This window comes from Canis aureus, chromosome 19 (assembly GCF_053574225.1).
Source record: "Canis aureus isolate CA01 chromosome 19, VMU_Caureus_v.1.0, whole genome shotgun sequence".
Taxonomy (NCBI): Eukaryota; Metazoa; Chordata; class Mammalia; order Carnivora; family Canidae; genus Canis; species Canis aureus.
Genome location: NC_135629.1, coordinates 37,669,848 through 37,813,656, shown reverse-complemented (window position 1 = coordinate 37,813,656; position 143,809 = coordinate 37,669,848). Strand labels below are relative to the sequence as shown.

Here is a 143,809-nt window from a genome sequence, read left to right as displayed (position 1 = left end):
GTGCCTCCAGGCCTGTTCTCAGAGCTGGGTACATGCCAAGCCTGACCTGGCGGCCTCAGGAAATGCCTCTCATGGCTGGGCCCAGAGCCACATTCTCAGCGGAATCTGGGGGTCCTTAGAAGCAGGCAGGTTCCCCCCCACCCCCACCTACCAAGTAGGTGTGCAAACAGCAGAGAAGTCGGTCCACGCTGCAAAGGCCAGATGGAACACTGTGCCCCCACTGCATGCCAGGCCTGGCACTCAGTGCTGGGCAGGGTAGCATCGATGCAGGAGGGCCTGGGGTGGGGGGGTGAGGGGGCAAGAGCTTGGGCTCTGCCTATCAGATGCCTCTGGATTCAACTCCTGTGTATCCCTAGTTGGTGACCTCAGTGAGTGACAACCCCCCAGAGCTTCAGCTTCCTTTTCTGCCAAATGGGGATAACCATGCTGCTGCCTGCGGGTGAGGATGAGGTCTCTAAGTGTGCTCCACGGACTCACAATAGAAAAATATGCTTCGTAAATAGCAGCCACTGGGACTCCATCCCCTCAACGGGATAAAACGTGCTCGAGACTGAGGGCCTGCCAGCCGGGCTTCTCACTGGACTACAGGGGGGCAACTGGGCAGTTTCAATGAAAACCCCAGAGGTATCCGCCCTGTGTCCCAGCCATCCCCCTTCTTAGGCAGAGCTATGCAGAGGAACCTCGCCCACAGGCCCCAGGAGGCCGGCCCAGGATGCGTGCCATTGCATGGATTAATTGGGAAGTAAACAGAAAGCCCAGCAGTTGGGGAGCTGGGCTTTCTGTTGGGTTGAGTACTTTCCCAATGTAAGAAGTGGTACAAGGCCAAGAGGCCAAAATGAGCAAGTTAGAAAGGTTCAGAGTGATTGCACCCTGTAGCTCCGTGTGCTAGTTTATGAAGGCACCCAAAGGTCTGGGAGCACAGGGACGGGTGAATGAGTGAGTGAATGACCACACAAGTCCCTTCAAGGCAGTGGCTCTCAGATTCGGGTACAGCGGGTACTGACGAGACATGGCCACTATGCCGAGTTCCAGGCAGCAGGCCTCAGTGCTGGCAGCACCTTGGAACCCCATGCCCGGCTGCCTCTAGTCTAGCAAAATGGTGATCTCTGGAGGAGGACCAGGTATCAGTATGTTTAAAGATCCCTGGAGGGTCCAACCCGCATCGGGATCGGGTGCCAGCTGGGTGACAGCCAGGAATCTGTGTTTTGCCCCGTCATCCAAACGAAGTTAAGAAATGCTGCTCTGAACAGGCCACACCCTGGAAGGCGAGGTCACCAGCTCTTAGCCCCTGGACCCCTGGTCCCAGAGATCCCCGGGCCCGGAAGGCCCCGACTGGCTGGGCTACGGTGCCCTCTGGTGGCCGTCTGGCTGGTGGGCACTGCTGCTGGCTCAGGCTGGGGAGGTCATGCTTTGCACCAGTGTTCAATCCTTTTTTTTTAAGATTAAAAAAATGTAGTTGACGAGAGAGCAAGCGCACGCACAAGCAGGGAGGGAGAGGGAGAAGCAGGTCCCCTGAAGAGCAGATGTGGGGGCTTGGTCCCAGGACTCTGGGATCGTGATCTGAGCCAAAGGCAGACGCTTAACCAACTGAGCCACCCAGGTGCCCGCCTCTGTGTCATTAGTCCCTGCGAAAATGTTCCAGCAAGTAGGTGCTGGAGGACCATTTTGCAGAACTAAGGGGCGCAGAGGTTACACATCTAGGCGTCCACCTTGACCTTTAAGAGAGTCCGGGGGCTCGTCCATATCTCCAATCCGGTCTCTGGCATTCATCCCAACATTATAGTCCCATTTCCTCAGTTTATTCCTTATTAAGGTGTGCATAGCTGATATGAGCTAGGAGTGCTTGTTCTCTGCAGGTTTTAATAGCAGGAAATGAGGTGTGCTGCATTTGCCAAAGTGGGAGGGGCTGGGGGCTCCAGGACATGCACCCGATGCTCCTGACCAGCAGGCTGGCGACGGGTTTGCACCTCTGCAGCCCACTGTGCACCTGCCTTCTCCTTGGCCCCTCTAATATGGATGGGCCTTCTGGCTCCCTCCTGCGTCCTGAATGTGTCCAGCAGGTGACCTCAGGCTGCCCTGTGTGAGGCTAGACACTAGAAAGTCGGTTTGGGTTCCTCTGAGTCCTGCCTACCCTCCCACACACACCTTGTTATCTCCTCAGTGCTGGCAAAGGAGAGATGCATGCAACTGAAAAATGGAACCTGGTAGCAAAGAAGGGGAAGGGGACAAAGGCAGACTCCAAAAGTGGGAGCCAGGCCTGAGTCAGTAGAGCCCAGATGAGGCCAGACCTATGAGGTTTGGGGGGCACTGGGCCACTCCCCGGGTCTCTCATATGATTGAATTCAACCCTTGCCAGCTGTAGCCTTGGTGATTTAAACCTTTGGAACTTTAATACTGGTCTTCAAACCAGGCTTTATCGATGGCCTTAGAAGACCCTCAATTTCTTTTCTTTCTCTACTGAGAAATACTCTAAAGCCCTGACATTTGTGGCTTAGCCCACATTAAGCAGCATGCAAAGCTCAAAGCCTTCTGGGGAAGAGATTTTCCTTTCTCATCTTCTGAGAGGCAGGTTTAGCTTTCTATCAATTGCACCTGTGATGGTAGATGCACGCACTCTGGGTAGGGTGGCGGTTTGGGCCCTGTTCCGAAATTCATACATTCCATCACAGAATAGGTGTCTGCTCTGTGCCAGGACCTCAACAGGCATCATTTGGAGCTGTCATTCAACAGGGCTGACCTAACACGCACTGTGCATGTCTTAAGAGCTTGTCAAGGTGACGCTCTGGCCCAGCAGCACGCTTGATGCTTTCCCTGCATCATCGAAGGTAGCAAATCCTCACAACAGCCCCATGAAGAAATAACTGTTAGTCTCCCCATTTTACACATCAGCAAACTGAGGCTCTGAGAGATTAAGGACCATTTGCCCAGTGGCTCTGGACTGGAGGCTCTGCTGCGCCGCTTTCTGCAGACACAAGCAGTCTTCCAGGCTTGCCCAGGAGCTGAGAGCACTCGGTTCCCCTGTCCTGGTTCTCAGGGCTCCAGGAAGAGGGCAGAGACAGTGGAGGACAGCTAGGATGGGGCGCAGACAGGCTGCCTTGATGCTGGAAGGACCCTGGAGATCAAGGGTCTTCAGTGGGGATCCCCGTGCGTTTGCAATGAAGCCCTGATGTTGGAGAAGGGGCTGGGCTGGGTCCCACAGGGAGGCAGAGGCTGGGACAAAGACAGACTCTCAGAGGGAGGAGCCATGTGTGTCCCCAAACATCCCCCTCCTGTAAGGCTGCCGTGTGGCTCCTCCTTCCTGCCTACTGCAGGCGCACCCCAAGCCTGGCACGCAGTGGGCAGTCAGTAAACGTGGATGAACATGAGTGAGCGCGAGGCATCCGCTGAGCACTTGCTAGACCCCCAGCACCACCCTGCACCTTCCTCTCTGCCCCCCTGCCCTGCTCTGGTGTGGGGAGGGGCAGAGGGTGACAAGTAGGTACAAGCAAGAGAGGCGGCCAGTCCTGCTTTGTGGCCTTAGCAGCGGCAGTGACCGAAGTCCAGGGACCTCAGAAGACAATGTCCACCAGCTGGTGGGTGGCAGAGGCCCAAAGCCTCAGCTGAGGGCTGGGACCCCGTTCAAGAGCGAGGCAGCTGCGGCTGGCCACCGTCCAGCACAAACCTGCCATCACTAATACTGGCAAGGCCTCTCCAAGCAACTTCCTGGGTTTTAAATCATGGATTCAGAAACAATTAAGTGAATTAGGCACACTTTGCGTCAATAACAAGTTAAAAATAACGCAGTTCACAAAAGGCTTGCATGGAATTAAAAATGGATCTTGTTAAGCTTAAAAGTTCTCGAATGCTCCCTTTGGAAACAATGTTATGTTTAAAAAAAAAAAAAAGATTGTCTTTAAATCCTGGTTTCGGAAAAAAAAAAAAAATCCTGGTTTCGGTTTGTCAATAGCTGTACGTCAAATGGGCCTGTTTTTGTGGGACCGTAATCATACGCAGCCTGGCGGCGCCAGCGGGTGGCAGTGCTGATGGCCACACCTAGGACGCAGGTGTGGAGGGGGACCTGCGTCTACGTGGCCTGCCCCACCCCCAGCTGATACTCGTCCTCTCTGAGCCTCACCTGTAGCTGTGACCTGCTTTACACGGGTGTGAAGCTGCGGCGTGGAAAACTCTCCGTGCGGCTCGGCACGCGGTGAGCACTCAGGAAACCTAAGCCTATTGTTCTTATTCTGAGCTTGTGAACATTTTACTTCAGGCCTGTTTGTCTCGTAACAATGCTCTGAAGTACAAGGCACGGCTGGGCCCAGGCGAACAGTGTCCAGGGAGGGGACAGAGCCTTCCAGCTGGGAACAAAGAGCTGGGACCGCGAGTCGGGAGCGGGTTCCAGACCCGGCAGCAGGGTCCTTCCTCCACCTCTGCCCTCGCCGCGGGCTCTGGGCCATGAGCCAGCTCGACAGCAGGAAAAGAAGTGTCTAAGAGTGATATGAATGGCGAGTGGCTCTCGGGTGGATTTATTTATTCTTTTTATTTATTTTTTTAAAGATTTTTATTTCTTTACTCATGAGAGAGAGAGAGAGAGGCAGAGGGAGAAGCAGGCCCCATGCAGGGAGCCCAACGTGGGACTTGATCCCAGGTCTCCAGGATCACGCCTGGGCTGCAGGCGGCGCTAAACCGCTGCGCCACCCAGGGATCCCCACGCTGATGTTTCTTGCATAGCTGCTAAGGTCAGCTCCTGCGCTGGTGGCTTTTCTGATACATTTGTGGTCCTGACTCTGCGATGCAGGCTGGACTCAATTCATTCTGTGAGCATTCAGAAGGCGCTGACTACATGTGGGGGCCTCTGCAGGATGCTGGGGAGCTGGCACAAACAAGGAACCGGCCTCTTGGTCTCCTGGGGGAGGCAGGTGTGTAAGGAGACAATGACCAGGGCTTGTGGGGCGCCCACCGGGCTGTGGGTACACAGAGGATGTGCTGGCTCTTCCTGGAAGAGCAGCAGGAACTGGCAAAGGCCTTCCGGAAGAAGAGATGAGACATCTAACGTGGAGATCTATAAAATGGGTAGGTCCCGGGACGCCTGGGTGGCTCCGCGGTTGTGTGCCTGCCTTCGGCTCAGGTCGTGATCCCGGGATCCGGGATCGAGTCCCGTATCGGGCTCCCTGCATGAAGCCTGCTTCTCTCTCTCTCTCTCTCTCTCTCTCTCTCTCTCTCTGTGTGTGTCTCATGAATAAATAAAACCTTTAAAAAAAAATGAGTAGGTCCCTGCAACACCTACAGTCCAATACCTGATGAAGCACGAAGAAGCAGTGGATCCCTGTGAGCAAGGGCAGGGTTGTAAATTGGCCCCCTTCCCCTGGAAGGCAATTTGGCACCCTTTGGGAGTACTAGAGCCCCAGAGTTTCCACTGCTGGAGAGTCTTGGGGCTGACGTTGAGAGCCATAGGTGCAAGAATGTTCGCTGGCTCGTAGTTTGTGAAATACTAAGTTGAACACTGGCTGAGTGTCCTGAGTGTCCTCACGAGATCAAGAGCCGCTGGTGAATTCGGGCAGCGTCCTACGGGTTCATCCGCTTTCTCTGTGGGAGAACACGACCTGCTTCGACACTGGTACGATCTTAACCCACATGGAGGGCAAAGCACAACGGGGCAGGAAGGACAGGTGCCTGGAGTGATGAACGGTGCAGCCGGGGCTCAGGCTGCGGTTCTGCGTGGAGTGCAAGTGCACAGACCAGTGGTGGGTCGTTGGGCCAGGACGCTGGCTGCCCCGGGGGCGGGGGAGGGGGAGGAAGGGCTGGAGGGTACCTGAAGGGCTGTAATGTTCTGCCTCTTAAAACAATCTGAAGCATGTAGGGAAAACCTTTAGAGGTTCCTAGAACTCAGTGGAGGGTCTGTGGATGGATGCTATTTTAATCTCCGTGCCTATCTTGACATTCAAAACACTTTATAATGCTTAAAGGTGTTTTCTAAAGATTGTTCATTTATTTATTTGAGAGAGGAGCCCGCGAGCACACAGGTACGTGGGAGGGAGGAGAGGCAGAGAGAGAAGCGGACTCCCTGCAGAGTGTAGGCCCCCCTCCCCCCAACCAACTGAGCCGCCCAGGTGCCCCTAATGGTATTTTTTAAAGAATACCTATGTGTTTTGTCTCTTGACCAGACTGCTGCTGACCAGGTATCTGTTTATAATGATTTGTTACACCGAATATCTCTTCTATGTGCTTTTCCTTATGGAAGTGACATTTCACTTTTTAACAGTTAAAAAGAGAGCATCTGGTTGGCTCCGTTGGTTGAGCATCTGCCTTCCTCTCAGGTCATGATCTCAGGGTCCTGGGATGGACCCCTGCATCTGGCTCCTGGCTGAGCTGCTCCTCTCTCTGCTCCTTCCCTCCATTAATGCGTTCTCTCTCTCTCTCTCTCTCTCTCTCTCTCTCTCTCTCTCAAATAGATAAATAAAATCTAAAATCTAAAAAGACAAAAACAAACAAAAAGCTTCTCAGACATAAAGGAAAGTATAGAGGATTCTGGCTCAGGCTGAGAATTAAGATGTGAAGGGCACCTGAATGGCTCAGTTGGTTAAGCATCTGCCTTCAGCTGGGTCCTGGGATCAAGCCCTATGTCTGCACCCCGCTCAGTGGGGAGTCTGCCTCTCCCACTGCTTGTTCTCTCTCTCTCTCTGTCTCTCCACCCCCCCCCACCTTCTCAAATGAATAAATAAAATCTTTAAAAAGAGAGAGAAAGGGAGAGAGACACCTGGGTGGCCCAGCGGTTGAGCATCTGCCTTTGGCTCAGGGCGTGATCCCAGGGTTCTGGGATCGAGTCCCACATCGGGCTCCCTGCATGGAGCCTACTTCTCCCTCTGCCTGTGTCTCTTCCTCTCTCTCTGTGTCTCATGAGTAAAGCAAAACAAAACACGAGAGAGAAAACTGCCCCCCTTACACCTCCCTCCCCAGCACACAGCCTCCTCCTTTTGTCTGAGTTCTTCTGGAGGGACCAGAACCTGCTTTCACAGCAAAGAACGTTTCTCTGCATCCCTGGACATAGTCTAGGGAATTGTTTTGCATGTTTTTAAGCTTCATATAAACAGTATCTGTGTACTGAACATCCTCCTGCCCCGGATATCTCCATGACGTGATTTCAAAATTGATTTTTGCCAAGTCTGGTAGTTCAAGTGCGTTCCTTTTCTTTTGGTGAGTGCTTTGAAATTCATAGACCATATAATCCACCCACTTAAAGCAGAATTCAGTGTGTTCACGGAGTTGAGTGACCGTCACCATAGTCCGTGTTAGAACAGTTTCATCAGGGCAGCCTGGGTGGCTAGGTGGTTTAGGGCTGTCTGCAGCCCAGGGCATGATCCTGGAGTCCCGGGATCGAGTCCCACGTTGAGCTTCTGCATGGAGCCTGCTTCTCCCTCTGCCTGTGTCTCTGCCTTTCTCTCTCTCTCTCTGAATAAATAAATAAAATCTTAAAACAAAACAAAACAGTTTCATCACCCAAAAGAAACCCTGTACCCTTTCACCACCCGCCCCCAATTCTCCCATACACCAGCCCTAGACAACCACCAATCTACTTTCTGACTATAGATTTGCCTATTCAAGACATTTTATATGAATAGAATCATGCAATATCTAATCTTTTGTGACTGGTTAAAGCATTCCTTTTCATGGTTGTGTAGTCCATCATACAAACTTACCACAATTCCTTTATCCAAATAAATGATGTGGAATCCTGCTTTCAGCCAAGGTGGAGTAAAGGGATTGTATTTACCTTTATGCAAGAAAAAAAAAAAAAAAAAACAACTCTAAAAAACAAGATAAAAATCAATGAGACAACAGTTCTCAAGGTGCTGGACATCAGGGAATGAAGGGCAGTACTCCCGGGAAGATGGGGAACACAGGAGGTGGGCCCTCTGATTGACGTGGCTCTACCGCCCGGAGACCATCTCCAGGCTCAGGACAGGGAAGGGGAACTCAGGTGGGGCGCAGTGGGCTCCCCAAGTTGAGAAGAAGCAGCTGGAAGTTCTGGGAAGCCAAAGTGACTAGACTTCACAGTGCAGCCTACTGGAGATGAGAGAGAGAGAAGTCTGGGGAACTGCCGAGGATCTTTGAGTACTCAGCTGGGTGCCCACTGGCATGGGCATGTAGGGAAAAGACCCAAGGCTGGGGGAAGAGCCATCTGTGTGGACTAGAGGCAACAATCCTCAGAATTCATGTAGGACTAGGGCCTGTTCGCAGATGCCAGAATAGAGCACCTCAAGTTTTGGGGGTTACTAGATAGAGTGCCCAGAAAGCATATCCTAGGGGCACTTGGGTTGCTCAGTCGGTTAAGCATCTGCCTTTGGCTCAGGTCATGATCCCAGGGTCCTGGGATCGAGCCCCATGCGAACTCCTTGCTCAGGTGGGGAGCCTGCCCTCTCTCCCCCTCTGCCCCTCCCCACCGCTTGTATGCTGTCTCTCACTCTGCTCTTTTAGATAAGTAAAATCCTTTTAAAAATTTAAAAAGTACATCCTAGAACAAAGCCCGATTACTTTTATGGGAATTCAAAAAATATCCAGTGCTCAATAAGGTAAAATTCAGGGGCTTCTGGGTGTTGTGGTTAGTTATACACCTGGCTCTTGATTTTGCCTCAGGTCATGACCTCGGTGACTGTGAGACTGAGCCCCATATCAGGCTCCTCACTGGGTATGGGGCCTGCTTACGATTCTCTGTCTCGAACGTAAAGACTGCTAACTCTGGGAAACGAACTAGAGGTGGTAGAAGGGGAGGAGGGCGGGGGGTGGGAGTGAATGGGTGACGGGCACTGGGGGTTATTCTGTATGTTAGTAAATTGAACACCAATAAAAAATAAATTAAAAAAAAATTCTCTGTCTCCTTCCCACTCTCTTAAGAAAAATAAAGAAGATCCAGAAAATTATGCAGGCTCTAAGGATTTCACAATCCAGAACACATTGTCATGATAGAAAGTAATAAATAGGGATCCCTGGGTGGCGCAGCGGTTTAGCGCCTGCCTTTGGCCCAGGGTGCGATCCTGGAGACCCGGGATCGAATCCCACGTCGGGCTCCCGGTGCATGGAGCCTGCTTCTCCCTCTGCCTATGTCTCTGCCTCTCTCTCTCTCTCTCTCTCTATGTGACTATCATAAATAAATAAAAATTAAAAAAAAAAAGAAAGTAATAAATAGAATTCTCTTATGAAAGGAAGAAATACCGAAGGGGGGGGGAAGAGATTTCTCCTAGCCAGAGAAGTAAAGAAGGCCATTTTCCTTTTTAAAAAAAAAGTTTTAAAAAAGATTTTATTTATTCATGAGACACACACAGAGAGAGACACAGGCAGAGGGAGAAGCAGGCTCCATGCAGGGAGCCCGACGTGGGACTCGATCCTGGGTCTCCAGGATCACGCCCCGGGCCGAAGGCGGTGCTAAGCCGCTGAGCCACCCGGGCTGCCCAAAAGGCTGTCTCTTATTTGTCATCTGTCAATGACTTCTGATTAAAATATTAAATCTCTGGTTAGAATAATAACATTTCTTTCTCTGCCTCACCTGTCCGCCACCGAGATATGGAGGTTAACTATCTCCAGAGCTGGCTGGTGAGGGCGAGTGGCCTTGGAAATGATAATTGCGCTCTGGGCTCGTGTGCAGACTTCTCAGGTGTGTAGCTCCCCTGAGCAGAAAGATGATGACTTTCCATTTGGGGAGGTTTAGGACTCTGTGAATTTGATTTAACTTTAGGCTTCAGGCATTCTCTGTGATTGTTTTTTCCTCTTGGTTTAGCTAACTCCTTTTGGAGCATTTTAGCCTGTGCTGTCTTTGCTGAGGCAAGCCACACGGGGACTGCCTGGGGCCGAGGACCTGGTGCCTGCAGAAATCTCCCCTCCATCCATTGAGCAGCTTTGGGAAGCTGTGGGCCTGGAGGATGTGGACTGGGGCTGGCTCCCCTTTCGGCCTCCTCTTGGCACAGAGCCTGGGCAATGGAAAGCATTCGGTAAAACACTGGAGGAGGAAAGGAAGCAGTTCCTCTTCCTGCAAAACTAAAACTGGGAAGTTTTTTCAAGCATAACGAAGTGAGCGTTCAAGGCCCTATCATCGCACCCCCTGTATGAGGCCTCTGGTCAAACCAGACATTTACAGTTGCCCAGACAGGCTGTGCCTTCCTCTTACAAGGCCCTCACCCACCCCTGGCGCACACACAGCTCACTCTGTCAGAATCCGTCTGTCTCACAGATGCCACCTCCTCCCAGAAGTCTCTTCTGATTGCACCCTCCATCCCTACCAACCTCTCACTTCTTCCTCTTTGGCCCCTGTTCTCTTCCTGGGCCAGACTTGTGTTTTCCTCAGCCCTAACTGTTTAGGCACCCATCCAGACTGGGGAGGGGTAGGAGGCAGAAGAGGAAGTGGGGGAGAACCAAGAGAAGCTGGGCTGGAGTTGAGGCCTGGACAATAAGGGGGAGATGGTTTAAGATGAGGCTGGATGGGGGCAGGAGGAGGCCATTCAGGGCCTCAGTCAGCATCTGTGCTTCATCCCGCAATTGTGGGGAGGGGCTGTTGAACAGGAGAGTGCTTGTGCCAGGTTCTAGAAGGTTCCTTGGACTGCCACACAGAGAATGAGTTGGGGGCGGGGGATAGAAGGAGATCAAGAGGCAGCTGGAGGCCACTGACTATCCCCTGAGTAGGGAGAGGTAATAGAGGTCTGGACCCGGATGAGGCAGGAGGTGGCACATAGGGGTCATTTAGGAAATAAAATCAACAGGACGTGGAGTTAGTTGGGGGAGCCCTCTGCAGTCTCACTGGAGAGCTACCTGAAAGCTTCCTCTTTGTTCTAGCGTGCCTCTTGCTGTTTCGGTGCTGTGTGGCTGCCGGGAGGCATTGCTGCAGCCTGGGGTCTGGCCCTGCAGGTAGGGGTGCAGTCTCCCAGGCCTTTGCTGACGGTAAGACCTGGCTAATGTGAAATTCCAAGTGGCATCTAAACTTTAAATGCCACGGACCCCACTCCCACCCTCACGGACCCTGGCTTGTGTCCAAATACCCTCTCGTAGGGAGAAAGCTCATCCAGTTCTGAGTTGGGTGGTGGTTTCTTCAGTCTTTTGAGCATGGAAGAGTAGAGGTGGAAGCGTCCTGAATTTAAGACATGGCATATGGGCAGGAAGTTTTTGTTAAAACCCTAGTCGGCTGCCACTACCCCCACCTCCCCACCTCCCCACCCCACCCCCTGCCACAAAAACATGTGACAAGCATATTTATTGCATGCTCAGATCTGAAGTCCCAGTAGGGAGCATAAAGACGGGCCATGTATAGCTTGTGTACCAATAACCCCCCCTTGGTGCGGTGATGGAGACTCCGGCAGAAGCAGGTGGCACGCTGTGAACTTGGCCCATATGGAGGCTCTTATGCACTGAACTACATCCCTCCTATGCTCATTGCTTGAAACCCTGACGTCCAGTGTTGCTGGATTTGGGGATGGAGCCTCTAAGAAGGTGACTGAGGTCAAGTGAGGCTGGGAGTGTGGGGCCCTGAGCCAATAGGATCAGTGCCCTTAGAGAAGAGACAGCAGAGTGCATGTTCTCTCCGCACGCTTGTGGGAAGAAGGCCACATCCATGAGCTGGGATGCAGCCTCGGAACTGTGAGGACTTAGTTACTGTAGTTGAAGTCCCCCAGCCTGTGGTATCTCATTATGGTGGCCCGAGATGACCGACGTGGAGGCTCCCTCAGCTTCTGGGCCCTTCCCTGCCGCTGATGATCCCTCCCAGGCCCCAGAGGGGCCTGTGTCAGGCCCCGGCCATAGAGCCAGCAGCAGGTCTCTCACCCCTGAGGAAAGCCCTGGAGCTTTCCTCCTGAAAAGTTCCCCCAGCCCTTCCTGCAGGACCCAAGGCTCATTCTTCCCACAGCTGTGCCCGGCCTAGAGCGTGTCTGCACCAAACCAGCACGCAGCCAGCCGCTGCCTGGGCCTCTTTGCAGCACCAAACCCAGGGAAAACGTTCTTCCTCTTGCCCTATGGGACACATCTGGGTGACCCCCTTTCTCTGGGGTGGACAGTGGAGCTGGAGACCTGGCCGGGGGGCCCCACTGAGCTGCCACCTACCTGGGGCAGGGCAAGGAGCCCGGGGCAGGATATGATTGTACCCTCCTCTTCCCACGTCCTGCACAGATTCATTTTCTGTGAGCTATACTTCCCATCCACATACCCATAACCTCTGGATCCCTGAGGGCCAGTGGTTTCTGGGATCCCCCCCAGGGCACCTGCCCAGTGTACCCTGGATCTCCTTTCCAGAGCGGGACAGAGTGGGCACAAGGGAGTCCTCGGGCAGGCCATCCTCTGGGGGTGGCTGGAACCTACCTCTGAAATGCTTCACTTTTTAGAGTGATATCCTCCCAAACCCTGGAGCCTGGGAAGCAGGACAGGCTGTCTGAGGTGGTGGCTTTCCTTGTAATGGGACCGGGGTCCCTACCTGCCACACACCATCTGGGAGGGAGTCTTCGGTGGGGCCAGGGGATACAGCTGTGACCCCAGCTCTGCAGCAAGAGCTGTCTGTGTGGATCTTAGCCCCCAGGAAGCACAGGTCTTCAATGGGGCGAAGGAGCATTGCCCCCACCCTCAGCTGCAGGGATGCACCTCACAGCCCTGTCTCCCCATCCTCCTCACAGCAGAGAGAAAGGAAAACCATCAGGTACTGTAAACACTGGTGAAATCCGAGTAAGTCTGTAGTCACTTGAGACATTGTGAAAATGTCTGTTTCCTGGTTTGGTAATGGCTAGTTCTGTAAGATGCCAGCATTGGGGAGGCTGGGCAACAGGTCAAGAGACCACTATACTTTTTTTTTTTTTTTTTTTTTATGATAGTCACAGAGAGAGAGAGAGAGGCAGAGACACAGGCAGAGGGAGAAGCAGGCTCCATGTACCGGAAGCCCGACGTGGGATTCGATCCCGGGTCTCCAGGATCGCGCCCTGGGCCAAAGGCAGGCGCCAAACCGCTGCGCCACCCAGGCATCCCCACCACTATACTTTCTTACAACTTCTTGTAAGTCTGTAATTCAGAAGAAAAAATATTTTAAAAAATGACAGACCCGGTTCACCTGGGTGGCTCAGTAGTTGAGCATCTGCCTACAGTTCACTCAGGTCGTGATCCCGGGGTCCTGGGATCGAGTCCCGCATCAGGCGCCCCATAGGGAGGCTGCTTCTCCTTCTGTCTGTCTCTGCCTGTCTCTGTGTGTCTCTCATGAATAAATAAATAAAATCTAAAAAAAAAAAAAAAGACCCAGAGAATAGGATAAATGTTTGCAGATCATGAATCTACTAAGGGACTTGTATCCCAAATATATATAGACCTCCTACAATTTGTCTCTGTCAGCTTGGGCTACTGTAACAAATTATTGTAGATTGGCTGGTTTTTTTTTTTTAATTTTTTATTTATTTATTTATGATAGTCACACAGAGAGAGAGAGAGAGAGAGAGAGAGAGAGAGAGAGAGAGAGAGAGAAGCAGGCTCCATGCACCGGGAGCCTGACGTGGGATTCGATCCCGGGTCTCCAGGATCGCGCCCTGGGCCAAAGGCAGGCGCCAAACCGCTGCGCCACCCAGGGATCCCAGATTGGCTGGTTTTAACAAACATTTATTTCTCCTAGTTCTGGGAAGTCCAAGATCAGGGTGTGGGCAGAGTTGGTCTCTGGTGAGAGTCTTCCATGTTGCATGTGGCTCTCTAGTTATGTCGTCACATCGCCTTTTCCTGATGTGTGCTTGCAGGGGGGTGATGTCATCTCTTCCTCTTTTATTTATTTTTAAAATATTTTATTTATTTATTCATGAGAGACACACAGAGAGGCAGAGACACAGGCAGAGGGAGAAGCAGGCTCCATGTAGGGAGCCCGACACGGGACTCGATCCCCCGTCTCCAGGATCAGGCCCTGGGCTGAAGGCGGCACTAAACCACTGAGCCACCAGGGCTGCCCATCTCTTCCTCTTTCTCTTTTAAAAGGGCATCAATCCTGTCATGAGAGCCCCGTCCTCATGACCTTATTGAGTTGTAATTACCTCCCAAATTCCCCACCTCCAAATACCATTACACTGGGGATTAGGAGTTTCAACATACAGATTTTGAGGGGACACAAAAAATTTAATAATAAAAAGAAAAATGACCCACAAGTATTGGTGGTGAGGATGTAGAGAAAGTGGAACCCTCATGCGTTGCTGGCGGGAATGTAAAATGGTGCAGCCACCAAACTGGTCCTCAGAAAGTTAAACATAGGGTTACCAGCAATTCCACTCCTAAGTACAGAGAATACGTTTATGTATGAATCTATCACTACGTAGTTAGAGGAATGAAAACCTGTGCCCTCCCCGCGTGACAAATATTTATAGCAGCATTATTTATAATAGCCAAATGGGGAAAGCAGGGATGCCTGGGTGGTTCAGTGGTTAAGCATCTGCCTTCGGCTCAACTTGTGATCCCGGGGTCCTGGGATGGAGTCTCCTATCAGGCTCCCCATGGGGAGCCTACTTCTCCCTCTGCCTCTCTCTGTGGACGTCTCTCGTGAATAAATGAATAACATCTTTAAAAGGGGGAGGCAACTCAAGTGTCCATTAGCTGATCAATGGATGAATAAAATACCATCTAGCCATACGATAGAATATTATTTGGCAATAAAAAGAGGCGGAGTACTGACATGTGGGGGACCCTGGAACTCCTGCAAAATGAAAGAAGCCGGAACAGAGGCCACAGAGTATATTATTGTGTTTATGTGAAACGTCCAGAACTGGCAAACTGATAGACACAGCTGGCGAGAGTTGCCAGGAATCGAGGAAGGGGATGTGGAGCTGGCTGGCTGGTAAGGGCACGGAGTTTCTTTCGGGATGGAAATGTTCTGGATCCGTTGTGGTAATGATCACCCAACTCTGTCCATGTGCTAAGAGCCACTGAATTGTGCATGGAAATGGGTGATTTCTATTCCGTGTGACTTCCATCCCAAGGCCTGGGCTGCTGCAGGTAGAGCCTGAGCTTCTGGAGTCTGTGTCCTTGGCGTGTGGAGCCCAGGGCCGAGCCCGGCTTCGAAGCCAGACCAGACGCCGAGGTACCAGGCTTGGCCACCAGGTGGCACACCCGCCCCAGCTCTCCCTTGCGGCGCTGGGCCTGCAGACCTTTGTGGATTTCCTTGTTCTGTTTTACTGTTGTTTTTTACCTGGGATTATACAAGAAAGGGTATTAGGATTGGGTCAGGACCCTGAGCCCTGGCTGAGAACTGCCCTCCCCTCTCCCACACTTTCTCATGCAAGAAGAGAGGGCTTGACTGCTCCCCCTAGCCCCACGTGGGCCTTCTGTGGCACCGGGCACCCACGGCCTGCCTGCTGCTTACCTTGACCTCCCTGCCTAGTGTGGGTCACATCCAGCTGCTGCCAGCAGCCCGGGAAGCCCTGGCCCGGAGGTGGAAGAGACGCCGGCCCAGGCCACCTCGCCACCCCTGCTCTTAGTTCCTCCTGGTGTTGTTCAAGGCCGGCACACAACCCCCAGTGCAGCCAAACCAGGTGCGGTAGCTGTGAGTGGCTGTTGGCCAGCTGCAGGTTTGACTGGTTCATATCGTGGGGCCAGATTGTTGTGCGGGCAGACAGGTCAACAAATGCGTCTCTCCTCCCCAAGGGCTCTGAGGATTTCCTGGGGCCCCCACGGGTGGCCAGGAGCATTCAGTCCTCTTTCCCCAGCCTTTGTCAGACTCTGGCCACGTTCTGTGCCTCTAACCACAAGCAAGGCCTCCGCCAGCAGAGCTCGGCCAGTAGAGGGAGCTGTAATCCTGTGGTCACAGGAGAGAGCGGCCCAGCAGGCGGTTGGTTGGGGCTGGAGCTTGTGTCTGGACCACAGATGTTCTTGGGCCAACTGACAAATGGAATTCCAGGTGCCAGAGGCAAGGCCTGGGAACCTGCATTTTTATTTTATTTTAAAGATGTTATTTATTCATGAGAGACATGGGGGTGTAGGAGAAAGACAGAGAGAGAGAAGGGGGCAGAGGCACAAGCAGAGAGAAAAGCAGGCTCCATGCAGGGAGCCCAACGTGGGACTAGATCCCAGGTCTCCAGGATCACGCCCTGGGCTGAAGATGGCACTAAAGCACTGAGCCACCCGGGCTGCCCGGAACATGCATTTTAACAAATTGAAGGTAGGCAGTTCTGCACTTGAGGTTGAGAACTTCTGGTTTGTGGTGCTGCCGCTCTGATGCCAACCTAAGGGAGGGTCACCTTCCCCAGGGTGGGGACTGCCGTTTCCCTGCTTCTCTGAGGTGAAGGGGGCATGGGGAGGAGCTGGGGAGGAGCCTGGGGAGCATGGAGAGGAGGAAATACATTTCCCTACCCAAGGAGACCTCTGCCCACAGGGCCGTGGGGTCGTAAGGAAGGTGAGGTGGCACTCCGGACAGTCAGGCTGCTCCCTAGCCTCCCTGGGGCCAGCGGGGGAGGGTGAGGTGAGACTGGGTTTCAGCCTCTGGGCTGTAAGGCAGGCTGCAGTACGACGTCACCTGGTGGCTCGAGAGCAGCAGTTCCGGTGGTTAAGGGCAGATGTGGGCCCAGGGGAGGTGACTGCACAAGACCCGATGTCTTCTCTCTGCCTCTACCAGCACTGGCTGCATTCATGTCAAATAAACACTTGAGGGCCGATTCATTTTTCTTAAAACATATATTTTATCACTCCATTCCATACATCTTTGAGCACCTTTGCCAGAATTTCAGGAATGTGTAGAATCCCTACCTCACACCCCCTACCCTCCCTAGGCCTTGGCGACAAGGTCCCTCACAGCTTGTGCGATGGCGTCCCTGTCAATGCCAAACATCTTCAGCAGCTCAGCTGGCTTCCCGCTTCTTGGTACCTCGCCAACTGCAAGGCGGGAGACGGTGATGCCAGGCTCACCCACCAAGGCAGAGGACACTGCCTCACCTATGCCACCTGGTAAAGGAAAGGCGGGGGGGGGGGGGGGGTAGTCAGGCGATGTGGTCTCAGGGTGGGCCATGGGGGAGGGCCTGCTCCTCGGCCCTTTGCCTATCCCAGCACTTCCCTTCCCCGAGGACGACAGAGCCAGCACGTACACCACCCTCCCTCAGGCCGGCAGCCGGAGCAGACACCATCCACCCATCACCACCATGTTTCTTCCTCAGCCCAAATGTGGTCTCTGAATCACGTTTAACACCATCCTCTGGGCAGCTGCCCCAGATGAATGAGCATCTGTCCTTGACCCCAGTCTACGCCCATCTCTCCCTGGTGGAAAGCCTGCCCTGGAGGAGGGGTGCTGTGTGCTTGTGGAGGGCTGCCTGGCGAAGGACCCGGGAAGACAGAAATTCTGTTACATAGGACATATCAACTCAACCTCACTGCTGTCCCAGCTTGATTCCTCACAACAGGCTCAATGCCCAACTCTATCAGGGATGTAGGCCACCCTTCCTCCTCTCAAGCAAAGTCAGGATCCTCCTGTGTGCCCTGGGTGGGAGGGGCTCCAAGGAGCCATCCTAGCAGCCAAGCCTGCCGGGTCCCCGGCCACGCCTGCGGCCAACAGGAGGCTGAGTCCCGGCTGCCACCCTGGGGCGGGATGAAGGAGGGACGTCCAGCCCTCTGCGGCCCTTCCCTGACCCAGGGCCTGTTACCTTCATAGTAATGGTCCTCCACGGTGACGATCCTGCCCTTGGTCGCACGGGCGCTTTCGAGAATGAGATTTCTGTCCAGGGGCTTGATGGTGAAGGGGTCCAACACACGAATGTTGATCTTCTCTGTGAGGGGAGAAAACCCAGGGGCGTGGCCGAGGGGAATGCACGGGGTGCTGTGGGTGTGCCCTTTGAAGGGTGAGGGTCGCTCGTGGGGTCCTAACAGTTTTCGCCTAGGCCTGTCCCTATTCTGGGGAGACCATCTGTCCCTCTGTTCCTATCATCTCGTGTCTGCCACCTCCCCAGTGGCTTCCCCCCTTCTCTGCTTATCTGTGGCACTCACGTCCTCTGGCATCCTCCACCCCCTTAGATGCGTCTGGTCTCAGGGAAGAGAAGCACCTCTTTCTCTTTCCTCACATCCGGGGCCAGAGACCCTCAGCCTGGGGACCACCAAAAAACACTGAGTGGCGGGGCCGGGGCCCGCACGGCTTTGCTTCATCCTCCCAGATGCCTTTGAAGACACAGGGGAAGCCGGAGGACAGTTCCAAGCGTCTGATGTGAGGCTGCGCCAGGGCTTAAGAGGGGAGGGGACAGGAGCCGCGGCTGCAGGCACAGGCGCCAGGTCATGCGAGGACCCAGCAGAACCGTCAAGCCCTCCCCCCCGCTTCTCTCCAGCTCCCCGGAGCTCCATACACGCCATTCCTTCTGCCCGGGGCCTCTCTGCTTATCAGTTCCTCCTCCCACCTGAGGTCACTTTCCTAAGGACACCCCCATGTGCCTGCTTCCTGCTCAGCACGGCTACGCTGTCTCCCCGACTGTCAGCAGCTAACATCTGTGAACCTGTAATGATGATCATGATAATGCTAGGTCACACTTATTAAATTCTCAGGACAGTCCCACCGGGAGGGACAGTGACAGTACCTCCATTTTATGGATGGGGAGACGGAGGCATGGTAATGCTGAGTAACTTGACCAGTGCCCTACTAAGTGGTGATTCAGGCCTATCAGCAGGCTCTACAACCCGTGACCTGACCACCGTGCTAGGGCACCTCAACTCCAGGGCCGGGGGGCAGGACCTAAGGCCACTGCAGCCCCGGCACTTAGCATCATGCCCACCACACAGTCTTAAGGGCTCAAAGGATGGTTTTTATGGGTTGCCTGAATGGCTCAGTCAGTTAAGTGTCTGACTCTTGATCTCAGAGTCCTGAGTTCAAGCCCTGTGTTGGGCTCCATAGAGCCTACTTAAAAAAAAAAAAAAAAAAAAAAAAGTGGCTTTCATTACTATCATTTAATTGGATGAAATTCCTTCTCACCCCCAAGACCTCATATGCCATCAGCAGCTGATCTAAGACTTGCTGGGAAAAAAAAAAAAAAAAGACTTGCTGGAATCCCTCCTTACCTTTCTTCAGCAGTTCAGCAGCAGCCAAGGCCTCATGTAGGGTCACTCCGGCCCCAATCACAGTCACCTGGTCATCCTTGCTCTTCAGGACCACCTGGAGATGACACCGGAGCCAATGAGGTTCAGAGACTGGTGGCCTGGGGTGGGTGGGCCCTGGCTTTGGGGTCTCACTGGGGCATGAGAGGCACTGACCTTGGCTTGTTTGATTTGGAAATCCTCATTGTTGTTATAGATGATGGCGTTTTCTGGGCGGCTGGTCCGGATGAAGCAGATGCCCTAGAATGAAACAGAATGACAAAGGATGACAGGATGTGGCATGCATGGGCAACCTTGGGGAGCGGATTCTTTGTAGAAGGGCCACTACTCCTTACCCACAAACTTCCACCCCACTGTCCCCACAGCCCACCCCTCCCCAGCAGGAAAAGGGACTGTCTTGTCCTCTCTGGCGTGCACCTCTCCAGACACTTTCTGGGGTGAGAGCAGCCCAGCGGCTTTGCCAGCCCCAAGCCTCACATGGAAAACAGCTCTTCTTCCATGAAGGCTGGTCTCTAAGTGGGGCTGCTCCCCGCAGAGTGCGTCTGGCAGAGGAAGGGGACCCACAGGACCCTCTGGTCTACGGCACTGGGGCTCTTGGTCCAGACCACGTTACTCAGCACATTCTTGGTCTCGGAGAGCCCAACTTGGGGAGGAGACAGGGGTCAACAGCCAGATAGGCAGGGGCTGCCAGGATTCTCAGTGGGGAGAGTACAGTGACCGGTCCGCAGTGTCTGCCACCCAGCAGAAAGGGCAATAGGTGTTTTGTTTTTCCTGGTCTCACTTCCACAAGCTACAAACACCAGTGGCGTGGTCAGGAGACACCACTGTGGGGCAGTAAAGAACCAGCTCTGCACTGGCATGCTGACCTCCCACCCCCACATCGCAAACAGCCATGTGACCAACCTTCGTATTGGCTGCTAATTCCACCGCCTTCTCTGTAGACACCCCGTCACTTGGGTAAAAGATCGTAGCAGTGGGGATGGACCGAAACATGGCCAGATCTTCCAGAGCCATCTGAGACGGCCCATCTTCCCCTGGGGTGTGGGAGAGAATAGATAGAGCAGAAGTGAGCCCCCCACCTATGGAAAGGAATCCTGCCCCCACTCCCTACAACCTCCTGGTCCAGAAATCCAGAGAAGTACAGGTGCAAGTGTCCTGGCCCCATTCAACTCACCAATGGACACACCACAGTGGGAGCCACAGAAGTTGATGTTGCTCTCGGAGATGGCAGCCATGCGAATCTGATCAAAGGCCCGTGTGAAGAAGGCACCAAAAGCGCTGCAGAAGGGCACCGTCCTGTTGCGTGTGGCACAGCCCACCGCGACACTGACCTGGGGGACAGCGATAGTGTCAGCCCTGAAGAAGAGCGAGAGGGCAGCCAGGGAGTCCAGAAGCTCACACCTCTCTTGACAGTTGGAGGATCCAGTCATCCTAGTGACCGGATTCTCCTCTTCCCATGTAAGAGATTCTTATGTACCCATGGATTCCACAGCTTTTCTGAATATTGAACTCACTGGACTTGAAATAACCACTTCAAAAATTCTCTTAAAATTATCTTCCTAGGCAAGGGGCACCTGGGTGGTTCAGCTGGTTAAGTGTCTGCTTTCAGCTCAGGTCACAATCTTGGGGTTGTAGGATCGAGCCCCAAGGTGGGCTCCTTGGTTGGTGGGGAGCCTGCTTCTCCCTTGCCTCTGCTTGTGCTCTCACTCTCTCTTCCAAGTAAATAAAAAAATAAAAAATAAAAAATAAAATCTTTGGGACCCCTGGGTGGCTCAGCAGCTGAGTGCCTGCCTTCAGCTCAGGGCGTAATCTCAATCCCAGGATCGAGTCCTGCATCGGGCTCCCTGCATGGACCCTGCTTCTTCCTGTGTCTCTGCCTCTCTCTGTGTCTCTCACGAATAAATAAATCTTGAACCTGTCACCCGATGTGAGCCCTCGTGCTCCAGCACCTGGGGCCTCCCCAGCCCGTATACCGTGCCAGTTTATTGTTTTTTATTTTTATTTTTTTAATATTTTTTATTTATTTATGATAGTCATACAGAGAGAGAGAGAGAGGCAGAGACACAGGCAGAGGGAGAAGCAGGCTCCATGCACCGGGAGCCCGATGTGGGATTCGATCCCGGGTCTCTAGGATCGCGCCCTGGGCCAAGGGCAGGCGCCAAACCGCTGCGCCACCCAGGGATCCCCCGTGCCAGTTTAGTCTGGATCCTCTAGCTGGCAAGCCTAGAAGCCCCAGAGAGACAGCTTCAAGTTCATCTGGAGAAAGAACTTTGGATAAGGTAGAACCAGTGACCTTCAGACGAAGCTCCCCACTGTTAGGTGCCCGCAGGCCAGGCTGGGCTCCTTGGCGAGAGGACCATGGCTGCTAGGCCCCTCATGTTCTCCTTGGGACTGCGCTTGCCCTACCGCCTAGAAGGCCGGTTTCCCCAAGAGACAGCCATTCCACCACACACGGCCTACAGACAGCCTTTCCTATGTGCACCTGCAGCCCATTTAGCGCTCCTGTCTGTACGCATCCAGTACATTTGCACCTGCACAGCTCACATACATTCGTCTCCCTCGCCACTGCAGTTACTGGAGGCCAAAGCTGGCTCCTAGCTGCTCCTGTGGTCTCCCTGGGCTGGCCTCCAGCAGACACCTGGCATTGCCAACACAGCTGCCCAAAGGAGCAAGAGGACCTCAGCCCTGTGTCTGGCACTGGCACCCACCTGCCCACCCCTGGCACCCACCATGTTCTGCTCAGCAATGTAGCACTCAATGAAGCGGTCTGGGTGCTCCTTTCTGAAGATCTCTGAGAAGGTGGAATTCTTGGTGTCCCCATCCAGGGCGATGATGCGATCATGGGCGCGGCCCAGCTTGGCCAGGGCCTGTCCGTAGGCCTTGCGGGTGGCTATCTGTGGGGAGGAGAGCAAGCGGGCTCTGAGCACTGGGGTGGGCATGGGGCCTGAAGCCTGGCTCAGCCCCTGGAGGCCACAGCTTTTAGGGAGGAAAAGGGGCAGAAAAAGGAAGCTCAACAACACACAGTCCTGTGGAAATTTAACTTCTGTAAGGTTACCAATGAGAACTTCTACACTCAATGTCTCCAAAGTCCCTGCAGCCCGTTGGTCCCAGCCCATCTGTGAGCCATCTGAGGGGCAGAGGGTGTTCTAGCACCCCCAATTTCCCTACCCCTGTGACAGAGGTCTGTGAACTTACCCCACTCTGCACAGGAACACAGAGGACCTGGGAGTCAGGAAGCCCAGTGTGGGTTCACATGGGGAAGGGCCTAGAGCAGGACAGGGCCTAGGCTCTGCTAGACCAGACACGGGGGAGTCTTGAGCTCAGACCTAGGGACTCAGGCTGAAGGGCCAGAGATGGGGGGACTCAGGTGCATGGGCTTTGATCCCAGTGCTGCCAGTAGCTTGCTGTGTGACTGTGGGTAAGTCTCTGGACCTCTCTGAGCCTCTGCAGGTAAGTAATTTCAGAGTTGGTTGTCCTCATGGAGATGGCAGGATCAACACCTCAGGATTCCTCCTCACCCTGAACTAATCTCCCCTATCTCCCTTTCCCAGCCCCCCAGAGACACATCTCAGCCCCAGCCTCAGGGAACCAGAGAATCATAGCCACCCCAGCCAGACCTGAAAAGCAAAGGCCAACTCTGTACCTTGTCCCCAACTTTATAGCTGGGTGGGCTTGGCATGCGGATGTTGGTAATGTTCACAGAAGGGGCATCCTCTTGTGGGGGAGTCACGAGGATCTTCTTTTGGCTCTGGATCTGGTTGTATATTTCCTGGACAATCTGATCAGCCATGTTTTTGGGGAGGGGCTTCCCATGCCAACCATCCTTATCCTCGATCCCTGTGGGTATGACGGGGGAGGGCAGAGGGCCCAGTAAGACCATAGCTCCTGAGGAGCAGGAAGCTGCTCTGTGGGGCTGAGTCTCCAACAGGTGAGGGCAGGCCAGGAGGCCCCCCTGAAGGGAAAAACACAGGGCAGGAATGATGTGAGGCAGAGCTCCATGCTGGATGCCACAGGGGTTGGGAAAGGAGGGTCATGGTGACCAGGAGTCCACATGCCTGGCACCTACTGAATAGCTGCCAGTTCTCCAGGAGCTAGCTGACAAGCAAGTGGGGAGGGAAGCATGCATGGGCCTCTGCACCACCTCCCCAGCTGCAGGGAAGGATCTGCTCAGCAATTCTGTTCAGTTTGTTGAATGGGTTCTGGCCATTAGAGGGGAGGCTGAGGCCCAGAGCAGGCTGAGAATTATCTAGGTCACCCAATGCACTGGTGTGCAGCAGAATGGCACCCAGGTGCATCCCTCACCATGCTGACTTGCTATGCGGGGACCAAGAGTCCCCTCCTCCTAGGTCACCTAAACCCAGGGACTGACTTCTCTGACACAGCATCCAGTCTCCCTCTAGGCCCCCAGAAACTCCCAAAACCTCTGAGGTTTCCAGATCCCACTTGGCGCTAACACCTGAGGGATCCGAGCCAGGCAGCAGCATTGAGGTGGTGTCAATACCCCAAAGTCCTCTCCTCAATGTCCATCCCCTCCCTGAAGGCCCCAGAGCCATGCACCTTCCCCCACACACCAGTGCTTCTCTTCATTTGCCTTAAGTCCACACGGGCAGGTGGGTAACCAGGGCATGTGGCACAGAGAAGCTGGCCCATGGTCTGTAGTCAGGCCCCATGTCCCCGGGCAAGTTCTCAACCACTTCTAGCCACGTTTTCCCATGTCTAACAGGGGCTAGGGCTGCCTCAGCCCCAGGGGTTTGGAGCCCAAGGGGCCTGAGTGTCAGGGAGCAGCTTACACCTGCAGGGCCTCAGGCCCAGTCAGGAACCACCTTCTAGACCCTGCCATGCTCTCTGCCAGAGGACCCTGGAAGCACTTCACCACTGTGTGCAGGGTATCCTCTTGAGGGAGAACCCAGTTTTCCCAGGTTCTCTGGACTCTGCAGCAGAGGACGCTGTGCAGAGGACACCAAGGGTATGGGGGACCGGTCCTTTCTCCTGACCCGCAGGTTCTCCCGAAGGCCCCCCCAACCCCCCACCTGACCCAGTCTCCAATCTTGGTTCAGCCATGCTGATCACTGAGTTCCCTCACAGAGCATGGTGTCTCCTGCTTCTCCTTCCCCAGCCCATTGCACCTGGTTTAAGGTAGCAAAGGCCTGATGCATCCCCAGACACAAGACTGCAGAAACATGTCCCCCGATGGAAACCCACACTGCCTCAGTTGGCCATGGGGACCAAGCGCAGGGGTGGGGTGGGGTGGGGTGGGGTGTGATGCAGACAGACCTGGGATCCCCCGCCCCTTGAAGGTCTTGGCGATGATGGCCGTTGGCTGGTGCTTGGCCTGGCCGAAGGCCTTGCACAGCTCTTCCACGCTGTGTCCGTCCACGATGACGGCGTGCCAGCTGCGGACAGAGGCAACAGTGAGCGTCAGGGGCCCCTGGGGAAAGGCTGCCCTCGCTCTGCTGCACGGCTGCTGTCTGGGAAAGGCTAAAGAGTTTGTTTCCACCTTTGGTTTTATTTTCTCTTGTCTTTATCCTTTTTTTTTTTTTTTTTTTAAAGAAAGATTTTAGGGATCCCTGGGCGGCGCAGCGGTTTGGTGCTTGCCTTTGGCCTGGGGCACGATCCTGGAGACCCGGGATCGAATCCCACGTCGGACTCCCTGCATGGAGCCTGCTTCTCCCTCTGCCTGTGTCTCTGCCTCTCTCTCTCTGTGTGACTATCATGAATAAATAAATAAAATCTTTTAAAAAATAAAATAAAATAAAAAATAAAGATTTTATTTATTTATTCATGAGAGACACAGAGGGAAAAGCAGGCTCCATGCAGGAAGCCTGATGTGGGACTCAATCCCAGGACTCTAGGATCATGCCCTGGGCCAAAGGCAGCGGCTCAACCGTTGAGCCACCCAGTTGTCCCTGTCTTTATCCTTTTTACGTTATTTTACTTCTTCTGAATTGCCCCCAAACAGTTTTTCTTCCTCTTTCTTCAGTAATTCAAAGCTTGGTTTATTTATTTTCTCTTTTGTGCCTGATGTACTGGTTTCCTGAAATCTACTTATTTCCCAAGAGCTGCACTGGGGACAATGCCCTGGGTCTGCATTCTATCTGCTGTTTGATTCTTCAAAATGTTTTGGCCCAATTTTTTTTTTTTTTAAAGATCTTATTTATTCGTGAGAGACATAGAGAGAGAGAGAGACAGAGACACAGGCAGAGGGAGAAGCAGGCTCCATGCAGGCAGCCCGATATGGGGACTCGATCCCGGGACTCCAGGATCACACCCTGGACTGAAGGCAGGTGCTAAACCACTAAGCCACCCAGGAATCCCATTGGCCCAATTTTTGTTTAAGGAACACCACTGGTCACTCCACAGATGCTGGCTGTGGTATTGGAAATATTTATCAAATAAGCCAGGATGCCTGGGTGGCTCAGTTGGCTAAGTGTCTGCTTTCGGCTTCAGGTCATGATCCCAGGACCCTGCATGGAGCCTGCTTCCCCCTCCCCCTCTGTCCCCCCTCCACCACTTGCACTCTCTCACTCTCTCTCTCTCTCTCTCTCTCTCTTGCTGGCTCAATCAATAAGACACAGACGAGTCAAGCTGCCAAACAGAATTCGGAAGCAGCCTCGGCAAGCAAATCTTTCTCTTTAAGGCAGCCTTTTCTGGGACTCTTGTCAAATTAATGGTAATACAGTAAGAGCTAACATGTCCTGAGCGCTCAACTCTGTGCAGGCACCGGGCCAAGCACAACACATGTGAACCCCCTGAAGCCTCAGCACAAGCCCTGGGGCCAGGCCCTGAGACAGACGCTATAGATGGAATAACCTGCCCAACGTCACGTGACAAGGACGTCAGGATGCAGGTTATAGATCCAGGGACACTGCCAGGGTTATGCGCCAAGTCCCCAGCCAGTGAAGCTTAAGGAGGCTCTTGGGACACTTGGTGGCCTAGTTTTCTCCTCTGACAGTTTGCTCTCTCTCTCTTAGGTCAGTCATCAGAAATACCAAACCATGGCTGCTGTGTAACCAGGGACTGCAAGCCCACCTTGGCCTTCTCTAGGCCGACTCATCTACAAAGGGTGGGCCTGGAGGCCTGTCATCCAGTCTCCTCAGCTGAGGCTGAGTGTGAGGGCCCTGGGGTTGCTGCCCCAGTTGCAGCTCGGCTTTTATTTGGGGGTAGGAGAAGGACACTGAGGGGAGGGCCCCTCTGGCTAACACCCATCCAGATGACCTCCCTGCTTGGTAACATGTGACCCCAAAACCAATGCTCAAACCCCTCAAGAGCTACATGTCCCTTAGCCTCACCAAGCAGGCCCCGCTCACACTGCGCCACTCATCCCACCTCAGCTAAGAACAAAATGAGGATGTGCGCAGTCACATTACATGGAGGCTCTGACAACTATCATGTCCCACCACCTCACCAGTAAAGGAATTCACTAGCACTGGGCCTCAGCCCACAGCTCCAGGCTGGCAGCCTGGGTTGCCACTTTAAGTGTGAAATTATGAGCTAAACGCTGCAGAACAGACACTTTTTTTTGATGAGGCTTGGCCTCTGGCTGACTCTGACCTCCAAACCTGAAAAGATTCCAGCTTGGATGGCTCCTACGCTGGGAGGGTGCTCGGGCCACAGCCCCAAACTTACCCGAAGGACTCACAACGCTTCTGGTAGACGTCCACCTGGTGTTGCAGTGGGGTGGGGTCGCTCTGGCCCAGGCGGTTGATGTCAAGAATGGCAATCAGGTTGTCCAGTTTGTAGATGCTGGCAAAAGCCATGGCCTCCCACACGGAGCCCTCCGACAGCTCCCCATCTCCCATCATGCAGTAGACGCGGTAGCTGTGGAAAGAAGGTGGGTCAGAGGCTAGCCCCTCTCACCCAGGGCACCGTGCTCCCTGCCTGTCCCTCCCAGAGAGCCTGTCCGCCTGGGGAACGGAGCAGCAGCTGCACGTGACATGCAGCACATGCAGTCAGGTCCCTACTGTCCAGCCTGGGTCCACATCCAGGGTTCTGCCTATAAGATCCAGAGAACAGAGGTTATTAGGGCACAAGGAAAATGAGCAAGCATTGGGGGTGACAAGTGACTACTATCGGTGGGGAGACAGGGCTTGAGCCACTGGCATGGGGTGGGTCTACTTCACTCCACTCATGTAGGAACTGGGAGTGCTAGGGAGCCCTGGGGACCTAATCCTGGGAACAGGCTGGGGAGGCCAAGGTGTGCCACCAGGAGCAGCCCAGGGTAAGTTGCCAGGTGAGAGAAGGGTATTAACGGGGACATGCAGGACCGGGCTCATGGTGGGGACAGTGCCTATAAGATGGGCTCTCCCCAAGGTTCTTCCAAGACTGATTCTCACTCCAAGATTCATGCTAGGCCCAGCCCTTTCTCTACCCTTGGGGTCAACAAGGCAACCATGATGGCTTCAAAGGCAGTGTGACCTGGTAAAAATAAGACGGAGTCTGGGGCAAGTTACTGGTCAACAGAGCCTCCTCTGAATCATAGGGAGGGTAGAGCCCAGGAGAGTGAGGCTAGAGGTGGGGGAGACCAGTTCAGGGACCCTGATCCCCACCCCAGAGATATGGGTGGCAGGGGGGTGGGAACGGGGGTGGCTGAGGAGCAGTGGCCACGGGTATTAGACACAATGACCCCATCATCCATGGGCCACTGCGTGGCACCCAGGGGTCCTCTGTGCTGAGCAGCCCTGGCCTTGAATTAAGTACAGTTGTTACTTCCAAATCACAGACAAGAAAACAGGCTCAAACGCCAAGGGGCTTGTCTAAAGGCCACACGGCAGGGGGAGAGCTGAGTGGGGGATCAAACACTGGTCTGAGCACCTAAGCCCACACTGTCCACTCCTTGCTGTCTAGGAACACACACAGATGGAGCAGAGGCAAGATCCTCCCCTTTCCGGGCCATGTCCAGCTGTGTGGCCCCAGGGAGTGAGGCTCGTGCCTGGACAGCCTCAGAGGGGACACAGCTGTCCTGCCGCTGCGGCAGGCAACAGCCCTGGAGCTGGCCGCAGCCGAACTATTCCAGCTTCAGGGCCTCTGGCTTCCATGCCTAAGGCCGGGGAGCTGGGGAAGAGGCGGGCGGCCAACGGCAGCGTCATCAGCATGACTCAGCGCTTCTGTGAGCTGCCAGGTCAGGGACAGGGGCTCCTGCATCCTCCCTCTGTCTGGTGCCTTCCGCCACAGGTTCCTGGGCGAAGAGCTGGGTCTCGGGACCCACACTCGTAGGGGCCTATCGGACGCGGTGTCCTGTCCCCAGGCTGGTCTCCTCTCTCCTCGGCAGGCTGCGGGGGGAGCCCAGAGATGCTGCAGAGGGTTGCAGCTGGCTCATGGGGCCAGGAGAGGGACAGCAGCTCCCAGAATTAAGTAACCTAATGGCGCCAAGGTCAGAGAGACTGCAGGGTATCTGATTTGCCTGGGAAGAGATTCCAGGAAAGCACTACAGCTGCCTTCCCAACCCCACACCCTCTTCTGTGGAAGTCAGACCGGGGCCAAGGGTGGAGCACAGCCTCTGGGTTTAGCCAGGAGGGCGTGCGACCCCGAGGAGACGCTGGGGTCTGCAGAAGCTCTGTACTAAAGCTGCTGGATTTGGAGCGGGGGCTGCAGATGCCCAGTCGTGAGCTTCCCTGAAGAGAAGGGACCCCAACATGTGCCCCAGAGGCGTCTGAAAAGCACCTCAACTGTCCCACAACAACAGGACGCCTCATGGGCTACAGCATACCCATAAAACAGAAAAAGCATTATGCAAACGTTAAAACTAGCTCTTGACAGTTAAGGGAGAAAACACACAATGTTTAGATTTTTCTATTTCTCTAAAGAACAGAATACAAGGTGTAAGTTTCTTCTCACAATAACATGGATGAAATAGGATATGTTAAGTGAGATTCAAATGGGAGGCAGCTGAGAACAGGAAAACCTTCATTTCTTTTTAATGCGTTTCCGTATTTTTCACACAGAGCTGGTATTCGGTAATTCAAACAAAATTATTTAAAAGAGAAATAAAAGAGAGCCAACTTGACCTATGTTCCCTGGCTGATGGATGGGAGAGACGTGACTGGAGGCCAGAGCGACTCTATCGGGCCCCTACCTCGGGGAGCAGGGTAAGTCCCTGCACGCCCCTGCCTCCGCCTCGCTGCAAGGTACAGTCCAAGGGCCTGAGCCTTAGCCAACCCTGGCTGCTGGGAACCCAGCTAAACTTCTCCCTACACTGGCTTGTTCCATTATGTTAGGGTCAGGAAATGACCCTTCACGGGGAATTATTTCAAGCATCTGTAGGGAATAATTAACTCACATCTCTGGTTCTGTGCCAAATAAAATACTCTTAAACATACATCCCATTCTTTGTGCCTTTCTTCACTTCATGGTGAATCACTTCTGGTGTAGCTGAGCTTGGTCCCCAGAGGGTCTGGAAAGCCTTAAAACCTCAGCTCCCCTCCTGGAGAGGGGTCTCAGGACTCCCCTCCTCTGCACACAGTAGGTGCTCACTGCAGTGCAGCATCCCTCTCTTCAGGCGGCCCACAGTCATGACCCCAAATCTGGCCACAGCACGCAGCCCTGTGGCTGAGATCTGCCACAAGGGGGTTCTCTTCCAAACTGCCCCGTGCTGCAGCAGCAAACCTCTCTGATCAGGCTACCTGCCCCCTCCCTGTAAGTCCATCTCCCTAGTGTCTGTCCCTTCTCTGGCTGACAGGTGGGGCTCAGGGATGCCCAGAACCCTGCAGAACACATCATCTCCTTCCCTGAGATAAAGGTAGGTGGCTCGAGCCTGGGCATGTGAGTGTTTCGTCAGACAATGGGAACATAGCCTTCTGAGATTTTAGGGTCCAGACACTGATCCTGAGGACACCACAGGAACTCACCAGCCCAATGACTCCAGGTGCACACCTGGCCCTGCTGTCACTAGGAAGGGACACTGAGTATGTCCCTCTGCTCCTATGAGCCTACTTCCTCATCTGAAAATGGTGCCTGTCACAGTCTCACATGCGGATTACTTAGCTTCTATCCCATACTGCAAGAGGAGGTACCCAGGGGCAATGATTAAGGCGTAGCCACCTTCCAAAACTCCCGAGCGTAGGGTTGGGGAGTGGAAGTCTTACCTGGCTTTGTCAAAGTATTTGCCTGTGTAGGCCATCCCGCAAGCGGCCCCAAGGCCCTGGCCCAGGGAGCCAGTGGCCACATCAGTGAAAGCTTGTTTCTGTCGTAGGAGAGAGCCACAGTTACTCACAGCGCGCGCGGGGGGCGGGGGGGGGGGGGGGGGACACACGGGACACACGACACAGCAGCATTTCCCAATGACCCTCCCAGGTCCCCAGCCTCAGGGGCCCCACTGATCCAGGTGCTGGGTGTGCACAAAGGCCCAGCACCAGGGCAGCCTCCACCCAGGGTGTGAGTTCTCACTCTCCAGTAACGGTAACTGTGGGTGTGGTACAAACCCCAGCAATACTCACAAGGGAGCCATGTGACCTCAGGCTCCCGCATGGCCCACCTCACACCCATCCATGACAAGACTGATGAAACATCTGGCTCTACTGGGTGCCCAGATGGGGAGTGAGTTTTCATGGAAACCTACAAACTCCAAACACTTGCAGGGGCCAGCACTGGGGAGTAAGGTGGGACCCTTCTTTGGGGTGTCACCACATCTTGCTGTGACTCCAACTCACTTCATGGTGAACCTCTTCTCCCAAGCTGTGTGGACGAGGCCAAGGTGGTCCTGGGGGTGGCAGGGAGCCTGGGTGTGTGGGGCCTGGGGAGAGGTCTTCTCTGCAGCTGACCCCTGGGCTGGGGCCTTAAAAGGTCTTGTCCTTAAGCACCAGCTTGGGGTGAAGAGTGTGCCCTGGAAACACTCACTTCCTCCCCCGCTTTCGACACCTCAGGCTCTCAGTGGGCACCCCACCTCCCCTTCCCACATGCCTTGAAAAACAGGAAGTAGAGACAGAAGCCTGTGCTGCTTCTGGCAGGGGCAGGGGCGGGGGTGGGGGTGGGAGTGCTTACCGGGACGGGGTGCCCGTCCAAGTCAGAGGTGATCTTCCTCAGGTTCAGCAGCTCCTCCTCAGGCAGGAAGCCGGCCTCAGCCCAGACGGCGTACAGGATAGGAGCCGCGTGGCCCTGTCCAGGGGATGAGTGATGGAGGGGGCATCAGCTGGGAGGCCGATGCTTGGGGGCTTTTCCCGCCACACAGAAAGTGGGGCCTAGTTGAGGTGGCGAGTGAAGGCCACAGCCCTCTTCCATCCTTCTCCAGCCAGAGATCCCACAGACAAGGCCGAACAAGCCCTGGGACAGGTGCAGGGGGAGCACAGCTGTGAGGCCAGCCGATGCCAAAATCCCAGCAGGCAGCTGGCCGCCCTAATCCCTGGTTTCTGGCATGTGAGCAGACTTGGACAGACTTCTAAGCTCTCACGCCTGCCCTGGAAGCCCAGAGGCCACAGGGTCAGGCCTGGCTACAGGTGGATTTCAGGGGTCCGTGGCATGGTTTGTGGCTGTGATTCTCATGCTTGAGTGGTGGGACTGGTGCCTCATCCCAGACCCTGCTGCAGTGCACCGCCACTCCTCAGGGAGCAAGCACAGGCCCTGGGGCGCCGGCAGAGAAAGACACGTGCACCAGGCCACAAAGCTGTATCCCAGCGCTGGACTTGAGTCCAGCCTAGTGACTCGAAACAGGGCATAACCCCAAGCAGATCATTTTCACTGTCCTCAACTAGTTCAGTTGTTTAGGTCTCAACCTGGCTTAAGTATATCAGCTGGGTCAGCCCAGAGTAAGACGCCAAGGGCTGGGCTGGGCCGGCAGTCAGGGAGTGTGGGTAGAAAGGGCGGGTGGGGGCCGGGCTTACTAGGGGCAGGTCCCCTCGGAGATCACTCGCTGCCAGCACCTTCTCACCGTTCCAGAGCCCATGTGACACCTGGCCCAGGTGGAGGGTGGCACGCTGGGCTCCTACCTTGGAGAGCACAAAGCGGTCGTTGTGTGGGTTCCGAGGGTCCTGGGGCTTGTAGCGCATGGTGTGGAAAAAGAGGACAGCCATGATCTCCGCGGCACTGCAGCATGACGTGGGGTGGCTGTGGGCCAGGAGAGAGAGAGACACACGCATCATGGCCCTGAGCCTCTGAGCTACAGGGCTCACCCCAGGCCCCGGGGGTACATGTGCCAAGGAGTCACAGGCCTAACTAATCAGAGAGCCACATGCTCCTGCTCCTGGGAGGGCTGCATGGGGTCTTAAGGATGCCACTATTGGTGGCATGGGGTCACACCCTCCTCGGGCCCAACAGCCCAGGCCCCGAGAGACACAGCAACTGAAAAATTCTGGGGCTTGACTAGAGTAAGAAAGAAGGTGTACCCAGGAGATTGGGCCTCAAGGCAGCGCTGAGGCTGGAGGGTAGAGCCTAGTTCTTACCTCACAGCTTCTAGAAGCAGCTAGAAGGACTCAGCAGCTGGGGAGAAGCGACCCCTCTATGTCTGACCTCACCCACTTGTGAGGGGCACCCCGCCTTCCCAGGCCCCCAGAGGTGCTGGTTCTCTTAGGCCATGGGCAGGAAGGAAGAGAGAAGGCTCACGGAGTGACCACAAAGCTCCCAGCAGCCTCAGTACATAGGGCTGGCAGTTGGGTAAGTTGGGTAAGTGGGGCCTTGGGCTCCCCTAGGCATCACTGGGTTACTTGGCCATTTTTCAACTAGCATGGGAAAGGCTGGTGTAGCTATTAGGAACCAAGCTTTTGTGCAGAATTTAAAAGGCAAAACATATTATCTCATCTTCCACAAAGGCTCCTGATCATGAAAAAATGAAAACCCTTTCTGCCTGTGACAAGGGCTGAGGGGCGGCTGCTGACAAAAGCAAGAAGCTGCCTTTCCAGCCCTGGAGTGGTGGTGGTGGTGGTTGGTGGCACTCAAGGGCTTTCCCCTTTCTTTAGCTTTTTGCTCTGCGAAACGCAGTTCTTCACAAGTAACAATTTACACAAATAACAGAAAGCACAAGGGTTACACCTTAGCTGAGACTTGTTGGGGTCTCTTAGGACCCTCATGATGAACCCAGTCCAGGCGCCAGGACATGCTGGAATTCCTGGCTGGCCCCAACATCCCCCTGGTCCACAGTTCCGTGAACATGTCAGCCTCAGGGCACATGCCTCCCAGCCACCCGCTCCATGCAGCTTAGCGCAGCCCTCTGAGCTGCTCGGAGATCCGACACAGAAACATGCCCAATGCCAAACCCAAGGGCACATGCAACACCTAGAGTTCACGCACTCCTCCCTCCTCCCCTGCCAGTTGGCTCCCCGTACTGGGTTAAGGGGTGAGTCACTCCCAGCACAGACACATTAGTAGAGAAACCCAGAACTGTCCATGCTGGTTTAGTACCACATTCCCAGCACACAATCATCTTATACTTAGCCATCTCTATGAACTCCTGGTCATGGGGAAAAAGACACTAAGCCTGAAAGAGGGAGGTGAGGAGACATAAATAGGAAACCTTGCTCTGCTGGGCAGGGACCCCCCTCCCTCATCCCTAATGCTGAACTTAGCTGGAGGACATCCCAGTCAACACCAATCCGGTTGACCTCCTGCCCCCCCAACCTCCCAGGGCACCCGGTCTCTGAGGATCCCGTTTCAGGAGTTATGACACCATGCTGAGAAGCTGGGGAAGGGGGTGGATGGAGATTGGGCCAGGCCACTCAGTGGACAAGGCAGGCAGCCAGGGCAGGAGCTCCACCTGCCCGGCCTGCCTGCTAATCCCAGGGTGACATTCCCCCATGGAAGCATCAGGGATAAGTGGTGTGGCACAAGCCCTTTCTGCATGTGGTGGAAGCATGCCCAGGCCTGGGCAGGACAGATATGATGGGAGGGAGAAGGTCAGCCATGAAGAGACATCAGAAGTTGAAGAGCGCCCCTTCTCGGCCAGGTCCGTGAGGGGTGCACCTACAACGTCATTCCCTCCAAAGCCTGCATCCTGGCCTCACTGCTGGCCCTGTCCTCACACCCACAGAGTAAAGACATACAGAACAAGTGCTTCACCTCCCTGAGGCTCAGCTCCTCCATCTGTAAATATGGGGGCGCTGGGAGGCCAAGTAAGATAATGCTTCTGAAGCGCCAGGTCACCACTGGCCACCACCATCTGCCAGAAGACCAGATGCCAAACTCCTCAGTGCTTCCAACTTCTCATGGGCCGGTGGGGACCAGATGCCCTGCAGACCAAGGGGCAAGCAGCAGGGAAGAAACTAGCCAAGGACTGAGACATAGCTCTGTAAACTGTGGAGTGCTGAGCACACAGGAGATGGTTACTTGTAAGCTCAGCCTACTACAGGAACGTCAGGGCTGAAAGTGTATGGAGACTGTGGCTTCAGAGCTTGAGATTTCCCTGCAACCCTGGCCTGTCTGGGGGGCGTGGGGGACATCTGTGGGTGGAGGCCCCACCTCCGTTGTTGTGACACATCCATGGATGTGGGGAGGTGGGGCTGCCATGGAGGCTTTAGGGTACTTTAGGTCTTACTCTTTGTGACACACAGGGACTACAAGTTTGTCCAAAACCTTCACTGGCCCAAACAGTCCACTTCCAGTCCCAATTCGCTCATCTATGAAGGGGGCACTAATTGCTTAGAGCAAGGCGTAAGTGTCTCAAAGGTCCCACCACGCAGAGGACACATTCTTCCAGGTGTTCCCCGTCTCCTCCCCTTAGCACACATTTTACCTGCTCACCAGTTTCTGTGCAGGAAAAGTAGAGAGAAGGCCCCTCACCCCTCTGGCGAAGCTGCTCTGTTAGCAAGACATACAGCTGCTAGCCCCCACAAAGTGACCCCTCTCCCACCATATTCAAGTTGGGCCTGCATCGCAAGGACACACAAGGCTTCTCAGCAGATGAACAAACCGGAGAGGCCAAGCACCTAGAACAGCTTCATTGGGGCAAACCTCAGTGTGTAAAAGTATAAACAGAAATAACCTGCTGTGAAAAAGAAAGAAGTACCCAACAAAGAAAGTAAAAATCAGAAGAGTTGAAAACCCACAGCTAAGAAACAAAGGTTAGAAAAATGGGAGTAAGCTCAGACAGTAGAAAGATAATAAATAACAGAAATTCATGGGGGCACTTGGGGTGGCTCAATCAGTTAAGCATCTGCCTTCAGCTTGGGTCATGATCCACGAGTCCTGGGATCGAGCCCCATGTCAAGCTCTCTGCTCAGCAGGGAAACTGCTCTTCTCTCTCTCTCTCTCCGTCACTCCCCACTGCTTATTCTCTCTCTCTCTCTCAAATAAATAAATAAATAAATAAATAAATAAATAAATAAATAAAATCTTAAAAAAGGAAAGAATAGAAATGCATGAAATAGGAGACAAATATACAAAAAAAAAGTCAAGGCTAAGAATTAGCTCTTAAAAAAAAAAAAAAAAAAGAATATAGGAGTACAAATTTAGTAAACTTCTGATGAGGTGGAATCCAGAAAAAGAGAACAGCAAGTACCAGAAAAGGAAGAAGAGGCCTAATAGAGAATACAATACTGCAAACCACATGATGCAAATAAATTTCAAAACAGAAAAATGTCTAGGGAAAAAAAAAATTTACTAAAACTGACTCAAGAAGAAATAGAAAGCCCACACAATCTTTTAACTGTTACAAAGAAACTAATCAGCAGATGCATATTCCCTAAGGCCCAGCGACTCAACTACCAGACATGCTCCCCCAGCAAAATGTGCACCTGCGTCCCTTCATGTGCACTCCAGGAAACTCAGAGGCTGTCCTTGCATTGTTTGTGGTGGCCACACCTGGAGGCCGCCCACGCGCATCAGTGGAATAGGTTAATCACACTACGTCTGTATAACGGAATACTATGCAGCACAGGGACAATGAGTGAACTATACACATCCAACACCAACATTACCTCACTAATATACCAGGTAAGCAAAATGCACTGCAAAGGATCTGTAGACCAGAGAAGACCATCCTATTTATGGAGATATAAAAATGTTATAAAACAATAAGAAAAACAAAGAAATGAAAATGTAAAATTCAGAGTGCAGCTCTTTCTGGAGGAGTGACACCCAGGAGTTTTAAAGCACTGTAATGTTCTTGTTCTTAAGCCTGGCAGTAGACACATAGAGGTGTATTATCTACAACATATGTGCATTTTTTATGCTCTTTTTTTAGGTATATATTTACTTAAACAGAAATACTCAGGAGGGAATCCCAGGATGCAGGGTGGAAATGAACCCTGGAAGCAGTCCTTGTTCTTTCTCTTCCCAGAACTGCCCTAGTTGCCTCCTGCCTGGAAAGACTCTGACTCCAGACCTCAGAGTGTTTCTTCCACTGTTTACCCCCATGCCACGTCCTCTGAGAAGCCCTCCCCTGCCACACTATCTATAAATACCTCTACTTCCCCTCATTTTACACTTATCACCACTGGACATTACAGTGCTTATTTACTGCCTGTTTATCCTACTGCAACACAAGCTCCACGAACAGAGGGACTCTGACCCTTTTCATTGTTGTATTCTCGGGCCTGAACAGCACCTGGCACAAACTGCACAGATGAACAAATGATGTATCTTGGCTCTGAGATTCAAGGGATGTGACCTCTCTGAACCTCAGTAAACACGGAGATACTAATAGAACCTCACCGAATGAGGTAGTACATGTGCAAAGAGCTTGGCACAGTGTACAGAAAAATGGCAGTTATTCAGTATTTACACTTAATGTATCAGAGATTAAGCCTAACTTCCTCCTCATTTTGAGGATGGAACGACTAAGGCCCACAGAAGGGAAGTGACTTGCCCAAGGTTGCAAAGCCTACCATCAGAAAAGCAAGGACAAAACCAAAGTGCTAAGAGAAACTGATGAGCAGATAAAATGAGGTATATCCACACAATGGAATATTCAGGAGTAAAAATAATCAAGTACTGCCACATGCTACCATATGCGAGACCTTCCAAACATTATGCTAAGTGAAAAAAGACAGACTCCAAAGATCTCATTCTGTAGGATTCCACTGATATGAAATGTCCAGAAAAATTAGATTTACAGAAAGTAGATTAGTGGTTGCCTGGGAGCTGGGAATGAGTCCAAATGAGCACGAGGGACTTTGAGGAGTGATGAAGTGTCCTAAAAATTGGATGAGGTAGGGCAGCCCCGGTGGCGCAGCGATTTGGGGCCACCTGCAGCCTGGGGTGTGATCCTGGAGACCCGGGATCGAGTCCCACGTTGGGCTCCCTGCATGGAGCCCGCTTCTCCCTCTCGCTCAGTCTGTGTCTCTGCCTCTCTCTCTGTGTCTATGAATAAATAAATAAAATCTCTAAAAAAAAAAAAAAAATTGGATGAGGTAAATTCACTAAAACTTACTGTAAATCACTGTTAATTTACCAAGTTTATGGGGCACCTGGGTGGCTCAGTCAGTTAAGTGTCAGCCTTCAGCTCAGGTCATGATCTCAGGGTCCTGGGATTGAGTGGGGCTCCCTGCTCAGCAGGGTGTCTGCTTCTCCCTCTGCCTCTGCCCCTCCCCCAGCTTGTGCTCAGTCTCTCTTTCTCTCTCAAATAAATAAATAAAATATTTTTTAAAAATTTACAAAGTTTACTAAACCCACTGAACCGTACTCATAAAATGTTCTGATTTGCATATTATACCTCAACAGAGCTGTTGCAGATTTGTTTATCAAAGGTGGGGAGCACCCAGCATAGGAAGTTCTCAAATGTCCACATTCCCCTGTCCAGCTGTGCAGCCCTCAGAGATTCATTCAAGCTCCAATTGCAACTTCTGGGCAAGAAGCTCCAACAGTGCAGGCTCCAGTTGGCCAGACCCACCTGCTGCTGGACTTCTTGGCCCCTACAAGCACCGGCACCACCACCCCCAACTCTGAACAGACTGCCTCACCCTTCAGGATGAGAGCACAGAGACTGCCTAAGGACCCACCTCTGGGCAGGTCCCAATCCTCAGAGTGCTCCGGGCACACAGATAGCTGTGGTCTGTGGCAACAAGAAAGTTCCGGGTTTTGTGGGTCCAGACTCTAGTGACCACAGGCCTGCCTAAAGAAGCAAAGTCCAGGGATCAGCACCTATGACAGGGGCCGTGATACAGTCAGGGCTGATGAGAAACCATGAAAACATCTCAGCTAGACCCTAAGCAGTTTCCCAGTTTCAAGAAACACTGACCACCAGCCCTGCTGAGTTCAGAGGTCACTCAGGCAAAGAACTGAGTCACTCTAGGACAGCCTCATGTTTTCACACCGAGTTGGGCAACGCAGCTGGGGTAATCTCAACGAGCTGTACTCTTGCCTCAGTCAGCACCAGGCTGGGGTGGAAAGCAGCCCCAAAGGAGGAGGAAGCCCTGGCAGCAGGTTTCCGCCCAGAGACAGGGCCTAGAAGAGGCCAAAGATTCAAAGGAGCCTGGGCCATGAAGGGGCCCTCTGAGCACTCAGCCAAAGAGTCCCCGAATACCAGAGCTGCGGAGCAGGACTGTACTTCCAGCCACTTCAAAGTCACACGGACCTCCAGGATGTGAAGCCCATGACTGCAGGTGGCAGGACCCCAGAGCCTGCACATCCCACTCCCCCCAGTCCCACTGGGGAGTGATTCACTGTGAAAACCACTCATCTATGGACCTCTCCTTTAAAGACCGGGAAACTTCCCAAGAAGGGCCTTTCTGACAAGGGCACAGCTGCTCAGAAAAGAGCTGGAGTGAGGTGCCTACCAGCCAGAGACATTACACCCCCAGGACCCCCCCCAACACTGTGGCCAGAGCCCTAGGGACTCACTAAAGGCACAACCCCCACCCCATCCAGGCCTAATTCTGAAGGTGTCCTCAGATATCACGTAGAGCTGTTTGGATACGGCCAGAGCCAAGCCCTGGTCAATGAGACCACAAAATCTTCACCACCAGCCTCAGCAGCCAGGCCACTTCTGACAAGGCCACCGTTTCCTCAGCACATAGAGGGACAGGATACCGGAGAAGTTCGGGCCATTGTCGCTGCTGTCTCCACAAAGAGCTCTCTGTGAGGGCTTTGTCCCTCGGCTGCCCTGACACAGAGGCCAGTGTCCTCACCCCCAGGGCCCACGGAGCTCCACTGACAACGTAGGGTCAGGCACAGGAATGGGAGAGCCACCAAGATACCAAGGTGTCAGATCCCCAGAGAAGGGGCATCCCAAAGGGATGGTTACTTTAGCTGTGGCTGCTGCCCACACTGGGCCCGGGCCTCAAGGTGGACATTTGGGGACCAGAGCACTGCCCTGACCCCAAGTCCTCCCGGACCATCTTCTGTGCACACCCAGCTCAGCACACACCCTCAAACATCCCTCTTGTGACACGAGTTGCATAGCAGCATTACTTCCTTCTGAAAAAGAAGTTTTCTCTAAGTCTCTTCTGTGTCTTCACAGGCTAGCAAACACACAAAAATCAGTCTTCCATGCTTTCTTTTGGCAAGTTGATACTTTGTGAGCTCAGTTGAGTTCCCCCAAAAGTCATTACAATGTAAACCAGGGTGTAACAGCCTACATACTGTATTTTTTTCCTGTGGGTTTTCAATTATCTAACAAAGTGTCAGGACACCCACCCGACAGACAATTGGGAGGCTCCCCACGGCTGTGATGTTATGTCATTTCTCTCCAAGTGCCTCCAGACTGGCTAACGTCTGCCGTCGCTATCCCTGGTCATCCCCTTCCCAGCTTCTGTTTTCCAGCCTGGCCCTGGCCGCCAGCCCCAGAAGTCTTCCAATCAACACGAGCCCCTTGCTCGGCAGTGCTGAACAACCAGCCACCAATGACCAGCTTGGGCAACTTACTGAACACCCCAGCCTCAGACAATGCAATAGCATGTCCCTTAAGCGGTTATTCTCAAAAGGCACACGACAATATTAGCAATAAAGGATGCTCTGTGTTGTGCCAGGGATGCCTATTTGGGTGCTTGGTGACCCTGTAATTGTCTGCAGCCCTGCAAGATGCTCAGATATGTTAACACTACCTACGTGGGTAACTGCAGTCTCTCCAGCTGGATCCCCTAAGAGCCTGGGGCTAGACAGCTCTAGTACACAGGAGAGGGGTGCTGAGAGTAAGCCAAATCCCTGCCGAGGCAAGGGACACCACACAGAATGGGTAAGTCTGACACAGAACAGAGATAATGGATCCAAAGCATGCATGGGAGTGGGGTGGGAGAGAAGCCACCTGCCAAGAAAGGTCTAATCTCTTCTGAGAAATGGGTGTCTTGAAGGCACAAAAGGGGAGTACTCATCCTGAAAGTCAAAAGAGATTTACTCCTTAATAACATATCCTGTATGACACTGGCCAGAAGCTAGAATTTTGTCATTGTTCTAAGCACACAGCTCGGTTGGAAAGATTCCTGGAAATCGCCCCCTACCCAACCCTCTAAAGCACTTCATCAATCCAGCACAGTGCTGTCTCCCAAGCCTCAGGCCAGGCCCCTAGGGAGGGGCTGGAATCCTTGCAACCGCCAGTGAATGGGGGCTACAGTTGTTCCCATTTTACAGAGTGGGAACCAGCCTCTGAAGCAACTCGCCCGCCTGCCCTCCCAGCTACCCCGGCGAAGGCCTCCAGCTGCTCGGGGCTGTTACTGCCACAGGCCCCGCTACCTTCAGAGGAGGCTCCCTGGACCAGCAGCAGCCGTTCTGCACCTTCGGAGCCGGAAAGGCGGGCGGGAAAGAATGTAGGGGGATGGGCCTCCCGCCCCTGCCTTGGGGAAAGTGCAGCTGGCAGCTGGCCCGGGCCGGGCCTCGGCCCCCGGTCCTCCGAGCCTTCCAAGTCCGCCCTCCCGCTGCTCCCGCCTCCTGCAGGTCACATCTTAGCCCTCCCCTGCGCGCGCCGCGTGCCTGCCTTCTGCAGGCACATGGCCACCTTCCTGCCCGCGCCCCCATCCCGCCCTCTCAGCCAGGCTGCAGGCTCGGACCCCAACCCCGGGCGGGGGCGCGGGGGGCAGGGACGTGAACGCGGAGCGGCGGGAGGGGAGGGGCCGTGGGAGGCGCGGCGGGAGGGCCGGCCGCCCAGCCTCCTGCAAAACGAGGCATTAAAACGGGCGCGCTCGGGCCGGGCGGCGTGCGCTCCCACGCGGCTCTCCCGGCGACACCTCGGCAAGGGACTCCGACCCGGGGCCTGGGTCTCCGCATCCGCAGGTGGGAGGCGGGCAGCGGCGCCCGCACAGGGGGTGCCCCCGGCCCGGGGTTCCCGAGCCCGGTCCGCGCCGCCGAGCAGCAGGGGAGCCCGCGCCCGGCGAGGGGCGGGGGGGCGGGGCGGCCCGAGGCCCGAGGCCCGAGGCCCGAGGCGCGGCGGACGGAAGCCCGGCCGAGAGCGCGCGCCGCCGCGGAAGGCGCCTCCGGCCCGGGCCGAGCCGAGCGAGCGCGCGTCCCCCCCACCGGCCCGCGCCCCGCGCCCCGCGCCCCTCCCTCGGGCGGTGCTGGTGCGCCCGCAGCGGCCGCGGCCTCCGGAACGGCGCCCTCCCGCCCTCCCGCCCGCGCCCCGCGCTCACCCCGAGCCGGCCGCCGTGGTGGCCTGGATGGAGCTGATGCGCAGGCGGTTGGCCGTGTCCTTCAGGGCCTGCAGCTTCTGCTGGTCAGGCTTATGGTAGCCCTCCATGGCGCGGCCGGCGGCGGGGGGATGCGGAGGACCAGGACCAGGACGCGGACACGCACGGGCGGCGGCTGCGGCGGGACTGGCGGGGGCCGAGGCTCGGCGCCGCGCGGGGGCGCGTTAAGACTCCCCGGGCCCGCCCCCGGGGGCGGGGCGCCGGCATCACCCCAGGCCTCCGAGCGGCCGCGGCCCGCCTGGCCCCGCCCCCGCCCGGCCCCGCCCCTCCCGGGCCCCGCCCCCGGCCGCCGCGCAGCCCCGGCACCAGCCTTCCGCCGCGGTTCCGGGAAGCCCAGGCCGCCGCTGCCCCGGGCCGCCTGGGGACGCCGCCCGAGTGCATCCACCTGCCTAACCTCCCCCTCCCCCCTGCCGTCCCCCCGCATTTGCTCCTGAAGCAGAGCGCCCTGCTGGAACTCGCCACACACACAAGCGACAATCACAATAGTCGCTCCAGGTTCTAGGCTCGGCTCGGAGTTTGCCGGACACGCACCTTCACTGGCTGTGGAAGGCTCTGACTCCTTCCTCCACACAGCCCTGGGTGGAATTGAGAGGGGGAAAGCCTCACTGGTAACCCATTTGACAGAGGAGCAAATTGAGACCTGCAAGATCAATCAAGATCACAGTGCTGGGGAAGGCGGGTCTCTGCCCTGGCAAGCCCCAGGCCCGGGAGAGCAAGCCCAGGGCTTGAGGGGCCTGAGAGAGGCATGGGGATTATGAGAATGAGGATCACGGTAGTAGTAATGATAAGACCAGCTGATGTTAACTGAGAAATTACAAGTGATAGGCCTTTCACAAATTATTAGGGCCTCGTGACACCGCAGACCCTTAGGGAGATTATTGGTTTGGATCCAAGTCTATAGGGACAGGTGAACCCACCTCTGCTGTTACCAGATCCCCTGAACCCCAAGGGAATGGGGCTCCCCAGAGTGCCGATACACCCACACCCCATAAGGTTGATATCTTTTAGGCTGGATGTCTTACACAGGAAGCTCCATTTTCCAGAGAGATAAAGACAGGCCCCTCAAATTGGTGGCTGGGCAGGGGCCTGCAGCAGAACTGTCTCATGCTGAGCCCCTGAGAGAGCCGAGGGAGGTTCCAGTGGACAGGCTCTGCCTGTGTCCCCTCTGTAGCTTTTGCACAGTCCACATTCAGAGCTCTGGGTCATGTGGGACAATGGACAGAATGTGAGTGAATTCCCCACCCCTCCACCTCCACATGTTCCTTGGCTTCTCCTCCACTGGTCTGGCTTCCAGATGCCTGGTCATACCCCGAGTCACATCCTACAGCACTTAGCTCCTGCTGGCCCAGCTTGCAAAGGTCCACCCACTCAAGGCTGGTCCCATAGCTGGTGAGGGCTGCAGGATCAGCCTGGGTGCAGTATCCCCAGGGTGCACCATGGTCAGAGGCCTGGCAGGGGCCACCTTAGCCCTCAGGCTGCTCGCAGTTTGTTAAAAGACACAACTTTGAAACCATTTGAGAGCTCTGTGTCTTCCAATTCAATCTTCCTTAGAGCATTGGTTTCCTATCCCAGATCTCAATTGCCAATTGAGGACTATTTCTTGCCAATCTGCACCCATCCTGGTGTCTGATGGTGATGGGAGACTCAAAGTGGCTCTGGAGACCCAATAGTGATGGAGGCCCCCACTCCACCCCCACCGGGGCAGCTTCTTCTTGTCCCAGATCGAGGTGAATGAGACCATCCTGCCTTCAACCATAATTCAGGGGCTCTTGGCCTTCCCCAGGGTCTACTTCAGAACCAGAATTCTGGGCTGACCGGAAGTGTTTCCGACACTCTGCTTGTGCAAGGTGGTACTCTTGTCCCCAAGTCCTGACACTATTCAGCCACAAGCACGTTATAAATCACATGGCACTTGGGAGGAAGACCTTGGATCCTGCTGGTCACAGCTTTCTGCCTGGCTTCAGGCTGCCACTCTGCTCCTCTGCTTCGCATCCTCCTCCCCCTCTCAGTCTCCCATTTGTGTCACCCACGACTGCTGGACAGACTCCTTCTGCTTCCCAACTAAGCTCCCACTGCTGTCCCTCCACCCTTAGAATGAATTTCAGTCCCCTTGTGTTGTGCTTGCTCGCCTCCCCCCACCTCTCTGCCATTGCCTCCAACCATGCTCCCCACCCCCACTCCATTCCAGCCACACTAGCCGGTTTGCTTTCCTTAAACAGCATGGAGCTCACTCCACCTAGGGGCTTTTGCATGTGTTCTTTCCTGAGCCAGTAATGCCATGGCTGAACTCTTCACATGGCCTGGATCCAGAGCAGCCCCCCTTCCCACCTGTGTTGCCCTCCGCCCTCTCCAGGAAATCTCTACCCCAGAGACTATGACTGTGTCTCCTACAGTAGGCGCTCGGTAAATGCCTTCGAGGTGAAAGTATAATGTTGGGCAGCCCCAGTGGCGCAGCGGTTTAGTGCCGCCTGCAGCCCAGGGTGTGATCCTGGAGACCCAGGATCGAGTCCCACGTCAGGCTCTCTGCATGGAGCCTGCTTCTCCCTCTGCCTGTGTCTCTGGCTCTCATTCTCTCTCTGTGTCTCTATGAATAAATAAATAAAATCTTAAAAAAAAAAAGTATAATGTTTCATGATTTGCCCAAGGTCACACTGCCAGAGCTGCACCTGGGGAGAGAGCATCCAGGAGACAGCAGGGGAAGGAATCTGCTCAGGCCCGTGCCCTCTATCGAGCCTTTTCAGGAGCTGAGACACAAAGGGGCTCTGCTGGACAATAGGAAGTGGCACAGCTGCCAGCGTCAGGTATCAGCAAAACGCCATAGCAACCTGAAAGCAGAGTCCTGCGCAAGAGGCTGAGCCATCCCCAGGACCCAGACAGCGCCTGGGGAGAAGGGCACCCTAGGGCAGCCAGGGCAGCAAATCCCCATATAGGAGCCCCACAACTGGCTCCCCAGGGAGAGGGACATGAGAGGGAAATTGGGGTGCTGAGGGGTAACATAGAGCCTAGCACTGTGACAGTACTGATGGATTGTAATGGCTGCCTGGAGCTGAACCCTGACCACAGAATTCTGAGCTGGTTCTCAGGAGGAAATGCCAGGACCCATTAACGATCCTGGGCAGAAGCGCTTGGTATGGGAGGCTGGCCGTGTGAGGCCATGCATTTCCCAGCTCTGCTGGGTACTGCGGGGAGCCAGGCCAGAACCATGTGACACACACACAGCTCCCTCACACTGTTTCCTTCATATCCTGCCTGCCCTTCATATCCTTCAACAGCACCTTTGTGGCCTCCTGGTAAAGCCCATGCAACCGTAGCTAAGGCACAGGGCAGAGCCAAGGTCCAACTCCTTCCACTGCTCAACCCATGGCACCCAGCCGGACCTTCCAGTGCAAAGGCCTCCACAAGGATCATGCCCTTGGACTTTGAACTCTGTGCCTGGGAGATGATCCTGAGGGAAACCCTGTCAGCAAACAGGTCTGGTGGCAGAGGGCAGGGGTTGGCGGGGGCCTGAGTGGCCATTTTACCAAAGCAGTGAAGACCAAACCCCCTGAGAAATGGGCTCACTCATTTACTCAAAGTATATTGACTTGGAAACCAAAATTGGAATCTCCCATGGGGAAATACAGCTCCTTATTGACCCCAAAGACTGAACATGACAGTCCCCTAGCTAGCTAGGTGGTAAGCATTGTCTGAAACAGTTATTCAGCACACAGATCCCCTGGGTACCACATCTAACCTTCCGAATCAGTCTCTGGGGTGGGGCCTGCAATTCTAAGAAGACTCTCCTGCAATTCTATTTGGGGGTTCTAAGAACTCTTCAGGGGAAAACATGAGGAAGGCCATTCAGGACTTGGGTTCTGGAGCTGGACAGATCTGGGGTGGATGCCTTTGGTGGGTGCCCCAAGAGCTGAATGTGCTATAGCACACTGAAAGTTCGGTGCGTGGTGGGAAGATGTCATGATATGGAGCAAAAGCAAGAGACAGAGCAGCAGGTAAAGGGTGATCCTATATCTGTCAAAAATAAATAAAAGCATATGTGTGCGTGCGCACATGGGTGCATGCATGTCCTTGTGTGTGTTTCTAAGTCTGTGTGGGTGAAGCACAGAGGCTGTGAGGATAGTCCCTTTGGGGGATTTTGGACTGTGGGACTGAGGAGGACTCTCAGTTTCTACTTTACAGATTTCACTTTTGCTGGAACTTAGTGCCAGTGAACATGGTTGACTCTTATCATCATGTGATAAAGCAGAACAAAACTCCATCTTGAAAAAAATACTGTTGAGGTGGAAGGATGCATTTTTATGAAGGCACTTTTTCTCATGATTTCCCATGATTATGTAAAGCTGCCGCTGTGTTTCATAAGCCAGGCTGCTGCCCTGGATGTTTTTGGGTTGGGAGCAAACCCCCCAGGCAGTGGGTGCTCACCCTCCTGTCCTTGCTTGGCTATCCGCATGAAGCTCAGGGCAGAGCTACCCTGATGTGCTCCTGCGCATTCACTGAGTGGGCACTGATGAGGCATGCACAGCCCCGAGCAGCTGCGTTCCTGAGTGACAGCGCTGGGCATCGCTTTGGCAGGGCTAGGCCTGTGTGTGTGCTCCTGGGGCACGCCTGGGCTGGGCACGAGGGGCCACAAGCTCACACGGGGCTTGCAGTGGAGCCAGCATCCTGGCACAGGAGAGGGAGAGGGACAGAAACAGGCTCCCCACTGAGCAGGGACTCCCCCCCGCCTAAAGCGGGGCTCAATCCCAGGACCCTGGGATCATGGCCTGAGCCAAAGGCAGACACTGAACTGACTTAGCCACCCAGGCGCCCCTCCAGTTTTCACCATTATATATTACCTTGCAGGAATATTTTGCTGCGTAACCTTTGTCCTCCTGGCAGGTTATCTCCAGAACCAGAGTTCTAAATGGGAAACTGGCTCAGAGGCTGGCAACCCTTCTAGAGCTCTTGATACATATTTGGCAAAGAGCTCTCTAGGAAGTGGTTCTGTGGCTCAGTCACCTTTGTCTCTCACTGGAGCAGTCCCTGCATGTGCTTAGGAGAGAGAGTGGAGGAGGGAATCTGAGACCTACATGGCCTCGGGTGGATCCCTGCCCTTCTTGGGGCCTTGGTTTCCAAATATCTAGAAAATGGGCTCATTCTTGCAACACAGAGGTTGAGTTTTCCCGTTGTGCCAGGCCCTGAGAGCTGGGTCAGAGCCCTGCGGGCTACTCTCTGCTTGGAGGAAGCCAATTCCACTCAGTTGAGCAGGACCTGAGGGCTGCTGTCATTTTCACAGGCTCCTCCTGGCTGTGCTGTGCTTGTGGTGAGAGATGTTGGAGCTTTGTGGCCTGGACCGCAAGGGAAGATCGATGAGAAGAGAGAACTCTGAATTGGGTTTTGCAGACGGCTTTCTCCAGGACACCTGCAGACCCCGGGGTCCAGACCATGGGAGGCACCCGTGGGGAACGGAATCCAGACACAGGACAGAATGTACCAGCTCCTTGGCTTTGCCAGGAGGCAGCTCACCCCGGTGCCTGTGGCTCTTTGTTTTCTCATGGAAAGCTTCTTTCTAAAAATCAAAGCTTCATGGAGATATAGTTAAGATATCACTAAATTCACCCTTTTAAATTGTATAATTTTGTGATTTTTGGAATTGTGCAATCACAGAATTCTAGAATTGTGCAATCATTACCATGATCTAATTGTATGCCATTTTTCTCACTGCAAATAGAAACCCATATCTATCAGTAGTGGCTCCCTGTGTTCCCCTCCCCACCGGGCCAGGGCTACCTCTAAGCTACTTTCCATGCCCAGGAACTGGCCTATTCTGGACATTTCAGATAGAGGGAGTCATACAATATGTGGTTTTGGGCACTGACTCCTTTCACCCAGTATGATCAAGGCTCATCTGTGTTGTAGCACGTAGTCGTGGGTTAGTCCTTTCTTACTGAGGAATCATTTTCCATTGCACGGGGTACACCACATTTGGTTTATCCATTTTTGGGTTGGTGGACATTCGGGTGGTTTCCACTTTTCTGCTGTTACAAATAATGCTGTGTTGAATGGGGATGTAAAACTGTCTGTGTGGATATGTGTTTTCAATTCTCTTGGATTTACACCTAGAAATGGATTATATAGCAATTCTGTGCTTGCCTGGGTTAAAAAAGAAAATTCAGGGGCACCTGGGTGGCTCAGACAGTTATGCATCTGCTTTCGGCTCAGGTCGTGATCTCAGGGATCTGGGATGAAGCCCCCCTCGTTGGGCTCCCCACTCAGTAGGGAGTCTGCTTCTCTCCCTCCGTGTGTCTCTCTCTCTTTTTCTGCTCCTCCCCACTGCTCATTCTCTCTCTCTCTCTCAAATAAATAAGTGAAATCTTAAAAAAAAAAAAAAATTCACCCGGGTAAAATTAAAGATCTGATTGGCTTTATTCAACAAGTCATGAGTTGGGCAGCATCCCACCTAGTAAGCAGAAAAGAGCCGAAGGCTTTTACAAGCAAAAGGGGGCAGAGACAAGGAAGTCATAAACAAAACAAAGGATTATTTCAGGCAAGGTCACCCTTGTTGGAAGAAGGGGATGAAGGGGTCTATGACTCAGGCTACCTCACTAGTGCTGGGCAGGAAATTCCAGACGGATAGGCTTAAAATTCCACTCTTGAGAGAGGCTGACTCTGCAATTAAGTTAGGTCTTAAGTCTTGGTTTGCTTATGTGGGGTTTAGCACAAATAACTCCTTTTTGGGTCTATTGTGTCTTTTTTAAACAACTGTTTGAGGAACCACCAAACCGTTTTCCAAAGTGGTTACATGAGTTTGTGGTGTATGAGGGTTCCAATTTCCCCATATCCCTGTCAACACTTGTCATCATCTGTCTTTTATTTTCACCATCTGGTAGGTACGAAGTGGTGTCTTGTGGTAGTTTTGCCATTTATTGCTTTAGAAAGTTATATAAGTAACACATCTACTGTATAGAAAATTAGGAAATTTATTTATCTTAAAGTTTTTATTTATTTATTTGAGAGAGAGAGAGCATGAGCAGGGGCAGGGACAGAGGGAGAAGCAGACTCCTCACTGAGCCCGACTTGGAGATCGATTCCAGCATTCTGGGATCATGACCCGAGCTGGAGGCAGATGTTTAACCAACTGAGCCACCCAAGCACCCTGAAAATTAGGAAATTAAAAAAAAAAAAAATACTGTGTTGGTCTGTTTTATGTGTCAATTGGTAGGCTACAGTGTCAGTTATTCAAAGAGACAGTAATCTAGGTATTGCCGTGAAGGTGTTTTCATAGATGTGATTAAAGTCTGTCATCAGTTGACACTTAAAGGAGATATATTCTACATATAACCTGGGTGGATCTGAAGCAGTCAGTAGAAAGGCTGAAGAAAAAAGTGGGGCACCTGGCTGACTTAGTCAGTAGAGTGTAAGACTCTTGATCTCAGGATTGAGTTTGAACCTCATGTTGGGAGTAGAGATTGCTTTAAAATAAAGTCTTAAGTGACACCTGGGTGGCTCCATCATTTGAGTGTCCAACTCTTCATTTTGGCTCAGGTCATGGACTCAAGGTCATGAGATTGAGCCCTACATTGGGCTCCACGATGAGTAGGGAGGCTGCTTAAAATTCTCTCTTCCTCTCTGTGTGCATACATGCATGCTCTCTCTCTCTCTAAATAAAATAAAATAGGGGGATCCCTGGGTGGCGCAGCAGTTTGGCGCCTGCCTTTGGCCCAGGGCGCGATCCTGGAGACCCGGGATCGAGTCCCACGTCGGGCTCCCAGTGCATGGAGCCTGCTTCTCCCTCTGCCTGTGTCTCTGCCTCTCTCTCTCTCTCTATCATAAATAAATAAAAATTAAAAAAAAATAAATAAAATAAAATAAAATAAAATAAAATAAAATAAAATAGGGCAGCCCGGGTGGCCCAGCGGTTTAGTGCTGCCTTCAGTCCAGGGCCTGATCCTGGAGACCAGGGATCAAGTCCCCTGTCGGGCTCCCTGCATGGAGCCTGCTTCTCCCTCTGCCTGTGTCTCTGCCTCTCTCCCTCTCTCTCTCTGTGTGTCTCTCATGAATAAATAAAATCTTTACAGAAAAAATAAATAAAATAAAATAAAATAATAAAAGTTAAAAAAAAATGTGGTTGACCTTGTAGCAGCAGTGCTTCCAGTACCTCAGAGCTCAGCCATCCTTCCTGACAGCCACCCCGCACGTTTCCTACCAGCCTAGCCACTGCCCACAATGCATAAGCCAATCTCTTGCAACAAAGCTCTTAATCTAGATCTCCTTCGAGTTCTGCTTCTCTGGACCCAGACTGAAACACATATGGAAGGAAACCCCCATCCCCCATGATCCTACCATCTAGAGATCACCACAATCAACATTTTCTGTATATTTCCTTCCAGTCTTCCCTGACCCTTCCTTTTCACCCATGAGCATGAATATTTAAAATAAGGTCTTGGGACACCTGGCTGGCTCAGTCAGTAGAGCATGTGACCTTTGATCTTGGGGTCATGAGTTTGAGCCCCACGTTGGACATAGAGATTACTTGATTTAAAAAAATCCCGATATTTTAAAAATTAAACAAGGTCTCAAACGCTTTGTACATTTTGTGTTTGTTTTCATCACCGTGCATCTTAAATGCCTCCCCCCCCAAGTCTGTGTGCTTTTGTCCCCCAGGATTATCACTGGTGTTGAGGAAGTCAGCCGCTGGCCCCTTTGGGTGGGGCCAGGGCGCTGCTCCTGGATTTACTCTGTAACAGGCAATACTTGCACTTTTGCTCCAGCCTGCACTGTGCTTCTGGGAGAGAAGGCTTTTATTCCAGCTGCCACTGCAGACCGGATCCTGTGTCTCCTTGGCCAATCCCAGGACCAAACTGGGGGTGGGGGGTGTTGACCCTCAGAGTCACCCCAGAAGGCCTGGGGCTGAAGAGACCTGGTACTAATGAAAGGTGAGCACCAGTGTGGAGCCCGGCCAAGTGCCGCTGGGCCTGCTTTCCTTGTGCACAAAGAAAAGGTGCCTAGTCATTGTAGTTTGCAGTGTGAGCAGCAGAGCCTGGGCACCTCCCTGGGCGGGGAGCAGGGAGCTGCCTCAACAGCCCTCGTCAGCTCCTTCCCAGGGGCACCGTGCCAGGCTGGGCCAGGGCAGCGCTGGGGACACTCAGGGCATGTTTAGGGCAGTTAGGCCCTGCCTTATAAGGTCTGCAGGATGGAGTGAGGAGAACCATGTCCTTTTCTCTGCCGGCTCCTGGTTTCTCAGAGCAAGCCAGGCTGGGGCAGGTGGCTGTACTGTTCCCGTGGATATTAAAGATGAATGTTTTTGGGTTTTTTTGTTTTTAAGATTTTATTTATTTATTCATGAGAGACACAGAGAGAGAGAGAGAGAGAGAGAGAGAGAGAGAGAGGCGGAGACACAGGCAGAGGGAAAAGCAGGCTTCCTGAGAGGAGCCTGATGCAGGACTCGATCCCAGGATCCTGGGATCATGACCCAAGCCAAAGGCAGACGCTCAGCCACTGAACCACTCAGGAGTCCAAATGAACATTTTTATTTAATTGTGGAGAGATTATGTGGATTTTCTTCTGGGCGAATGGTGATTTAGGGCAGGACTAAAGAAAGCTCTCTGGAGAAAGGCATGGAGAGGTATTGCTTTCTGTTCTAAGCCACAGCTCCACATGGGAAATACAAAGCCCTTAACGATGCCTCCCTCAGAGGGTAGTGTGGGAGGATTAGTGAGGAGATACATGAAATCCCAAGCCACCACCATCCCCACCCCAACACAAGGGCTCTTACTATCTCTTTCCTCACCCCGCCCGCCCTCCGAATTAGCAATGCACCCAGTTGGCTGTCCTGTTCTGGTGACTTAGGTGAGGCCTCAGGAAGGCATTTGCTCTGTGCTCCTGGCCAAAATACAAGTGCTATGGCAGCCAGTCACCCAGGCAGGACAGGGCAGTGCTGCTGCCATCCTTGGGCCTCGATTCACTCACCACTTCATTCCTTCATCCCATTCACCAAGGCCCGTGTGCAGGTGCTGTGCTAGATGCTCCGGGAAGGAAGGTGACCCTGTCTCTGTTCTTGGCTCTGCAGATGTCACAGGTCAGTAGGGGCCGTGTGTGCACCTTGCACTGTCTTGTGATCTGGACAAAGAGTTGCCCACTGAGGCTGCAGATCAAGGAAGACTCCAAGGAAGAGATGATCATGGACAGCAAGTTTTGAAACAGCAGCATTCCCTGCAACAAAACTACACCTGTGTCAAGCTGATGTGGGTGAAGGGGATCGAGACAATTTTGTTAAAAAGCAAAATTCAACTGTGTAAATTTGGAGCTCTAACTGGCTTTATTCAATGCATCCCATCTAGCAAGTAGAGATGAGCTCCAAGGAGCTGGACAAAGTAAAAGGCTTTTTTTTTTTTTTTAGAATTCATATTTTTACCTTCTTCTTTTTTTAATTTAAATTCAATTTGCCAACATTGTATGCCAACATAGTATAAGACTTGCAAAAAAAATAAAAAAATAAAAATAAAAAAAACACTTGCAGAAGGGGGCAGGCACAGGGAAGTCACAAACAAAAGCAAGGATTATTTCAGGAAAGGTACTTTCCTTTGCCGGAAGGGGAAGGCTGGGGTTCTGTCATTACAGTGACCTCACTAACGCTGGTCAGGAAATTCCAGACTGCTTTAAAATGCCACTCCTCGGTCTCTCATAAATAAAATTTGAAAAATATTTAAAATAGGGGCACCTGGGTGGCTCAGTGGTTGAGCATCTGGCTTTGGCTCGAGTTGTGATCCTGGGGTCCTGGGATCGAGTCCTGTGTAGGGCTCCTCTCAGGGAGCCTGCTTCTCCCTCTGCCTGTGTCTCTGCCTCACTCTGTCATGAATAAATAAAATCTTAAAAAAAAAAACTTTATTTTTTAAAAAAATTATTTATTTACTCATGAGAGACACACACACACACACAGAGGCAGAGACACAGGCAGAGGAGAAGCAGGCTCCATGCAGGGAGCCCGACGTGGGACTCGATACCCAGTCTCCAGGATCAGGCCCTGGACTGAAGGCAGCACTAAACTGCTGGGCCACCCGGCTGCCCCCCCAAAAAAAGAAACTTTAAAATAAAATAAAATGCCACTCCTGGGAGAGGCTGGATCTGCAGTTAGGCTAGGTACTAACCCAAGTTTTGCTTTGCTCACATGAAGCTTCCTTTTTTTTATTTTTTTTATTTTTAAAATTTTTTAAACATTTTTTAAAAATTTATTTATTTACGATAGTCACACTCAGAGAGAGAGAGAGAGAGGCAGAGACACAGGCAGAGAGAGAAGCAGGCTCCATGCACCGGGAGCCCGACGTGGGATTCGATCCCGGGTCTCCAGGATCGCGCCCTGAGCCAAAGGCAGGCGCCAAACCGCTGCGCCACCCAGGGATCCCTCCTTTTTTTTTTTTTTTAATTTTTTATTTATTTATGATAGTCACAGAGAGAGAGAGAGAGAGAGAGGCAGAGACACAGGCAGAGGGAGAAGCAGACTCCATGCACCGGGAGCCTGACGTGGGATTCGATCCCGGGTCTCCAGGATCGCGCCCTGGGCCAAAGGCAGGCGCCAAACCGCTGCGCCACCCAGGGATCCCCACATGGAGCTTCCTACATACAAATTACTCTCTCTGGGGCCTGTTCTTTCTTTGAACAATTCTCCCCTTTTGATTTGAATCTGAGCCTGAGAGAGATGTGATCCAGATTTATGGCACTAGAGCTGCTCTCAGCCACTGCTCTGCAATCCTGACAGCGTTTACTGATCCTTGGGTGACATTCACGGGTCATGATGTGTTTGCTTGCTGGATCTTTGTAGTATTCACAGGTTACAACTTCAGGCTCATAATTTTTTTTTTAATGAAGAATTTATTTGTTCATTTGAGACAGATACTGAGAGAGAGAACATGAGCAGGGAGAGGGGCAGAGGGAGAGGGAGAAGCAGGCTCCCCGCTGAGCAAGGAGCGGGACAGGAGGCTCTATCCCAGGACCCTGGGATCATGACCTGAGCCGAAGGCAGACGCCTCCAGGCTAGCAATCTTTTAGTCCATTTTCCTCTTTATTCCTTTTTTTGACATTCCGGTTTTAGGGGAGGTCATTGGCGTGGTGGTTAGCAGCTGCAGACATGCGCTGAAATTTTTTGAGAGAATACAATGTGCCAGGGAGGTAATTAGGACTATTCTAAACAGGTAATTCCCAATGTCTGGAGTGGATTTAGGAGCCAAGACGTAAACCAATCAAAATAAAATAAGCCAGCCCCCTTTCTAAACTGAGTGGCTCACTAAATGATCTTATGTAACTGAGTTTCAACTTCCCCAAATGTGTTATCCACTTGTGGCAGGTGGTGTTGCCTCCAGCGTAGACACCTCCTTCCTTGCTCTGTTGAAAGAACCGAGGGCTCTCCCGTAATCAAGAATAACTTTGGCCGGAGAGTCTAAGGATTTCTGTTAGCCAGCTCATGCTTTAGCAGCCGATTCTACATTATTTTCAAGAATTAAGGGGAGGTTCCTGATTATAGCCTCATTTACATTTTCTCCTAACTAGGGAAGCGGGACCCTGCCGAGGAAAGCTGAATCATGACTGCCTGCTGCTTATTCCCATTTGACTCTGTGGGTCAGGACTGGAAAGGTGATGGCCGTGGAGGCTGGCGTGATTTTAAGGGTCAGCAGACTACACAGTTTTATTTTGATTACTCTCACCTTGTGTCCCTATTTTTTTGCACAGAGCATGGACACAATGCTCCCTAAGTTTTGGGGTGGCTAACCAGAGACAGGGAAACAGACCATGGGGTTCTCTAATCTCACGGGCAGGTCAGAGTTTTTGATGACAGATCCAGCAGTCTGAAAGTTTACTCCCCTTTATCCACGGCCTGGAAGATAACAAGGTTCGTACAGGACCAGGTGACAGGTGGAGCCTCCTTCAGCTGTGAGAAGTGTGCCCAAGGCAGGATGCTTGGCTGGCTTAGTAGGTAGCGGGAATAATCTTGATCTTGGGGGTGTAAATTCAAGCCCCATGCTGGGTCTAGAGATCACTTTTTTAAAAAGTTTTTTTTTAACCTTAAAAAAATGTTCTGGGGTGCCTGGGTGGCTCAGGGGTTGAGTGTCTGCCTTTGGCTCGGGTCGTGATCCCGGGGTCCTGGGATCTAGTCCCACATCAGGCTCCCTTCAGGGAGCCTGCTTCTCCCTCTGCCTATGTCTCTGCCTCTCTGTCTCTCATGAATAAATAAAATCTTAAAAAAATAAATGTCCCTAATGGGACATTAGGGTGGTGAGGAGGACCTCCCTTCTAAGGAGATCTAAGGACAGTCTTTGTTTTTGGTGATTCCAAATTTGAAGACTGGGAGAAAGCTGGAAACAAAACAGTAGTTTGGTGACGGGGAACCAGATAGAGGAAATCAGAAGCATTTAGGACTCAGTCCAATTACAGGAGTGTCATAACAACTGTAACCATGCCCACCAGTTCCGTCAGTCTCCTGTTATTAACTCTTGTTCTGCTTGGATCCAGGTTTTCTATCCCTTCTGGAAATTCTTACCAGTTCAGTTTTATGATCCTCAAGTTACCAGGAACCTGTATTCTATTTTTAAAAATATTTTATTTGAGAGAGAGAGAAAGAGAGAGAGAGAGAGAGAGAGAGCATGAGCAGGGTGAGGGGAAAAGAGAGAAGGAGAGTCAGGCTCCCCATGGAGCAGAGGACCCAATGTGGGACTCGATCCCAGGACCCTGGGATCATGACCAGAGCTGAAGGCACTCAACAGACTGAGCCACCCAGGACACTCCAGAAACCCATATTCTAAAATTTTATTTATTTATGATAGTCACAGAGAGAGAGAGAGAGAGAGAGAGAGGCAGAGACATAGGCAGAGGGAGAAGCAGGCTCCACGCACCGGGAGCCCGACGTGGGACTCGATCCCAGGTCTCCAGGATCGCGCCCCGGGCCAAAGGCAGGTGCCAAACCGCTGCGCCACCCAGGGGTCAGAAACCCATATTCTAGAGCACATTCCATGAGTCTATCACAGAGTTGAAAAGGAAATTTCTGTGACACATATTATTTTAAAATAACTGATATTACGATAATAACATTATGCCGGGACATATCACGCTTGAGCAATTTCATGCAACACTTTTTGGAACACTTGCAACATACACCGATACAAATACATCTGACCTTTAGTAAACTTAGGTAGAAAAAAAACGTATTATATTTAATGCTGAGAACTCTAAAGACATGCCTGTTTTAACTAAACCAACGAACTTTAATACCAAATATTTTCCCAGATCATGTGAACCAGAAACTCGTTTGGATTCAGTTTCTCTTATATTTCTTTTTAAAATTTAAAAAAATTTCTTATTTTTGAGCGAGCGAGAGAGAGAGAAGGCATGCAGGGCTGGGGGAGAGAGAGAGAACTTATGCAGGCTCCGCGCGCAGCACGGAGCCCCATGTGGGGCTCAATATCACAACTCTGAGATCATGACCTGGGCTGAAATCAACAGATAGATGCTTAACCGACTGAGCCAGCCAGGCACCCTTATGTTTCTGAGAGCTTAATTTATATAAACCCTTACTTTTCTTTAAGCTAATTAAATAGAGCTCTTTTACAAATTAATTTTGGGAATACTACCTGGAGGTATAAAATCCCGCACATCTCCTACATTTATGTTGGACACACATAAACCTAGATGGAGAAGGCCAGGTGGGACCTTCACATCTCAAAGGCACAGGGACAAACCTTTTGAGATAAAGAGGTGAGGTTTCAGGATTGGTAAAAAGGATTGGTGGACTCTGAATTGTTTCTGGAGCCTTCCCTCTGGGTCCTGTAAACATTAGATTGGTAATATAAGTACTGCTGTTTTTACTTCCTCAAAAAATTGTGCTACTGTCTATGTGGGGTCACAGGACTGATGCACCCACCCACCCACCTGTGTTGGGAGGTTTTTATTCTCCTCTCAGATGCATTTAACTTAGGGGAGAACGCCTGCTTAAAAAAAGTTATCAGACTCTGAATATCAATCAGCCCTCCACCTGGCTAACCTCTGACCACAGAGCTCCTTAAAAATTCTTTTGACTATCTTGTCACTGTTTAGCCTGAACAAACAGTAACAGGGAGAAACTTAGCATGTCTGGCTCCATGTTGCTTCCATTCCCCTTGCTGCTTGACTCAAAGCTTAGAAACTTCTGCTTAGTTCTGCATATAGGCATGTTAATCATCAAAGGAATTTTTGTTTACAGCTGAAATTTGTAAAAAGTGCTTTTTACTGGAAATCAGCCTCATTCCAAGAAATAAGGAAGTAAGTACAGAAATGACTATGCTGTATTTATTATTATTATTATTTTTTTAATTTTTTTTCTTTTTTTATTTATTTATGATAGTCACAGAGAGAGAGAGAGAGAGAGGCAGAGACATAGGCGGAGGGAGAAGCAGGCTCCATGCACTGAGAGCCTGACGTGGGATTCAATCCCAGGTCTCCAAGATCGTGCCCTGGGCCAAAGGCAGGCGCCAAACCGCTGCGCCACCCAGGGATCCCTGCTGTATTTATTATTTACAGGGGTGACACCACCAGATTCCTGTACACAAAGATCAAATGAATAGCCACAGAGAAGTTACAGGACCTTCCCTGGATGTCTAGACACCAGTCACTTTTTCAGTTCAGCACCCTCCTGTTCCCTCCTTCTGCTCACACAAAAGAAGCTCCAAGTTCATGCCCTGGGAACATGGTTCTTTGGGACAATAACCTGCCATCTCCTTGTTCAGCTGGCTTTCACAACAGAGTCGCTTCCCCCCACCCCCCAGCTCACCTCCTCTAGGCTTCCTGGCCTGTGTGCAGTAAGCACCTTGAGGTTGGTGACAAAGCGGCAAGTATTTCTGGCAGTATCGAATGAGCCCATAGGCCCAAGAGGGTGCGAAAGATATCATCCTCAGAAGATCTAGAGTTACTCCCAAAGATCAATAACCAGGGGCCAGGGTTTGGAGAAGAAGGGACAGTGTGACTCTGACCCTGAGGCTGGCCTTTGACCAGGAGCGATAAATGCCTTGCGAGTGTCACCTGTAGCGTCAGGTGGTCTTATTTTAAGAGGTAACTGTTTAATAGCTTCTTTGGAGTGGAAAGGCCCTTTGGTCGGTCGGAGGATTCCTAGACTGAACTACGGGCTGGGGGTTTTCCATTCAGAAGCCTGGGAGCTTGGGTCTGGAAGGCTAGGGTGCCTGGCTCCAGGCAGAATCATGTGCAGCTCGGGCTGAGCTGCCCTGTACTGGAAAGCCAGTTAGACCAAGCGCTCAACGCAAAGAGAGCAGAGCTCAGGACTGGGAGGAGCTTACCCACGGCCCTTGGAAACAGCAAGAAAGACAGGAAACTCAAAGCAGGGTTTGTGGGTACCATGCCTGTGTTTCTCACCCCAAAATGCTGGTGGAAGTGCACTCTAGATCCCACTGCCACCACCAAATCTGTTAAGAAACAAACTCCAGTGGAGTGCATTTGAAAACCTCATTAGCTTTCCTCAAGGAGTTATGAATGGGGGCAGCATCCCATCTAGCAGGTAGAAGGAGCTCTGAGGAGCTGTACCAAGTGGGAAGCTTTTACAGGCAGAGGCAGGGACAAAGAGGTCACACAGGATTATTGCAGGCAAGGTCACTTTCCTACGGAGGAAGGGCAGGGTCTCCCATGAAGATTACTTTCCCAGTGTTGATCAGGAAAGTCCACTCATTGGCTTATGATTCCACTTCCAGGGGCGCCTGGATGACTCAGTTGGTTACGAGTCTGCCTTCGGCTCGGGTCGTGATCCCGGGGTCCTGGGATCGAGCCCCATGTTGGGCGCCTTGCTTAATGGAGAGTCTGCCTCTCCCTCTCCATCTGCCTTTCCCCTCCCTTGCTCTCTCTCAAATAAATTAATAAAATCTTTAAAAATAAAATTCCAGGGGATCCCTGGGTGGCTCAGTGGTTTGGCACCTGCCTTTGGCCCGAGGTGTGATCCTGGAGTCCTAGGATCAAGTCCCACATCAAGCTCCCGGCATGGAGCCTGCTTCTCCCTCTGCCTGTGTCTCTGCAGCCCCGCCCCCCCCCGCCCTCTATCATGAATAAATAAAATCTTAAAAAAAAAAAAAAAAAGACCACTATGTACCAAACTTCATGAGCCTTGTGGACATTAAAAAAATAAAAAAAAATTCCACTTCCAGGAGAGGCTGAATCTGCAAGTAGTTTAGGTACTGAGTCCTCATTTGCTATCTTGGGCCTTCACACAAGTAACTCCATTTTGGGCCTGTTTTCCTTTTTTTTAAAACACAATAAACCCATTTCAAATTCTAAATTCTAAAACACTTTATCATTAAGCAGCAATGGCTGTGGAGGGACAAAGCACCCACCTCCTACCACGGGCTTCAGTTTCTCTGCTCGGAGGGTGTCCCGACAAGGTGCCTCTGAGAGCCACATCTGTGTCCTTCTGGCCTAGGGCTGAGAAAGCCCTCAGAGAGCTACATCTGTGAGGGCAACTGGCAGTGAAGCAGCTTTTTTAAAAAAATATTTTATTCATTTATTCATGAGAGACACACACACACACACACACAGAGGCAGAGACACAGGCAGAGGGAGAAGCAGGCCCCATGCAGGGAGCCCCATGTGGGACTTGATCCCAGGTCTCCAGGATCACGCCCTGGGCCAAAGGCGGCGCTAAACCGCTGAGCCACCTGGGCTGCCCAGTGAAGCAGTTTTTTAACCAATTCATGGCCCTGTCAGGAGAGCAATGCCTCTGTCATTTCAAAATGGCCTTCAGAATGCTCCAGGAACCTACAAACCTCAAACCCGGAGGGTGGGGGCCGCTGCCAACACTCTGAGCCTTTATAGCAAATGGGAGGTGGTTTGCAGAAGGCGCCTTCCTGGGCTTTGCCAGGGCTCAGGCAGTGCCAGGCTCGTTTTTCTGGAGTGACAGAGGCCCAAGGAAAAGTTCCTGTCGACCAAAGCTGCCTTCTGGGGCCCTTTTCAGACCCACAGACTGACGTCAATCTAACCACAGAGCCAGTACCTCTGCCCCTGCCCAGGATGACAGGAAGTCACTGGTGTCCTGTGTGCCGGGGTCACCATGTGGCCCTTTCCTGAGGCTGCGCTCTGAGCAAGCTCTGGCTCTCCAGGCTGTGGAGAGGCTGACATAAGAATGCAGACAAAGCACACAGCACATGATGAGTGTCATTTATGAATACTTGTGGAAACGCTCTTCAGATTTACCTACTTGTCCGAAAGAGATGCTTTGTCAAGCATGAGGACTGTCACACTGACTTTGTATCGGCTCCTTTAAAGCCATTCCACCTCTTGGTTACAAGAGACATCTCACATGGAGTTGTAAGCTATTGGAGGAGCCTGGTGAATCTGGAGGAGACGCAGAGGGCTTGCCGGGGCTGCTGTTTGGCTGGCACATGGTCACCACGGGCCCAGTCTGCAGGAGCCTGGCCGCTGTCCTCTCACCTAACTCCATCTTGCAAGGTCTGAGGTTGAGGATCTTGGAACCTGCCAGGCCTTTTCACATTGCCTGTAATGGATGGCCCGAAAGGTACTGTCTGAAAGGTGGACATGTAAGGTGAGCATTAGGGCTTGAGAGAGTCTCTTGATGCTCTTCCCTTCTGCTTTCCAAGGACCTAGATTCATCAAAAGGTGGGCTTCCCTCATGGGGACAGCATGGCTGGTGGATTTCTAGCTTCTCATCCATAGGCTGGTTCTGGATAGCTCTCTGAAACAGTTTCCTGGAAGCCTCAGCAGGCTTATGCACACAACCCTTTCGCAAACATCAGGTTTTTTTTAAAGCAGTATCTGATCTACGAACCGGGATCCAACAACGGTATATGAAAATGTCGTTAGAGACAACGGAGGAAGCTCCAACCCACCTGCTATAGCTCTTGGTCAGGACCCACTGACCTTCGTTTCCCATGAAGTTCCCAGTGAACCCAGTTACCTGGTTTCCTAGGTGCCAACAGACATGTAAACCAGTAGATGAACAGACCCTGCTAGCTTTTAATAAACAGTGATGACAAGACCTAAGAAACTATAATAAACAATCCAGATCATCTATCATCGAGACAGCCGAGTCAAGAAAGGAATTTTAGACTAGCTCTTCGGCCTGTTTGGTTTCAATTCTGTGACCCCAGGCTGGCTTAATAATTAGCAACCTTTGGTGTATGCCTCAGTCACTCTCGGCTTCAACTTTTTTCTCCCCAAAATGGCTTGCTGTGTAGATCGGGAAAATAATGGGGACAGCAGCCCCTAAGTACTGAATGAGCATGCAGCTGGAATGATGACTTGTGTGTCTGTATAAAAAGTCATTTAGCACAAGTTAGCTAAAGTTCTGCCATACGAGAGCAGGCAGGGATAACAAACATCTTACAGAGAATTTTGTTTGGATTACTAGCATGTCAACAGTTGTTGGGGAGATAGATGATTAACTATTCCTTTCCCCTTTAAACTTTTCTATTTCCCATAATGATCATATTTTAGTTTCCTCCGTCTTCCTTTTCTTCCTTGTTATCCTAGATGCCTGGCACGTGCTAGCCCGAGACGCAGGGATTGAATGGATGTGGGAACTGGCACAGAACCGTAGACTCTCTTACAGAACAGTGTTTTTGGCTGTGATTCCCCTCTGTTTGGGGAAACCACAGAAGCGTAAATGAAGTTCTTTAGCCGTCCACTTACAGCAGTTACACATTTGATGTTTAGCTACCAGGGGAGGAAGTGCTCATTCAGATACCAGGACTCAGGGGCTTCGGACCCGGAGATCTGTGCGGCCTGCGCGGCACAGCTGGAAGGCCCAGGCTGGAAACAGGCAGACAAGGGCCTTCTCTGGCAAGCTCTGTTCTTTCACCTTACCCCATCTCACCAGTGTGAGGCTCTGGCAAAGCACAGCAACTCATTTAGAAGTTCCATTTCTATAAATTAAATAAAAACACAATTAAAATTTAGTAGGTGCTAAAACTTGGTTTTGAAATTTTATTAAAAAAATATATTTGCAAACATATAAAATTTAGGATGAAAAATGCTCATTTGAAAACATGTAATAACTTAATATTTGCAAACATACACAGATGGTATAAAATCCATACCATTAAAAATGTTAATGATGTAGTATTGCGCTCATGGAACAAAAATCTTGCCGTAATTCCAGAGCTTCCCAGCCCCATATTTCAGGGAGCTGAGGATCTGGTACACTGAAAGTCATGAGAGCCGCATGGCCAAAGCAGTAATACAGAATAAAAACCATTTAGAATACATACTTTAAAAACACGTTTCTTAAGGAATCACACAGATAAAAGGGAAACACAATTCTGCATTTTCCCCCTTCAAAGTGAACAATATTGCATCTTAGCATTTCAAATAAAGATGTCAAATGGAAAACCAAGTGAAACATTGCACACGTCTCTCCTGCTGAATTTGCTGGAAAACAGGCTCCTTGAGGGAAATGGTCTCAAATGCAACTTTAAAAAAGCCCGGTGTAAGTTGCTTTACTTGATTTAGATCTTAACATTCTAAACTCCTGAAAACACAGGGCACTATTGGTTCCAGAAGGTACTTTGAACACAACTGAAGAAAACCAAAGATAGGTAAGAAAGAAACACGTGCTTAGCAGCAAATCTGCAGCAAGGATGCAGGACACATATATCCCTGTGGTTCCTGGTCTTCACTCACTTGGACTGGGCCCACTTGTGTCTGTCCCACCTCTCATTCCTGCTTCTATGTTTTGCCCAGTTACTGTGTGACAGCTGATTTTGTTTTGTAAGCAGTTAGGCACCTTCAATTTCATGTTGCATTATTAGTAATACAATGGCAGTTATGGCCTCTTCTACCCAAATGAGAAAACGTCAAACTACATTCTTGGGGGCGAGGTGGGGGGTGGGGAGAGTAATAAAGCTGCATGGTTTAAACATATTTACCTAGTACAGGATTTGATAGGGTTTATAATTTTTACAAGGTAACATAGGTAGAAAAAGAACAGATGCTTGACATGCAAAATTGGGCCAGACACATTCTAAATGGCCTGTGTGGCCTTCAGCAGAGAAGGACCCGTCAATTTGGGCTCTTTGCAAAACACCACTCTGTGACGGCCACCCCAAAGGCTTGGAAGGTGAGCTGAGGACATTCCCATGCACATAGTAAGAAATGCTTCTTCTGACACTGACATTTACTTGAAAACTTAGGATTCAAAATCCCACTTTACAAATCTCTGGAAGGATGCAAGCTGAGGAGTTTCTGCCCTGAAGGAACAGGCTGTTTGGGAGGTGCAGGAGTCCATCCAGACATCACGTTAAATACAACAAAAGAGCAGGGCCACCCACTGGGGCTGGGGGTGGTGCACAGAGACATGGTGGCCTAAATGCAAAACCTAGCAAGAAGCATCTGTATTTTGGTGTCTACTTTGATTCAACTAAGGTCTGAAACAAAGGTTCTGGTAAAGTCACGGCAGCTATGGAAACATGCAATCTAAGCTAGCATGAGGTTCTGGATAGGAAGTCTGACCCAGGAGTAAGGCAACTGAACTGTGACTTTCGGGCCAGGGTCATCCGACTGTGACTAGTCAGGCTTGGCCCAACTTTTCAGGGACTCATTCTGGCCTGAACCTTCTGGTAATTGTGACGGTGAACTTCTGGCTTCTGAATTTTAAGTAAATCCTTTGAATATGTAAATTTGGGAGTTGAAACAGGTTGACCCTTTTCAAGTCTCCATGTCTTGGGCACTTCAAAGTTTATTTTCCCACTAAGGAAAACTTATAGATTCTCTATCATGTTCATTCCTTGGATTAAAGGGTGAAAATTAACAGATTTGATTACAGACCCTCTTTAGGATATTCTCTCTTAACTCTCTTGTAATATTACACATACTCAAGTCATTTCAAGTTATACGTCTATTACAACAAGAATCCCTTGATTCTTCCATGTACCAAAGCCCATGGAAACCTCACTGGGGGTGTGATGAAACCTGTTTTCTGAGAACAGTCACATGGCTCCCCCCGACACCATCTCCTGGTGTCAGCAACACTCTGGATCTTACTTCAACATTTTCCTTCCTGGGTGATGTACAAGCAATTCATTTTTGGTTGCTGGATTCACACACTACCTTTGACAACGAACTCTTCCCCATTGAGTAAGAGAAATTACAAGCTTCCCTGACTTCTGTACAACTCACAAATAACTACGTAGACAGCAAGAAAAGACACTAAATTTGACAAGCAGAAAAGCTGCCCAGGAAGCATATTTAGAGTAACAAATGCCAATCAAACAAAGTATTCTTTATGCTAAAAAAACTAAGACCAAACTAAAACAAGTATGTAATTCACAAGTAATTTTCTAAAATCTCAGCTAGGAAAAAAAAAAAAATCTATCGATTTATGATTGAGTTACCATTAAAGCTTAAATGACTGTTCGCAAGGAACCACCACATCCATCAGCATTATTCACAGCTCACCCTTATGCTAGCTGGTTGAGCCAACTGGGTTTTTACCCCATCATTAAATAGTGCTCAGAAAAGTAAGCAGTGCATCTTAATTGGTTAAATACTACAAAATGATCTGCATCATAGAAACGAAGACACTTTCATTCAAAGAGTATCTTAAAATTACTATTGCTGAAATAAATCAAAGTCTACATTAAAATATTACTAATCACCATTACATGCCATAAAAGAATAAATATAAATCATGGCAGGTCAATAGCAGCATAACAAAGCATCTTTACATATTTTCACACTTTGGGCTGCAAAAGTACTCACAGCCTAGGAATACATTGGTAAAGTTCTGAATTTCACACTTTGTTTTTAACTCCATATTCTATAATAAAATAAGGGCAGTATGAATAACAGCTCCCTTTTCTGCATAGCTTTAAAACTACTCTCAGTAGACTCGAGGAATGGAACCAGAATGGCTTTGCTAGATTGGTCCACTGGTCCTTTTTGCCAAGTGTTAAGGAAAACAATCAACAATGACTTCTGTGTTTAGACAGAAAAGGAAAATAAGGCTACACTTCACACAAAACTTAACATTTTCGAAACCACTCAATAGTTTAACGTAAAGTGAAGGTTTCTGATCAAATTCAGTCTTTACCAGTCCCAGCCTTTGCTTCAAAGGTGTGACATGCTACTCCCATACCATCACAGAGCCGGAGGAGGCCCTAGTCACGTGGTATCACTGCCCTGGGAGCCCGCAGCATGGCAGCTCTGGGGACACTTAAAAAAACAAAACAAAACACAATTGAGAAATTTCAGAACTTTTAAGGCCCAAATGGGGCATTCATAAAAATATACTTCACTTGAACAAATCATTCCTAATTTGCCAACTTAAACTCTGATCCTTAAAACTCAAAGCTACTTTGCATAGAGCTGACTACTGCTCTGTTCAGAACTTGACTATCAGCCTAAGGCTCAAATTTCTAGGGGGGAGAAGCAGGGGAAGGGGTGCGGGCTGAACTCTGCTACAAGGCTGGTGACCCCTCCCCTCCCTATGACCTTGAGAGTGAAAGCAAGCTGAAAACCAGGCTCCTGATTTCACATCCCTTCTTACAGCTGATGAAAACACCCACACAACTTAATGTTTTTTTTTGTTTTTGTTTTTGTTTTGTTTTGTTTTTGTCAAAACAAAGGTCTGCTGGTGATGCTTCACAGTGAAACCTCCATTATCACTGAGAACGTCACTTGGAAAACATTCTTAAGGAATGAGTCTCTTTCTCATAGGCTCAATTTCAGGATTCTCAAAACTCAATGTTCTGTTTAGAAGTTCCCATGATGAGGCCTATTCGTTTCTGAGGTCGACATTCTGCCTTCGGATTTATTCTGCTCCAGTCATAAGTTGTGGTTGTCTTTGTTCTTGGTCAGAACCTGCAAGTAGACTTCGTGAAGTGTACTGAGGAAGCTGGAATCATTCTGGAAGAGATGGTAATGTTTCATTTACCTCAGAAGAACTTACTGTATAAATGATTTATAAAACTAACTACCCAAAGAATCCCATCACCCAGAGACAGCTGCAATCAATATTTTGGAATTCATTCAGATACTTTTCCATTGGGAGTATATGCTCAGAAAGAGAGAAACATCAGTCCCGCTAGTCTTCAATTCACCTTATGAACTGGTTTTCTAAAAAGAATTTATGTTTTTTAAAATTAAAGAACAGAAGTTTACAGATTCAACTGCTGGGATGGCCTGCATACCTTTATTAGATGTATTAATGTATCCTGGAGCTGGGACTTGCTGAGAATAATGGAAGGCTTTCTCTGATTTTCTGATGTTCCAACAGTCAGTGGAGAAGGGGCGCTTGCTTTTCTCTCGAGGTCTGTGGACCTTGTGACTGTCTGTTGGAAAACACTCGGGGACAGCAGGACTGAAGACACTGCCATGGTTGTTGCAGTAACCAGTGTGGGGCCTGCGACCTGCAGGGCAACAATGGTCATGAATGAAGCTTGTCGGCTAAAGGATGAAGGGTCTGTTTCTTGGGAAGCCAAGTCTGATCATCACACAAAAGAAGTATGATCACAGCAGGGTATGCACAGTAAGAACAATCCTATGATAAGAGGTGTCTGCATGGCTTAGTTGGTTAAGCGTCTGCCTTTGGCTCAGGTCATGATCCTTGAGGCCTTCGTTGGGCTCCCTGCTCAGTGGGGAGTCTCCTTCTTTTTTTTTTTTAAAAAAAATTTTTTTTTAATTTATTTATGATAGTCACAGAGAGAGAGAGAGAGAGAGAAGAAGAGAGAGAGAGAGACAGGCAGAGGGAGAAGCAGGCTCCATGCAACGGGAGCCTGACGTGGGATTCGATCCCGGGTCTCCAGGATCGTGCCCTGGGCCAAAGGCAGGCGCTAAACCGCTGCGCCACCCAGGGATCCCGGGAGTCTCCTTCTCCCTCTGTCCCATCCCTGCTCATGCACACAAGCATGTTCTCTCTCAAATAAAAAATTAAATCTTAAAAAAAAAAATCCTATGATAAATTAAAAATGCAAAGTTTTTTTTTTAAAGATTTTATTTATTTATTCATGAGAGACACACACAGAGAGAGAGAGAGAGAGGCAGAGACACAGGCAGAGGGAGCAGATCCCATGCAGGAAGCCTGATGTGGGACTCGATCCCGGGTCTCCAGGATTACGCCCTGGGCCGAAGGCAGGCGCCAAACTGCTGAGCCACCGAGGGATCCCCAAAACTGCAAAGTTTTATATGGGGAGCAGGGAAATGATTGGAAGAGGGCATGAGGGACTTTCTGGGGTGATAGAAATCTTACATATATTGATTGAATGGTTACCCCAAGGGATATTATGTTTGTTAAAACTCATAAAACAGAATCTGCATTTTATATGTATTTCACTGCAGTAAAATTTTACTTCAGATAAAAAAAGAAAAAGAAAAAGAAAAGGAGTGCCTGGATGTGTCAGTTGAATGTCTATTCTTGGTTTTGGTTCAGGTTGTAATATTAGGGTTGTGAGATGGAGCCCTGAGTTGGGCTCCACACTTAGTGCAGAGTCTGCTTGAGATCCTCTCCCTCTCTTTCTGCCCCTCCCCACTCTGCTCTCTCTCAAATATATAAATAAGATCTTGAAAAAAAAAAATCCAGTTGCATGAAGCATTAGTTTCTTTTGTAGTGTCCAATATACTTATCATTCTGCTACGGGTATCAGGATACAGCTTCTTACAAATAAAACATCTACCTCCTTCCTCCATTTAGAGGTGCTTCTATGCTAATAGCAGCTAACCATCAGAATATACTAAACCAGAAATAGTCAGCATTTTTAATAATTCCTCCATCAGGGACACCTGGGTGGCTCGGCGGTTTAGTGCCTGCCTTCAGCTCAGGGTGTGATCCTGGAGTCCCGGGATCAAGTCTAGCATCGGGCTCCCTGCATGGAGCCTGCTTCTCCCTCTGCCTATGTCTCTGCCTCTCTCTCATAAATAAATAGATGAAATCTTAAAAAAAAAAAAAAATCATCCATCCATTTGATGTAATCAACAGACATCTCTTTTTCTTTCTCCTGTCACCCTTCTTCATTTACAAACAGCCACAGGGCTACGGGTGTGGTTTTTGGGGTCTGCACCTTCCATTTGTCTCTGGTGCTGCTGCTGCCCAAGGCTGAGCGCCCTGCTGATCCCCAGGCAGCAGGATGAGCTACAGGGAAGACCAGTTAACAGTACCCATCAGGAGCTGGATGCAGTTTAAGTTCTGAGACCTGAGGAGAGGTATAAATGCTCAAAGGTAAATGTAAAAGTTCAGTAACTGAAAAAAGTAAGTGTATGCTTCAAGGCTGGTAGGTAATGGAGGGGTGGGGACAACTTTTACCAAGTGGGGCAGGGGAGAACAAGCAAGGGACAGAGCATGCAGGCCTGGGAGCCTGAGCACCATGGTGATTCTTAACCAGGGCATCATAGCTCTTGCAGGGCAAAGAGTATTTCCTCCTCACAGAAACCAGGCTGACATGCTTCTCAGCTGACAAACACTGAGCAAGCACCCAGTCCCATTGGCTGACCCTACCCTCGGTATGATCAGGGAAGGGATTATTCTAGAGAGGATGACTGCAAGCTCACAGGGACTGCAGCAATGAACTCTGTCTGGGGAGCAGGGCAGCCTGGCCTAGGAGGGGCATCTAAGGGGGCTCTAGCCTTGAAAGCTACCAGTTTCCATTCAAACAACAATGTTTTACTTCACAAACCCAGCAGAAGAGCTTAAATAGAATGTGTTCTTCACAAAAAAGGAGTCCTTACCGGGATGGCACTGGATAACACCTTAGGTTGGGCAAAGACATCAGGATCCTGGTTTTGCTGCATAGACTGCAACATTTAAAAAGAAAAGATGAACAGATGTAGCAAGTTTCAATGAAGATTTCCAAGCTACCTCGGATAAATCCACTTTGGCAATAAGGAATAGTTCAGACATTAACTAGTTCCTAGATTCTAATCCGTCAACTGCAGGGCGAGGGCACTGGGACAGCCTCTGACCCCCACAGTTTCCCCAAGAAAATGACTGTGTGCAGAGCCTTCAAGGTGTCTCCAAGGAAAGAATGGAAACCTGTGTCTAAGAGCTAGGTAGAACCCAAGTGTAGTTTTGCTCTTGAATCTGTAGAGAAGGCATATCCTGGCAGCATGAGACCTCAATAACGCAGCATGAACTCTGGACAGGTGGCACTAAACAGTCTTCATCCAGAGGCACACCTCCATATGATAAACTTTGTCCTTATTCATCGGGAGACAAAAAACTTCTTGTTGTAGAGCAAAAGCATTTCATTTAAAATTCAATGAAGCCCAGGTCCTCAATGAAATGAAATATATATGAAAATGCACGTGTAGGTAGGCATCCCCTGCAGGGAGGCACACTGGAGAGCGGGAGCCATCCCGGAGGCCCAAACCTGGGGCTGCTGCCCTGCACTTCCAGAGCAGCAGGGGCATTTCAGGGGTGCAATACTGATCTGTTAGAACATCCCCTCTCCTAACACTGCAGAGAACCTCAACACAAATGTTCCCAAGTGACAATTTAATGTATAACCAAGACACTAAGTTTCCTTTCTTTCTGTACGAGATTTTAAAGGAATGGAACAAAACACGGTCCATTAAGTAAGAAATCACATACAATTATTATGATGGGCTCTTCTGTACAGTATTACTTGGTGAAATGTTAAGATTGTAAATTATTATTAATGGGCATGGAACTGAGATCCTGGAAGGCAAATAGCACTATTGCTGTGATCAGCTGTGTGATCTTGCACACATCACTGTAATCTCATTTATAAACTCACTAGCCTCATCCATCACTGAGGGACAAACTTCTTCATGCCCTACCCTCAGTCTACGGGCAGGTCCCACTGCTTGCACTTGTTCATTTGTCCACACTCCCAATGTCAGGCCCCCACCAGCTCAAGCCTGGGTAACCGCCTGGCCTCCTTCCTGAGGGTGGTCTCACTTCTGTCTTCTCCTTGTCCTGCTCACCACCTCCGCTCAAAACCTTGAGAGACTCCCTTAGGGCTCTGGGAACAAGCCACTGACTCCTCCACATAGTTTCCAAAGTCCTGCTCCTCGGTCAGGACCTTGGCTCCAAGTCCCTTCCATAGGAGATCCAGCCACACTATATACAGGTCTTTACATTTAGCAAATGCCACTCATCTCTAGGCTTCTGTACATACTAGTTTTCTTGTCTCAAACACTTTTCTCTACCTTTAGGAAAAGTCTGGCTGGGATGCCTGGGTGGCTCAGTGGTTGAACATCTGCCTTCGGCTCAGGGACTGATCCTGGAGTCCTGGGATTGAGGCCCACATCGGGCTCCCTGCATGGAGCCTGCTTCTCCCTCTGCCTGTGTGTCTCTGCCTCTCTCTCTCTCTCTGTCTCTCATGAATAAATAAATAAATTATTTTATTTTATTTTATTTTTTAAGGAAAGGTCTGGCTAACTTCTACTGAGCCTTCAGATTTTAGCTAAACATGAGCTTCCTTAGATGGTTTTACTTGAATCTCCAAATCTGGGATACTGTTATGGCACCCCAAGTGTGTCTGGCCCAAGGTGGGCACTCAGTGAGTACCAAGGGAGCTGGGGATAATCTGGATCTATGGTCTGAGTCACATGCGGACTCCTGGACTTGTCACGCAGAAACAAACAAAAACCCCTACAATGGACGCTGTGCTGGGAAAATACCAGTATTGTGTCTTGAGTTGTATCGGTTGAGAGATCTGGGACAGTGGAACTGAGTTACAACACCACATACCAATGATCTGGCTATTCACTACAGGGCTCCTTACCTCCCATCTTCTGGCCCTGGATGTACCTAACAAGCATCTCTTTGAAGGGACTGCCTAGTGGCAGGCAACATCAAGGCCTCTGTAGCTTCACCCACCCAGTCAGAGCCACCCAGCCTCCTGCCAGTACCTGAAGGGGAGCAAGCACCATGTTGCTCAGGGATGCTGAGGCTCGCGCTGCTGCGGTCTTCGGGGGAGGCTCTATGAAGCTCTCAGGAGTGGCCAGCTGGCCAGCTGCTGGGGAAAAGCTGGGTGCCATGGCACCTTTCCCAAGTGATTGGGTCTGTATTTGGTCATGCTGTGGGGTCAACCTGAGTTTCTGGAGAAGATCGACACTTGGGAGGGATGTACCAGCTGTGTTTGTCACGCTCAGTGGGGCCCTGAAGGGGCTCTGGGTGGCAGTCAGATTGGTGTGGCTCAGCTCAGGGACTGGCTGGGTCAGGAGCGGAGACCGCTGTCTTGGTGTGGTCTTCACTGCCTGCATGATGGTGGCGTTCCGGGGTAAGCTGGGGGGAACCTGTGCTGTGGGAGCGTCTGCTGGTAGAGTGGGACTGAGCACGGGGCGCAGGGGGACGGCATAGCCTGGGGCCTGTTTTTCACCGGACTGTGTGATGGAGGCAGGAGTGATGAGCACTGGGGCAGGGACCTCAGGTGGGACTGGGTGGTGCGCAGCAGGACGGACACCCAGGTTTTCTGATGGAGGGACTCCTCCTGACTGTTCAAAGGAAAATGGTAGCAGTGAGCTGGACTCCTTCTGGGAGGCATCTCCTGGCAGCTTCTCCACTTCTTCTGAATCTAGACCCATGACGGCTGGCTGTTCCTTTGGCAAAGAGGTTCCAAATAATTCTTCCACTGTCAGATGTTTGTGTCCAGATGGAGCAGACTGAAAAAACAAATCAAACCACCCAATGGAAGAAATCTCTTACAAACCAGTGTAACCAAACTTCTTTCCCATCAACCAAAACAGTCTGCAGAAGGAAGGATGGACGGAGTTGGAAAATAAGGACCCAGAACAAACCAAAGATGTGCTAGGGATTAAGGACAAATCATCTCCCTTAGCTGGTGGGCAGAAATTTGTATTCATAATAAAATCCAAGTTTTAGGGACTCCCAGTAGAGTGTTAGAATTCCCCCTTTTCCTTGGCAAATGGATGTAAGGTAAAGGGGCAAGTATCTTATTACAATGTTAATAGTACTTAATTGCCCTATGTCAGTAACACATGTAAGGAAACAATCCTCAAGAGGACAAAGGGACCAAATGCTGAGTATTTCTACTTTTATTTTCATATTTCATAGTTCTTTTTTTAAAGATTTTTAATTTATTTAAAAATAAATTTAACACAGAGAGAGAGACAGAGACACAGGCAGAGGGAGAAGCAGGCTCCTCAGAGGGAGCCTGATGTGGGACTTGATCCCAGAACCCCAGGATCATGCCCTGAGCCAAGGACAGACACTCAGCCACTGAGCCACACCCAGGCATCCCTTATATTTCATAGTTCTTGATAAAAAGCTAGGCATTGCACCTTAAGGACTAGGTCTTGGGCAGCCTGGGTGGCTCAGCAGTTTAGTGCCGCCTTCAGCCCAGGGCGTGATCCTGGAGCCCTGGGATCGAGTCCCGCATTGGGCTCCCAGCATGGAGCCTGCTTCTCCCTCTGCCTGTGTCTCTGCCTCTCTCTCACTCTCTCTGTCTCTCATGAATAAATAAATAAAATCTTTAAAAAGAAAAAAAAAAAGGGACAGGTCTTAAGTAAAAGAAAACAAATTTAACTATTTTGTAAACAGCAGGCCATTCCTCCTTTCTACTATCAAATCAAAGAATCCTCAAGAAAAAACAAATCATGTTAAGTCTGAAAATGTTAAGTTTCCATCTATTGCAGTGATCTGGCTTATTGATGCCACTGCAATGGTTTGAAGGAGAAATATTTATGCTTTTTACTCCTGAGCTTTTCTATACCTTCACTTCAAGCACTATGGCCATATTCACTTTAACAAGGTGCCAGGGCCTGTTGTGACCTGGGCCCAAAGGACATGGTAGGAAGTAACAAAGACTTTGACAGAGCTTATGTTCTAGTGGGAGACTAACCTAAGTACTTTGAAAACACAAGCAGTCTCTACATGTTTTGTTTTTTTAAAGTAGGCACCACACCCAGCATGGAGCCCAATACAGAGCTTGAACTTACAACCCTGAGAGCAAGTCCTGAGTTGAGATCAAGAGTTGGACGCTAAACCAACTGAGCCATCGAGGTGCCCCTTGATATACGGGACTACTAAAGTATGTGGACTGCTTAGTTGCTCAGATACATGTTTACGTGGAAAAAGACAAGTCACTGAATGAAACACACGGTTTTCAGTACATCAGAAGGCCTATAAAGGTCTGAAACTACACTGCATCTGAAGCAGAAGAATGAAAGCAGCATGGTATGACATTTCTGCAGGAAAAGCACAGATTTCCCCAGGGAAATGTTTTATTCGGGAGATCAACAATTACAGGGTTCCCTTGCTATCTGAAAGCGGATTATTCCTAGGAAATGTTCAAAAGCCAAAATGATAGAAAGTGAAGCAGCAATTACTATTAATTCATAGGGAAAATTTCTAGACTCCAAAGTAACTTCTCTTCGGCTTTTTAAAAATATATTTTAAGAAAGAATGAGCAAGGGGGGAGGGACAGAGGGAAAGGGAAAAAATCTCAAACAGACTCCGTGCTCAGCATGGAGCCCAACATGGGGCTCTATCCCATGACCCCAAGATCATGACCTGAGCTGAAACCAAGTGCTCAACCAACTGAGCACTCAGGTGCCCATCTCTTTGGCTTTTCTGAGACCTCAGAACACACCTTGCTAATAGATGCACAGAATAAAAAGAGACAAAGCATAGGTGCTCACAGACCCAAGTCAAAACTGTCGCGGCCTGCTGCTGGGATGCTGAGTGGTTCCCAGGGCAGGGGCTCAGCAGACCACTCTCTCTGAGCAGGGTACCACTGTCACACAAACACTAGATGCTATTTTTGCTTTTTATCTTTTTTCATTAAAGCAAAAGTCCTCTTTGGATTTCTTTTGGTCAGCAAGACAGGTACTGATACAGGTCTTCCCTAAAAGCAGAAGTGGACTTCATTTGAACTTTTGAAAAGGAGGGTGGGTGGGACAACTGTGTGTGGTTTAGCAGATGCCCTGGGTACAGTGCTGGGATGGGCAGGGTGAGGGAAGATGCAGCTCACTGGCAACAGGTTCTCAGGGGGAGGGTGTGAGGGATCCCCTTTGTTGAGGAGGGACATGGAGGAAAGGAGGCCAGCACCCAGGATGGAGGATGCAGGGGAGCTTGCTTATGAGGGACGGAAAGGTAAGTGAGTACCACTGTGTAGTCTCTCGTGTCACCTGTTAGGTGAGAAGGGCTGGCAGGGCTGAGGAGAATGTAGATGGGGCAAAGTAACAGCAGTGGAGAAGAGGCAGAAGCCTCCTCCAGTTATAAAAAAAATTGTAATTTCATACCAAACCATTTTTCTTAGAAAATATTCAATAAAAAGAATTAATGTAATATATCTTGGCAAGTTACTGTGACGAGAGGCTTTGTTTAAGTGAAGGAATTCTCAAACGGCAGATTCAGACTCCCTATTAACAATGCTGTAGAGTCAGACTAGTAAGACTACCTTGTCACAACACTTCCCAGCACCTGAAGGGATTTTCCAGATTCAGGATCTCGCTTCAAATACAAGGCAGTATCACTAACATACATTATAAACTGTAAAGGTAAAAAAGTACAAAAGAATGTATATGGTTTAATTTCTTTATGTTTTTACTTCTGAAAAAGTTATAGATCTTAGAGTCTGAAATCAAAGATATTGAGGTTCAATTCCCAGCTGTTAATTGGGGCAATAACAGTCTCTGTATTGAGTTCCTTCATCTGAAAAACAGGGGCAATTGTGGCAATCACCTCACAGAGCTGCTATGAAAACGGAGTTCTCAACATGATGTCTGGTACCCAACAAGCATTCAGTAAGTGGAAGTTGGCTATTACAATCATTATATGAATACCAGTCTTAACAGCAGTCACAATAAATCTGTGTTTGCATGTTTTAGACAACATCAAATAATACATACTGGATATTAAAAATTCATCAAATCCTTCCAGAATATCATATTCCCATAATGTAAAATAACACTACCACCTGATGGGCTATCAAGACTGAGCTATTATAAATCATCCTGTCATTCCCTGATGACAGTTGTTTAAGATTTCCAATCCATTCAACATAACTCAAAATAAGACACTGAATTCTTATTTGGGACACACTTCTCTGTCCAGGCCACATAACTAGTAATGCACAGGTTCCATCTCCTCAGGTGAACAACATTATGATTTATTCACTTCTGGATCTCTGGCATGATAAAGGTCTACTGATGGCACAGACATAATTCCTTTCTCCCTCGGATTTCTAAAAGTTATGGTGGGGCACCTGGGTGGGTCAGTCAATTAAGGGTCTGATTCTTGACTTCGGCTTGGGTCATGACCTTGGGGCTGTGAGATCGAACTCTCCATGAGGCTCTGTGCTCAGCAGGGAGTCTGCTCAAGATTCTCTGTCTCCCTCTGCCCCCCTGACTTGCGCACGAACTTTATTTTTTTCTCTCTCTCAAATAAATGAATCTTTTATTTTTATTTTTTAAAAAGATTTTATTTATTTATTCACAAGAGACAGAGAGAGAGAGAGAGAGAGAGGCAGAGACACAGGCAGAGGTAGAAACAGGCTCCATGGAGGAAGCCTGACGTGGGACTTGATCCCGGGTCTCCAGGACCATGCCCTGGGCTGAAGGCGGCGCTAAACCCCTGAGCCACCTGGGCTGCTCATATTTTTAAAATTATTTATTTATTCATGAGAGACACAGAGAAGCAGAGACATAGGTAGAGGGAGAAGCAGGCTCCATGCAGGGAGCTCGACGTGGGACTTGATCCTGGGACTCAAGGATCACACCCTGGGCCGAAGGCAGGCACTCAACTGCTGAGCCGCTGAGGCATCCCTAAATAAATCTTTAAAAAAAAAAAGTCCTGGGCAGCCCTGGTGGTGCAGTGGTTTAGTGCCGCCTGTAGCCTAGGGCGTGATCCTGGAGACCCGGGATCGAGTCCTATGTCAGGCTCTCTGCATGGTGCCTGCTTTTCCCTCTGCCTGTGTCTCTGCCTCTCTCTCTGTCTCTATGAATTAAAAAAAAAAAAAAAAAAAAAAAAAAAGTCCTGTTGAAATATATGTACCGCAAGTTAGCACTGTAACTGTATGGAAGTGTAGAACCCAGCAGCACTCAGGATACTCACACTACTGTGTAACCACCATCTTACCCTCACTCATGGCCCCGTCAGCTCCACTCGACTCTCCGTTCTTATAAATCTGCCTACTCCAGGTACGCTGTGCAACAACAATCACATCCTACTTGTCCCTCTGTCACTGCCTTCCTTCACCTAGCATCACGTCCTTGAGGTTCACTCACGCTGTAGCAGAGTTTCTTTCTTTTTACAAGTAAAGGCCGACTAGTACTCCATCGTGTGCATATTTGTCCATTCACTTGAGGATCAGCACTTGGGTTGTTCCTACCCTTCAGCTATTGTGAATGCTGCTGCTGTGAGCATTAGCGTAGAAGTATTTGTCCTCATCCTTGTTTTCAATTCCTTTGGATATCTACCCAGGAATATAGAATTGCTGGGTCATACAGTAATCCTACATTTAACTTTTTGAGGAACTGCCAGACTGTTTTCCAAAACTGCTGCATCACTTTACATCCCACCAGTGATGCCAGAAGGTTCTGGTTTCTCTAGAAACCTCCTGTGTTTCTTGCCAACACACTGGCCATTTGATCTTTTCTGAGAAATGACCATTCAAGTCCTTTGTCCATTTTTGAGTTGGGTTAATTCTTTTTTATATACCTTATGATTAGGACAAAATGGTCAAGATGGCTTGGCAAAAAAGTACTTGAAAACTACGCTAATTCTTTTTCATTAATACAAATTATGTATATCTTTATCACATTTTGTTTCAGATATATGTATATACACACACAAAACAATGTTTAGATTGACATACTTTGAAAAATACGGACCACATTGGGGCTATTTTGCAAAAACTTGAGTCTTTCCCAGGTAAGAATACAAATATTTTTATGTTGTAAGAAAAGGGTGGGTGCCTGGGAAGATCAGTTGGTTAAGTGATTTTAAGTGATTTTGGCTCAGGTTGTGAACTCAGGATAGTGGAATCAAGAGCCCTAAATGGGCCTCTGTGCTGAGTGTGGAGCCTGCTACCACCCCACCCTCTGCTCATGGGCTTTTAAAAACACCACCACCACCACCACCACCACCACAGGACATGGAGAAAATTCAACATGAAATACACCTTAGGCTTCAAAAAATGGCATAATTCAGGCAGCATTTTTTATCTATTCAGTGGAACATAAATCGACTTTTGAACAATTAAAATTACCTGCATATACATCTGGAATGTTTTTATGTTTAAATAAATGGTATTTTTTTTAAAAGATTTTATTTAATTATTCATGAGACAGAGAGAGAGGCAGAGACACAGGCAGAGGGAAGAGCAGGCTCCATGCAGGGAGCCCAATGTGAGGTTCTGGGGCTGGATCCAAGGACCCCAGGACCACGCCCTGGGCTGAAGGCAGACTCTCAACCACTGAGCCACCCAGGTGCCCTCCAAAAAGGCATTTCTAATGGTTCATTTAAAAATGAATCTAGGGATACCTGGGTGGCCAGTGGTAGAGTGTCTGCCTTTAGCCCAGGGCATGATCCCGAAGACCCGGGATAGAGTCCCACATCGGGCTCCCTGTGTGGAGCCTGCTTCTCTCTCTACCTGTGTCTCTGCCTCTATCTCTCTCTCTCTCTGTGTCTCTCATGAATAAATAAATACAATCTTTAAAAATAAAATAAAATAAAATAAAAATGAATCCATATTGTAGAGCCCTGAACCCTGACTGCAAAAGCAGCAGAAAGTTTCCAGAATTCTCCATGTGGCTTCCCTACAACTTCTGCCAGGCCAGAAACATTCTCAAACTTTCTCTGGAATAGGATTCGTGGTAAGGCCAGTAGGGTTTCAAAGGAATCTCACATAAGGGATAAATGAGGTTACCAGCCTAAGAAGAGTGACCACAGACAGAACGCTCACCACGTGGGGGCCCTGTGCTAAGCACTTCACATGCATTACTCTATTAATCAGTGAGGGCACTATTATCATCACTGCTACCTTGTAGGTGACACTCAAGTACAACCTAGTCCTAACGATAAGTCTATGTTATTAACCATTATGCCCCTGTACTGAGATGTCAAATAAGTATATTCTAGGTTACCTAATCAACTGGAATGATGATAACGACATCTGGAAAACAGAGGTAGATCTGTGGCTTGAATAACTAAGAAGTGGCTACAGGTTAAAATGTACCAACTTTTGGAAATACGTATAACTAGTTGAATCAGTCACAAGAGGCAAGTGAACAGAGAGCATGCTTCTCCACACAAAAGCTTTATAGTCTCTGCATTTGAGGACCCTTCCTCTCTTCTCTGCCCATGACAAGAGAAACATGCCACACTGCTCTAGTAGTTGGGCTTAGTTAATCATGGATTCATCTCCCCTCATCCATAGAAAAGGAGAATTTTATACTTCATTTATGTATGAATCCTATGTTTTGCAATATCTTCCATCAAGTGTTAGTCTGATCATTCCCCTTGTGAAGTGGAATTCAGGGAGCAATGGTAGCTATGTGCACAACGAAATTCTAGTATACTGTTTCAGGCTTTACACTGTTCCTTCTTCACCCCACCTTACCCCTAAGCTCCTGCCACTTAGAGAATTTCCTATTTCTGTCTGGATCTATGGTGCCCGTATCTGATTTTCTACCTGGTCAGTGTACCTGGCACACCAGTGTACCTGGCACACCATGTATTCTTCTTCTTCTTCTTTTTTTTTTTTTTTTTAAGACTTTATTTATTTGAAAGAGAGTATATATAAACAGGGGAAAGGGCAGAGGGAGAGGGAAAAGCAGGCTCCTCGCTAAGCACGGAGCCCAACATGGGGCTTGATCCCAGGACCTCAAGATCATGACCTAAGCTGAAGGCACACACTTAACTATCTGAGCCACTTGGGCCCCTATGTATAATATTCTTAACCTCAGTAGCCAAAAAACAATATAAAATGTACTAGGGAAATAGTCCCAAGGGAATTTTGGCAAGTGAATTATGAAATTGAAATAGAATTTAATACTATTAAGACTTGATAGCATTACTTGCTCCTCAGCACCAGATGGCAGTGTTACTAAACAAGTGTACTGTGTTGTACAGGCTGATTATGGATTTAAGCTGATTTTAGTCAATCACATGGGCTTCTGAAAATATCCAGATCCCAATATTCTACAAAATTCTGTCACTGTGACCTATAAAATGGACTTTCAGAAGGATGTGCAAATGAAGGAGGAACAAACATCAGCATTCTGCTCCTTAGAGACTCTAATTCTCTGAGTGCCTGCTTCAATACTGTGTGTCCACAGATCCATCACTGGTGCTTTTGCTGAAAGGTCGAGCATGCACAGGTCATCGCACTCACCCTTCTTTAACATTAATGATTAAGATTTCCTTTTCCTTGCAGTTGCCCTTTTGTGGCAAATGAATTCAGTTTTTATTGCTTTTAAGGTGGTGGAAGTTTTCTATCTCCTGATCTTGGTGGTAGTTACAATGTTTGAAAGTTACACTTGTAAGAAAAATTACAAGGTTTACACATAAGATCTAAATTTGTTTACTATGTGTTAATTATACTCCAGAAAGAAAATGCTCAGATCCTAGAGCAGCTACATTTTTACAAAATTAGCCCAGGTCTCAGTTTTCATGCACATACAATAGTGATACTAATGCTACTTTCATCCCACGGTTCTATAATTTGTGTCACCGTGTGAAGAGCTATTTTCTGTACAATAAAAATTATGCTAGCACCAGGCTTAGAAACAAGTGTAAGAGCATTTCGCCTGTTCTCAATTGCCTGGAAATCTCTGTATAGTTATCATTTCCCCCTGCCTCATTTCGTACCCCTGGCTGTGGCAACAGCTATTGCTCCAAACTACTACAATATCTATTTAGCCAAGAAGAGCGTGGCCTGGCACCTGCTATACTCTTGAGAGGTGAGCCTGCTCTGCTGCAGTGCTCAGGCCAGGCTCAGAACATCAGACATAGCACTGGTAACCTTCTTGTCTTTTCAGAAAACAGGCATGGATTCCCTAAGCCTAGTTTTAATTATAATATGGATTTGTAACAGGAAATCCCATTTATCCCAAGGCCTGTGTTCTAAATGGTTCTCTGGGTCTTGAGTCTGTTCCTTCATTTGGTTCTCACAATAACTCTGAGAGTTAGGCAGTGCAAGAATCCTAACCCCAGGATTCAGAAAGGAATGGGGAAGTGACTCATGAATCAAAAAGGGGACATGACTGGCCCACTGAACATGCAGAGCTGATAAACCAGACCAGAAGGAACACAGGGATGCTGCTCCTTCGCTCATCCAACATATGTTTTGTAAAAATTCTATTTTACATAGCACTCTAAATGTAAATATGGACTATAAATGTAAACATGGTAAAAACAGAGCATGAGAATGCAGTACATAAAATCTGGCTCAAATTGTCATCTAAATACTTAAAAATGTTATGGATACATTGCTGGTGGAATGTTAATGGTACAGCCTCTCTGGAAAACTTTATGGCAGTTTCTTAATAAATGAAAACATGGAATCACCAAGTGACCCAACATTTGTACTCCTGAGCATTTATTCCAGAGAAATGGAAATCTGTGTATAAAAACCTGTGCGCAGGGGGATCCCTGGGTTCAGCGGTTTGGTGCCTGCCTTTGGCCCAGGGCGTGATCCTGGGGTCCCTGGATCGAGTCCCACATTGGGCTCGCTGCATGGAGCCTGCTTCATCCTCTGCCTGTGTCCTGCCCCCCTCTTTCTCTCTCTCTTTCTCTCTCATGAATAAATAAAATCTTTAAAAACAAAACAAAACAAAAAACAAAACAAAACCTGCACAAATGGTCACAGAAGCTTTACTTGCAATAGCTAAAAACTGAAAACAACCTAGATGTTCCTTCAACAGGCAAATGGTTAAAAATGGTAAAACAAATTTTGGCACTTCCACTTGACTGGGCGGTAGAATTAAAGAGAACAAACTACTGATAAACCCAATAATTTCAAAGACATCTCCAAGAATCATGTTGAGTGAAGAAAGACACTCTCAGCAGGTTATATAATTTCATTTACATAACATTCTTGAAAAATTATAGAATGAGGGATAGATTAGTGGCTGCTAGGGTTAAGGATGGGAGGAGGGGAAAGGCAGGAAGGTGACAGGGGAGTTAGTGTGACAATACAAAGTGATAAGAAGGACTCTTGTGTTAATGTAAGTCTTTGGTATCTTTACTGTGGTGGTGGATACACAAGAGTTATACATGACATAAAATCGCACAGAAATACATACATGCACATACACATATACATAGAAATGAATGTGAATAAAACTGAGGAAATGTGAACCAGATGGGCAGATTTTGTCAATATCCCAGCTGTGATACTGTATTTTATTTTGCAAGGTGTCATCAGTGGGTAAATGGGTAAAGGGTACATGGGATCTTTTCATATTATTTCTTATAATTGCATGTGAATCTATAATTATCTCAAAGTAAAAAGATCAGTTAAAAAACTATGGGTTTTACTCGGTATCTGTTCATTTATTAAGCCATCAGCTATAAAGAAAACTAATTTAGTCACAAGTATTTACAAATCCTAGGTGCTGAGAATATGGCAATGAACAAAGGCCTACAAAACTGCCTGCCCCTATGGAGCTTACATTTAGGCAAAGAGGAGACACAGTGCACACAGTAAAAAAACCCACAAACCATGTTAACTGGTGAGGCCGTAGGGAGAAAATAAGATAGAGCAGGACTGGATACGGAAGGAGCGTTACTTAAAACTAGGTGACCAGAGAAGGCCTCACCTGTATGGAGGACGCTCAAGACTTGAAAGAATAAAGGGAACAAACCCTACCTAGGAGGAAAATATTCTTTGCAGAAGGAACAGCAAGTACAAAGGCCTGTCCCAAGGCAGGAACAAGTCTGGCACATTTGTGGAAAGGCAGAAGAGCCAATGAGGCTGGGGCAAGTGGGAAAAGATGAGGCAGGGGTCGGGGGGCCAGATCAGGTTGGGCCTGGTGGACCATTGGCATGGCCTTGGCTTTTATTCAAGTGAGATGGGACATCACTGCAAAGTTTTAAGCAATGGAACGCCATGATCTAACTTACGTGTAATTAGTATTACTCTGGCTGCTGGGTGAAGGACAGGTAAGGGGGTAGCCTGGGCAAAAGCTCTACAATCAGAGTGAAGGCTCCTGCAAAATCCAAATGGAAAGAGTACAAATGCCAGGAGTGGATGTTTAGCATGCTGCTGCCCGTATGTATACCCTTGACAGAAAAATGACAAATTTATACTGCACTAATATCCTTACAAAATAATATTGTGTTTTGTTACCCTGGACAAAGCTAGAGCTTTGGCTGTACAGACCTTATCTTGTGACCCCGATGGCATCTCTTCTAGAGTCTCGGTGCTTCCCAGATTGGAGAGCTGAGTACTTGGCTGTAACCCAGGGCTGGAGATATTGGAGTCACCCATCTGATTCTGAAATTAAAAGGAAAAGTATATCATGTGAAAAGTTTGCTATTATTTGGCTAGCAAAACATCATATGTACTATGCAGTCAAAAGTAACATGTCCCTTGACTGAAGTTTAGAGCTTTTTTTTTTTTTTTTTTCTTTTTTAAAAATCCGGTCTCTTGAGTGTTCTAAACTGTTTGTGTATCTGTTTTGATGTGAATAATGCTCACTAGATGCTGGATCAGATAGGCCAAACAGAACTTTAGAACTTTAGTCTCTAAAATTTATAATTCCATGTCCATCTAGTGATCTTTTTTAGTTTTTTGTTTTTTTTTTTTTTTTTTTACACCACAGTGTTAGGCAGTCCAATATTAAAAGAATTGCTAAGAGGCATTTTTTCCTCTTCAAATGACTTAATCCTTATTTCAGAACACCTTTTACTCTGTGTTATCCATTTACATAGAGGTGAAAGAGCCTGGGAAAGCCTATGAAATATCTTTTTAAAAACATCTATTACTGAAGTCTTAGACAATTCTACATACCACAACAGTGCCCATCAGGTTAAGTGTGGCCATCAGAGTTACTACAACATTACTGATACACTCCCTGTACTGTTTTACTGTTCATCCCCGTGACTTACTTGTTTTATAACCGGCTGTCTATACCTCTTAACCCCCTTCAACTATTCTACTTGCTTATGAAATATCTTATTTTTCACCTCTTTATGCAACACCACCATCAACCTGTATTAACACATTATGGAGAATGCCTGGAATTAAACTGTATCAAAGAAAAGCTCAAAACATTGTTCACAGCAAGTTCCTAGAACAGAAGGTATAAAATGTTCAGAAACATTTTTAAAATTGGGAGTCTGCACATAAAAATCCCAGCTTGTTATTTTCAGAGAGAAGAAAGTGGATACCTTGGCAACAACTGGCTGGAGCTGAGCTGCAAGTGACATTCTGATGAAGGGCCAGGCTCTGTTCACGTCAGGTCCACCCTGACTTATGGCATATACTCCCGTGGCCCATGTGGTTTTTGGGGCAGTTGAGTCTCCTATACTAAACTCAACATGAGCTACAAGATGGGTTATGCTTTAAAAGGTCTTTAGAACTTCAAAAATTTTTTATTCATATGCAGGACTATTCTTGGAAGGTTTACTTGGAGTTTGTTTGCTGATCACACTCCAGTATTTGTAGGGATTGGGGGGGGAGGGGAATGGACAATCACAAACTTTCCTGAGAGTAATTTTACAATATTTGGTAAAAACCTTAAAAATGTCAAAATCCTTTGATCTACAATTTTTTTAAAAAGATTTTATTTTATTTATTCATGAGAGACACAGAGCGAGAGAGAGAGGCAGAGACCCAGGCAGAGGGAGAAGCAGGCTCCATGCAAGGAGCCTGACGTGGGACTCGATCCCAGGTCTCCAGGATCACGCCCTGGGCTGCAGGCGGCGCTAAACTGCTGCGCCACTGGGGCTGCCCAATCTACGATTTTTTTTTTTAAAAGATTTTTTACTTATTTATTCATGAGAGACACACAGAGAGAGAGGCAGAGATATAGGCAGAAGGAGAAGCAGGCTCCCTGTGGGGAGCCCGATGCAGGATTCAATCCTAGGATCCCAGGATCACGCCCTGGGCTGAAGGCAGACACTCAACCACTGAGCCACCCAGGTGTCCCTGATCTACCAATTCTATTTCAAGTAATTTACCTTTTTTTGTTTGTTTGTTTGTTTTGCAAACACACGAGGGTTTATTTACAAGCTCGAGCTTGGGTCCAAGTGTACCCGACACAGCAGAGCAGGGACTTGGACCCCGAGGTGGGTTTTGGAAAAAGTTGAGTGCACTCACCACGCGTGAAACCCTCTGGATGGGGTCCTGGGGGTTTCTCGGATCCCGGAAGAGCCCCGAAATGTTGTGCCCAAGATCACGAATCCAAGAAACCAGCAAGGAGCCGACACCGATGCAAACACACGAGGTTTATTTACAAGCTTGAGCTTGGGTCCAAGTGTACCCGACACAGCAGAGCAGGGACTTGGACCTCAAGTAATTTATCTTTTTTTTTTTTTTTAAAGATTTTATTTATTTATTCATGAGAGACACACATGGGGGGGAGGGGGGGCAGGGGGGGGGAGAGACAGAGACAGGCAGAGACACAGGCAGAGGGAGAAGCAGGCTCCATGCAGGGAGCCCGATGTGGGACTCGATCGCAGGTCTCCAGGATCATGCCCTGGGCCAAAGGTGGCGCTAAACCACTGAGCCACCTGGGCTGCCTTCAAGTAATTTATCTTAAGAGAAAATACTGAACATGAAGACTCAGCTACAGGATATGTTTCTGCGTTAAGAGAATCAGAAAAAAACAGCATATTGTTTATGTAAGGCACTGAAGGAAAAATATGCATCTATTAATATCATATTGTTCTCTTTTTCAAAGACTTTTCATTCTACCAAAGGAAACCTCACAAGGACTCACTGTGAGATGAATAGCTGTCATAAAGATACTGGGAAAAAATGGTTACAAAAGAGTTAATGAAAGTGACTTTTAAAACCAGTTAATAAAACTAGAGTAGAGAAACATACCACAGACACTGGGACATATTCATACATATTTTTGGAAGGATACATAACAAAGTCTTATCAGTGACTATTTCTAGGTTGTGGGATTACGTCTTTTTCTTCTACTCTAATCCTTAAATATAAAATACAAACAACCTCTACAAAAATCCACAATTATATCCTATGGCTAGAAGCAACTCAGCAAGGGGTAACTGTAAAGAACTGTGGGTTTAGCTATCTTTCTTTACATTAAAAAAGATAAGTTGCTAAAACAAACCACAGGACTTGGGGAGAAAATGTTTATTATTCAGAGTTCTTATTTCCAAGCAGTCTCTGTTATAAAGCCTTTACCTCAAAGTCTGGAATTTCATTCATTGTATGACACACAGTGGACAGGGGAGATTTAGAATTGGGAGTACATCCCATGGCTGAGGTATGGCTTGTATCTCTGCCCTTGACTCTGTCAATTTAAATCCCTACCTAAAGATAAACAAAGGAGCCATCTGGAGCCACATGGCAGCAGAGGGCACCCATGCAAACACTGAGATATGAATTTATGGGTCACTGGTAATACCAACTCTGTTTGGTTAGATGACAGGCAAGTGCAGACAAGAAACAAAATTGTTCTTTCAGGAAGCTGTGCCTATTTACAGATAGTTTTCAAAACAGAAAGAACACACTGTATAGTAAGTACCAAGGATTTTACTAAGTTCCCAAAGGTTTTAGTTTTAGACATTATTTTATTTATTCTGCACCTTGGGAAATTTTCTTTACAAGTTATTACTGTGCTCTCCATATTCTTATGTTCACAATATAAATAAATAAATATATATTTATATATATATATTTTAAAGATTCATTTATTTATTTATGATAGACATAGAGAGAGAGAGAGAGAAAGAGAGAGAGAGAGGCAGAGACACAGGAGGAGGGAGAAGCAGGCTCCATGCCAGGAGCCCGACGCGGGACTTGATCCCGGGACTCCAGGATCGTGCCTTGGGTCAAAGGCAGGCGCTAAACCGCTGAGCCACCCAGGGATCCCCCACAATATATATTTTAAAGAGAAATCGAGTCAGAGTTTCAGATTGCCTGCTTGACCTAAAGTTCCTTTACAGCTTTGTGTACAAAAACGAAGTTTCTTGGATGCCTGGGTGGCTCAGTGGTTGAACATCTCTGCCTTTGGCTCAGGGCATGATCCTGAAGTCCTGAAATCAAGTCCTACATTGGGCTCCCTGCATGAAGCCTGCTTCTCTTTCTGCCTGTGTCTCTGCTTCTCTGATGAATAAATAAAATCTTTAAATACAACAAAAGATGAAGCTTCTGTTCCTTTCATTTTGGGGCCACTTGCTATTTAGCCTGAGGAGTAAGCTGGGCCACTTCCTAGAATGCCAGCTCCAGTGCACAGCACCTATACTTTTTGTCCCATGTGACACCACCATGATCTAGTCATAGCAATGTGTGACAGAACCCTGGATTTGTTAGTTACCTGTTATCAGAACACAGAAAGGCCTCTAATAAAAACTGAACAACGCATCTGTGTAGATAATCCACATCTCATTAAGGATATGAGGGAATTTGGGAGAATATAAAGTGACCTAAAGTAGAGAAAATGATTTTTTTTTTTTTTTAAGATTTTATTTATTTATTCATGAGAGACATGGCAAGAGGCAGCGACACAGGCAGAGGGAGAAGTGGGCTCCATGCAAGGAGCCTGATGTGGGACTTGATCCCAGGTCTCTAGGATCATGCTCTGATCTGAAGGCAGATGCCCAACCGCTGAGCCACCCAGGTGTTCCGAGAAAATGATTCTTAATATTTATTCTCATCTAGTTTCCTAAGAATCAATGAGCCTACTATAGAGATGACTGCTTTTCCTATATTAATTTTTACAGATCCAGAAATTCCTCCTAATTATCTATGAGACATTAAGGAATTTGGTATGGCTTGAAACTTCTCATGGACCCTAATGTATACTTCTCTACACTGGAAGCGGGACTTCCTTTGGTGTCAAATAAGACTTTTCCTTCGTTAGAGGAAACTACTTTCCAGAGCACTGTTTCAAAGTTTGTTTCCTAAACTCTACATCCTTGAGATGCTAAAGGGGAATATGTGAAAAATGGTCCTATAGTTATATCAACCTGGGAATTTATAATACAATGTCTCAGAGTCTTGAGTACTGCAAAGCCCTAAGAGAATGGGGGTAGGAGGAACCGTGTTAACAATGTTTCCTTACCTCACTTGATCCTTAAGGATCACCTGGGAAACTCATCAGTGAGTGCTTTTCACACTTTGTTCCTTGAACTTTTGGTGAGGTGAGCATTACACAAAGCAAAGCAAAGTACTTAATCAGATATGAGTAAAGAGTAAGGTGACAATTACAATTCCACTGAAACAAAGTGTAGTAGTGGAAACCTTCAGTCTTGTACCTAGGAAGTGTGGGGTTCTGAAGTGACCATGTCAAGTGAAAAGCCAGGACAGTTTCAAAGTCACATGGTTTGAAGACCACTGAGGAAACGTCCACTGTTTGACACACAGTAGACAGTTCATAAGTGTGTATTAAATAAATTAATAAATGCACTACAACTTCCATTTTATTCAAATTTGGGGAGAAAATGTTATCATTTAACTTTTAAACTAACATACAAAAGAGAAGGAATTCTAGAAAAGCTTCACATGTGGGTAAAATTCAAATGCTGTTTATTAAAGGCTGTGAACCTACCACCAATTACAGACCATAAGTGTACCTTTTAGTATTAGTGGGTGCAAATAATCAGACTACATAAATTCTAAGCCTTAGCAGAGGCTACAAGGGTTAACAATAGGTAAGAAGCTTTTTCAGAACTACTTGTTGCAGGCTACCTTCCACAACCTGAAACCATTTTCTCCCATAGTAATTTTACAGGAAACAGAAAAAGAGCATTCTAAGTTTTTATGGCAAGTCAAGGACTCGGAGATATGCAAATTTCTTTCCCTTTTAGGCTAAAAACTGTAAGGCAAAATTCTCTTTTTGGACTAATCATCTCTGCTTTTTGGACTAAGTCATCTCTGCCTAGAGGTGACCTTCCCAGTACATGAGTCCCCCAGAGGCCTCCCCCACCCTTGCTGGTCCTCCTAGTCAGCATCTCACCCTCTCATATTCATCCTTGGCTCTGCTTAGCATCTCCAGGATGTCGATGGGCCTGTGGTCACTGCAGCCGTTGGCCTGGCTGGGACTCTGCTTGTCCCGGGCAGCTTGCTGGGACCGCCGTGTCTCCTCTTCTACAACACTAGTGGAAGAGAACCAGGTTTCAGAAACACTTCTTTTTTTTTTTTAAATATATATATATATTTTTAATTTTTTATTTATTTATGATAGTCAGAGAGAGAGAGGGGGGGGTGGTGGGCAGAGACACAGGCAGAGGGAGAAGCAGGCTCCATGCACCGGGAGCCCGATGTGGGATTCGATCCTGGGTCTCCAGGATCGCGCCCTGGGCCAAAGGCAGGCGCCAAACTGCTGCGCCACCCAGGGATCCCAGAAACACTTCTTTAAAACCCGATTTGACCCATGAACTCTCCTGGTGTTCGTCTTCTGTGGATATGGGAAGAGTGTCACAGGATACACTGTTCTCCCAATACATATGCAAGGCCTCCGCTACCTCATCCCGGAAACATGTTCATCCCGGGAACATGTGACTAACCACTTGGCCAGCTCATGCATAACAACGCTGAATGGCGTGTCTCACTGTTTGAAGGACAGAAGTACAGAATCCTTTTCTAGAGTTGGTGGAAGCAAATAAAGTAAAAATGACTTAATTATTTCTCTTTCAAACTACCAGGTAAAGTACATTTTCAAATGGACATGGCAAGCAAGACAAAGGCAGGTTGCAGAGCTGAGCAACCAACTATGCAAAGTTTGTACGACACCAGACTAGCAAGAAAAGAGAGAAACCACCTTCTTGAAAAGAGAGGTCTTGGGGAATCTTCAAAGGTTTCCTTTATTCTCTCCTTAGAAATCAGAGTGGGTGGCTGAGGTCAGGGTGATTGGTAATGCTCTTTATTCTGATTGGTGCTTACACTAATTCTGCACTTGAAAACACACAAAGCAAGAAAAGTTGAAGGTTAAGAATGTCACTGATAGGGTTGGGGCCTTTTTTCTTTTTAAGATTCATTTATGTTTTAATCCCAGCTGTAATGAATAGGTTATTATGAGCACAGACACAGCTTGATAATTGTATGAACTGAAAACTTTCTGGACAGTGATAAGGATAGGCAATAAAATAATTCAGCAGCCAAGGGTTTGTTGTTTATTCTGAATAACAGGAGCAGAACAATAGGCTACTTGGTATCTGTTCACTGCTCTAAAACAGCCTTTTAAACAGCCTGCTTAGGAGCTCCCATTACTGTGTGTGGGATGGTTCTTCTATTTGAAAACACTGAAAATATCAAACAGATCTTTTTTTTTTTTTTTTAACAGCAGAATCATTCTGACTTTTTAACATGCTAAAATGTATTACGATTCTCTGATAAGGGTGGGCTTAAAAATTTTCCCAAATTTATTTGACCATATAGAATCTTCTCCTGAGGCAGGATTTGTTTGGAAAATTCTGCTTTAAGGTAATGGCATTTATTGATCTAGATTCTTACAGCTGTGAATAGGATGATTAGTTTTGGCTTTTTTTTTTTTTTGGATTTATTTATTTATTTATTTAGACAGAAAAAGCATGTAGGGAAGCAGAGGGAAGGGGAGAATCTTAAATAGATTCCCCACTGAGTGCAAATTCCCAAAGGGTTTGATCCCAGGACCCGGAGATCATGACCTGAGCCAAAACCAAGACTGAGATGCTTAACCGACTGAACCACCCAGGAGCCCCTGGGATTATTATTTTGAAAATAAATATACAATCATGGACTTTACAGTAGAGTGAAAGAAGACTGTTATGTGATATGAGAATCAGACCATTTAGAAACAACATTATTTTTTTCCTCTATCCATACTGGGAAAGAAAGATTGTGACAGCTGTGAGGCCAGTTACAAAGGAAAAAAAGACCAGAGAGACATATATTGGTTATTTCTTAATGGTGGGTCACAAGCAATTTCACTTTCCTTTTTTGTACTTTCCTCCATGTTCTGTTATTTTATTTTTTTAAAGATTTTATTTATTTATTTATGAGACACACAGAGAGGCAGAGACACAGGCAAGAGGGAGAAGCAGAGTCTCTGCAGGGAGCCTGATATAGAACTCGATTCCAGGACCCTGGGATCATGACCTGAGCCTAAGGTGAACGCTCAACCACTAAGCCACCCAGGTGCCCCTCTTCATGTTCCATTATTAACAAGCCCTCCTTAATAATCAGGAGGATAAAAAAAGTGCTATTTCAAGGGACTTGTAGTTACACTCAGTTATAGACTGCACCGGTCTGAATCCACCTTTACTGAGGACTCCAGTCGCACAGCCTATTTCTCCTGCCTCCTGCCATGCTGCTTGTCTTGCCCAGGCTGGTATTCCTCTCTCCCCTGACCCGGACTGGATCTGTAATTTTGATTCAAAAGAAGAACATCTCTTTTATTTCCTTTTCTTTCTTTCTTTTTTATTTTTAAAGTAAGCTTTACGTCCAACATGGGGTCTGAACTCCTGCCCCTGAGATCAAGAGTTGCATGCTCTACTGACTGAGCCAGCCAGGGGCCCCCAAAGAGAATTCTGGTCATTTCTAATAGTCACCACCGCTCACCCGTGGAATAGGCCACCTTATAAAGCACACCACTGCTGCAAGCAGAAGCTGTCTAGGTGGCATGGAAGGAACAGGAATGATGCTTAGACTCTGTAAAGACTCTTCTAATCCAAACTCTGTGAGGAATGCCCTTGCCTCTCACCCTCCTCTCAAATATACCCCAAGACTACCTGTAAAATCAGGAATAAAGCTTATTTCCATGAATTCTCCAAATTTCATAGTCTATATAGGCAACCATTCTAACAAGTGCTTATTGTTAAGAAGAGTTTCTGGCAGAGTGGATTTCCTCTTTAAGAGAGTCAGCATTTCCTAAGTTTAGTGAATTTTCAACTTTGCCACTGACCAGAGAGGATTTCCAAATTCAGATATGGTACAGGTCTAGAAGTTCACTTGCTCTCCCACATAGCTTCTCAGTGTTTTTTTTTTTTTTTTTTAATTTTTTATTTAAATTCAATTTGCCAACATATACTATAATACCCAGTGCTCATCCCATCAAGTGCCCTCCTTAGTGCCCATCGCCCAGTTACTCCATCCCCCCACTCACCTTGCCTTCTGCAACCCTTTGTTTAAGCTTCTTAGTTTTTATAAACATCTTTTTTTAAATTTTTTTATTTATTTATGATAGTCACAGAGAGAGAGAGAGAGAGAGGCAGAGACATAGGCAGAAGGAGAAGCAGGCTCCATGCACCAGGAGCCCGACGTGGGATTCGATCCCGGGTCTCCAGGGTTGCGCCCTGGGCCAAAGGCAGGCGCCAAACCGCTGCACCACCCAGGGATCCCTATAAACATCTTTTGAAATAAATCCATTTCTTGGGACGCCTGGGTGGCTCAGCGGTTGAGCCTTTGCCTCCAGAATTCTGGGATCAAGTTCCGCATTGGGCTACTGCATGGAAGTCTGCTTCTCCTCCCTCTGCCTATGTCTCTGCTTTTCTCTGTGTCTCTCATGAATAAATATATAAAATCTAAAAACAAACAAACAAACAAACAAATAAATAGATTTCTTTACTGGGAGAATTTGTATTACATTGCAGCTGTTGAAACAGTGATTTAACAGGATGGGCACTAACAGGCACAGTTATTGAGATACACAATATACCAAAAAGAATTTTACCTGTATTTCTGGTTAGCAGAGATGATATTCTGAAATATGTGGCAAACATAGGCTGTACACAGGCAGTCAGAGCAAGGAAACATAAATTATTCTTTTTTTTTTTTTTTTTTTTTAATCTGTGGTGACCAGAACACCATTTATCACAAAGTTAATGATAACATATAAGGTATTCTCTTTGGCCATAAATAGGCCAGACACTTGAAAACTCATTATCAACAGTTTCATGAGGGCACTCTCTAATCACTTTGAATACTTCCCCTGCTTCTAGTAAAACCAGCTGAAAGTGTAAGCAAATATGGTTCTTTTGGGCATTCTCATGAAAGAACCTGAAGGCTCTTCTTTTCCCTTCTGCTTTCTATTTCTACCTCCTCATCCTATTTTCGGGTTCAATACAATATTCTCAGATAGGCATTCAGTCTTCTGCCTCATTTACCATCTGAAGGCCTGCATGAGGGGTACCACTGGCCCTGATAGTTTAGAAAAAAGCTCAGAATGGTTTCCTGTAAGTAGCTATTAAAGCTAAAAGAGACAAATTTCTCACTTGGGGCCCAAAAGCTCTCAATCTGCAGGAGAAAGTCTATGTGCTAATATATCCCAAAGTTTAGGCACTTAAGAAAATTATTATTATTTTTTAAAGATTTTATTTATTTATTCATGAGAGACACAGATAGAGAGAGAGGGAGGCAGAGACACAGACAGAGGAGAATCAGGCTCCATGCAGGGAGCCTGATGCAGAACTCAATCCCAGGACTCTAGGATCATGCTGTAGGCCAAAGGCAGATGCCAAACCACTGAGCCGCCCAGGGATCCCCCGGCACTTAAGAAAATTATTCTGGATTTTAGGATCACCAAGAAGCAGCAAATCTGTGTCTTCTAAGTAATTAGAAGTAAATTGTCTTTGCTGTCACTCTCAAAACTACAAAAAGTAGTCATCAAATAAACAAATGGCTTTGTAAAAAAACACTCATCTTATTTAATTAACTTCCAGAGAAAAGATGTTGTAAAAAGAAAATGTGGTTCATGTTTTCCAGCATGAGTGATCCAAGCTCATCTGGAACAGTATCTGCAGGGGTATGTGACTACAGTAATAAACATGGCCTGCCCTGTGAGCTCATAGCAAAACAAAGCAGGAGGCTGACAAACATCCAATCAGGACATGTATGTGGTCCTCGATTAAAACTTTGCCTTAACCATATATGCTTCCTTTAAAATGCAAATGTACCTGGAAATGAGGGTTGGGGACTAATTATTTACTCACACATTTACAGAAACTAGTGCAAAACTGGCCTGTTTCTTAAAAAAATTAAGACCGTTTTCTTCCAAAGATGTAGCTAAAAACCTCACAGGAGAGCAAAGGGAATTGTGAGTTGACAGAGGAAGGTCCACATCTCTGAGGAGATTCAGGCAAAAATCACAAAGGAAACACAGGTGAGCCAGAATACACTGCCTGCTATAGCACTTTGCCCAGAGCTGTGTGGCACCTCAGGCCCCTCTAGCACCACAATGTCTTAGGTTCCCAATATTCAGACCAGCAGCACCAGCAGCCAGAAGAGGGGGGCTCCTGCAGGCTGGTTTGAGAAAGCACAGTGAGCCCCCCTTCAGAACATTAATTCAATGATGTTTCTTTCCAAATTCCAAGATTATGACATACAAAACATCTACTGGAACACCACACAGTGGTAAACTGAGGACCACTAAACCTAGAACCGGTGTCAAAACTAAGTTCACTTAAAAGAAGCGTGTGTAGTTCTCTATCAGCTACTGAATGCAGCACCATTGGTCAGAGAGGAAACCTGGACAAAGCCTAAAGCCCAGCAGGCAGTGCCTAGGCTGTGCCCTGGGGTATTGATGGTAACCTCTGGAGTCAGGCAGTCTGACAGCCCTAAGCACACATTGAACAATAAGGTTCTGGTTAATTTATGATTTGTCTGCAGGACTAGATAAATGCAGTCATTACAAATGCTACAGAGGCCACTTCAGTGTCCTGGAAAAAGTCTGTTGACGTGAAAAGGCAAAGGTACAGGGTGATCCTATTTTTGTAAAAAGCAACCACATACACCAACCTAATGTACAAATAAAGAAAAAGACTGGAAGGAAACAGACTAAAACACTAACAATGGGAGTAGCAGGATTAAAGATAACTCCAGAGTTCTTTAATCTTTTTTTTGCCTTTTACAAATTTTTGACAATAAGCAGGAAATCAGAGGAGAAATAAATGAGTTAGTAGATTCAGTAACAAAGAGAAGTAAGAGGGAAAGTCACTTTTTCATCTCTCATATATCACTAATTAAATCTATGTTGTAATATAAATACTTACTCGGCCATGAGTTTGGCTATGCGGTGACAGTCATTCTTGTCATAAAACCAGATGCTGTATATTGACACTTGAAAAAACAAAGGAGAAAAAAAGATGAGGGGAAATGAGGTTTCAATATTTGGGTGTATATAAATACTACATTATTACCATGGAATGTCACAGAATTTACCATTAAACCCTTATACTGGAGTTCCTCTAAAGAAAAAAAAAAAGGCCTCATCCCTGTTTAATAAACTTATTAATAAACGTATTAATAAAATTAGGATAGGTAAAATATCCAGATGAAAATTGCAAAAAAAAGTTGTTTTAAGACATGATTAATAGATCTCACCAAGCCTGAGGTGCCACTAAGTAAAAGAAGCACCATTATTTTCTGTATTATCAAGAAAGAAAAACGCTGCCAAATAAACTAAGAATCATCACTGATTATAAGATACATTCCAAATGGATAGCAAAATGTGAAAAAAAAAAGTGTCTTAATTATTGAAAACCAAGTTCACCCATTAGCTAACCAAACACCAGAACCTCTACCAGTCTCTTGAAGTGTGAAATATGGAATTAGTTCTAATCAAAACAGACACCAGCTCCAGACCCAGTACATGACCAACACTGTTCCCACAGGAACTGGAAATGCCAGGGCTGGACTCTCATACTTCTTACTTTTCCTATTTTTTTCCCAGCATGGATGGTGTGACCACCACTAAGAAAATCCTCAAAAGACATTTGGTAAATAGGTAAACGAACCTTATCATTAAACATAACATATAAAAATGACTATTTTTTTTTGGATAAGATGGAGTAGTGATACTGAATATGTAAGTCAAAATAAACGTAAAGACAGCTAGGGCCTGCTATTACCAGATACACCCACCATGACACTCACAGCCTGGTCCAGGGTGTACCTCCCTTCACACTTATGATGACTGGTATAGGAAGTGCAGGTATCATTATGTCTTTTTAAAAAATAAACTTTTTTTTTTTTTTTAAAGATAGGAAGTAGGGTTTATTGGTGGGCACGAATAAGCAGGGAGTAGTGCCAATTCTCATCAGTGCCGAGCCTGCCACCTGTCCAAGGGGTCACCATTAGGGATGTATATGATCCCACAGCCATCTGGGATGAGTTGCTTTTTAGCCATCATATCTTCAAATTCAATTACATTAAACTTAGCAAAGCTCTACTTCTCGGAAATGTGGATCTTCTGGTGGTTAGGGAACTTGAACTCGGCCCTTTGTAGGGCCTTCATCACATGCTCCTTGCTCTGCAGCTTGGTAAGGATGGGCATGATGACTTGGCCACTGTGAACCCTGACCACTGTGCCTTGGGGCTTTCCAAACGTGCTCTAAATATCTGTCTAGAGCCCATCAACCCCAGCACAGGACAGTATCTTGTTGATATGGATGACATGGAAGGGGTAGGGTCACACTTGGATGTGAAAATCATTTTGCCACAACTTTACACCAATAACTTGTTGGCACAAATTCGGGCAGCCTCCAGGACTTCAGAGGAGGGCTCATATTTGTCGGATACCATGTGGCCACATAGTAGGTACTGATCCACTTTTGCCTTTTTAGGCCTCAGGTCAAAGATGCAGATCTTGGCATCAGGGACACCTCTGCAGAAGTGAGCCTTTGCATACGGCTTGTCCTTATGGTAATACTGGGTGGGGTGGCAGCCCAAGGCCACACCAGGATCTTCTTTGGCATGACAAAGAAAGAGAGCTGGGCAGCCCGGGTGGCTCAGTGGTTTAGTGCTGCCTTCGGCCCAGGGCATGATCCTGGAGACCGGGGATTGAGTCCCGCGTCAGGCTCCCTGCATGGAGCCTGCTTCTCCCTCTGCCTGTGTCTCTGCCTCTCTCTGTGTCTTTCATGAATAAATAAATAAATAAAATCTTAAAAAAAAAAAAAAAAGCTAAATTAAGCTTTTAGTTTTGAAATAATTATAGCTTCACATGCAATTGTAAAACATGAACAGAGAATATATGCATCCTTCGCTTCTTCCAATGGTAATGTTTTGTAAAACTGTAACATAATATCATAGCCAGGCTTCTGACATCGATACACTCAATATCCAGAACACTGTGGCCACAAGGATCCCTTGTGCCCTTTTATAGTTACACCCTCCTCCCATCTCTAACCGCTAGCATACGCCCTAATCTGTTCTCCATTTCTTTAATGTCCTATTTCAAGAATGTTACAAAATATAAATGGAACCATCCAGTATACAATTTTTTGAGATTGACTTTTCTGACACAATTCTCTGGATATTCATCTAAGTTGTTTCTTGCATCAATAGTTCACTCCTCTCTGCCCCCCTCCCCCTTTTTTGCTCAGTAGTATTTTATGGTATGGATGTACCTGTTAACTATTTATCTGCTTAAGGACACACGGTGGGTTTCTGGTTTTTGGCTATTATGAATAAAGCAACTATAGATGTTCACGTGCAGGTTTTTTTGTGTGAATGTAAGTTTTCATCTCTGGACTAACTGCCCTAAAGAACAGTTACTGTGTCATAGTAGTTGCATGTTCAGTTTAGTTAAGAAACTCTTAACCTGTTCCCCAGACTGTTTGGGATAGTTTATATTCCTACCAGCAATGTGTGTGCAATCCAGTTTCTCTGCATCCTGGCCAGCATTTGTTGTTCTATTTTTAACTTCCTCCATTCTGATAGGTGTACAGTGGCATTTCACTGTGGTTTTAGTTTACATCTCCCTAATAGCTAAGGATGCTGAACATCTTTTTATATGCTTTGTCATACATAATAGCCTATTTAGTCAAATGTCTGTTCATGTCTTTTGCTTCTTCTAATTGATTAAAAAAAAAAAAAAAGTTTATTTGGGCAGCCCGGGTGGCTCAGCGGTTTAGTGCCGCCTTCAGCCCAGGGCATGATCCTGGAGTCCTGGGATCAAGTCCCACGTCAGCTTCCCTGCATGGAGCCTGCTTCTCCGAACTCTGCCTGTGTCTCTGCTTCTTTGTCTCTCATGAATAAATAAATAAAATCTCAAAAAACAACAACAACAACAAACCTATAAAAAATGTTTATTTCAAAGAGAGAAAGAGCATGAGTGGGAGGGGCAGGAGAAGGAGAGAGAATCTGAAGCAGTTGAGTGTGGAGCCTGACACAGGACTCAATTCCATGACCTGAACCAAAACCAAGAGTCTGATACCCAACTAACTGGCCACCCAGGTGCCCTCTAATTGACTTTTTAACTGTTGCATTTTATGAGTTTTTTATATAGTCAAGATACTAGTCTTTTGTTGGATATGTGGTTTGAAAATATTTTCTGTCTGTAGCTTTTCATCTAAATAAGGTCCTTCCAGAGTAAAAGTTTTTAATTTTGACAAGGCCCAATTTATCAGTTTTCCTTTATGGATCATGATTTGGTGTCAAGTCTAGGAATTTTTTTAACAATGGACACCTAGATCCAAATTTTTCTATGATTTATATACAGTTTCATATTTCAGCTGGTGACCCATTTTGAGTTAGTTTTTGTATAAAGAGGCTTAGGTTAAGATTCTTTTATTTTTGGTCCAACTGTTCTAGCATTATTTATTGAAAATGCTCTCCTCTCTCTCTTTTTTAAAGATTTATTTTAGAGAGAGGGAGAGAAGCACATGAGCAAGCTCAGGAAGAGGGAGAGAGAAATTTTAGCAGACTCCTCAGGCTCGGTGCCTGACTTGGGGCTTGATCTCATGACCCTGAGATCATGACCTGAGCTGAAACCAAGAGTTGGACACTCAACCAACTGTGCCACCCAGGGGTCCCTGCTCTCCTCTCTTTATTGAGGAATCTTTTGTATTTTTGTCAAATAGCAGTTGGGCATATTTGTGTGGGTCCATATCCAGATTTAGTTTATCTTATTTATTTATGCGTTTATCCTTCCACCAGTACCATGCTGTCTTGATTACTACTGCAATATAGTAGGCCTTAATATTGGGTAGAATAATTTCCCCCACTTTACGTATCTTTTCCAAATTGTTTTAGCTTCTAGGGCCTATGCCTTTCTACATAAATTTTAGAGTAAGTTTGCTTATGCCTACAAAAACTTTGCTGGGGTTTTGATAGAATGTGCTTTAAACCTACCAACCTATTTGGGAATAGGTGAATCTACGATGTGGAGTCTTTCAATATACAAGTATCGTCTACCACTCCATTTTATTTAGATTTTTTTTTTTTTTAAATTTCTTTCATCAGTATTTTGTAATTTTTAGCACATAGATTCTGTACATGTTTTGTTAAGTTTAAGCCTAAGTAGTTAATTTTCTTTGTAAGGATTATAAATGGTAATCTCTACACATAACATGCAGCTCAAATTCACAACCCTGAGATCAAGAGTCACATGCTCTTCTGACTGAGTCAGCCAGGCATTCCTAAATGGTAGTTTTTAGTTGTGACTAATTTTTGAGTGTTATTTTGTATTCTCATACCTTACACCAAACTCACTAGTTCCAGGAATTTGTACCTAGACAGTTCTCCTATCTGTGAATAACACTTTTATTAATTTCTTCTCTCCCCTTTCTATTCTAATATGTAGGCCTATTTTTCTTCCTTGCCTCTTTCTCAATCTTAGAAAACATTCAATATTTCACTATAAATTTGATGTTGGCTGTAAGTTTGCTGTAGATGCTCTTTATCAAGATGACGTAGTTCACTTCTATTCTCAACCTGGGAATTTTTTTTTTTTTTTAAGATTTTCTTATTTATTCATAGAGACACACACAGAGAGAGAGAGAGAGAGAGAGAGAGAGAGAGAGAGAGAGGCAGAGACACAGGCAGAGGGAGAAGCAGGCTCCATGCAGAGAGCCTGATGTGGGACTTGATCCAGGGTCTCCAGGATCACACCAGGGGCTGCAGGCGGCGCTAAACCGCTGCACCACCGGGGCTGCCCTCAACCTGGGAATTTTTATCATAAATGCACATGATTTTTTTCTTGTATCAAAAAACACAAAATATGATCATGTGATATTTCTATTTCATATTTAGTCTGTTGATATGGTGGATTAAACTGATTTTAAATACTGAGCCAGCTTTGCAGATCTGGAATTAAACCCATTTGGGCATCATTTATATTTCTTTTCTCTGTATTGCTGAGTTTGCTAATATTTGGTTGAGGGCTTTTTTTTTTTTTTTTTACCTAGTTCATGAGAGATATTGCTTGGTAGTTTTATTTATTTTTGTACTGTCTTTGCCTTGTTTGGGTATCAGAGTAATACTGGCTTTGTGAAATTAGTTTACAATTGTTCCCTCCTTGTCTGCTTTCTGGAAGAAGCTGTGTATAAAAATTAGTGTTAATTCCTCTTTGAATTTTCCAGTAAAACCATCTGGGCCTGGAGATTTCTTTTTCTTTTAAATTAACTCCATTTCTTCAATGGCTAAAGAACTACTCACGTTTTCTATTTTATCTTGGTTGAGTTCTATCATTTGGGTTTTCAAGGTCCACTTCTTCTAAGTTATCAAATAGTTTATGAAAATAAAGTTGCTCATAGCATTAGCTAATTGCCTTTTTAATGTCTGAAGAATCTATAGTGATATCCACTATTCTATTCCTGATACTGGTACTCTGTGTCTTCTTTTTATTTTTGTCAGTATTGCTAAAGGCTTACCAATTTTTAAAAAAATTTTTTTACTTATTTATGATAGTCACAGAGAGAGAGAGAGAGAGGCAGAGACACAGGCAGAGGGAGAAGCAGGCTCCATGCACCGGGAGCCCGACGTGGGATTCGATCTCGGGTCCCCAGAATCGCGCCCTGAGCCAAAGGCAGGCACCAAACCGCTGCGCCACCCAGGGACCCCCAGGCTTACCAATTTTATTGACCATTTTTAAAATACAGAAAACCTAGCTTTAATTTTTGTTTTCATATTTTCAATGTCATTTATTTCTTCTGCTCTCATTTTTATGGTTTCCTTACTTCTGTATGCTTTGAGCTTATTTTGCTCTTTTTAAGATTTCTTCAAGTGAGAATTTAGTAGCCTCTTAGCCAGTGTCACTTGTAGGGGTGGGAGGAATTCTCCTGGCTAGGCCACCTGGTGTGCCTCTCCTGAGGAAGGGAGCCTCTGACCTTCACAGACAAGACTGCTTCCCAGGCTAGATTGGTGATGTGATTCCCCCTCCACAACTATACCTCCCCTTCATAGAAGGCAGGGAAAGCACACCTTTGGTGGCCACTTACTGTCAGTAGGGCTTCTAATCCTTCCCGTCAATTGTTCTGGGCTCACTTGATATTGTTGGCAGGACTCCTACTCAGTCTAGGAGAGGGATGAGCCTACCTGATCTGTCTTGTGCTGCTAGGTTAGAAGTCAATAAATATCAGGCCTGGGTCTCCTCCTTCTGTTGGGGGAGAGGGTTTTAAGACCCTGTTGTTGTGTTTTGCCAGTTTTGGGTCTTCCTCTTTCCACCTTCCAGAGTTCTTCTGATTGTCTCATGTTATTTCTGGGTTTTGTAGTTGTATTTAACAGGGAGAAGCAAGGAGAGACAAATCTATGCCATTTTGTTTGGATGAGAAGTCTCATTATGCACTTTCATGGAATGACTAAGTGGCTTATTAAAAATCAGAAAAAAAAAGTCTTAAAACTGTAGCTAGAACTTAGGTATTCCCACTCCTAGGCCAGTAGTCTTGACATCACATGGCCACTGCCTCATCACATGAAATGAAATTTTTTTATAGAAACAAAGTTAATGAGCTTCAAAAAAAGTTAATTAGGCTTGAAGACTAAAGTAACACATAGAGTAGAAGTAATTAAGTTAAAAGTCACACAATAAAAGGATGACAGAATATAGGAAATATAATGCTAGGACAAGAAACTTTAATTAGGGGCTCCTGGGTGGCTCAATCGGTTAAGCATCTGCCTTTGGCCCAGGTTATAGCCCTAGGGTCCTAGGATCAAGCCCTGCATCGCACCCTGCTTGGTGGGGAGTCTGCTTGTCCCTCTCCCTCTGTCCCTTCCCCTGGCTCGTACTTTCTCTCTCAAATAAATAAATTAAAACAAAGAAGAGACTTTAAAGATCCTTTTCATTAACTATTACTTGAAGTGTCAACATATATTAATATATTGATATATATATCAATTAATATACATTAAATGAAAAAACCAGTGAGAAGCTTTTTAAAAATTGAAGTATAATTGGGGGTGCCTGGGTGGCTCAGGTGGTTAAGCATCTGCCTTCAGCTCAGGTCATGATCCCAGGGTCCTGGGATCAAACCCAGCATCAGTTCCCTGCTCAGAGGGGAGTCTGCTTCTGCTTCTCCCTCTCCCTCTGCCCATTCCCCCACCACCTTGTTCATACTTGCTCTGTCACTCTCTCAAATAAATAAAATCTTTTAAAATAATGAAGTATAATTGATATAACATTATTAGTTTTAAGTATATGATGTAATTATTTTTGTATATATTGTAAAATGCTCACCACAGTAAGTACAGTTAATACCCATCATCATGCACAGTTACAAAATTATTTTTTCTTGTGATGAGAATTTTCAATTTTTTTTTTAAAGATTTTGTTTACTTATTTATGAGAGACACAGAGAAAGAAAGAGAGAGAGAGAGAGAGAGAGAGAGAGAGAGGCAGAGACATAGGCAGAGGGAAATGCAGGCTCTGTGCAGGAAGGCTGAGGCGGGACTCAATACAGGGACCCTGGGATCATACCCTGAGCCAAAGGCAGACACTCTACCGCTGAGCCACCCAGGTGTCCTGAGAGCTTTCAAAATCTACTCTTAGCTATTTTCAAATATGCAATACATTATTAACCATAGTAACATGCTATGCATAATATTTCCATGACTTGACTCACTTGCAACTAGAAATTTGTACGTTTTTACTTTCCTTCACCCATTTTACCTCCTTACCCCTGCTTCAGGCAACCATAAATCTGTTCTCCATATCCATGAGCTTGTTTTTTCTCCCCTTAAAGATTCCACATATATGGGGCACATAGGTGGCACAGCTGGTTAAGCATCTGACTCTTGGTTTTGGCTCAGGTCGCCATCTCAAGGTTGTGGGATTGAGCCCCATGTTGGGCTCTACGCTCAGTACTGAGTCTAAGGATTTTCTCTTCCTCTCCCCTCTGCTCCCCCACCCCCACGCTCTCTCTCTAAAAATAAATCAATCTTAAAAAAAAGATTCCACATGTGAGATCATAAAGCATTTATCTTTTTCTATTTATTTCATTTAGCATAATACCCTCAATGTCCATCCATGTTGTTGCAAAAGATAGTATTTCATTTTTTTTTATGTCTGAATAATACTCCATTCTGTATATATACATTTTCTTTAACCATTCATCCACTGATGGACTCTTAGGTGTATCCATATCCTCACTGTTGTAAATACTACTACAATAAACATGGGAGTGAATATATCTTTTTAAATTACTGTTTTCATTTTTTTTTTTTTTTGGATAAAAATCCAGAAGTGGAATTGCCAGATCATGTGGTGGTTCCATTATTACTTTTTTGAAGAACCTCTAAATTGTTTTCCATAGTGGATGCACCTATTTACAGTCCCAGCAACAGTGCACAAGGGGCTTGCTTTTCCCCACATTGTCACTAACACTTGTTCTTTCTTATCTTTTTGATAACAGCCATTCTAACATAGGTGAAGTGATATCTCATTGTGATTTTAATTTGTATTTCTCTGATATTAGTGATATGGAGCACCTTTCCATGTACCTGTTGGCTATTTGTCTTCTTTGAAAAAAATGTGTATTCAGATCTTCTGCCCATTTTTTTTTTTTTTTTTTTTTTTTTTTTTTTTATGATAGTCACAGAGAGAGAGAGAGAGAGGCAGAGACATAGGCAGAGGGAGAAGCAGGCTCCATGCACCGGGAGCCCGACGTGGGATTCGATCCCGGGTCTCCAGGATCGTGCCCTGGGCCAAAGGCAGGCGCCAAACCACTGCGCCACCCAGGGATCCCCATTTTAATTTTTTTAACAAACTTTTTTGTTTTAAATCCATTTTTTAAAAAATTAATTTATTTATGATAGACACAGAGAGAGAGAGAGAGAGAAAGAGAGAGAGAGAGAGAAGCAGAGACATAGGCAGAGGGAGAAGCAGGCTCCATGCCGGGAGCCCGATGTGGGACTTGATCCCGGGTCTCCAGGATCGCACCCTGGGCCAAAGGCAGGTGCCAAACCGCTGAGCCACCCAGGGATCCCTCTCTTCTGCCCATTTTAAATTAGATTTTTTTGTTGTTGTTGTTATTGAGTTGTTACGAGTTCTTGATAATTTGGATATTAGCTCCGTATTAGGTATATGACTTGCAAACATTATCTTCCATTTTGTAGGTTGCTTTTTCATTTTGTTGATGGCTTCCTCTGTTGTACAGAAGCTTTTTAGTTTGATATAGTCTCACTTACTTATTTTTGCTTTTGCTACCTTTGCTTTTGGTGTCAACTCCAAAAAAATCACTGCCAAAACCAATGTCCAGGAGCTCACTACCTATTTTTTCCTCTAGGAGCTTCATGGTATCATCTTACATTCAAATCTTTAATCTATTTTGAATTTATTTTTGTGTATGGTGTAAGATAGTGTACCATTTCCATTCTTTTGCATGTAGCTGTCCAATTTCCCCAAAACCATTTATTGAAAAGATTTTCTTTTCCCCTTGGTATATTCTTGGCTCTGTTGTTGTAAATTAATTTGACCATTTATGTGTGAGTTTATTGCTAGGCACTCTATTTTGTTCCATTGATCTATGTGCCTCTTTTTGTGCCAGTACCATACTGTTTCGGTTTCTAAAGCTCTTTATATCTTGAAATCTGGGAATGTGGTATCTCTAGCTTTTTTCTTCTTTCTCAAATATACTTTGAGGGCATCTTTTGTGGTTCCATACAAATTTTAGGACTGTTTGTTCTATTTCTGTGAAAAATGTCACAGCAGATTTTATATGAATTGCACTCAATATATAAATTCCTTTAGATAATATGGACATATTAACAATTTTAATTCTTCCAATCCAGGAAAATAGAGTGCAATTCCATTGACTTGTGTTTTCTTCAATTTCTTTCATTAATGTCTTAAAGTTTTCTGTGTACAATAAAAGCTATTTTAATGTCAAATATTTTGTTTCACTCTGAATTACAGTCATTATATTCTACAAAAAACTTCGTGGCCAATCACAACTTTAAAGTTCCCTTTTGGAAGGAAATTGGATTTTTTCAATTGTCATTGTACAGTGAGTGTAAACATTTATATACAGAGTGAGTGAATGGCTTCATTTTATGAATGAAGATCATGAACATGACTGTTTTTCCTACCCTGTTCATAAGGGGACTTCTCTGTGGAGAAATTCTCTAGTTTCACTAAAACTGCCCTTGACTGCTGGGCTCCACATATGGCTATGTGTCCTGCAGGTGACTCTGCACACTACCACCAGGTACCCAGGCTGGCTTCTGCTTTCTGAGCCCTCATTCAGCCTGCTGTGAATAGTTTTCCATGTTTAGACCCAGATTCACAGCTTCTCTTTCTGTTCACAGGACTTCAAAATACCACCAAACTTCAAACAAAATCAATGTCTGAGGAATAACAAGTAATTTTGGAATATTTTACATGATGTAAGTAAATAGACTGAATTTAGCTTTGACAGCCCTTTGACAAGGAACACAGAAGAGATATTTATTAAACATTATCTTCTGCAGGCTCTTAGTTATGTTCCTATCCCTCACAGCTAAGGATTGCTCCTACATAGAGTAAATCAGATTGGGCTCTGAAAAGACTCCATATATGGCAATTAAACACAAGTATCTTTCTTTAAATATACCTCTTTCAAGGCTGGCTAAAGAACACACAAAACACAAGAATCCGAATACAAGATTCCAGTTTTCCTCTAATGGACACACTCATACAACTTACAATAATGAAAACGTTTATGATATGCAATATGCCAGGCTCAGAGAAGAACACAACATTTTCTGGGCTAAACAGGGGCATTTAGTAATGTTTTCATAGGGGGTTGCAAACCTAGCTCTTAAGCAAGAATTTCATATTGATAATCAAAATAAGCCCAACAGAGCTGTCAACTTATGTTGACAAAACTTCACTTACATCCTCCTTTTTTCCTTTGAAGAAATACACTATAATTTAGAAATAAGACACATGCCTTCCACTCTTGTACATTATCAAATAAACTGCCAAGAAAGAGCCAAACACTTTCAAAGGCATGTTTGCAGAAGAAATAAAGATAAGGAAGCCATAACGATAGCTTAATGGGTAAAGGATAAGAGTCACACTCAATTCTGCCAAAAGTAGACCTGTAGAGGTTCAGACACGCATCCAAGAATCAGCTCTGTCTGCCAACATATCAAATGCTCATACATACAACTGGCAAGAAGGCCCTGGGAGCTGCCCCTGAGCCTGTCACTGTTACTGGTGAGGAAAGACAGACAAGTTTCCAGATAGCTAAGACCATGGAGAACCTGTCCTTAAGCCAAAGCCAAGTATTCCTCCCTCAAGAGAACTTCCACTCTAAGGCCCAACACATTCTGTGAATAATTCATTTGCTGAAACATCCTGAAATAATTTTCCTTGATTAACTACAGCACAGAAGATTTAAGGATTTGACAATACAGTATTATTTTGCTCTGGCAAATAATGATGGCATCCTGATTTATAAATGGCTTTTCTCAAGATGAAAGGAAACTAGATATTGGACCCCCACCATATAGTGTGGCTGTTAACAGCTGTCCCAGTAAGTCATGCTGTACAGACAGGCAAGTCACTGAAGAATTAGGGAGTGTGGTAGAGCATTTGATTATCTTTAGGTTGTACTTCCATGAAAAATACCAAAATGTAGAAAAGACTATCCAAAATTAAATGTTTCCTTTGCTTTTTAAATGACAGCATCTTTTGAAAGTGTGAAAAACAAAACTGACAAAGAATAAAAGTATTAGATCACTTAATATTGAGAAATTTAAAAAATCTGAGGGGTTAAGTGTTGTCCATTTCCCAGGGAGCCCTCTTTAAGACCTAGCAGCCTATTATGATTTGATGTTACATCTCATTCTACTTCTCATCTGGAATGGTATTTGGCATGCACAAGATCAAGAAAATCCAAATTAATTTGGAGCCTTTGTAAAAATCCCTTGAGACTAAGATACTGTGAAATGTCACAAAAACAGAGCTGGGAATCACTCTCATGCACATGTTGTCTTTTTGATTCATTTATTATTTAGATCTGACCTACTTTCTAAAAGGATTTGAGGAGGTTGGAGATTTTCTCAGTATGGTGCCAAGCAGAAAAGGGGGTTTGATAAAAGCTTTTTGGCAATGGTGTTAAGAGTTATAAAATTTCTAAAGATGATACTGACAAAGATCCCTTACACTGGGAAAGAAAAACAAGAAATGTGCTTTGAATGGAGCCAAAACATTTACTCTAGACATAAGGAAAATCCTTCTGATTATAAAACTAATGTAAGAATGAAATAGATTATATAAATATAAGCCTGTCCTAGCTAGTGAAAAAGCTGGCTAGTGAAAGCAAATGCCTCTGCCTGGACAGATCATTTCCTTTAAGACAAGAATAACCCTGATAGCTCCACATCAACATTAAAAGTGTCAGAGAGAGAAGAGAAAGCTGAGTGGAAGGTAGAACACATGCATACAGGATAAAGGGCATGGAGCCAAAGCCTGACTAGCCTCAGATTCTGACAGGCCTTGGCAAATGGCACACAGGCAGGGAAACTCCATGAATCTGTATGTAGGGCTGGTAAAGGGGATTCAGCTACCTCAGCAGCTTACCTGTTCTGGCCAAAACACTTATCTTAAAACATCAATGAACACTAATATGGTAGAGAAAGAGTGCACTTTCTAAAATTTAAATTGTGATGTCTATTTATCAAACACTGATTAAAAGACATAGGCCAACACATTTTAAACCACTATTCTACAAGCTCTTTGGTTTATTTTAAAATCTGGTATCCCTCTCTACATATCAATCTAAAACTATTTACCGGCAACACCGCTTCCACAGTCCCTTCTAAGGTTGTAATCTTAGTATAGGATTCAGACATATGAAATGATCACTGAATTTTTTGGGGGAAATTAGGAAAATAAACCCAAGAACATCATAACTGATCATTACTTTTTTTTTTTTAAAGATTTTGTTTATTTATTCATGAGAGACACAGAGAGAGAGGCAGAGACACAGGCAGAGGGAGAAGCAGGCTCCATGCAGGGAGCCTGACGTGGGACTCGATCCTGGGTCTCTAGGATCACGCCCCAGGCTGAAGGCGGCACTAAACCGCTGAGCCCGAGCCACCTGGGCTGCCCGACTGATCATTCCTAATTACAAACTTTCTATTCTTAAATAATGGACCACCCCAAATAAAACAGTGAGCCACACTAGGGTTTTTATGTGTGCTGCCAGGGTTTATTGCCACAACTGCCACACAGTACTTGCCACTCCTTTAGGCAGAGCCTCCCCTACATGTGCACTGACTATGGGTATGCGTATGCCAAATGCTGGACCTACTCGACCCCTAGTAGTCTATGCATCCATGTCCCACACAGAAATGATCACTTTATAATGGGACTACAAAGGGTGGGAACAATGGTCCCTGGCCTCCATGGAGTCTTCTGGGCTCCCCAAAATCTACACATAAGGCTTCAGGAAATAGTTCAGATAGTAGTTCAGATAGTGCTCTAGAAAAAGGAGTTCTTCCTTTCTCTCCTAACTTCTTTCCTACGTATTTTTCTATCACTTTACTAAGATATCATCCAAACCAGGGCTATACGGCAAATGTCCATGAGAGTCTAAGAGACAAAGGGTGTGGTGGGACTACCACCAGTACTTGCAGGGATGCAGGTGCTGTGAGGCCCACAGCCGTTTGCTCACAAGAAGGAAAGCTAGAAATCCAGGTGTGTGTGTGTGTGTGTGTGTGTGTGTGTGTGTAAAATATCTGTATTTTAAAATGTTGGTAGCAAATGCTTATCCCATGCCTTCCTTTTAATTAAAAACAAAAATCAAAAACCCTGAGCAGACCTGGAAATAGTGACTTTCTAAGTAACTTAGATTTGCCTGGATCCTTCAGGGGACTGAACCCAAAGGGCTCAGTCTTGAAGTTTCTTCTGCCCACTCCAGAATGGCTTCAAATCTTCTTGGACTAGTGGTTACTCTATGTTTCAATTTTTACCTCCAAAGTGAACTTGTGTAAACAAGATGAAAACCTATTATACATACATATTAAGAATACATTTCTGTCACTTAGCTGTAAGTAACTGTTGTTTTCCTTTGCTAGTTCTCAAAAGAGAAAACATTCATCATTTAAAAGAGATAGGGATCCCTGGGTGGCGCAGCGGTTTGGCGCCTGCCTTTGGCCCAGGGCGCGATCCTGGAGACCCGGGATTGAATCCCACGTCGGGCTCCCGGTGCGTGAAGCCTGCTTCTCCCTCTGCCTGTGTCTCTGCCTCTCTCTCTCTCTCTCTCTGTGACTATCATAAATAAATAAAAATTTAAAAAAAAAAAATAAAAATAAAAGAGATAAATGGTGCATGCATTGTTAACTTTAAAATATTTATAAGGGGATCCCTGGGTGGTTCAGCAGTTTAGCACCTGCCTTCGGCCCAGGGTGTGATCCTGGAGTCCCAGGATTGAGTCCCACATCAGGCTCCCTGCATGGAGCCTGCTTCTCCCTCTGCCTGTGTCTCTGCCTCTCTCTCTCTCTGTGTCTGTCACGAATAAATAAATAAAATCTTAAAAAAAAAATTTATAACTAGGATAACACCAAACACACATAAAAAAATAAAACTGCTTTTTACCTGACAACTCTGGGGGGTGGGGGGGGGGGGAGCCAGTACTTAATGAGATACATTGGGAAGAGACTGCTTCGGAAATTCTGAAATGTTCAGGACTAACAAACAAAGTTAGCCAGAAGGTACCTAGTAAAAGTTCCGCTAGAGGCTCTCCTAGAGCACTCAACAGAGGCCTACAACAGATAGAAAGCAATACAGACATTTGAAACATCTGACCTGACAGCATCACCAGGTCAGCCTGCAGTCCAAGTCACTCTATGTTTTCATGGTGTTTTTACCTCTTCACTCTACGAATGTGGCAACAGTGAGGCTCTTTCCTTATCTTTGTCCAGAAGGCCAGATTAATGCAGTTGCCACAGATCCTTTCTCCTTCACTGATAACAGAGTCACACCAACCACAGCAGTGAGGCTGCTGATGGTGGAAGACTGCCTGCCTTTCTTCAGGCTGGTCAAGAAGCACTGTGCTGAATTCAAAGATCATAGAGAATGGACTGTGGAGCTTTTAAAATTGTTTATAAATTCCTCTTTTAGTTTGGAGGTGGAAGTCACATTTTTTGACTTGACAAATTGTAAACTTCTCTTGCAAGGACATTTCCTGCACTGTGCTTTAAGTCTGAAGATTTGTGTAAATGCCAATAGCCACCTACCATCTCTACTGTTCTGAGTCTTGCCCTTGAACTGAGAAAGGGCAAGCAGAGACAAAAAAAAAAAGTACACACTACAGTATTTCTTCTACTAAAACTTTCCATTTGGCAGCTGAATTTTCAACACTTTGGAAATGAATCACCCTGCCTTTTCTAGTGATCTAATTTTAATTAAAAATGTTCTCTATCAAGAGACTGATGCCCGATATAAAGGAAAAGTTGTAAGTGAAGCGGAAACAAAGGGGTACTTCTCACAGGCTTTTAGAGGTAAGTTCTTAAAAATATTAAGTAGTAATAATATTTTTATTTTCAATTGCTTGTTATACTGATTGTTGTTAAGCAGGTTATAGGGCAACATACTTTGTTCGTTTTTTCCAAAAGCACTTTAGAGTTATAGAAAACGTTTTAAAATTGAAAAGTGGCATTCAGTGGGAGATCTGTGCCTTAAGGTGCTGGATGGAGAAAACATAAAAATTGCCTAGTTTCTTTCAGTAAAAAAAATGCCAAGTCTACATGCACATAAAGTAAAATAATGTCACTTATTTTTTGGCTAAAACCATGATCACACACTGATCTAAGGAGGGAACAAAGGTGTGAGAAAAGAAAACTAGACTGTATACTCTTCTAATTAATGGATCAGTGTTGCTGCTAAAAATGATCAGGTAAAAACAAAAATGTAAATACCCCCACAGTCTCTCTGATGGATCAGATTTTCAATACTACTGGCTTAATCCTTCAAATTTACAGCTGATAGTTTTCTAATCATAGATCTTAAATCATTAATTCTTATCACTAATTAACAGAGCTGTTTTAGGAGTAAATATTCATAGCACTGGGATTAATAGAATAACATATTTCATTAATAATTTTCATCCTTACTAGAAAGGTAGAGTTCTGACACTAAAAGTTCTAACATAATTTAATGACTTCTGCTTATTAATTCTCTAAGAAAATACAACAGAACTTCAGGGCTAAAAAAGATAACTAAAATGTACACAATAGTTTTATGAAAATGGTGTAGTACTTGGTTAACTACTTGGTAAATGACAGATTTTCAATAAGTATCAGTGAATAAAATCTATGTCTGAGTTAAATAATCAGCTTGTTTGTTTAAAAACAAAGTAAAAGACAATACTGAAATAGCTTTTGCAAAAGGAAATCATTAAATGTCAGAATTGATTTTATATAGAGCTTACTAGGACCACACATCTTTAATATTTTCAATTAACTAGGGGTTACGATATAGACTGCCTAGCTGTAACAAAGAGAAAAACCAATTTTGCTTGCTTTTACTTTTTTGTTGATTCATATACCAAATTTTGCATTAAAAAACTTGCTCATAACCCTTTAGAGAGGAAACCCTCTAAGTTCCCCTTCCTCTGTACTATCACTACTATGCCTCAATAAACTTTCCTTTGCTGCTCACCAAAAACCAAACAAAAACCCTTTACAGAATATTCTTGGGGCATTTCATAATTAAGTCATAAAGAGGGATCCCTGGGTGGCGCAGTGGTTTGGCGCCTGCCTTTGGCCCAGGGCGCGATCCTGGAGACCCGGGATCGAATCCCACGTCGGGCTCCCAGTGCATGGAGCCTGCTTCTCCCTCTGCTTGTGTCTCTGCCTCTTTCTCTCTCTCTGTGTATCATAAATAAATAAAAATTAAAAAAAAATTAAGTCATAAAGAGGTACCCATAGAAATGGAAATCAAAGGGAAAGCACCTTCTAGAAGCATACTTAGTAAGGTTATGTTGCTTGTAGCAGGTGCTTGCCAAATGCTTGCTGAAGGAATGAACAGTGGATAATAGAAGCATGATCTCCTCACTGTACAAGAGTGTACAAGTGTCCTGTGATAATATCAGAAACGTATAGATCCTATATCTGCTTTTTCAGAGGCCAGTCTCTACCTGGAGAATAACCATTCTGGTAGTGTTCCTTGAATAGGACATTCCTCTTAGCATTTTCTTTAAACATGATGGGAAAGATTTTAAACTACTGACCCAACATTTTATTGTTTGCGAGTGTATTCAGATCTATTTATTCCCGAGTAAGTTTTGTTACACTTTTTTCTAGGGAACTGTATAATCTAAGTTTTAAATGTATAGGAAAAAGTCCTTCATAGCTATTTTTTTGCTTTCAAAAAATGTGTATTCCCTATAATTAGTGCAATATATAAAAAATAGATACATTATTCCTAATGTTGCCCATTATGCCCCTCTCCGTTTTGTTGCTGTCGGATCAATCAGGTTATAGAGTTTTTGTTGTTGATTTCATTCTGTTCTACTGCAATTTCTATGTTCTGTAGTTAATTGCTACTCATCTGCATTTTCCTTTGACTTAAACCAGATTTCTTTTTTTCTTAACTTCTTTGGCTGGGTAGCCTATACATGGTAATTGTTTTATATATATGGTAATTTTTATAAAATTCTAATATGTATTTGAAAAAATTCAAATTTTCAAATTGTTGGAAGCGGGGATCTTTATATGTCCCTTAGATCAACTTTAACTATTACTGTTTAAATATTTAATAATTGCTTTATCTGTCAATTACTGAGGTGACCTGTTAAAATCTCTCATGATGATTAGATATTTTTAACATTCGATATATATTTCTAACATATACTAGGTACATACCAGTTTGGAATCATTTTATCTTCTAGGGAAATCAATCCTCTTACCATTATGTGGCAACTTTTACCCTGGTTTTCACCTGAAATCTATCATGTATGACTAACATAGCCTTAGCAGCCTTGTTTGATTAACAGCTGCTTGATACACTGCATTCTATCCCTTTACTTTTCAATCTTTCCAGGTTTTTCAGTTTTAAGTTTTTTGAAAACAGCATTATTCAAATTCTGTATCATCATCCAGTCCCAGAATCTTTTTAAACTGGCTTTTTACTTCACTCAACATCTTGTTCTAGTTTACTGACTTACTTATTTCGGCCATTTCACATTGGGCTTTCTATTTCCATGTGGTGTCCACTCACTTTTTTCCCCACCCTGATTTGCACTGACTTAGAAGACACCTTACATTTGTTTTGCAGTGGTTACCCTGAATCATTTGAACACACACTGTTTATTAAATCTATGGTTAATCAATTTATCTATTCTCACCCCAGTTATGGAATGCTCTAGGTCTAAAGAGCTTTTACCTGATGCTGTCGGTGTCTAGTATTTTTGCTTCACCCTTTTTTTTAAAAAAAAGATTTTACTTATTTGTTCAAGAGACAGACAGAGGCAGAGACATAGGCAGAGAGAGAAGCAGGCTCCCTGCGAGGAGCCCGATGTGGGACTTAATACCAGGACACTCAACCACTGAGCCACCCAGGTTTCCCTTTGCTTCACATTTAACACCTCTATTCAGACTAGTCATTTTGCTGTCTTATACAGTCCATGATTATTTTGATTTACCTCCTTTCTTCGCTCATTATAGATCGTAAACTTCATTTCTTTCTTCTGTGTTCAATTTTCTTCCCTTTCTTAAGTAGGCTCCACGCCCAGTGTGGAGCCCAATGCAGAATTTGAACTCACAGTCCTGAGATTGAGACTTGAGCCGAGATCAAGATCGTCAGCCACTTAACCTAACCGAATGAACCACCCAGACGCCCTACACTTTTCTTATTTCTGAACCAAATTAAATACAATTAAGAATTCAGTTGCATTAGGAGCATTTCTTTTTTTTTTTTCTAATTTTTTTTATTTATTTATGATATTTCACTGGGAGCCCGATGTGGGATTCGATCTTGGGTCTCCAAGATTACGCCCTGGGCCAAAGGCAGGCGCCAAACCGCTGCGCCACCCAGGGATCCCGCATTAGGAGCATTTCAAGTGCTCAACAGCCTATGTGGCTAGTGGCTACCGTGTTGGACAGCACAGCTTTCCAAGCACCTACAGCAAGGGGCTGCTGGAGGCAAAAGCTCTGTTTTTGTTGAAAAATGTCTTTATTTTGTTCTTCTGGATTATTGAAGTATGGGTTGTTTTTTCCTCTGTACTCTGAAAACATTTTTCCTTTGTCTTGCAAACTCAGTAGCTGCAACTAAAAATGCTGTTAGTTTAACTGATGCCCCTTGTAAATAATCAATCTCAAGTAGCCTTTGGTTGCCTCTGTCACTTTGCATATTTCTACTTTTTATGTTTGGTGCCTTATTCTACTTCCTAAATCTGAGATTTTTGACTTTCAAATATTCTAGAAAATTCTTAGTTATAATCTCTTCAAGTACTGCCCTCTTAAATCTATTCTGTCATTCTGAAATTCTTCTCTGTTATGTGTTAGATTTTCCAATACTATCCTCCTGGTTAGATTTTCTATTTCCTTTCCTTTCTTGGATGCATTCTGGAAAACTCCCTCAGTGTCTCTTCCAGTTTCCCAATTCTCCTTTCTGTTGTTACAAATTAACTAGAGTCCAGATAAAGAGTTTATTTCAATAATTAAAATTTTAATTTCTAGAAACTTGACTTGGTTATTTTTCAAAGCTACCTGTCAGTTTTTTAATAATCTACAACTGACATTTACATCCATTAAAGTCTCTATCTGATCATTTCACTAAAGTTTTGTGGAAGGGTTGGCTAATCATGTTGTTTGTTATATTCTACCTTTCACTGATTGTGAATTATTTCCTTATATATTTAGTAATTTTGTGAATTATTTCCTTATATATTTAGTAATTTTGGACCATGAGGCTTGTCGATGAGATCCCCAGGCAATCTGGGTGTCTCTCAAGAAGGATTTTGCATTTGCTTTTGCCAGGTGTCCTAGAGTACTTACCAGTTGAGGATCAATTTTTATGTTAATTTTTTGGCCTGGATAAGAAATTACACCAAGTGAATGGTATAACCTGAACCCCAAATCTGTATTGGAGAAGGCTAATGGTTACAATTACTGAGGGGAGACTTTTTCCCTGTAACCCATAGACCACACCGAGACAGAAAGGTTTGCCTTGTCCTCCTCCTAGGTTGGTGGGCTGATATCTTCCTTTTTTTTTTTTTTTATAAAGATTTTATTTATTTATTCATGAGAGAGACACACACACACAGAGAGGCAGAGACACAGGCATAGGGAGAAGCAGGCTCCATGCAGGGAGCCCGACGTGGGACTCGATCCTGGGTCTCCAGGATCAGGCCCTGGGCTAAAGGTGGTGCTAAACCGCTGAGCCACCTGGGCTGCCCCGGGCTGATATCTTCCTAATTAAGTCATATATAGTTCATTAGAGGACCTGGCTGTTATGTATGTATGCATGTCCCAGCTCCACCTCTCCACCTGTGAGAGCTCAAGGCCTTGTCTCCTGACCCCATGTAACTGTCATGGGCTCCTTATATGGAGGAGAACTCCATACCTAAGAAATCCTAATAGCTGGCAGCCAGTTGGTTTATAAGCTTCTCACTTCAGCTTTCAGTTTTCACTCTGATGCTGGCCCACTGCAATGTCTCCTATTCTCTTTTTGGCTAAGCTATGCATTTAGTATTTTAAACAGCATTTCTAAATGTTTGTAGGATAAAGATTTCTTGTTATGACATTGTTGGACAGGAGCTGAAGGATATTTTCTTTGACATACATATGCCACAGAACTTCTAGAAGTTCAGAGTCTCCAAAGAATGATTTTATAATAAAGTTAATAGAATGGATTTTCCTTACAAATGAAAACAGAAGTTTAGTGGATTAGTAGCAATGCCTGTGTTTAAGCAATAAAAAACTATGTTTCTTCAACTAATCAAAGATAAAATTAAAACTATCATCAGTTTTTTAGGGAGAGGTGTCCACAAATTAAACATCATTAAACTAATACGAAGTTTTAGCTGGGAGGGTGCTATATGTTCCAGTATACTGATCAAAATGAACACCACAATCCACGAATCAGAACTGCTGCCGTTGAGAGTTTAAAAAATCTGTATGCTCTAAAATTCTAAAATTTGCCATTGAGTTTAAAAATCCGTATGCTCTAAAATTTCTCATTTTTATTATGTATATATTTTCAACTTATCACACCTCAGGTTATCTAGTAATGGCCCCTATAACATCTGAAGATAATATCTGTAAACACAGTCTCCAGACTGTCATGGTGCTAGCCAGAAGGGACGGGAAGAAGGGCACGATGGGCCTAGGTTATAAGAGAACCTGGATAATATTAAAATCCTATGACTCTCTCACAATAAAGATATTTTGGCTTGGGTCCAAGATGGAGGCAAGTGTCTGTAATATTTTATATTTATAAGTGCCTGATAAAATACCTTCATGTATATGATGCCCTTTTAAGATAAGTAGGTCAGATTAATGGTTTACTTGATTTATCCAAGGTTACAGCCTGAAAATGGCAAAGCCTAGAATAGAATTCTTTTCTGAAAATTAAACTGCATGCCAAAAGAGTGTTACCATGGCAAGCCCCCCTCAGAGACATCTATAGCTTTCATATCTAGAAATCATTTATAAATTTTAAAAAAGAATAACTAAATGAGAGGCATAAAAATTGAACTCAAAGCTCCCGTAGTGCTTGTTTAATTCAGGTCTGGCACAGTACAAGGGTGTGTTTGAACATGGGTTCATGCTTTAGACTTCTGCTGTCCGATACAGAAGCCACTAGCCACGCATGGCTACTCCAACACAAACTGATTAAATTAACTTAAAAAAAAAAAAAAGAAAAAGAAAATTTCCTTGTTGCACTAGCTACACTTTGAGTGCTCAGCAGTCACATTTAGCTGGTGGTTGCTCTTTAGGGCAGGATGGATATAGAGCATTTCCATTATTGCAGAGTTGTACAGGACAGCCTCACTTCAGAATGTGGATAATGAAGTGATTTTATTATGGAAGCTGAGTAAAAGAATATGGATTTCGAAGACTTGAATGCTGCCTATGTCACTTATAAGCTTTGTGACTTTTTAAAAGAAGTATTTTTTTATTTATTCATTCATGAGAGAGACAGAGAAAGAGAGGCAGAGGCACGGGTAGAGGGAGAAGCAGGCCCCATGTAGGGAACCCGACGCGGGACTTGATACTGGGTCTCCAGGATCATGCCCTGAGCCAAAGGCGGCACTGGACCACGGAGCCACCCGGGCTGCCCTCTTTGTGACTTTTTAAAAAAATATTTTATTTATTTATTCATGAGAGACACGGGGGGCGGGGGAGGGCAGAGACATAGGCAGAGGAAGAAGCAGGCTCCATGTAGGAAGCCCGATATGGGACTTGATCCTGGGACCCCAGGATCACACCCTGAGCCAAAGACAGATGCTCAAATGCTGAGCCGCCCAGGCGACGCATCCTTGTGACTCTTGAGCAAGTTCTTAACTTCTCTGGGACTCTTGTTTCCTCAATGTAAGTCAGAAATAGGGTGTTAGGAACCACACTTTTGCTTAATTAACTACAGAATCTGCAATCTTCCCAACCCCCTGGCTGCTGAAAGGCTCTTTCTTGATCAGTATAGAAACATATATGGCTTCCAAAATATTCAACAGAATCATCAAATCTAAGACTGGCTAGTATAAGCATTTTCTCTGGAATATTTTACTTTTCCTTTTGGGGGTGGGAGAAATTATATACATAAAAACCAAAAAATCAAATCAAAACATTTTAGAACTGGAAAAATTATAGTTCAATTTCCTATTAACTAAAAATTGACTTGAGTGAAAGAAGCTGGATCTGAAGGGCCATGAGTAAAATGGGTCAGATGTCTCAGCGGTATTTCTCACAAGAAAATGACAGAGCAGCTACAGAATCAGGTATAATTACCTGTATACACACTCAGACACTAATTAACTTTTTGTTTAAAGAACAAATCCCTTAACAACTCAACAGCTTGCAGACCTGACAGGACTATTTTCCACATTTAAGACTAGGCAGACAAAACATATACTCGAGAGAGGCCTTCACACTCCCAGAATCACTTTATGCTGTCACTTCTCCCCAATACAGCTGTTCCTTTAAATACCTTCCCCAAGCTCCTCTTGTAGACTGTTTCTAATATGCCCACAGTGTTGTACTTGACCTTTTCAGGCCTTTCTCTAGTCTGAAAACAAGCTGATGTGCTACTGAATTTCTAATTAGCAATACCAGAAACTGTATGGCCCCTTAGAAGATGATTCAGTGCCTCAATTAACCGGGGAACTGGACAACCTTGTTAAGTGAGTTTTCTGTTCAAGAAAATCTTTATTTTTCACTTCTTATTGAAAATCTTTCTAAAATAAAATGTGTTAATGTACCTTTCTGCTCAAGAATATTCTAATTAACATAATAAACACTCCTGATGGTTTCAGGTTTTATGACAACAAATTAATCTATGATAGTAGAGTGGAGTTAAAGTAACAGAAAATTGACTTTTTAATGCTGACCCCCTGTTAACATTCGCGATATTTGCTAGATTCTTACAAAATGAAACCTAATATTAGCTTATTTTCTTATAATTTGCCTTCATTTCTTCCACACATGGACTATAGAAATATTTCCAGATAATTGAGGCTCTGATTACTTAAGTTTTGATTAGTCATGATTTATTTTATTTTTAAAAAATATATTAAAAAGAGAGAAAGCATGAGCGAGGGGAAGGGAAGAGGGAGAGACAGACTCCCTGCTGAGCAGGGAGCCAGACATGGGGATTGCTCCCAGACCTTGGGATCATGACCTGAACCAAAGGCAGACACTTAACTGACTAACCCAAGCGTCCTGATTAGTCATGATTTAATTATATTTATGTTATGTTGCACTTTTAACTACACAGGAACGTTTGCTTGTGTAAGAAATACTATGATTCATATCAGGCTTATACTAAATAATTGAATCCATAAGTCTGATAATATTCCTGACTACCTTTTACAAATTTTTTTTTAAAGATTTTATTTATTTATTTGAGAGAGAGAGAGAGGACAAGCAGGGGGAGTAGCAGAGGGAGAGGGAGAAGCAGGCTCCCCAAAGAGCACAGAGCCTAATGTGGGGCTCGATCCCAGGACTCTGGGATCATGACCTGACTGGAGGCAGATGCTTAACCAACTGAGCCACCCAGGTGCCCTCCTGACTACTTTAATAATCAAACCTTTCTTAGAAGCAATAGCTAGATTAGGTTTCCAGGTAGTAAAGAGTAGAATTAAGCCACTGTCCCTTAAAAAAAAAATATGGATCTGTGTTCCAATGCAGAATTTCCCCTTTAACAGAATGTTCAGCACAAAGAAAACTGCCATCTGAAGTAATTCTATTGTTAACATTAATTTAAATAAGTCCATCTGAACTTAAGGTATTAAAAAGCATTTCCAATATGGTGCCAGAAGTTAAAATCTCAGAGAATTATCTGGACAAACAGTTCACTGAAAAATCAAGAGACTATTTTACTTAGATATTTAAAATGTGAAAAAATAAAAATTAAAAAAAAAAGTGAGCTGTAGGGAAGAATTTGGGGCTTCCGGCTCTGAAATAGGCCTGACCATTCCTCATTCAGGGAACTAAAAGATGCAGAATTTCCAGAGCTTCTTATACTTCATACCAAAGACATTCCTCTGGTACTAGTTACCTTGTAGTCAAGTGAAATCCAAACAGTAACTTTTCCTTTTTTTATTTTTTGTAGTCACTGTTCCTTTTTTTTTTTCTTTTTTTAATTTTATTTTTATTTATTCGTGAGAGACAGAGAGAGAGAGAGAGAGAGAGAGAGAGGCAGAGACCTAGGCAGAGGGAGAAGCAAGCTCCATACAGGGAGCCCGATGTGGGACTTGATCCTGGGGCTCCAGGATCACGCCCTGAGCCAAAGGTAGGGGCTAAACCGCTGAGCCATCCAGGTGTCCCTCACTTTTCCTTTTTAAGTGAGAAGTAACATTTCTCCAGCTATCTCCATGGATGATAGTTACAGTCACTCTACTACTATAACCAGCTCCGACCTACCCACAGTCAGTGTCAGTCTCTCTTCTGTCTCAAACACTCATACCTTCAACACCCATGCTGAAATACAGGACCTGAGGATACTTTTTTTGTATCTTAACTTCTTGAAAGGGCCATTCTAACTTTGTGGACTGTATGCAACCCTTCTCAAAAGTCTGTAAAATGCCTGAAAGGACCCTGGAACTAGGGAACAGAAAAAAGGGTCATCATCCTCACTCTCCAACTGGAGAGCTGCCACTCACCTCTGAGTCTCAGCTCACCTAACTGCTTGTCTGTCCCACACAGGTTATTGTATTAACATTAAAATACAATAGCTCTTGGCCCAGAACTTGTTCACAGTAGATACTCAATAAACACATTGAAAAATATCACTACAAGGGCAAAGATAGTACTTTCTTTGTGGATAGAAATATCAGTCCCCATCCTGTCTCTCTCAAACTAAGTTCTGTTGCTCAAGGGCATGGGTAGCCAATAATTCAGTGTCACAACCAAAACAAAGGGTGAAACTTATTTTCATAAAACAAGCAACAGGAGTATAATATAATGCTATTATATGGAAGAGTATATTTAACTACAACAATACAAAAAGTTACCGTGTATAAGAGTGTTTCAATTTTAGAAGCCCAATTTAAAAGGTCTATAAAAGTAAAGTCTTAGTAAAAATCTCTTTTATATCCCTAAGAGTATAGATTATTTTTTTATTGTACTTGAAACTCCAGCAATAATGTGATGATAGAAGCTATAGTCATTCAATTTTAATTGTAAATATATGAATCATAATAAAACAGGCATACTTACAGCTTGCATTTCTATACAGAAGAAATGGTTCATGGAGCTGAAATTCCAAATCTTTATTCACTGGTTCAACCAGATTGTGCATATTCAGTCGATTCACAATGGTAAAACCATGGTAAGGTGAGGCTGACCTTAGATTTGACAGAAGAAAAAACCCTGTAATCACTGTTTAATTTGCAGAAATGTTAGCTACTTCTTTATTTCCATTTCAAAAAATAACTACATTAAATATTGTGGACACTTAAAATCTGTAAACAAAAAATTCAAGTGAGATCATATCCCTTCTCTTTTCAGACATTTCCAAGGACTTAGTCCCCCAGAGTAAAGGCCAATGCCCTTACTAAGGCCACTAAAGCTTTGGCTGATAGGTGCTCTCTTTGCCTTCACCTCCTCTGCCTCTTCCCTTGCTTCTGCTCTAACCACACTGAGCTTGTCACTTTCTCGCTTCTACCTAAAGACCTCTGTCCGGACCACTTGCCCAGAATCTAGTTATCTTACTCCTCCACATGCTTTTCTTCAAATGTGACTTTTTCAAAGACACTTACCACAGAATTACTCTTTCTCAGGATCCCAGTCTGCTCTCAAGTTCAATACCTCCAACTCTCCTCTTTTTTTCTATACCACTTACTTATTTCTCATATTTATTGTCTTTCTCCCCTAAAATGTAAACTCCATGCAAACACGTTTTGTCTTATTTTTTCCAGATATATCCTAAGACAGACACGTACTAGATGTTTAATAAACACTTGTGTTCAACAAAAATATCACTTATTTTTTTTTGTTTTTGTTTTTTTTTTTAAATATCACTTATTTTAAACTCAGTATAGACTTGGTTTTAATAATAACTGTCCACTATACTTATGATTTTTTTTCTTACACCAAATAGGTCTTTCCATAGTTCTCCTGAGTTAAATAGAAAATGCCTTGAATTCTACGATAACAAACATCTTTGGTTCTCATATCAGTGATTCAGTACATGATCCTCTAGACACTCTTCAAACATATATAATACTTCATAGTTTATCAATCATTTCTCTGTGTACATGGGGGAGATTGTAGAATCCTACTCTACAGATTAGGAAATAAACTCAGAATGATTAAGGCCTTTGCCCAAAGTCACACAAATACTGTGACCAGAATGCAGCTTTAGGTTTTCTGACTCCAAATCCAGGCTTCTTCTACAGTAAGGTCTCTGCAAAACAATATTCTTACATTGTAGCACACCTTTATCCAAGGTACATAAATGTTCTCATATTTCCCCAAATTTTTTATTAAGATCAATACTCTATAAGCCTCCATGAATTTAATTAAGTCAAATAATTTATTCTACTAAATTTTGTATTTTCTACAACCAGTGGATCTGTACCATACTGTTACAATGAGGGCAGGAAAGTACTTTCCAAATAACAAAGATACCAAGATTCTAACAACAACTGATGAGTTTCTAGAGATTTATAGAGGTAATAAAAAATAATAAAGTAGGTGAAGGGTAAAGGCCACCACTCCCCCATTTTTTAAAGGAGAAAGATGAAGGACAAGGAACAAAGTAGCAAAGAATGATGAGCTTCTATAGTTACTATGTAATATCTAAGCACTTATTTATAAAGGAAGGAAAAATCAGTGTGTTTAGATAAGATCTTAAATCTGTACACCAATATTTAGAGGAATATTTGACAAATTCTTGTTACCATCAATGGAAAAAGGTAATCCTTTAAAAATAACTCAATAAAAAAAATGTGGGGAGGAACAGATATCAGTAATAATTTCTGCTGAATCCCTAAATATTAGGAACCATGGGGAGGAACCAGTTGTAGTCAGAGCAAGCCCTAAGGGAGATCCAGGAAAACAAGGAATTCCATGACTATCCTTTACCGTGAGTTACAGTTAGGACACAAAAGTTGCTTAATAAAACAAAGGGTTCAATTTGCAAACCAATCACGTTTTAGATAATCAACTTGCAGGAAAGTTGAAAATAAAAAATGTGCAATTGTATAGTCTAGGCTTCCTAATGGATTCTCAAACTAAGATGACACATTACTAAAGACACTGTACACAGTCCAGAACTTTCTTTGCAGGGAGGGGGTCAGAAAAGGGACAGAACCAGAATTGTAAGAAGATGACTCATTTAGTAACTACATATAATAGACTGACCTTTCAACTACATTATTTTATAGGTAGTTTATGAATTATATTTTTCTTTCTTTACAAATGTTTAGTACAGGGGAAGAAGGCATCTGTTTTAGACTCACTCATTACTAGAAAATGTTTTCTATTTTGAGATAGCTTTGCTAGGTTCCTAAATTCTAGCTCTGTTTATTCTGAATCACAGGAAAGCCCAAAGAAGGGACATAATTTGGTTAAGATTTCCCAGCTAGAAATGGATGAAGAGGGTCTAGGAGGAAGGTTGCAAAGACAACAAGGCTGAACCAAAAATATATATGTAGCATTTTTTAAAAAAAGCTTACCTTCGATATACAAATAAGGTCCCTTCTATATCAGTCTTCTCCTATAACAGACAATGAGGTCATTAGTTTTTCCCCTCATAATCCAACCCCAAATGATCCTAATGGAGAAGAAATACTTCATATTTAGGATGAACTTAACTTATTTTAAAATTAGTTCCTTTAGAACAGGTCAAGTAAGTCTCTTACTCTACAAACTAGTGTTACCAGTTTCTTTTGTAACCTTTCTGTGCTCTTGATGTATACTAATGTATCCACAATGTTCAATCTGGCAACATGTCTGTTGTCTGTAGCATTTTTCTTTTTTAAATTTTAGGGTGAAAAATCTTAGAATTAGCCCCCCCCCCCCTTCTAAATATTATTTGAGAGAGTGCAAGTGTGCATGTGCACATGGGGGAGGGGCAGAGGGAGAAAATCTCAAGCAGACTCTCACAATCCTGAGGTCATGACCAGAGCCTAAACTAAGAGTTGGATGCTTAAGCGAGACACCCAGGCACCCCACTTTCCCTTTCTGAAGCTAAAATGTCTTCCTCCGATTTTTAAATTTTAAAGCCAAGCTTCTGTATACTGCAATTCCTTCACTTTTAAAGTTTATCAAAGTTATTAGGGAAGGAAAAAAAAAAGAAAACATTATATCCTAGGATACTTTGCTTCATCATTGGACGATTTGGGTATATTTTGATGAATAGCAAATTTTGTGGTTAAGAAATACTGTCAAACACAATTTTTTATTCTTAAACCTTTGTTGAAGAATCATGAAACCTGAAGCTATACTCTGCCTTAAGGTAATTATTATAAAATGTATAACTAAAACATTTTAAGAATAAGAAACATCTTGATTAAAAGTACAACTCATTATCTTTCATTTGCTGTGACAAGTGTATTTAGGTGTTAGACACAATGTTTTTAAAAAAACCCAAATAACTATATTAGTGGCAGTTCACAGCTTAGGTAGAAGTGATGTATTTTAATGCAATCCACAACCTGTTAGAAAACTTTAAATGCTACTCATATCAAATTGGGTTTGTTGGGATAAAAACATTTAAAAAATATTTAACATGCTGAGAGTATTGCCCTATCATAAACATCATCATAAAAACTTTTCCTTCCTAAGGATTCACAGGCTTTTTCTTGCCTTTCAAATGTTAAATTATTAAAAAAGAAATTGGCAATCTACGGTCTCACAGTGAAAGAAAACTTGCTCAAACAACACTGTGCAAAGTTACAACTCACTGTAAAATAAAAATACAAAAGATTTTGGTTATGCTCTATGGGCCATTAACCAAACGAACAGCTTCTTTTTCAATCCAGATAGATATAATTTGTATTTCATATTTAAAGCAGGACTCTACAATCAGAATTCTACAATTCTGAAAGTCTGTGAAAAACTAGAAATATGAGTGTTAGTCATAAGTTCCTGCCCCCAAGTCTTCATCATTTGTCTGCAATTCACATCTCACAAATTTATATGCAGACCAAATAAAGAAAAATGATTCAGAACAATTCAAACTAAGGCAATGTCTAAAACAGCTACACTAAAAAAAAAAAAAAAAAAAAGCAAAAAAACTTAAAAATAAGAATAAAAATCTGTAAGTTTGCTCTTTGTGGTTTTCCATACCTCTTCTTCCAGGAGGGGAAAGAAAGAAGATAAGGTAAAAAAGCAAGAGGATCCTGAAAGCTCTCTTCATCTGAGTTAAGTGTTTATAAACGTCAAATGATTTTCATACAATTACTGTTTAAATATAGCCTATGAGTCTGTTTTATACCGTAAAGGGCACATTACGATAATCTTTCAGGGTTTTGTTAGTAGTATTTCATTTTTCACTGAAATGTGAATGTGACTTGTTTATGAAATCAATCCAACAGACGTTGACAGATCATCTGCCAAAAGTAAAGCCTAAAGGAGTAAAGCATGGAGGGTCAATTGCTAGAAAACTGGAAATTATGTTACTTTTATTTTTATTATTATTATTTTTTAAAATAGTTTTTTTTTTTTTTTTAAAGATTTTGTTCATTTATTCATGAGAGACATAGAGAGAGAGAGGCAGAGACACAGGCAGAGGGAGAAGCAGGCTCCATGTAGGGAGCTCGACGCGGGACTCGATCCCGGGTCACCAGGGTCACGCCCTGACCTGAAGGCGGCGCTAAACCGCTGAGCCACCCGGGCTGCCCCTATTATTATTATTTTTAAATATTTTATTTATTTATTCATGAGAGACAGAGGCAGAGGGAGAAGCAGGCTCCATGCAGGGAGCCCGACAGGGGACTCGATCCTGGGTCACCAGGGTCATGCCCTGGGCTGCAGGCAGATGCTCAACCGCTGAGCCACCCGGGCGTCCCGAAAACTGGAAATCACGTTACTTTTAAACGGGGCCCAACAAGTCAGACAACAGACCCAATGTAACTTTTCGGACCCCCTCCCGTGCAAAAAAAAAAAAAAAAAAGGCAAGCAAAGCCAACAATTACTTAGTAGGAAGGGAGCATTCCGAGGCGACCTCACCAGCAGCACAGCTGGAACGAAAACGCATTTACAGGGTCTCTTTTCCAACGGCTTCAAAGAAATGCAATTAACACGGAAGCCCTTTTCCTTAAGTGCCTTGAAATCCCCCCCACCCAAAAAAAAAAAAAAAAAAAAACCTCTGTAAATAGACAGTACAGTTGGATAAAAGCCGGACTTACCCTCACCACCTCTCTTCCAAGAATGGAAACTAATTGGATTCGAAGCTTTATAAACCCAGATGACCTGGGCGAAGGGGGCTCTTATTTACGTGCCCGTCGGGGGGCGGGGGGGGGGGGGGAGGACGCGTGTTTACTTTATGGATCACGCACAGGTAGTTTACCCAGGAGCCCGCACGGCCTCAGGCAGCGCCTTTCAGGTGTGTCTCCGATCCCCCGGTTCCCATCCTCCAGCACGTCTGCAAGGGAGGCAGCCCGCCCAGGTCTGCCCGGACCGGACCGGACCGGACCGGACCCCAGCCCTCCCTCCCTCCTCTCGGCTCTTCCTCCCAGACGTCCTGGGCCTGCCTCCCTCGCCCCTCTCCGCACAGCCCCTGGAGGCCCTGGCGGCCCTGACACCCTCCAGCGGCCGGTCGGTCCGTCCCCCGCCCCCCCAACCCCCGCCTCCCCGAATCGCCCCCAACTCCGGAGAGTCCGCGCGGCCCCTTTAAGAGGCGGCGGCCGGGCGGACGACCTCGGAGGCCGCGCCGCACTCACCCACTGGTTGGCCTTGGGGCAGAAGGTGTACAGAGCGACCTGGCCCGTGAGGTCTGCGATGCTGGTGATGTAGGGGTCGTGCTGCTTCAGGGCCGCCAAGCTCATCTCCTGCCCAGCTCTACTCAGCGACTCCATCTTGAATTCCGGAGCCGAGCCCCTCCGGCGGGGGGCGGAGTCGCGGACAGGAAGGTGCCATCGAAGCAAAGTTCCCCCGGCTGCGTCAGCACCTTCCACTTCCGCTTCTTCGCAGGGCCTCGCGGAGGGGCGGTAGGTACGACGGCTATTGTGCTCCGCTACGTCCACAACCCCCGGATGCCGGGTTCCGGGGTTCCTGACGCCCGAGGCTCTTGGGGTGGCGTTGGGGGCAGGCGAGGGCAGGCGAGGGGGAGGGGGCGCAGGTTCTCCCTGCCTTTGGGGTAAAATGTCCTGACAGCGGGATCGGAGGCTGTCCGGGAGCTTTCTCCAGCTCTGGCTGTGTGTGGGCTCCACCATCGTGGGGACAGCATGGAGAAGGGAGGGAGGGGGAGAGGCAGGACCCCAAAAGTCACCCCAGATCGTCCATCTCACTACATCACAGCCGTCAACAATTTGGTGGGGTTTTTTTTCTTTTAATACTTTATTTAAATTCAGTTTGCCAACATATAACACCCAGTGCTCACCCCATCAAGTGCCCTCCTTAGTGCCTGTCACCCAGTCACCCCAATCCCTTCCCCCTTCCCTTTCTACAACCCTTGGTTTGTTTCCCAGAGCCAGGCATCTTTCATGGTTTGTCTTCCTCTCTAAAGCAAGTGCTGGGGGGAGACATCCCTAGCTCAGAGTTGCACACTAGCCAGGGTAATCTGGTAGGGGAATCCAGAGACTCCTTCCTTCCCCCCAGAGTCCTTTCCTCTGTACCATGGCTACCTTCCTTCATCCTTGAGAATGAGTCTCAACTCCCCTCCAGCTACTTTCAATCCAATATTTAAAAATCTGTACCCTAGTTTAAAAAGATTATGCATTTTTTGCATAGGTAATACAAAATTCAGACACACCTGAAACTAAAAAAATTTTTTTTTAAAGTAGACTTTTCTTCTTTTATTTATTTTTTTACTTTTCTTCTTTTAAAAATAATGATTTTATTAAGGTGTAGTTGTCATATAACACTATTAGTTTCAGGTGGACAGTATAGTGACTTGATATTTGCATACATTGCAAATGATGACAGCCACAGCCCAGCGAACATCTATCACCATGCATGGTTACAAGATTTTTTTTCGTGGTAAGAATCTTCAAGATCTGGGTCTCCTAGCTGCTTTCAAATATGAATTACTATTATTAGCTGTAGTCATCAGGCTGTATGTTACATCCCCAGGACTTATTCTTTTTTTTTTTTTTTTTTTAAGATTTTTATTTATTCATGAGAGACACAGAGAGGGGCAGAGGCACAGGCAGAGGGAGAAGCAGGCTCCATGCAGGGAGCCCGATGTGGGACTTGATCCTGGGACTCCAGGATCAGGCCTTGGGCTAAAGCCGGCGCTAAACCGCTGAGCCACCCGGGCTGCCCCCCAGGACTTATTCTTTAGTTTTTTTCTTACATAGGTTTACTAAAATCTAAGACATTTCATTTTTATTATTTTTAACTGAACAGGGCTAGACTAGAGAAAAGACACCAAGCTATTTTTTTTTTTAGATTTTATTTATTTATTCATGAGAGACACACAGAGAGAGGCAGAGACACAGACAGAGGGAGAAGCAGGCTCCCCATGGGGAGCCTGATGTGGGACTCCATCCCAGGATCCCAGAATCAGGACCTGAGCCAAAGGCAGATGCTCAACCACTGAGCCACCCAGGTGCCCCAACACCAAGCTATTTAGGGAGTTTTCATAATTAGAATAGAAAATTGCTTCAAAATGCATGTTTGTGTGGCCCCCAAAAATGTTAATGTTGACTGTAACACTCCATACGCTCTCAAGATCTATTAAAGACAATGTGAATATTTCAGAATTGAAACTCTTCCTCATTTACTTCAAGGCCTAATTTTTCCTTGTATTTGGCTTGGCTAGCTTTCTGTCTATCGCCACTTTCTATGAATTGCCCTTTCAATGATTCCACCCAGCCCATTGGCCTCCTTGCTAATCCTGTACATATGCCAAATGAGTCTTACCTCAGGGCCTTTGAGCTGGTCATTCTCCCTTTCTGGAACACTCTTCTCTCTGATATCCCTATGATATCCTTATGGCTCGTTTCCTCACGTTCATAGCGCTCAGATGCAGGTGGTAATTATTTTATTTACTTCTGTTTTGTATGTATCATCAGCTTGATGAAGCAAGACCCATGTCTGTCTTCTTTATCACACTCCCAGGCCTAATACATGTTTGTTGGATTAGTCAGAATGTCAGGGTATTCTCTTTATCACATAAACCTGAGCGAAGGGATGGTAATTTCAATTCCACATCTAAGAAAGCATTTGTTTCTCATAAGTGCTTAACAAATAATGATGCCTGATTTTCTTGTATTTGCATATTTTGATTCTTAGGCTTGAGGCTTCCTGTAGCAAACATACTGTGGTTCCCTGTGCATTTTTCTCCATCCCTCCATCTACCCTCTCTTCCTCTCCTTCCTCACTCTTTCTCTAGAAGATATTCTAGAAGTAGCTGCTTACCGTTTGCCTTTTTAGGCAGAGAAACCGAGCTAACTAACTTTCCCAAGGTCACATAATGATTCATTTGCTGAGTCGGATTAGCATCTTCTAGCCTTGGCTTCCAGGTAGATCATATATCTTGCTACCATTCTGTCTGGCACCCTCTTAAATTACACTGCCTACACATGAGTGAAACTTGTTATCCTTATGCTGCTGTTTCACCACTGATATTTATTTTACAGGGTTGATAGGCAAAAGGTTCTGGATTTACTATAAAGTTCATTACCTGCTGCTTACCAGATGCTTAGGATGGTAGTTCTTTTCTTCAGCTTCTCCAGAAAGATCTGAGACCTTTATACTTAAAATGTTACTTAATGAAAATGTTTTTAAAGGGTCTAGATGTTTTCTAGGATTGCATTTCTGATTTGTGAATTAGTTTAGTCTGTCAGCTATGGAGCAGAAACACTAATGCTTTCCACCGGGAAGAAAGAAAGCTGCTCATATGGGGTAATGTAACTAGAATAAAAGAACATGGGATCAGCACACCATTTAGTTCATCTGGTTATTGCATTTAACGCAGTGTTCTTGATAATGTTCTTTGGTAGCAAGTTCTACATAGATTACTGTTACTTAACCCAATGTAACCTTTCAACCAATGTAATGTTTCAAATCAAGAATAGCCTAGCAGCTATAAACAGCGGCAGTATATACACAGCTGCTAGTGCTTATCCATGTATACCAAGTGCTTCCTAGGTATACATACCCACCTTCACCACATAGCAGGCTTCATTTCCCAAACTCTTTTGGCTTAGGTATGGCTCTCTGACCCAATTCTGGCCGATGGAATGTTGGCAGAAGTGATGTGTACCTACCCCAGGCCACAGCTTTAATGAGCGTCTCCCTCTTTGACTTGCTTTTCCCGCCTTCTGTTGCCTGGGTGCAGGCAACTGTGAGGCCATGAAGAATGGCAGAGACCCAAGATGGAAAGAGGTGGCACCTTGAATTACCACAAAGAGAAGTGCTGCTTGCTGTCCAGGGTATCCTTTTCAGGCTGTTATGTGAAGAGTAGACACTGTTGGGTTTGAGAAATTATGTACTTCGGGGTCTTTTTGTTACTGCAGCCTAGCCTACCGCAACTAATTATACTGCTTTAGATTGTTTAGAAATTCAGCAATGAAACTTCAGTCTCCTGCAGAATTAAAATTAAACATGTGATTTACCAGAACACTGCTTAGTGCTTTGACAATAAGTCAAGATTTTAAAAGAACTCCAGCCAGAGCTCTGCATTTGCAATCAGTTATAAGAACAAATTTGCAGAGTCACAAAGTGGCTAAAGATCAAAAATATTTTTGCCTATACCATTAGGCAATTGATTTTGCAATTGCATCCTGAAATAACCTACCAAGCCAAAATGGGAGGCTGTCATTTAAAATGCACTTTCTCCATGAGAATTTCCACAAATTCTCTTAGGCTTCTTTTAATTCTTCTTTTCCTTTTCACTTGGGCATATTAAAATACAAGTATAGTTAACTTTTGAACAACGTGAGTTTGAACTATGTGGGTCCACACATGGAAATGTTTTTCTGATAAATACAGTAATAGTACTATAAATATATTTTCCTTATGATTTTCTTAACATTTTTTTCTCTAGCTTTACTGTAAGAATGAAGTGTATAATACATATACAAAATATATGTTAATTATTATTGGTAAAGCTTTGTCAGCGGTAGGCTATTAGCAGCAGTTATGTTTTGGGGGAGTCAAAAATTATACACAGATTTTCAGCTGTGCTGGGATTTGGTGCTCCAACCTGTGTATTGCTCACAATTCAGCTGTATTTCCTTTTTCCTACTTTAAGGGTACCTTTATTTTATTTTATTATTATTTTCTTTATTGAAGTATAATTAACATACAATGTTATATTAGTTTCAGTGTACAACATAGTGATTTGACAAGTTTATACACTATGCTGTATACTCTCAAGCATAGCTACCATTTGTCACCGTATAACACTATTACAATACCATTGACTATATTCTCTATGCTGTACCTTTTATCCCTTTGATTTATTCATTCTATAACTGGAAGCCTGTATCTCCCACTCTCCTTCACCCATTTTCCCCATTCTCCTACCCTCTCCCCTCTGATAACCATCAGTTTGTTCTCTGCATTTATGCTGCTGTTTCTGCTTTTTGTTTATTCATATGTGTTCTTTTAGATCTCACATATAAGTGAAATCATATAGTATGTATCTCTGACTTATTTCACTTAGCAAAATACCCTCTGGTATTTTGTTGTCACAAATGGCAAGGTCTCATTCTTTTTTTTTATGGGTGAGATATATCACAGCTTCTTTATCCATTCATCTAAAGGCTCAACTGTATTTCTTAAGCCAACACAATAAGAATTTAAGTAAAGGCATCTATCTGGTGTGTTAACTCCGTAACCTGAAATCTTTCTCGTTGACTCTCCAGATTAACATGAAAATGTAATAAGTACTGATAACACAGTTTATAGCTATTTCTATTTATGGATGCTTTTCTGGTCTTCTCAGTTTTAGTTCTGGGTTGCTTTATTACTATTATTATAATATTATTATTATTATTATATATTATCCATTTACTAATATTTATCTGGCTAAATTAACATCATAATCACTTTTACATATGCCTTTGATTCATTTAAGGAGTTTTAGCTTTTTCAATCTGAAATTTGATTGTTTCGTGGCTAGGGCATATTAATAAATTGTTGAACACTTAGGGGTTGAATTTGCACAGAGATACTGTTAAGAATGAATATGTATCTTCACTGTACCCTCCAACTTTGAGGTAAAACCACAATACTACATACTTAAAAGGTTCAATGCTTTCTGTTTTCTGTTTACATATTGTCTTAATTGGGATATCCGATATGTGATCCAATGTGTGGGCTTGAGGCAAAACTGACACAGGATTCATTGTGGGTCTTTCTCATGTAAACCAATTATTATATTATTTGTGGAATAATAAACACAGTCCAGATACAGTTTATGTTACTTGGTAAACTTGAATTCATTTATCCTCAAGGCACAAGTTTTTAGGAAATTCTATCTTTCCCCACTCAATTGCACTCATAACATAGAAAATAATGTTAAACAGAATACATTAAAAATCACTCCAGATTACTGAAATGCCATAATTTAATAGAGATTAACTGCCTCAATGTGAAAAACCATTCACTCATCTGTATGTTGCCTGAAGCCTTGAATTTAAGGGCTATTACCTGTTCTGGACCTTGAAGGAGATTTCAATATTCATCATCTATAGAGAGCAGCATAAATTACACTTAGCCATCCAATAAACATTAACTCAAAAGATAATAGAAAAACCCATTTCTCTTGCACAATAAAATTATTGCCACTACTGTGATAAAAGAGGTTGAACTAGGTCAGCAGGCCTTTTTACATTGCTCAAGAACACTAGAAGGATTAAAAATTTATAGATTACCTCCTAGAAACAATGATCTGTACAGAAATGTAATAAAACACCCGCTCTCCTGTATCTTCCTAAGCTGCTCTGTGCCATTATATTTTCTGATCGTATTAGTGGGACAACTTTCCAAAGCTCTAGAAACTGTCTTTTGGCAAAGATGAAGATTTTCAAACCAAAAGAATTGTTATTGAAAATCGAGAGGCAGGTGGTGTAAAAAGGTAATGTTCAAGTGTGACCCAAGTAGAATCTCATCTTGCGTATATTTGGTATATTTTAATTTTGTTTCACTTAGGTTGCTGATAAGTACAAGCAAAAGAAAAAAAAGTGAAATAGAAGGATATGGTATTAAAATATTATACAATTTAATAGTCCTTCTGGATAAAGTTGTGTGAAAAACACAATATAGTTATTTTTTAAATGAAATTCTTCAAGAACCAAAAGCTGGCAAAAAGACTTCTTAAAAGAGCTATATCTAGTTTTGAAAAATTATTTGTTAATGTGTCTGTAGCCTTTCAGACTCTTCTCTTTGTTGTGCTTTTTAAGAGTATTTTAGAGCATGCATATTTGTATATTTAATGCCAGAAAATAATCTGAGTGGGACTATTTGGATATAAATGTAACTTAGTTTTAAGGGATTTGGGGAGATGGACTTTTTTATTTGTAAATGTCTAAAAGTCATCTATTTCCTAAGTATTGATGGATATTTTCATAAAGAAGGGTTTTTGTTTTCTTTCTCAGTGACCCTTTCCTATCTTTGTTTTCCATTAATGGCCTTCTATTGTTCAATAATGAAACATAGGAGAACATACACAGTTTCAAACTTTCCCCTTATCTGTTTTTGGGCTAAATTGCCTTGAGGCTAAGTAATGGTAATGGAGATATGATTACTCAGGTGAAACATTACCATACGGATATTTTCTGCCTTTTTTACAGATGCCTACATTTAAAGTAATCTTCTAGAAACTGAGGCTTAGGAGGGAAAATATGCCCACCCATAGCATATACTAATAGCATATATGCAAATAAAACTCTCACACTCTTTAGTCTGTGAATCCCTGAGGATTGCAGTACATCATCTGTAGGGAAGCAGCCAAGAGATCTGTTGAAAGGCATATCACACTAAAGAAATGAACCGTGTAGCTTGTGATTGCTAGAAATACATCAGCTGCATCAAACTGACAGGTAATCTTAATGTCATATTTTGGTGTGTCTTTTTGGATGGAATAAGCAAGGAGTCTTTTTCTTCCCTGCCAAAAAAGTTGGCTGATTTTTAAAGTTTTAATGGCATAGACCTTTCCCTATGTGAGCTGGAAAGGTCTTTTTAAAAGGGAACATAGGGATCCCTGGGTGGTGCTGCGGTTTGGCACCTGCCTTTGGCCCAGGGCGCGATCCTGGAGACCCGGGATCGAATCCCACGTCGGGCTCCCGGTGCATGGAACCTGCTTCTCCCTCTGCCTATGTCTCTGCCTCTTTCTCTCTCTCTCTCTCTCTCTCTCTCTCTCTCTCTGTGACTATCATAAATAAATAAAAATTAAAAAAAATAAACTTCTTAAAAAAATAGGGAACATGGACTATAAAAAAGGAGCAGTCTCTGGATTTTGTCCTTCAAACTAGAGACTGGTACTGCAAAATCGGTTTCAGAGGCAAAGCCAATAGAGTTTATGTCATTCTTATTAAGTCTGGTAGAGGGTAAATGTATTAACATTGTGAAACAAAAGAGAACTGACCTTTTATGAAAATATGGGTGAGGCCTGCATCTATCAGACCCACGCATTTCATAGACTGAGCCAAGCAAAATGACTGCTGACCGCGCAGTCTCTTGTTATGGCCATGCCTTGTGCCTTAGGGTCACCTGTCCTCCAAGATGCAAATGGGGAGAAAAGAGCATTTTAAAAGCTGAGGGCAAAACACAGACATGGCTTTCTTTTGATCTTCTACCCAGCTTTTGAATCTAGTTTTATTTAAAACCATCACCATCAGTTGTATGTATTCTAAAATACTTATTTTTTTTAGATTTTATTTATTTATTTATTTATTTATTTATTTATTTATTTATTTATTTATTTATAGAAAGAGTAAGCGCAGGGGTAAGGGACAGCGGGAGAAGGAGAGAGAGAATCTCAGACAGACTCCTTTCTGGGCTCGTATCCCAGAGCCCAGTCTAGGGCTTGGTCCTACAGCTCTGAGGTCATGACTTGAGCCCAAATCAAGAGTCAGATGCCTAACCAACTGAGCCACCCAGGTGCCCCTAGTTTTAACTTTAAACCAAAATGCAGCAGCAAACCTTTGATGACTCAGTAGCATTTCCTCCAATAAATCTTAGGGTGTTCAATTTTGCATAGAATTAATTGACCAAAATCTTGACTCCGACAGTTTCAGGATAAGAACATGATGACAAAGCACCACTCTTCTGGCACTTTTATCTTTCATTTTATTTTTTAAAAGATTTTATTTATTTATTCATGAGAGACACACAGAGAGAGGCAGAGACATAGGCAGGGGGAGAAGCAGGGTCCTCACAGGGAGCTCGATGTAGGACTCGATCTCAGGACCTGGGGATCACACCCTGAGCCAAAGGCAGATGCTCAACCACTGAGCCACCCAGGGGCCCCTTCACTTTGATCTCTTAATATGCTCCTTCCTGTAGGGGAGGGAAAAGTTTTTCTCGACCATATTAGGGTCTCTAGTAGGTTAGGTCTGAAATATAAACTGACAAAGATAGCAGGAGAGGAACATCCATGATCTAAGTGTAGTAGATTGAGGAGAATTCAGCAAGGTCTGTTAGTTTAAATTCCTCTGTGTGTCCCTTTGTCTTCTGAAATAAAGCTTCTTTCCTCTGGGTCTAAGGAGGGCACCTCTCATGTGAAGGGCTTAGGACCCACTTCAGGGGAAAGTCCAAGAGTCCTTTCTGCACCTACCTGAAATATTCAATGTACCAAGATGCTTTATTTTGGGGTAATGTGTCCTGAACCCCATCACTGCCATAGAAATATTTATCTCTTTCACTGAACATTCACACCTATTCCCTCAACTCAAGACAGGGGAGGGATGTTTATTCCTGTTTTATTTAGGGGAGAATAGGTGCTCTGATAGATGAAGTGATAGAACCAGCACCACAACCGCAGTGCCCATCCCACAGTGCCTGGCCTCACTATCCATGGGCTCATCTAGGATCTCAACCCTTTGACATCCAAAAAATCATGTAGCAAAACTGATAAACAAATGCTAATGTGCCGTAGGTGGTCTACTGGACCAATGCCAGGTAATATGCATTTTATCTGAGCTATCCCACTAGCAGCTTTTCTGGTGGACATTTCAGAAAGTATTGCAGATGGTTTTGTTCTAGAAACATAATGGAATTGGGCTGTGAAGCAAGAAAGGAGAAACACATAAAAGCCCTGGTGTCCATAAAATTTTGTTAGATAGCATAAAAACGTTGGGAACTATTTTTGGAAAGCACTCATGATTGATGTAACTCTTACTTTTGTGACTGGAATTTCCTCTGCCTTGGAGCTGGGCACAGGCTTCCTTGTCTCTTGCTTCTTCATCGCTGAACAGCTCTGTACATTCACTCTGACAGGACTGGACTTTGGAGGATCTGTTCCTGGCTTCCCCTCTTCTGCAGGTGGGACACCACAATGCTTTGGTACTCCTGCTGGAATAGAGTCAATTCTGGATATCAGGGGTTGATGATTCAATCTGCAGGACATCCAGGATCTCAACGTTTTAAGACCTTTTAAAAAATTGAGATCTAATTAGCATATAACACCATCTTAGTTTCAGGTTACAACAGAAGGATTTGGGTATTTGTATGCATTGTGAAATGATCCCCACAATCTCTCTAGCTAAAATCTATCACTACACAGCTTCAAAAAAATTTTTTTCTTGTCGTAAGAACTTTTAACATCTATTCTCTTAGCTTTTGAATATACAGCACAGTATTATTAACTAGAGTCACCATACATTACATCCTGTACATTACATCTCCATGACTTGCTTATTTTATAATTGGATTTGTGCTCTTCCTCCTCCTCCTCTCCTCCTCCTCTTCTTCTTCTTCCCTCCTCCTCTTCCTCTTCTTTTTAATTTTTTTTATGATAGTCACAGAGAGAGAGAGAGAGAGAGAGGCAGAGACACAGGCAGAGGGAGAAGCAGGCTCCATGCACCGGGAGCCCGATGTGGGATTTGATCCCGGGTCTCCAGGATCGTGCCCTGGGCCAAAGGCAGGCGCCAAACCGCTGCGCCACCCAGGGATCCCTTCTTTTTAATTTAAATTCAGTTTGCCAACATATAGTACATCATTAGTTTCAGATGTAGTGTTCAATAATTCATCAGTTGCGTGTAATACCCAGTGCTCATCACATCATGTGCCCTCCTTAATGCTCATCACTCAGTTACCCCATGCCCCCACCCACCTCTCCTCCAGCAGCCCTCAGTTTGTTTCCTATGGTTAAGAGTTGGTTTTTCTCTCTCTCTGAACTTCCCATTCAGTACCATTTGACCACTTTCAATCATTTCACTGTTTATGAGTTCTTTTTGTTTTTGTTTTTAATTTTTTTTATTTATTTATGATAGTCACAGAGAGAGAGAGAGAGGCAGAGACACAGGCAGAGGGAGAAGCAGGCTCCATGCACCGGGAGCCCGACGTGGGATTCGATCCTGGGTCTCCAGGATCACGCCCTGGGCCAAAGGCAGGCGCTAAACTGCCACGCCACCCAGGGATCCCTGTTTTTTATGATTCTACATATAAGTGAGGTCAGAGAGTATTTATTGTTCTCTGTCGGACTTCCCTCACTCAGCGTAATACCCTCAGGGGTCATCCATGTTGTCACAAATGGCAAGATTTCCTTCTTATTTTTATGTCTGAATAATATTCCATTGTAAATATATATCACATCTTTATCCATTCATCCATCAATTGATACTTAGTTTGCTTCCTTTTCTCTTCTCTTTCTTACTATTTCTCTGCTTATTAGAATTTCCATCAGGTAATTAGGAGCTGGGGCAGGGAGCTGAGCTAGCAACATAGAACAGTATATATTAAGTGCCGAGCAAATAGCGCTGGTAGCCAGGGCTGAGTCCCAGACGAGGGACATGCAGAGAACCAATCATGGAAGAGAAGGAACTGGAATTGAGCCTTGGTGATGGGTAGAATTAGAATAGGCTGAGAGAGAAGATACCAACACCTTTTCTTTCCTGTATGTTTTCTTACAGAGAGAACTATATAGATTCTCAAGTAATATTGCTTGGAAAGAATGTTGTGATGAGCTAAAGGAGTATTTCACCAAAGGCTTTTTTTAAAATAAAGATTTTATTTATTTATTTAGAGAATAAGCATGTGTGTGCAAGAGTGGGGTGGGGCAGAGGGAGAGGGAGAGAAAGAGTCTCCAGCAGACACTCTGCTGAATACAGACAGAGCCTGATGCGGGGCTCGATCCCATGACGCTGAGATCATGACCTGAGCCAAAATCAAGAGTTGGATGCTTAACTGACTAAGCTACCTAGGCATCCCTCACCAATGGCTTTAAGACATCCAATATCTGAGCATTCCACATCAGAAAGTCAAACAAGAACCCCAGTCTTCGGGATGCCTGGGTGGCTCAGAGGTTGAGCATCTGCCTTTGGCTCAGGGCATGATCCTGGTCGGGGGCTTGAGTCTTGCATTGGGCTCCCTGTGAGGAGCCTGCTTCTCTCTCTGTCTACATCTCTGCCTGTGTTTCTTGTGAATAAATATATAAAATTAGAAAAAAAAAAAAAGAACCCCAGTTTTCATTCCACCACATGATGGCTGGCTCCTCAGGAGAAGTCATTTGACTTCTTTGGACTGTTTCCTCATCTAAAACAGAAAAAAGGAAAAAAAAAAAAAAAAAAAATAAATAAATAAATAAATAAATAAATAAATAAATAAAACAGAAAAAAGGGGGCGGCCCAGGTGGCTCAGCGGTTTAGCACCACCTTCGGTCCAGGGCCTGACCCTGGAGACCCGGGATCGAGTCCCACGTCGGGCTCCCTGTGTGGAGCCTGCTTCTCCCTCTGCCTGTGTCTCTGCCTCTCTCTCTCACTGTGTCTCTCATGAATAAATAAATAGAATCTTTAAAAAAAAAATAAAACAGAAAAAAGTAGAGTTAGTAATACCTACTTCCTACACTTGTAGAAATTTGCAGATATTGAGAAAATGTGGGCAAATTAACTAACATGGTCCCTTTTACATATTAAGGGCTCAATCAATAATAAGGTTATTTTCCCTTCTCATAATTCATAAATGACCTTTGTTGTTTCATAAGTAGGGGACAATCAGCAGGGCTCCTGGCAGCATGTAGAGAATGTGGTACCTCTGCTAAAACGCTTATCTCTGGAATGAGGGTTAACCTTCCTGGAAACCACAGCCTGCCCTCTCACTGGTGGCCACCCAAAGACCCTTATTCCTGTCCAGGAAATGGATGGTGGCACCATGGTTCACACTTCCTGGTACATTGCCATCCACAACTCTCAAGAGCCCTGGAACACATGCTGGCTGTCAAGAAGATTAAAGTAGAGTGGAGTTTAGGACTAAAAAGCGCTGAGGCCAGGCAAATATGTTAAAAAGTGAGGACATTTGTTAGCCAAGGACATGTGCATACTGCTAGGTAATCAGAAGTTTCCCAGTGAGCTAGTCCAGCAGAAAGCTACAGTAGTTTTTCTTGCATATATTTTCCTGGGTGGCCTTCCAAAATCCTATGGTAGTGCAATCAGAAAGAGTGGACATGCTGGTTAAACCTGCTCTCTACCAGCAAATATATATAAAGAAATAGCCTCTGTGCTCTATTTAATTGCCTGAAACATCTTACTGGGAAAGGGGCCACTACAAGGGGGAGAATCTGGTTTTGGAGCTTGTTGTAAGACCAAGAATTGCAGAAAGGGAGAGGTTGCATTGTCAGAGGCACCCCGCCCCAAGCTGAATAATATCCCTGTAAAAGCTAAATGTAATTTCAGAGTGAATCAGTGTATACCTTTAGGTCTTATGTCCTTAGGCTTCGACTTTTCTGTTGAATTAACAGCAATAAAACCATAACACAAATAACAAAGTATTTCCAGTCAGAGAAATGGATCTAAGGCAATAAACTCCCCCAAATCCCAAAAGATAAAACCACCTGTTTAAACATGTGCTACTACCCCTGGAAGGAAGGAGCTTCTGTACCTTTGCGGAATGGCTTCCAGTGGGCATCCAGTCAACACAGCAGGGTGTGCCACCTTCCAAGTCTGTGGGGGCCTTTGTTCTCTCTTCCTCAGACATGAAACGAATCCATAGAGAGTAATTTGGTTTGTGTTGAAGAAAGTGTTTATTCTCTGGGAGATGAGGTGTTAGGGACAGGGCCTCAGGAGAAGTTCTTGGAGGTAAGAAAATGATGTTATTTTTAAAAAAGATCTTTATTTTTAATTATTTATTATTTTTATTTTTTAAAAAATTTATTTATTTGACATTATTTGAAAGAGCACATGAGCACAAGTAGGGGGAGCCACAGAGGAAGAGGGAGAAACAGGCTCCCTGCTGAGTGGGGAGTCCAAAGCCGGGGCGGGGTGGGGGTGGGGGGTGAGGGTGGTGGTGCTTGATCTCAGGATGCTGGGATCATGACCCAAGCCAAAGGCAAGCACTTAACCAACTGAGCCACCTAGGTGCCCCCAGATTTTTATTTTTTTAAGTAATCTCTGCACCCAAGGTAGAGCTCGAACTTACAACCCTGAGATCAAGAGTTGCATGCTCCATTGACTGAGCCAGCCAGGTCCCCTGATAATAATGTTATTATTACTACCCTCTTCTTCTGTTTTTTCTTGCCTTATTAAATAGTGGAGAAAAAAAGGATAATTAAAAAATATTCAAAAATAGCTGCCTAATGTTTTAGGTAGATGACTAAGCTCTTGTTTAGAATGGCTTGGACTGGAAAGTTGGATAGTCACCTGGTAGAAAGGAGAAATTAAAGGTACTTTTAACTATGTGAAGAAAAAATTGATATAGCCTTTTATTGTTATTTAATGACAGTGCTACATGCAGACTTCATTCTGATGGGGACCAGAACCTGCCTAAGGTGATGTCCTTAGACACCTCAGAAAATTATGCCCTATTTAGGGGAGAGGATTTTAGGGGCACCTGTGTGGCTCAGTGGCTGAGCATCTGCCTTTGGCTCAGGTCATGATCCCTAGGTCCAGGGATCGAGTCCCACATCAGGCTCCCCACAGGGAGCCTGCTTCTCCCTCTGCCTATGTCTCTGCCTCTCTCTGTGTGTCTCTCATGAATAAATAAATAAAATCTTTTCTAAAAAATAGAGCAGAGAACTTTGAAGGTGGTAGAAAAAAGGATTTTCTTTAGGAGTGTTTTTGCCATTCAAAAGCTAAAGGACAAATTTCTCTGTTCCCCAAGCTTCCTTATGTTTCTGAAGTTAACGATTAATTGATGTTATGAGGGATTCTCTATCCCGTTTACCCTTCCTCCATATTCAAATCCTGGATTTTTGTTGTTTGGTTTTGTCCTCGGTATAGTTAATGACCAAACGTCAACTCATCTCTATGTAATCTAGGTCAAATCTTAATTTGAATATCATTTTAGTTGAAAACCTTTTTCAATGAAAGTTGAAATTTAATTCCATCTTTTTAAAAACATTTGAAACAAAATATTTCCAGGTATTCATATTGCCTGTGATAGTTGAGTTTATACTGAGATATCCCTAAACAACAGTCAGGCTGAGAAGATGTGCACATATGCTAAAAAGAATCAATTAAAAACAGGTAGTGACACTGATGAAAATGTTGTCGATAGACCCAGGCGTAGCAAAACTGGGAGGTTTTTTTTTAACCTGGGGCCTGTGGACGGCCCTTAGAAATTCTGTGAGTGCCCTGGGATTAAAAGCAAGATTTTGTGTGTGCATTTGTTTTAGGAGAGGATTGGTGGCTTTCGTGAGATTCTCAAAAAGGTCTGTCTCCCCACCCCCAAAATATTAGGAACCACAAACATTTGAAAATGCTCAGTACATTAGATTAAATTTTTAAAAACTGTTAAAAAGAAGGATGCCTGGGTGGCTTAGCAGTTGAACATCTGCCTTCGGCTCAGAGCATGATCCCAGGGTCCTTGTATCTTTAAAATCTTTAAAAAATTGTTATTTATTCATGAGAGGCAGAGACAGAGAGAGAGACAGACAGACAGACAGAGGCAGAGGGAGAAGCAGGCTCCATGCAGGAAGCCTGATGTGGGACTTGATCCCAGGACCTCGGGATCACGCTCTGAGCTGAAGGCAGATGCTCAACTGCCAAGCCACCCATGTGTCCCTAAAAAAATTGTTAAAAAGAAACTTTTCTTTCTACTTGAAAGGCTTCAAATGTCAGCTACCAGATCTACAACTTAACATTCTATTAAGAATTTCAAATCCAAATGCCTTCCATGGTCATAAAATTTATTTTACAAACAGAGAAACTAGATTAAAAAGGGGGACACCTATTCTGGTGTGGGATGGTTTTAATTCAAATGAAAAATTTCCTGAGAACTGGTGGATCTGCCAGGAGGCTGGCACCAAGGTGCTGTAGGTGGAAAATGCCACCTGAATGCCACTAGGAGGCGCTGTGGCACAGGGAGAGAAAGGAATCCCTAGGTTGGCTAATATTCCCCAGCTTCCAACCCTGGTGAGACCTTGGACAGGTCATTTAATTTCTCTTTGTTGTCTGCAAAAATGAGATCTGGTCTCAGTATGTTCCAACCGGACTAAGGTATGATGGACAGCAAAGATCTTTTTAAAAAGTGCACTATGGCCATTAAAAGAAACACGTTGATAAAGATTGCCAAGATATATTACTAAAAAGTTGAGATACAATTCACATGCCGTAGTATTCACTCTTTTAAAGAGTACAATACAGTGGTTTTTAGTTTATTCACAAGCTTTGCTGTCAGTAGCACTCTCTAATCGCAGCACGTTTTCATCAGCCCCCAAAAGGAAGCCTCATACCCATTAGCAGTTTCTCCCTGTTTCTCCTTCCCCCTGGCTTCGGGTAACCACTAATCTACTTTCCATCTCTATGGATTTGTCTATTCTGGACATTTTTGACATTCCATATATAATGTCCATATTCTGGAGGTTCCATAAATGGAATCCTGTAATATATGGCTTTTTGTTACTGGCTTCTTTTATTTATCTTCATGTTTTCAAGATTCCTTCACATTGTAGTATGAATCATGAGTCCTCATCCTGACCTATCAGGAGCACTTGACATGCTAATCGCTTTTCTTTTTCTTTTGATTTCTGGAGCTCCCTCCCTTTTATGTCCTTCTTGCTCACTGGAGACATCTCTCAGGCTTCTTAGATACCTCCTTCTTATCTTCCAGTTCTCTTAATGCTGGTAAGCCCAGGGATCAGACCTCAGACCTCTTCTCTTCTTTACTCCTGCTCCTATGGGGCCCTCAGCCAGTCACATGGGTTTCTATCCCGTATGTGCCATTAACTCCTAGATTGGTGTCCCCAGCCTGGCCTTTCCTCTGAGTTCCAGAGCTGTATCTTCATCACTCCTCGGGTCTCTCATATGCAGTGCAAAAGCAACATGCCTCCACACCTCCCGCTTTCCAATTTGTTCCTTCCATAGCCTTCCTTCTAGTTGCTCAGACCAAACATTTTGTAGTCACGCTTGACTTTTTCTTACTTCCACACTACATCTATGAGCAAATCCTGCTGGCCTTTCCTTCAAAACTCATCCAGAATCCAGCTCCTTCTTATTAACTTCATAGCTAAGCCCCTGGTCTGAGCCACTTTCACCTCCTGTTGGATAATTGCAATAAACTCCTGACTGGTGTCCCTGCTACCATCCCTCACAGTATATTCTTAGAAGCTTGAGAGGTCATTTTAAAGATTGATTTATTTATATCTGAGAGAGAGAGAGAGAGAGCGCGCGCGCATGAAAACGTGCATGACCAGGGGGAGGGACAGAAGGAGAAAGAGAGAAAATCTTCAAACAGACTCCCTGCTGAGCATGGAGCCTGACATGGGACTCATCTCATCACCCTGAGATCATGACCTGAGCCAGATAAACTCCAGAGTCGGCCGTTTTACCCACGGAGCTACACAGGTGCCCCTTCTGTTCAAAATTGTCCAATGGATCCTCACGTTGGTTAAAATAAAAGCCAAAATTCTTACAGTGTCTTACAAGCCCTGGGTGATGAGCCCTCCCCTTTCCCCGTCACACTAACTGCACACTAACTGTCTCATCTTGATTTCTCAGATGCAGCTGCACTGGATTCCTCGCTATCCTTCATAGACAGCACACATATTCTCCCCTCAAGGCTTCTGCACTTACTGTTCTTTCTGCCTAGAATGCTCTTCCTTCAAATATCTCGGTTCCTCCTCTTTTAGTTCTGTGTTCCCATGTCACCTAAACGATGAAGCCCACCCTGACCACACTATTTAAAATAGCAGCTTCCACCCAAACTCGTCTCCACATTCACAATGCCAATCTCTCTTCTTTTCTTTTAGTTACAATACTTGCCTACTGGCACAGACATACACACGGAAGTATATGCAGCCACATGTGCACACATTTTCCGCCTATCTAAACCTGTGCACACATGTGCATACATTTTTGCACCTATGCACACACGTACACCTAATTGTCTATTGCCTGTCTTCCCCCTAGAATGTAAACTTTGTGGATAGAGGAACTTAATTTTATTCCCTACTGTATTCCTAGGGCCTAGAATAGTGCTCAGCACATTGCTGGCTCTCAAAACATTTTCATTGAATGAATAAACTGTCCATATACTTTATCTCCTTGCAGAGACAAGTGCTGAGAGCAGAGACTTTAAAGTATGATTTTGATCGCTTTCTGCTTGATGTGAAGTGGTAGGGCCTTCTGTCTCCTTGCCAAACTTAGGCCAGTCAGGGATGACACAGACCTTAAGCTCCGGGCTAGCATGATTTCTACTGGATGTTTAGGCAGCACTTTCCCTGCTGTTGATCTCCTGCAGTCCTTGGGGAGTCAACATTTATGCCCATCTGTGAGCCTGGCACAGAGCCTTCCTTCTCTCCAGATGTGCGGATGCTTGGTTTTTGGGTAGAGATGCCAAACAAGGAAAGGAAGATTATTTTGGGGGCTAGGGATTACTTCCAAAAGCCAAATGTGATAGAGGTGCTATCACAAAGGCTAGCACACATAAACAGCTTGAAAACTGGTTTGAACAATTTTGCTGGCTACAAGTAGAGATGAAAAGAAATTCTAAATGTAGTCCCAAACTTTCAGAATCAGAAGGGCATTTCTTGTCCTCACTCCTTCCCACCTTTCCTTCCTGTCTCTCTTTTCTTCCTGTCTCTCCTTCCTTCCTGTCTCTCCTTCCTTCCTTCTTTCCTCAAATAGGACACCAAAGGCCAATGAAATGAGGCAAATCTCGAGGGTTACACAGTTCATGGCAGAGTCAGAACCAAACTCAGGTTTCCCAATTCTAACTCTTTGGAATACATTATGCTGCCCTCCCAGTAAA

The 143,809-nt window shown here is 45.6% G+C and overlaps 2 protein-coding genes and 1 pseudogene across 5 annotated transcripts; all 3 read right to left on the bottom strand.

Annotated features, from left to right (window-relative positions):
- Window positions 1-14,692: 14,692 nt before the first annotated feature.
- Window positions 14,693-41,649, bottom strand: TKT (transketolase). Of its 3 annotated transcripts, none has more exons than XR_013357853.1 (15): window positions 41,436-41,649; window positions 31,938-32,055; window positions 30,997-31,110; window positions 30,102-30,199; window positions 26,647-26,838; window positions 24,295-24,413; window positions 22,664-22,857; window positions 21,750-21,914; window positions 20,195-20,351; window positions 19,924-20,054; window positions 19,177-19,260; window positions 18,985-19,078; window positions 17,589-17,711; window positions 15,323-16,896; window positions 14,693-15,148 (listed from the first exon to the last, which is right to left on the bottom strand). XR_013357853.1 is itself a non-coding variant. In XM_077858544.1 (14 exons), exons 1-14 carry the CDS (start codon window positions 41,540-41,542, stop codon window positions 16,721-16,723), a joined length of 1,872 nt encoding a protein of 623 aa, XP_077714670.1. In that variant the 5' UTR covers window positions 41,543-41,649; the 3' UTR covers window positions 15,319-16,720. The 3 variants fall into 3 exon arrangements, 1 of the variants encoding a protein (XP_077714670.1); XR_013357854.1 differs by lacking the exon at window positions 41,436-41,649 and adding an exon at window positions 33,375-33,397; XM_077858544.1 differs by lacking the exon at window positions 14,693-15,148 and having other exon boundaries at window positions 15,319-16,896.
- A 19,746-nt stretch (window positions 41,650-61,395) lies between these two features.
- Window positions 61,396-125,451, bottom strand: DCP1A (decapping mRNA 1A). 2 transcript variants are annotated; one of them, XM_077858542.1, is made up of 10 exons: window positions 125,236-125,450; window positions 122,026-122,066; window positions 119,564-119,691; window positions 93,532-93,598; window positions 87,522-87,660; window positions 81,749-81,862; window positions 70,308-71,060; window positions 68,160-68,225; window positions 65,630-65,848; window positions 61,396-65,345 (listed from the first exon to the last, which is right to left on the bottom strand). In XM_077858542.1, exons 1-10 carry the CDS (start codon window positions 125,368-125,370, stop codon window positions 65,265-65,267), a joined length of 1,743 nt encoding a protein of 580 aa, XP_077714668.1. In that variant the 5' UTR covers window positions 125,371-125,450; the 3' UTR covers window positions 61,396-65,264. The 2 variants fall into 2 exon arrangements, with proteins under 2 accessions (XP_077714668.1, XP_077714669.1); XM_077858543.1 differs by lacking the exon at window positions 68,160-68,225 and having other exon boundaries at window positions 125,236-125,451.
- Window positions 94,578-95,618, bottom strand: LOC144291062 (large ribosomal subunit protein uL16-like; annotated as a pseudogene).
- Window positions 125,452-143,809: the final 18,358 nt, after the last annotated feature.

Excerpts from the sequence above, each read along its gene's own strand:
- TKT (XM_077858544.1), bottom strand. The coding sequence starts at position 41,542 with ATGGAGGGCTACCATAAGCCTGACCAGCAGAAGCTGCAGGCCCTGAAG. Across the intron at positions 20,352-21,749 it reads ACATTGCTGAGCAGAACATG|GTCAGTGTCGCGGTGGGCTG; the intron begins GTGGGTGCCAGG and ends GCTGTCCCCCAG. Across the intron at positions 16,897-17,588 it reads GGAGGACCATTACTATGAAG|GTGGCATAGGTGAGGCAGTG; the intron begins GTAACAGGCCCT and ends TTCCTTTACCAG.
- DCP1A (XM_077858542.1), bottom strand. The coding sequence starts at position 125,370 with ATGGAGTCGCTGAGTAGAGCTGGGCAGGAGATGAGCTTGGCGGCCCTG. Across the intron at positions 119,692-122,025 it reads ACCTTATTTGTATATCGAAG|GTCAGCCTCACCTTACCATG; the intron begins GTAAGCTTTTTT and ends GTCAAATCTAAG. Across the intron at positions 81,863-87,521 it reads CCAAGGATGAATATGAGAGG|AATCAGATGGGTGACTCCAA; the intron begins GTGAGATGCTGA and ends TTTTAATTTCAG.